Source organism: Fundulus heteroclitus, chromosome 10 (assembly GCF_011125445.2).
Source record: "Fundulus heteroclitus isolate FHET01 chromosome 10, MU-UCD_Fhet_4.1, whole genome shotgun sequence".
In the NCBI taxonomy this organism is placed as follows: Eukaryota; Metazoa; Chordata; class Actinopteri; order Cyprinodontiformes; family Fundulidae; genus Fundulus; species Fundulus heteroclitus.
The window spans coordinates 13,678,182-13,806,543 of NC_046370.1; the positions used below are offsets into that span (position 1 = coordinate 13,678,182).

The following is a 128,362-nucleotide window of genomic DNA, read 5'->3' on the forward strand; positions in this document are numbered from 1 at the left end:
AGCTTTCTTTTATTTCACAGCTTCCTGCCAATACATGATGCTCAAACTCATCATATGAAAGATTTTACAGATTGTCTTGGGATTTAGTTTGGCTCTTTTTTTTAAGTTTATTCATGTCTTGTCTTTTCCTGCATTCGTAACCTCCTGACTGAGCTGCCAAGACACGGCCCTCTGTCCAGCTGTGCAATATAATGCACATTACTGTCTATAAATAGTTATTTAAAGATTTTTCAAGGTGTTTTCTATAAGCAGTTTACATGCTCCAAGCTTTATCATGAATGTGATTGCTTTGGGGCTTTTAGAGATTTATTGATTGTTCTTATTTCCAGATAAAATGATCACACTACAAACAAATGCAATGACTCTTAAAAACAAGGCTGCACGTTGCAGAGAAGGAACATACTTTGTGTATCCATTAGCTTCTGGAATAGTTCTGCCTGGGTATAATGACCTTTTCATCAGAATCGGGGGAATTCATATGTATCGGTTTGTTTCCTGGAACAGACCTAGGTTTTTAGCAGTCCATACACTTTCAGCATCACTGAGATCAGAGTGTTGGGAAAGCCATTCATGATGCTTGAAGTCAGGCTGCTTCCACCAGTTCAAAACCTATTTCAATGTGTGGTTTGGATTGCAGTCTTGTTGTGTCACCAAACTGCGTCCGTGGTTCAACCGTCTATTTGACGACTGATCTGAGATGACTTGGAGGTCGTTGTCATTCTTAATTATGCCATCTGCAGTGCAACAGTGTCACTCCCCCAGGGCATACTGCCAACGGCGCCATTTTTGACAACTGGTACTGCATTCTTAGGTTTGAAAGCCTCGCCCTGACTCCTGCAAACATTCTGTTTGTGGCCAAACAGCTCAATCTTCGTCTCGTTTTGATCAAAAACCTTTTTTCCAGAGAGCATTTTGAATGGTCCTTGTGTGCAACAGAGGACTCTAGTCAACGTTGAAGATGTCGTTTTTGGAACTGGGACTTGGTTTTAGTATTTTGTTTTGTCAGGACCGTCTCAGTCCAAGCTGATGTTAAACTAGCTTCACTATGGGTTGTTACACAAAACTGTTCCAACAGTCTAAAATGTATGAATTTATAGCCAGATGGAGAGTATTGGTTCCTTGGCAAAGCCATCTACCAAGGGCTATTTAATTGAGGTATTAGTCACGGTCAAGTCATATTGGAATTTATTTATATATATATATATAGATAGATAGATAGATAGATAGATAGATAGATAGATAGATAGATAGATAGATAGATAGATAGATAGATAGATAGATAGATAGATAGATAGATAGATAGATAGATAGATAGATAGATAGATAGATAGATAGATAGACAGACAGATAGACAGATAGATATATATAGATATATAGATATAGATATATATAGATATAGATATAGATAGATATATATAGATAGAGAAAGATAGTTAGTTAGTTAGTTAGTTAGTTAGTTAGTAAGGGACGGTTCAAATAAATCAGTAAAAGCTCAAACTTAATCGGTTATTGGTTCCCCTGGTAAGTGGATGTAAATTACTGTACTTGCCACTTTTTCTTGGTGGTCCTTACACAAGGAAATTCTCTCATTTTGCATTCTTGTGCAACTATAAGTACGTACTGCATATAAAACTTCAACAGAAAAAAAACTTTTAAGGCACAATTTTATTTTGAAACATTCATTACCTTTCAATCCACCATAGCAAACTGAGTTATGCCTGTACTGAAACAGTACGGCAACTTGTTTCCATATTTTTATGCATTGCCCTTTTACTACCTGTAATTTTGTTCCATCAGGACTTTGTAACCAGATGGATGTGAAGACATAAAAAGGGAAAGATGGAAATAAATTGTGCTGCCAAACAACAAGATAAACAACAGATCAAGATATTGGACTGGACTACTTTTCCCAGCATTTTCTGTGTTTTGATGGACTTTTACTTCAAGCCAGATATCAAATTTATTGGTACACACATAATGTGCTGCACAGATTCAAACATGATCTTAACAGTGTGTGTATTCAAGGAAAAAGTATTCAATAGATTATTAAGCAGTCACTGCACATTTCTATCTGGGTACTGGAAGATCTGTGAGGAATTGGCTGGTGGACTAAAGTATAATGGGGCTAGATCAAACTAACAAAAAAAGCCAACAGAAAGCCAATGGCCAGAACTAAATTCAGTGAAAAAAGAAAGTACAGCCTTAATCAGGTGCAAGTATTTGAGTGTCAGAGAATGATCAAAATGATCCAGTCTTTAAAAGACTAAAAAAAAAAAAGTTTAAATCGAACCTACACTCTAAAAGGAGAATGCAGCTCCAACTTAAATGAATCGCTTGAATTGGTAACAAGTAATTGAATTAAGTTGATCCAACTTAATTTATTTACTTTATATGTTGTCACATTAAACCGTCGTAAAAATGTGCCTCTTAGCAATCCAGACTGGATCCGTGTATGATCCGTTGATGCATCCAGACACCCCCGCTTCCTCAGTTCCTCCTTGTATTTGGAAATATCGTCAGACTCCATTCGATGCCCATCCAACCTGCAAAACTCAACTTCTGAGAATATACACATTTTCTCCCCTGGATCTTCACCCTCTCTGTCAATAAGCAAGCCTCTGTTCATACTTGAACTCATCACAGGCTTCTATATAATTTCCTGAAATTATCACTTGCCTCTCCTCTTCAGCGCCATCCTGGAACCCGTTCCCGAGCGTGGAAGCAGCACTCGTTTTCCTTGCCACTTCAATAAATAATTCAAAACTTTATCTGTTGTCAGTGGTTGTTGACTGCTCCTGGGTATCCTTAACGTACGCCGTGACATTCAGTCTGTCCTGTTTTCATCCATCCCTGTGGGCTTTGGCTCATCCATAAAGCAGGACGGGTCAAGACTGCAGCAAACAGGTCCGCAAAGAAGATAATTGGGCTGACCTTCCTTCAATCCAGGACTTGTACAGGACAGACCTGCTTGTGATCCAGTTTGGCTCAAGCTTCAGCTGCTAGAGAGATGGCTTCACGTTTGACCCTAGAATACTTTGTTATACAGAGGAGTCCAAACCCTGCACCATTAACAGAGACCTAAATCTTTAGCCCCTAGCCATCCTGCTTGACATTTGGCTTAAGGTCTTCCTGCTGAAATGCTTTTTTGTCAGTATTTTCAACACATGATGCTGTGCACTATGGCAAAACACCACTAATCAGATCTCATCTGCCCAAAAGACATTGCTCCAGAAGTCTTTTGGTTTTATCAGCTTATCACAGCTTAAGTTTACCTTTCAAACTTAAGCTGTGTTTTGTAGAGAGAAGCTCTCTCCTTGAACCATTCCAAACAAGCCGTACTTGTGTAAGTTTCCTCTCTTTTTTTCTTCTCCTGAACATTAATATTTAACATGCTAGCTAAGGCCTGTATAGTTTTAAAATGGCGCTCTTGGGTATTTTGACTTTTTTTTTTTTTTTTTTAAGCATTGCACTATCTGACCTTTGGATAAATATGTTGATCTGACCTTGGGATGAATATGTTGGGACATCCGCTCTTGGGAAGATGAGCAGCGTAAATGTCTTCCACCTGTGAATATTATTTGTCCCTGTAGAATGATCGACTCCAAATTGCTGGGAAAACACTTTTCAACTCTTCCCAGATTCACGCCAAAAACAACTGCTTGTCTAAGACCATTGCTGAGGTCTCTACTGCTTGGCTTTTATTTTGAGCATTTATTCAGCAGCACCTGGCTTCTACTTTCACACATGAGTCCTTTTGGTTTTGGTTTCATTTTGATAAATAATAATAATAGCGAGGAATCTGTTTTTTTATTTTTATTTTTCACACAATGGGTTAGATTTAAATTTCTTTAGAATCTGGTTAAGACCAGAAAAGTTTTATAATGCCCAAGGAGAAAATCAGGAAATGCATAAAAGATACGGTTGTTCATAATGATGCGAGCACTTCCTTTAGGGGTTTCAATATCGGTCCACGGGGCCCCCCTGCAGAGACCACTCTCTGTGCCAGAACTCGTCTGACTGCGACAGTTTGGTCATGTCCCTGTTGAGATTCAGTCAGAGTGTCCCTGCCAGCAATCCACTGGTGGACTGACCTTCCCAGATCTTCTCTCCTTAACTGAAAAAAAAAATAAAAAAATCTTCTCTTTAAGAGGCACTTCTCCGAACAGTTTCTGTCTCTCCTCAGGCAAACATCTGCCTCATTCAATCTCTCTTTCTGCCGCTTTGCTTGGAAAATCTCCAGTCTTGCTTACAATAGTGCTTTCTCCCAGGCTTTTAGTGTCTTTGCCGAGCACTTGATCCCTCAGGATCATCACCGGGTCACCGGAATATTTGTGGCTACTCCTGAGAGGGGGGTGGGGGGGTTGAACTCTGAACAGCTTTTATTATCAGCACTAAAATGAGGTCCTGCTACAACGAATTAATTCTGGATGTTATTAAAATTGTTAACATCAGCAGTAATGCACCAGGTTAGCAGAGTGTGTGGCTCTGGAGAGACAGCCATACATCTGTTCCGGCCAAGGTCGGGTCATCTGGCACTGGAAAGTATTCCTGTGGCTATTTTTGCCTCAGTGTTACATCATCCCCACCTCTTGCATGAGCTATTGAGTTTGTCATTCATCACATAGTGGAAAGATAATCTCAAGCATCACTGTAGATTCACAGTGTAGCCACAGTTTTTTTTATCTTTTATCATAATGTACTGCATGCATTATTTCAAATGTTCCCACTGACAGCATCATCCTGACGCTCTGATGAGTGCTGGATGGTCAGATTATTCACTTTACAGAAGGTATGCAGATTGGACTCGTTAAGGTATTTTGCAGTAAGGTGTTTAAATAGAACAGGGAGGGTCTTTTCAGTTTCTCGGTCAGGTCCTCAGTGTTGTGTTGGGCTCCCTGTTTCTCCCAATTATTGGACTTCCCATATAATTTTGAGCGTGCACCCAAAAGCCTTAATGAGATTGTGGTGGTTTATCGCTGTTGCGGTAGCATATTAAGGTCAGGGTAGTGCATCATGTTGGGACAGTTGACCTGTGTGGATTGGTTACCAGAGAATTTAAAGCAGAACTGGCCAAAGTTGGCTCCCTTTAAGGTTTATACCCTAATCAACAATTTACTGTAATGCTCTTGGCACCACGGCTGCGATGCACATTATGTCCCACCACGAAATACACGAAAAGTAACCGATTCTATAAACACAGTATTGAGCATTTTAAAGATATCAGATACATTTCGTTGGGAATAGTAAAAGTACTTAGACTTTTGGGTCATCTCTGACTAGTTTCTTGTAAATCCTCTTCTTCTCCTGTGTCAAAAAATATACCCCCAGCTTTCAGTAGATAGCAGTTTTTCCCCTCAATCTGTATGGCACAAACAGCTCCGATATTTAAGAATGATTCCCTTTTTGCTCTGCCTGTAATTGACATAAATATGTCGAAAATGGGAAATCTTTTCCACATAAAGTAAGTGCATAACTAATGTCAGTAGTAGGGAAAGGCTGACACAACTTCGTATGAAGCCTTAAGCAGAATTGATTTTGATTCGAGGCCCCTCTTCCTGAACATCACCACACCAACATGGTCTCGGTACTGGATTGGTGGAATCTGGGGCAGGAGGAGACGATTATTTAACTGAGTTTAACAGAAATCATGGATAATCAAACAATTACAAATAAATTTATTGAGTAGGTCCTCTGTCCACTATTCTCCAAGAGATTTTATCAGCCCCCTGGGTATAATAAGCGGCCATTAGAGTGCTAATGATTGGCTGGTAGCCTGATGGTCCTCTTTTGCATGTGAACAACCAGTTTTGATTGTCACAGTTAAACGCGTCGATCTGGAATTTGACTGGAAAGTTAAGATGTGTTACTTTAACCCTCCAGTTATTACATGTAAATATGGTAAAACATCTCGGCTTTGCTGGAGAAATTGTGGAGGGGTGTGGGATTTTACCCACATATTTTGGGATTGCCCAAAGGTGGCCGAGTTTTGGAAAAATGTGCAAACAGAGATAAAGGGTATTTTGGGCATCCATTTAGATCTGGATATATCTGTATATATTTTAGGAATAATCCCACGGGACATGATTGACAAAGACAATAAATATTTGATTTATGATTTATGCAAGACTACAGTTCAAGATGGAAACCTTTGAAACAAAGTGGGGACCTATAACTAAATTCATATTGTAACCTTGACACCTCTATTCATTTATTTGTTTATTTACTTATTTATTTGCTTTTGTACCTTTTGAATTCATCCTGTATTAGTATTATGGTGTACTTTTTCTACTTTAATATGTATGTTTTTTAATGTCTACTGTTGTCCCCCTCACTACAAGTACTGTGATTTATATATCCATTGATGGGTCAGTGAATATAGGTTTGTCTTGATGGGACCAATGTTTGTTTGAAAGGAAATGTATCTATGTTTGGCTGTATCCCTCATCAATAACGCCTGGATAACCTGTGGCAGAGTTGGGACTTAACAGACGGGTTTCTTGATGTGGGTGAAATTTCTAGAATGATCTGCGTAAAGATGTTAAGATGCAAAAGTGACAAAAGTGGACATATGTATATATTGATATAAAACAGTGATTTAAAATAAAAAGTAAAAAAAAAAACATGTCCATCCACTATGCAAAGGTACTGCTTGTAAAGCTTAGTTTACCTACTGTGTAACTCTTCAGACAGACAAAGTCTCTTGAAGAAGAGGTTAAACGTTTCAACAAAGAGCCCATCTAGGGGACCTACTCAATTTCTTTTATTTTTGTGTATTTTTCTACTTGGTTTATTGAGATGCATCACGGTAATCAAACAATTAAGGTTATTATTTGTACTTTTACAACATAAACATGTCAATTCTTTTAAATATCCAACCAAAATTATAACCAGTTTGAAATATTTTAAGGCTGAAACCTTCAAATCAAATTTTAACAATATTATCATTATCAATAAACAAATTTAACAATATTAGATCCATGGTTTGGGTTAAAATTCAAGCGGTTTGCCCCTGACGGTTTTGGGGCCCAAAGCACTGACTAAGTTGCTTTGTAGAATGATTAAAATTTGCCCTGAGAGTGTTATTTTAATTTGTTTAACCAAGTATGTTGTTGGACTTTTTGATTTTTGTCAACAGTCTTCAATGTGGCAAAACTGTATAAAACTTTGCAACAAAGATGTCTTTTTATGGGTTTGAGAAAAAAAAAAATCTCAACTTGAGAACAACAATGAAATGCAAAATTTTCCCCCTTTGATGTTCACGGAAACTGTCTTTGATTTTCTTTTCAGATCAATTTCATCTTCCTGTTCAACATTGTGAGAATCCTGATGACCAAACTGCGAGCGTCTACAACATCCGAAACGATCCAGTATAGGTAAATTTCTTGTAAACCTGCTGCTGAAGCTGCAATAAACAAGCTTAAGGGATGAGCTTGCCTTGAATTATTCATGTTTTGTCCTCCATCGGTGGAGTCTGGACCCTGAAGGGCCTTTTAGCGTGAAGCGAAACACTGAGCCGAGTCTCTCTGTCACGCCTGTCTAATCCACGTCCTCCTCGTCTGCAGGAAAGCTGTGAAGGCGACGCTGGTACTCCTTCCCCTCCTGGGAATCACCTACATGCTGTTTTTTGTCAACCCAGGGGAGGATAAGATTTCTCAAATGGTCTTCATATATTTGAACTCGTTTTTGGAGTCCTTCCAGGTAGGATTTATCCTGCATTCAACAGACACAAACAGAGTGTAATGGCATCTCTGTTGTGGGTGTATCCTTTGTCTGATTTATTTTAATGTAATTGTAATGAGTGCAGGGAACAAAAAACGCTGCTGAGATGATTAAATGTGTGACATAATCAGCTGTATAAGCGATTTAACCAGGATCAGGGCATTGATGACAGTGTTTTGTTCTCACTTTATCTCCCCCCCCCCTCCTCTCTGCAGGGCTTCTTCGTGTCAGTGTTTTACTGCTTCCTAAACAGTGAGGTAAGCAGATTTACACTGGCTTATTGATTTAACATTTCAGCGTTTGAAACTCCTTCCCTGATGTGGATTCTTAATCATATCCCCCTTTCCTCCTGCGCCTCCACTCAGCTTTTGGGGGCTGTTTGCTGCATGTTTTTTTGCAGCTTGAGGAAAATGTATTTAGGGCACAATTAAGCCTTGTGATGTGCCGACATAAGTGACATCACTTTCTACGCTGTATGACACTGTCAGCCCTAATTTGGTCCCAGGGGGAAATCGGGGGTGAAACCGTCTCAGAATAGAGCTGGAATGTGCATGCAGGAGGGAACGCTGTTTTATGGTTTAATGTTGTTGGAATAATTAGCTCAGTTTACTTTTTTTTTGACGGCATGCAGCTCTGTAAACAGATCAGTTTCCTTCAGAGTGTTGAAATTTAACCAAAGCATGACAGTGCCATGGGATGAAGTAGAAGGTTTTTACCTGAGGATCTTACACACTAACATGGGGTGAGCAATAACTTTTCCAAATGTCCTGCTGTGTAATTTAAAGCATCATTGTTGATGGTCGGATTATTGGTTGAAAAACTATTAGTAATGCCCTTTCGCACAAACAGTAAATCAGCCAAATAAACGGCGGCCCTTCAGTGCATTCAAGGATCTAGCTAGAGAAAGGAGAAGAAAGGGGATTTAAGCAACCCTGAAGCTGTCATGGTTGTTGGAGCAAAAATGGACTGGTCTTAGTTTTTCAAAAACTGCTGATCTGCTTGGATTGTTACCCAACACCATCACTCAGGGGTTTACAGAGAATGGTTTGAAAAAGAGATAATGCTGTTGTGAGGACCAAAAAGCCTCGTGGATGTAAGAGAAAAGGTTAGCTCTTTGCACACCTCCAATAATAGGTTAATATATCATAATAATATTTTTTGTGAATGCATTTACTTTCATGCAAACAATGAAAAATTCTATTTTGGCCGATAAAACGACTTCTCATAAGCTATTTTTAGAGGGTGCACAAAAGGTACAGGGAAATGTATTGTAAAATGTACAGATGGAAACTTATCAGTACTGTATGCAGTATACTCAATAATTGGTAACTAACTTGGTTGAAATTGGATGGCCAAATGCATTTAACGGGATATTTTGTATGCTTTTGCTGTTTTTCACTCTTCCGTTCCCTATCTGGTGTCAGTTGCTCTGCTCTCTGCTTCCCAAAAACGTCAGTTTTTGAAAACCTATCGCTAATAGTATGTCGCGGTTGAGGTGGTTGGACTGAAATGCAGACAAGAGTGGGGAAGTCGCTCGTTGCAAATAATGATGATTTATTTAGGTAAACAGTCTTAGAGGAATAACAGGAACCAGGGGAGCGACCAGAACAGGGTAGGATGATAAATGAAGACGGAGGACCTGACAATGTGTGTGATAGAGCTGGCTGAACTTATAGGAGAGGAGAAATAGGCGGAGCAATGAGGCACAGGTGAACCAAGTGATGATTAGGCTGCAGGAGAAGAGGGACAATGAACAAGCAGGTGCAGGGGAAATAGCTGCATCTATCAGAGAACGGGAGAATGGCCAGACTATTATTAGACAAAATATTTGTCTAATAATAACTAAACATTTTACGTTTGCTTTAATTTCATAGAAAAAGGAAAATTTTGCTGAAATACAGGCTTTGATGCATTAAAATCTGATTGGAATTCATTTATTAAGATTGGCAAAATGTAGATTTTCTAATTATATTTAAAATTATTATAGTTTGTAGAGCAGATTTACAGAAAATCCCAACAAATGTTTGGTTAGGAATATGGTGAATTGTTTTGCCTAGATTATTTGTGTATTTTCCTTGATGCATTTTATTTCTATATTGGAAAAACATAGATTCCTCCAATTATTTATTGCAGGGTTCCAGGCCCCCATCCCTCATGTTCTAAGGAGAATTTACTTGGACAGCCAGACCTGGCCTTGTTTGAAATGGCCTCCTCTTGTAGACTGTTTTCTTTGAAGTGGACGTGTTGATTTAAAATAATTTTAAGACCTATTTAAATCTCTCACTCCTTCTTTCTGAAGGCCTCAAAAATATTTTTTTCAGTCATACAATTGTGTTCACTGTCACTTCAATAGTCAGGAGCACAACAAACTAAATATCTGAGATCTAAAAAGGGCAAACCGGCCCCAAAATGCAGAAATAATGAACAAAGCATGTCTACACGTAAAATGGATGTCTGTGCCCTTTGGATGGTTAAACGAATGGGAATAGGTCCTAATTTATTGCCCACCATTACTTACATTTATTACTTTAATAAAACTTTAAAGGTCTTTTGTTCAGTTTGTATTTATTATTTCTTAACTGTCCAACATGTCTTTGTTTAAATCCACTGTTCTTGTGCTCTTATAATAATAATAATAATAATAATAATAATAATAATAATAATAATAATAATAATAATAATAATAATAATTTTTAACCCTTTTTTGAATACTCCAAGACACTTTACCAAAAAAAGGTAAGAAAATCAACAAAACAGTATGAAATAATACACAAAACACGCTAAAACACAAAGCAATGTTCCTGAGATGAAAGAAGCCAGTTCTAGTGATTTGCTTTATGTGATGTTCAAAAGAAGAGGTTATTATCAAAAATGACTCCGAGGTTGCGAGTGTGGGGGGATGGAGAAAAAGTGCAGTTGTCGATGGTGAGGCGGAAACTGCCTGTGGTTTTTGTTGAGGGATTTGGGGCCAATAATAATCAGGTTTGATTTGTCACAGTTAAGTTTGAGGAAGTTGGTCTGCATCCAAGATTTGATGTCAGCCAGATAGTTTGAGAGAGAGAAAGAGGAGTGAATAGTGGGGGTGATGGAGTTGGTGGAGATATAAAACTGACAGCAGCATAACAATGGAATTGGAGACCATGATGGCGAGTGATGTTACCAGGAGGGAGCAGGTAAAGTATGAAAAGGAGAGGACCAAGCACCGAACCCTGGGGGACGCCCCGGGACAGAGGAACAGTGGAGGAGGTGCAGCTGTCGATGTGAATGAACAAGGAGTTATGATTTTAGCCAGGAGAGTGCGATGCCAGTGATGTAGAGAGAGGACTCAAGGCGAAAGAAGGGAATAGTGTGGTTGATGGTATCTTGGGTTATTTATTGCCTGCAAAAGCAATGAAAAGAAAGTAACAGCTGTTCATATTGATATTACATGTGCATATGTCCCAGACATATTTAAAAAGCCCACATTCTCCAGCTGGGTGTCCTAATTTCCCTACATTACTGCGCATCTTAGAATTTGCACAACAAATTATGCAAATTAACTTGTATTTTAACAATTTATATAGATGACCTTTTCATGTTTATATAACTGTGAAGGCTAAATATGCATCGACTGGATGCTTTTGGTATGATTTTTATTTTTTTTAAAAGATCCCACTGACAAAAACACCCAAACATGTGCATATAACTATGTGCCAATACGTTTTTAGGTACTGATTTAAAAGTCGCTTAGATGACTGTGAAAATGTTTTTTAAAAGTGTTCAAACTCCTTTTAGATATTAAGGTTCCACACTAACAACAAAAGGACTAGGGACTTAATACACATAAGGGTTTTAATGAATGTAAATCAGAAGGGAAACCTTGATATGACAAATCCAGTTGCGCTCTCCAAAGTTACAATCAATACCCTCGCAGATAACTAGACCCTAATAACTCCAGCTGAGCCACAGAGCAGCCAGGAAGGTAAACGTCAGTCAGAGAGATCTGTTTGGCCTCGGAGCTGAGCAAAACAGATTAATCATTACAAGTTATTCCTCAAGCAGAATGTGGATGTAATATCTGCTTCCCTTCAGTCACCGAGCCGCACTGCGTGATAGCTGGCTGGATGATGAAGGAATGGCTCATCATGAACTGCCATGTAGCTCCCAAACAAAGGGCTTAACCAGCATGTGTAGCTTACAGAGGATATTGATTTAGTATTTTGTTGCTGGCTGAGGCTTGCGGGGAAAGCAGTGGGGAGAAGTGGAAGAGATGAACAAAGGACGCCTGCAGTCACATTCAAGAGAAAAGGAAAACATTTAGCAGAAGAAATATGCAGAGGGTTAAATAATCTTATTTCAGGCCCAAAGCCAGTTGTTATTTTAAATGAATGTACTCATGGGGAGGGGGGTGTAAAATGTCCCACTTTTCCGATTGAATTAAACACGTGTTATTTAATGTAGTACTTTACAGACCTGTGTTATCAAATACTTCCCATCAAATAGAAGCAGACACAAAGGTGAAGACATGTGAGTCAAAAACATGAAGCTTTAATAAATGCCCTGGAACAGGTGAATGATAAATATTCCTTTCCTAAAGCTTTGCCTCCGGCGGGGAGTTTAAAGCACTCCGGAGAGTGCTCAATACACTGAATGATCACTTCCAGGAGTTGATTCTGGGTTTTCAGCTTTAATATTTAAAGAACATTTAGGAGGTTCTCCTGCCAACCTTGTTCCAGTGCCAAACTAGTGCTGGTTGCTTCAAAAAATTACAGAAAGTTATTATTATTATTTATTTTTTTCACCATTTCAAGGCACCGTTCTGTTTCAGCATCAACTCTTAGCTGGGCTAAGAGTTTAGTGTGCTCACAGAGTCAAGCAGTAATACAAAATATTGTGTAAACCATGTTAAAATCTCATAAAGCAAAAAGAACCAGAGTAAATACGGTTTTTAACTGACAATTTCATTCAGTAAAGGAAACAAGCCATCTGAAAAAAACGTGATTCTAAGTTAAAAAAAAAGTGATTAACCCCTCTTGTTAAACCATGCAAATTCATGTTGACCTAAAATTAACAAACTATGCCCGTGCCTGATTACTGTCAGGCCTGCAGGATCAATAGATCACTTTAAAGTACCTAATGACAACATGAAGTAGGCTAAAAAGTCTCAAAAAGCCAATGAGAGTCATAATAACTGACATCTATCAGTCTAGAAAGGGCTTCATTGCCATAGGGTTTAAGACTCCAGTAAACCACAGTTACAGCGCTTATCCATAAATAAAGAAAACATGGTCAGTGGTGAACCTTTCCAGGAGTCTCTGGCTGGCCTATCAAAATCATTCCAAGAGTAGATCACCGACTTAACAAGCAGATCACAAAAGAACCCGAAAGAACGTCCAAAGCTCTGCAGGCCTCGCTTGCTTCAGTTAGTCTTGAGGACTAACTGAAAGCTAAAACCCCTGCCGACCGAAACAAAAAAAACACACACAGGCCCATAAAACACCTCGATAATCCCCCAGACTTTTTGAAAAACAGCCTGTGGATCGACGAGATGAAAACGGAAAAGCGGAAAGGATTTGGAACGTGCACTCCCCGATACATCTGCTGTAAAACTACTTCTGAAACTAAAAAAAGAAAAAACTTCACACAAACCATTGAACAGGGTGGTGGTGTTGCTTTGGGTTGTGTTTTGCTGCCTCAGCATATGACCAGCTTTCAGTAATTGATGGAAACATGAATTCTGTTTCTCTGCTAGAAAATCCTGAAGGAGAATGTCAGGCCATCTGTTTGTGACCTTAAGCTCAAGCCCGCATGGTTGGGCAGCAGGGAAATTATACAAAGCAGAACAGTGAGTCTATTTCTGAATGGCTCAGAAAAAACAAGACAAAGTGAAGGTTTTACAGTAGCCTGGACAAAGTCAAGACGTAGTTAAAACTACTCTGCAACAGAAAGTGACAAAAAATATAAATAAAACACTTATGACATGATTTATGATGGCTGGTGCTGCCAAAGGTGGCACAATTAGGTTTAGGAGGTCCTAATTCCAATGACAATGGGACGTTGTGTAAAACGTAAATAAAAACAATATACAATGATTTGCATATCCTTTTCAAGTTACATTTAATTGAATACACTCCAAAGACAATACAATTAATGTTGAAGCTAATAAATCTTTGTGTTTTTACAAATATTCAGTCATTGTGAATTTGACGCCTGCAGCTCTTCCAAAAAAGCTGCGACAGGGGCCACAAAAGACTGGGAAAGTTGACGAATGCTCCAAAAAGACCTGTTCGGACCATTGTACAGTTGAACAGCTTAACTGGAAACAGGTGAGTTTCATTATTGGATGCAAGAGGAGCATCCCAGAAAGGCTCAGTCATTCACAAGCTAAGATGAGGCGAGGTTCCCCCGCTTTGTGAACAACTGCGGAGCAAATAGTCCTGGTTTTGGAGCGTTTCTCTCCCAGTCTTTTGTTGCCCCTGTCGCAGCTTTTTTGGAATGTGTTGCAAGCACCAAGTCTAAAATATTTGCTAAAAACAATTATATTTATCAGTTTGAACATTTGATATGTTGTCTTTGTAGTGCATTCGATTAAATATAGGTTGAAAAGGACTTGCAGATTGTTCTGTTTTGTTTTTGTTACCGTTTTACACGACATCCCAACTTCATTGGAGTCGCGGTTGTTCTTGTTCACAGAAGGCATGTTGGTTCAGATTACTTTTTTCCCTTAAGAATTAAATCGCAATTTGAAGACTGCTCACTGCAAAAATGTAACTAGAAATAAGTAAAATGTTCTTAAAATTAATGTATTTGCCCGTGATTTGAGCAGGTAAATTAGATGATTTGCCAATGGAATAAGATTTTTGCACTTAAAATAGAAACAATTCATCTCAATCATCTTATTTCAAGTGCAGGATGTCTAATAATCTTATTTTAGGGGCAAAATACTTATTCCATTGGCAGATAATCTTATGTACTTGCTTAAATCAATGATAAATACACCAACTTTAAGGACATTTTAGTTATTTTTAGGTCAGTTTTTGCAGTGCTTTTAAGTAAATTTAAAAAATAGTTTTAAGATTAGAGAATTTCTTGCCAGAGCACTGTATCGGGTTGCCTAAAGAGAGCATATAAACACAAATGTTCAAATGTAGACCCTTGAGGGATCCCGCAGGTACTAATTCCATAGGTCCTATTGGGGTTTTTTTGCATCGAATTGACCACTAAGACTTGCAGTTTGTTTGTTCGCTGATGAGTTTTCACGCTGTTTACAGGTTCGCTCAGCTGTAAGGAAGCGGTTCCACCGGTGGCAGGAGCAGCACTCCATCCGGGCCAGGATGACCCAGGCTATGTCCATCCCGACTTCACCTTCACGTGTCAGCTTTCACAGCATCAAGCATTCCACGTCGCTATGAAACAGGAAACCAGCTTTATCCTGCATACTGGGACAATCCTCCAGCTGTCATTGTCATTATTTCCCACCACCTCAGCAAAGTACACAGAAAAAAGGAAAAAAGAAACTCTCTGAGCAGGGACAACGAGACACTGCATCGGTGTCCTAAACCTCAGGGGAAGGGGGGGAGGCATTACACAGACTTTCTGGAGAAAATGGATGGCGACTGAGGGAGAAGGACATTGCAGACTTTGCATTGCTAAAGGTTGGCGGATCAAAAGATCAGCGAGCTGATCCGTATGACCTGGAGTTTTAGTGTGAATGTACAGCACACCGTTCGGTTTAATATTGACTTTGCTGTGGAAAATCCGTCCCGTGTATTCCCGCCTGCATAATTTGATTTTGGAATCGTCATCCGTTTAAATCCTGTGACGCTTGTTGGGAATCCGTCCCTGCGGACTTTGCGCCCTAAAAGCAGAGTCTGGATATTTTTGTTTTTACATTGCTATTTTTTTTTTTGTATGTTGTACTGTCGTCCCCCTGTTCTCAGCTGTGCTTCTCTCCTCTTTCCAGGGAGGTTAAATGCATTCCGTACTTCTACCTGAAGAGTTTTGTTCCACAGAAATCAATTCACGCTGTTTAGCCACAAACAGCTTTTATTGGCGTCAAGGCAAACGGCTTGATGGTTGCTTAGAGAAGAACAGTTTATGGGGAAAATAAGGAAAGACAAGGTAGGAACAGTTTCTCTGGATACTTCTGCTAATAGTTCTCACAAAGTAAAACATTTTTTTAGGTGGATTAATCAATAAATAGGTGCTGATTGGTGGGTTTCATTGGTAGCTGTGTCTCCGGGGTTGATGGGGTCATCCTCTAATGGCAGATTTGACTCCTCATGGGAAAAGACACAGAGCTAATAAGGAACGAAATTAACACATTAGTGCAGTCCCTTAAAGTTGATAGATGCTTTTTCTTGATTATGTGCTGCCCTGTGCCCCAGATCTTTTGCTAAGTAATACTAATCACTTCCTGGCTCCTGGCACAGACCAGCTGAGTTCAAGAAGTGCTTGCCCTGTTATTGTTGCCAAGTTCCTAACAGTGTATGTGTGAACTTTGGGCCTTTTCCATTTGCAATCCTTTATATAAAGTGTATTAACCAAGTACGTTTAATTTCCCTAAAAACATAGATCCATAAAAGGTAGAAATAATTTAACACCAGGATTAACTGATAGTGTAGATAACTCTAATGAAAAATACTAAATTTTTCTCTCATTAAATTTAATTTTGAAATCTGCACTGACACAAAACATTAAACACTAGTGATGAAACGTGCCTGTCACATTTGGGCCTTGTCTACCCTAAGAATACACCCCCCAGTTCCAGCTAGTACATTCCCCCCCTCATGGTGTTTATCTTACGACACCTCTTGTGTTTTACTGCTTTTTGTGTTTTAGCTTTAGTTGAACGGCCATGACTCTCAAAACTGTTTTCTAGCAGCTGAACGTCCAGCTGCTAGCCATAAAGCTGCTAACAAATCCAGCCTTTTTTCTAACATTGTTTATCCTTTTGTTTTTTCCTGTGCAGTTGTTCTGAGCTCCGGGTCAGTCCGTTCCTTTGCCGCCTTTTCACGCCCAGACGTTGCCATTTTGTTGGGACTTACTTTCCATTTTAAACCCTTAAACATCTGCTGCGTATTTGATTTATTTCTCAAATACTTTTGTGTTTGAAATATGTGAATGATCGTAAACATGCCCACGTTTCAGTTTAATGTGGTTCTGATCCCTGTTTGAGCCATCTGACAGGGATGTGTGTCATTACCTTTATAGTTGTAGTTTTGGCTGTTTTGTACCCAAAATTTCCACGACCTATGTTAACAATCTACTCCTGTTTAATAGTTAGAAAATGTATTTGTGCGCCTATTGCAACAATCTCACATATTTAGAGTCGACTGGTCCAAACAGGGATCAATGGAAATGGTAAAGACGATACAAAGTCTTCAGAAAATACTGAATGTTTAAAATGTCAATATTCATGAGATGTGAGCATTTTATGATTGTTGATCCTCATGTTTCATCAAATTATACCAAGAGAAATAAATAGATTAGCAACATGGCTACCAAATGTTTATGGGAACATTATGGAAGTAGGAAGGGACAAAATGACAAAATGGGTTATTATGAAATGGGGGTATTAAAAGGTAAATGGGCAAACTGACACAGGGCCAAGATTATGACCCCTATTCAAATGCAAATAACTCTGAGGAACTTCCTGATGGTTGATATAATTTTGTGTTATCTCATAATTCAGTTTTCATGCATCAGACCATAAGCAAGTAAGAAATTAATCCAAAAAAGTGCCCTGTCAAACTGAGAATGAAATCTGCCAAGTTCTCCTGGAAAGCCGTTCCTTTTTTGCAGCCAAAAAAAAAAGGTTCAGTATGAAAAGAGACACGCTGCAAGTGTACGAATTTGCCGTGGCAGCAAACTTACCGTCACCATTTGTCTAAAAGAGGGGGAACACAATAATCTGGTAAAGTGTTAGATCTACTTTTGAAGCCAAGATGTTGCTTAAACTCTCTTTGTCCAACCTCATCAAAATCACCTCCAGCTACACCACAATGCCTTGGTGATCAAGATGACGAGAACAGCAACTGTTTTTATGAAATTGTCTATTTCATTTCATGCTGTGATTTGTTATAGTGATCAAAATATTTTAGCATTTTTACGATTCAGAAAACCCAACAGATACGCAACCCACTGGCAAACACCTGATGTGAAGCTGCATGGGTACAAATGGCCTGTGATGTTTTCATCTGTAGATGGAAAAATAAAGCTAAAACTTAGTCTGTTTTAGAGATAAATCAAGACGCTTAAATGTTTGTACATAAAATGTCAGTAGCTCGTGTCACTTTAAACACAAGTATCTTGCCCTACCGGACTAAAGAGGTTGTTACAACGTGTTTCCAGAGAAACATTAAAAGACGTTGCTGGCTCATCCTGCACTCAGGGAAGCCTTTCAGCTTTTCATCCAATGGAAATCCATCATTCAAATATCACAGTTTACCAGATGTGCGCAACAATTGGCTCATGCTGCTGGAGGTGATCAATCAGAGCAGGAGGGCCTTATTTATTATTGGGGTAAAAGTGGGTGGGGCTTGTAACCTATAGTACCAGTATAGGGAACAGCTATATTTGTGTTTGCAAACTGTTTAATGGGGACCTTACATTTGTTTTTGTGGCCACCTGATGAATGTAGAAATGCAATGTTTAGTTAAAACAGAGAAATTATTTATATCAACTAATGCTGTATGTAAAACACATTTAAATATTTTAAGATCAACAGACTTATATATGATGTGATGTTCGATTCTAGCACGGAGAACCGATATATGTTTGGTTTCTTTTGAGTGTCTGTCTGACCAGGCTTTCAGGAGGTACGTTTTTTTTTAAATATGTGACAAAGTTGTTCAGTCCTTGATGGATGGGGAACTAGATACGCTGCCTTGCAAAAGTATTCACTCCCCTTGGTATTTTTTCATGTTTGTCGCCTAACAAGCTGGAAATAAAATGCATTTTTTTGAGAGATTGCCTAATTTCATTCACAGGACATACCTACAACTTTGAAGATGTAGTCGTTTCACTTGTGAAGCAAACAACAAATGGGACAAAATAACCCCCCCCACACACACACACACACACACACACACACACACACACACACACACACACAGAGTCAGTACCTATTAGGACCACCCTTGATGACAATTACATCTGCAAGTCCTCTTGGATCAGTCTCTTTCCACTGGGATTATGCCCCAGCTCCTTCAGGTTGGATGGGTTTTGCTTGTGAAGAATGATCTTCGAGTGTAACCAGAGATTCTCAACTGGATAGAAGTCTAGACTTTGACTAGACCATTCCAACATATTTAAATGTTGTCCCTTAAACTACTCGAGTGTTGTTTAAGGGACAGTCTGCTTCGGGTCTTTGTCCTGCTGGAAGGTGAACCTCTGTCCCAGTCTCAAATCAGACTGACAGGTTCTGCTCAAGAATATTCCTGTATTTAATGATGGATGGGGCCGTCATTTCCTCGACTCAGACCAGTTTCCCAGTCCCTGCTGCTGAAAAACTTCCTCCCAGCATTGTGTGTTTCACTGTGACAGTGTTTTTAGGTTGATGGGATGTGTTGGTTTTCTACTGGGCATAGCGTTTTCTTTGGAGGCTGAAAAGTTAACTTTTTAATCTCATCTGCCTAAAGCAGCTTCTTCCATACATTTGAGGATTGGCCCACGTGTGTTTTTGGCAAATTCAAAGCATACCTTCTTATTTTTAAAGCTAAGTAATGGCTTTTTTTCTGGCCACTCTAACATAAAGCGAGGCATTATAGAGCACACACTTATTGTAGTAATTGGACAGATCCTCCAGTCTTCTGTGGAGCTCTGCAGCTCCTTCATTGTTACCTTTGGTCTCTTTACTGCCTCCCTGATGAATGCCCTCCTTATCCACTCTGTGAGTTCTGGTGGGCGGCTCTCTCTTGACAGGTTTGTGCTTTCCATTTGAAGATGATGGATCTGATGGTGCTCCTTGGGAACACCAAAGACTTGATAACGTCACCCTGACTTGTACTTCTCAACAACTTTGTCCCTGACTTGTCTGGAGAGATCTTTGGTCTTCATGGTGTGATGCCTCTTGCTTGGTAATGCACCCTCTGGGGTCTTTCAGAAAAGGTGTGTTTATACTAGATTGCACACATTTGGACTTCATTTCACTAGTTATGTGACTTTTGATGGTACTTGGAAGCAATAGAACTTTTTAGGGGCTTCAAAGATTATCTTTCACTTCAACTTATTTTATGCTGCTCAATCTTATAAAATAAGATTTAAATTATAGGTTGGAATGTAACAAAATAGGTCAAAAGTCAAGGGGTGAGTACTTTTGCAAGGCACTGTATTGGGGCTTCTCTTGGACCTTGCCTCTGGTCTAGGGTGAAACACAGTCATGGTAAAAAGAAAGCACATTCTCTTTTAGTTCTAAATTCTTACAAATTGTGTTAAAACCTAAATCTAGTCTGTTCAAGGTTCCTAAATCACTTGTCTTGCTGCAAGGGGGCTTAAACTGTATTTAATGGTAGAACATCTGGAAAACACTGAACATCTGTGACTTCATTGAAATGGCTGCCAGTAGGAAAAACCTCGTCTATCTAAAAGCAGTATGGCAGTGCAGCTTGGGTTTGCAAAGCTGCATCTGAACAGACGCAACATATTTGGAGCGATCTCATTTGGTCGGAAGAGACCAAAGTAGAGATCTTTGGCCCATATGCAAACTAGCATGTTTGGGAGAAAGTCATCCACCTATCAACACAAACATCTCATATCAACTTTCAAGCGCAGCGGCAGAGGGGTGATGATTGGCGTTAACTCCTATGAACTATAAGCTCCTTTGTATGTCAAGAGTCAAATCAAGTGAATCAATTCACGGAAAACTGCTGAATCTAATGGTGTATTTTTTTTCTTTTCCCCACAGCTTCTTATTGTTTAGATAATGTCAGAACCTGGTAATGGCCACATCATTTTCATTGTGTCCTGATATGTGAAAATCTAGACTTGAAAGAGGGTGTGCTTTCTTTATTTTTTAACTGGACTGTAGGTCCTTTAGCTGCTAACCCCCCCCCCCCCCCCCCCACCACCACCACCACCCCCCGCCCCCCACCCCCACTATCTCCTCTTTAGCTGGTTTGTTAAAGTAGAAACACCAAACTAAAACTAGTTGGCAGAAAAGCCAAATAATAGGAGTTGAAAGTAAGTTACCAAACTCAAGCAAAACGGCAAGTTATGGCATTTTGTCTCAGTTTTAACTAAAAATACTTAATTTCGAGACTGACTCGATAGCGGTGTAGATGATTTTGTCTGAACAGTGTTTTGGAACAAAACTCTTCAGCCCAACCAAGAGACTTAAGATAGTTGCTTGTACATCAGCAAGATGAGGAAGGTGTCTATTCCTGTTCATGCCGAGTGACTTTCCACGACGTTTGGTTCAGTTAAAGTGTGTGAGAAACACTGTGTTTACTGGTTAACTGTAAATATATAAATAGTAGAGCCGGGGTGGTCGAATCCAAGTGGAGCCGTCACAAATATAAACCAAAAACACAAACCACGCACTGTAAGTCATCGAGGCACATCGACAGCTCACAGTCCACATTCCTATGAAACCAGTATGCCTAGCACCTGTGCATTCTTAAGAACTGTTGTTTTACTGACAAAATGTTAACAAAACTCCTGTTTTAGTCATCTTGCAGTTTTTTTTTTATTATTTAAATATCTTGCAAATGATTTGTGAGCTATGGTTGTAAAATGTCCAATTATTTATAACTTTCAGACTTTCTGATGCCATCACATTGTCTGTTTGTTTGTTTTTTCTTCTGAAAACCATCATCTATTGTAGCTAAGTAGCCATTTTGGAGCATTTTTTTTGGGGAGATGAACATTTGATGTACTTGAATGTTATTGCAGTGGGGGAAACAATTATTTGATCTGCTGACGTTTGTAATTTGGCCCGCTGTCAAACAAATGGACAGTATTTAATTGGCACGTTCGTTTGCTTTCGATTTGGAAAAAGACACACACAAAAAAACATTCAGGAAAAAAAATAACTCGGCAAGCACGACCTAATACTTGGGTTAGCTACCTTCGCTCACAAGCTTAGCAGTAGGACATTTTCTATAGCTGGTAAACATATTTAAACACATCTCTAGAAGTATTTTCAACTGATTCTCTGTTTCTTGGCTGCAGCTCGCCCACCTGAAGCCCCCCTCCACCCACAGATCTTTTGCAGAACTAAAGTCTGGAGACGAACTGTAGGCCACTCGGTGACCGTAATGCGTTTCTTTCTTGGCCCTTCCTCTCTTACCATGATGGTGTGTTTTGGGTTATTTTGAACCATCTTCATGGTTCTGGCTGGTAGAGAATGGCAGTCCAAGATGTTACAGTACAACCCGCTGGCCCCTCGGTGAGTCAGTGTCCATTCTGACTGCACATTCATTTTTTGCTCTTTTTCACGGTCCTTCATCAAAAATGTCTTTCAATTTTAATCACTTGTTGTTGTTGTTGTTGTTGTTTTGTCTGCTACATTACCTGCAGCTTTAATCTGAGATATTAAAATCCTTGATAAACGCCTCTGTAGAACAACTTCCATTAACCTTTTTAGTACACCTAGGGGAATAATGTATCCTAGCATGGAATGAGGATGGTTAAAAATTAGTGAATAAATGACAATACCATTTCTGTCATAGGCATTGTCATTCTAAATTACTTTATGTTCATTTTTGGTCAGGTTTTAATGAGTACAAAAACGTCGGGGACAAAAGTTCGTCATAGTTTTAGTTCACAAATTAGCATTGTAGTGCATTGAACATATACTGTACTCTTACCTAAAAAGCACCCACGAAATATAATATTTCCACCCCCATGCTTGACTGTTAAGTTAAAGACTTATCTGAACAAGGTGCTTACTTTGAAACCTTCTCTGTATCATTGCGATGATTGATGGTAAACTCTGGGCCTGTATATCTTCCGTCTAAAGCAGGAGACTGCCTTATCAGTGGTATTCTTTATGACCGGGGTCCCCAACTCCCCGCGGAGCAACATCGAGCTCCTTCTGCATAGTTTTGAGCTCATCTATCAACTTTCTCTCAAGTTCTTGCATAGCTTCTTCCCTTTTGGGACAATTGCATTTTCTATCTGCAGTTTTTCCTCCTTTTCTGCTGCCACATCACGATGAAGAGTATTACAAGATCGATTGAATACTAATCAAAACAATTGCTTCTCCCACTGTATGTACTGTTGATATGTATGGAAAGTAAGCTGTTAAATAACATCAAAATGTGTGTGTGGGAGGGGGGGGTGGGGGTCTCAAGAGCCCCAGAAGTGTAAAAATGAGCAGGAAGAAGCAGCGTGTTTTAGATGCTGTCATTCCAGTCAGAAAGGTGGTCACGATGGCAATTCATGTTATTATTTGTCGTTATTTATTTGAAATTGTGTTATCTTCATCCTTGAAAGGATACCAAGAGATAATAAACTGTGTTGAATTGAACTGAATGATAAATGTCGCTGTGATTTGCTTGTTTCTTTTTTTTTTTCCTCTCATTTTTAAGACACAAAAAAACACACTGCGCTCAGGTTAACACTCCCGATTTGTCTCCCCCGTCTCCTGAGAGGAGAGCAAACAAGAGCCATACTTTCAGTGCGGTTGTCTCCAGCCTTGTGTGCGTTTCGGCTCTCTGAGGGGGAACATTGGCTTTTAGATAAGATTTTTCCGCCCAACTGCACAGTCCCCATTTTCTCCCACAACCGGGAACAAGAGATGACTTTTCCTGCTTTTAATCCATGCTGCAACAAGGCAAGGGAAGGAGAAAAAAAAAAAAAACACACACAAGGGGACAGAAATTGAAGAGAGAGTTGAGCATGACACTTTTCATGACCGTTTTCTGTGGGATTAAAGGCTTGTGGCGTTGTATAATGCTTAATTGGATGTGAACGTCCATGTGAACATTAAAAGGAGAACATCAGGGTTAGTCATAGCTGGCGGAGCAGCTTCAGGGCAGGCTGTTACTGTCACGTTACACATTCATGTTTACAATCAGGGTTTTTTTTTTTTTTTCCCAGCTTTGGGAGCTCCTCGCTACAGTTTACAGTCATGATGATTCAGATCAGCAGAACAGGGGTTACCACTTCAGTAGTAAAGGCACTTTCATCCATCCGTCCATTGTCTAGAACCGCTTATCCCTGCAGCGCTGCGGCGTGGGGGGTTTTGGGTGGAGGACTGGTGCCTGTCTCCAGCACTCACTTGACAAGAGGCAGTGTACACCCTGGAGAGGTCGGCAGTCCATCGCAGGGCAGTAAAGACGCTTTGTCTCGTGGATTTATCCAAAGGCGTTCCTTCTGTCATGATTTTTAATTCATGACCTCAGACAGGGGCCAGAATGTAGACGGTTCAGTAACTCCAACGTCCCCGGCTTTACCTCCCGCTCCGTCTTCGCCACCAACAGACTGGAGCAATGTCCCTATTGTCGCGGGCAAATCTCTAGCCTGTCTATGCCTCTTTTGCTGTATCTTGCATGTTTTACTCACAGCAAGAGACCAAGTGGAGACGCTCTAGGCTGGAGGCTGAAGCTAATGCCCCATTATTCTGGTTTTGAATGCAAGCTGATTTTAAGCAACTGATCAGGTTGCCTATTGGCCTCCCACCTTTGGATGTTTTCTAGGCACAACTGAGAGGAGACACCACGGCAGAGCCAGGAGTCGCCGGAGTTACTTTTGACCGAGAAAGACACTGGAAAAATCTCACATTTCCAGTCATAATCAGTCAAAACTCTGGACTCCTTGAAGTTTTTTTTGTTTGTTTTTTTTCCCTCTTTCACTCATCGTTGACTAAAATGTGGAGAGAAAATGTGTTAAATCTAAGTTGTTTGAAAATCCACGGTTTCCTTTCAGCTCAGGATCGATGGAGAAGCAGCAGACGCAGATTGATGTGATGGAAATTTGTTAGTTTGCTTTTCAATTTTGCCTGGAACAGTTCAAACTGGTCACACATTCTCTGCTTTTGCTTATTCAACTACAATCAAATTGGGAAAAAAAACATCAACAAGAATTTACTTGACAACCATGGGGACAGAAATCCAGAATACAACAAGAAAACCAGACTTAACTATAATCACCTAACCAAAAACTCCTTCAGTTATATCATAGTAGTCCTGATTATGTGAGGATTTTTGCCACAAGGAATAAATCCATTAACATGTAAATAACTCATTGGTCCCCCCGTCACGAGAGTCCAGACAGGAGGATAAAATGTGTTCACAGCCGCTGGGGTTGGAGCATCAGACGGAGACTGGATGAATCACTCTTTCACACAGGGAAAGACGGAAGCTGTAACTGGCAAAAACAATGGGATGGAAAACTGCAGTTCGTGACCTGATCTCTGAACCCGGCTGATGATGATAGGGATGACTTATGTAGCAGAGAAAGGCAGAAAAACAGATGTCTGAAACTTCTTTGTATGTACGGGCAATGAGGACCACAGACTTTATCATTTCACGTCCGATGAGCTTTGCTCCAGGCTTTTACTTCGGAAAGAGTTGGAATATCGGTTCCACCTTGCGCGGCTCCAGCAACACTGACAGCTGCAGACACTGTCGCAAACTTTTCTGTGCTGTCCTGAATACTTCAGGGGAGATAAATATCAGCGAACCTGTTCTTCATCACCGCGGGAGCTCCAAGAATGGAAACTGTGGACGACGACGCCTGTCTAAATGTGCTATATGGTTCCGAGCATTCAAATCTAATATTAGGCCATTTAATATCAAAATTAGGGTTGCGAATTGATAAGATTTTCACGATTCCGATTCCTTATCGATTCTCTTTTCGATTCCAATTTGGGGAAAAAAAGGAGAACAAACGGTTTGATGATGAGCATCAACTTTGTTTACTTAACTATCACACGACCTTACAAACTAACAAGGTCAAGATGTCCACAGCAAATGTGCAACTGGAGTAACATTTATATTTGTTTAAATAAAAAAAGGAATATAAGAGCAAACTTAAATACAGTAGATGAGTTGTTTAGAGTACAAGAAAATGTAAGTTTCTTGTGACAGTTGCTCATTAATCTCTCTTTAGATAACCTCAGTCATCTAAATCTAACGGAGAAGGCATCCGTTTAATGAAAAAAGCATTACTGTACAATTTCGGGAAATAAACTCAAATAGACGAGCGCCACCTTTCTCTCGCTCCCTGAACTGCGGAGCAACTTCGTAGCGTGTTTCGTTACATCCATTGCAATGCCTAGAATCATGTAAGAATTCCAGCTACCAGTAGTTCTAATTAAACATGCTACCAATGAAGGACTGGATTAACGAGAAAGGCACACTCCCTTAATAACCCCAAAGAGAGGTAGGAAATTGGTTTGTTTCCAGAAATGGCATAGGATTTACTAGGAACCACATTAAGCACAGCCAGTGATGTAAAACTAGCTACTTACCACCAGAGCTGCCTTCCATGCTGGTCGTAACTTTAGCTTCTGTTCGGTAAGAATCAAAAACACGGCATTCGTTAAAATGCATGCCATGTTGTGTGCGCAGGTGTTTCTGCCTGTTGGATCTATTTCCTCCCGCGGATGTAATTGTCACTTTGCAATGATTGCAAAGCGCTTTGTTGCCATCTTTCTCTTCTTTAAATTGAAGCCAAACTTTCCCCAATGGGGCGGCATTTTTTTGTTTTGATTTAAGCCTGGTCACGCACACGTGCTTACTGAATGCCGTGTGCGTAACTTGCGTAAAAAAACGTCACGCTACCATTCTGCTGCTCAGAGCCGCAGCACGACGGAATCGAAAAGAGAATCGTTAAGCGAGCTGCCAAACGGTGCCATAGGAATTGGAACACACGGAACCGGTTCTGAACAGGAACCAGTTTTTAATTCCCATCCTTAATCAAAATTCATGGAACAGGAGGTTTGTTAGAGTCGACAGCAGGCTGATAGAGCCAAATTCCATCAGCACTGGGGTTCTTCAAGGTTGTGTTACTTCTCCGTTTTTTTTTTTTAAACAGAAATTATCTTTGTAAGTTCTCTGACGATACCGTTATTCTCGGCTTGCTGCGTGAAGATATTAACTCCTCATCATATTTTAATGGGGTACAGTCCTTCTGTTCAATGGTTCGATAATCACTGCCTTGTTACCAACGCTGGGAAAACAGAAGAGATGATCGTGGACCTTAAGTCTCTAGGTGACAATCGGCTGCTTTTTATTCATGACCATGAAAAAGGTCTGTTCTCACAGATATTTGGGTGTTCACTTCGATAACTTGTTCAATTGGGCAATTCATGTCAATATGTTATGTTCCCCGTCTACAGCGGAGACTGTATTTGTGACGTAGCCTCGGAGTCTTTAGGGTTAACCCGAAGCTCATGTTTTTTTATTCAATCAGGCCGTATTGGAAAGCATCATCAGGTGTGGAATCTCAGCGTGGTACGGCAACCTCTCTGTGTAGCTAAAATCTAAACTTAGTCATATGGTACATTCATTGTAAGCAGGCTGCAATGAAGGTGATAGGAAGGACTGATAACTCCTCCCTGCAGTCCATCTATGAACAGTCTGTCCTCAGTCTTTCCCAGAGGGTACTGTCTGATCCCGCTCACATCCTCAACTCTCAGCATGAGCTGTAACCGTCCGAAAAATGGTTTGGACACCCTAATTGCAGACTTAACAGACATTTGTCTCTTCATCAATCAGATTGTTAAAAAAAAAAAAAAAAAAAAAAAAAAAGCTGTAACATAGTATTTTGTCATCCTTCTGAAGCTCTGGTCTAATTTGCTGGTTCATTTTCTGTATTGTATGTGTGAGTGGGTCAACGCTCTATTATGGATTGGCTTTTATCGAGAAATATCTGTTTACTTGTTTATTCTATTCAGACGGTTTGTATTGTTTGTAGTGTATTTAATTGTTGAAGCAGCTTAGCTTATCGTACAATGTCCAAAATCAATGATGACAGCCAAGTCAAGTCTCTCTCTCTCTCTCTCTCTCTCTCTCTCTCTCTCTCTCTCTCTCTCTCTCTCTCTCTCTGTCTCTCAACAGCTGAGCTCCCAAATCTACAAATTACACAGATAAAACATGTTTTTATACTAACTTTAATATTTAAACCAAACACTTTAGGGCCAACAGACCAGTTTATTTCTGGTACTACAGAAATCTTTAAGCCCTTTGTTGGTGCTAGAGCGTGTCCTTACAGACAGGTCCAAAGTAATTTCTGAGGGATTTTTTGATTAAAAAAAAAAGTTGAAGGTGCTGGAGATGTGTGATAATGTGCATTCACTGAAAAAAAATCCAAGATTATAGTGTGGAATATGATGAGCAGCAGAAAAAGGTCCTGCAGGGAACAGAAGCACTCATTACTGTTCATTTGAGCTAATATATATATATATATATATATATATATATATATATATATATATATATATATATATATATATATATATATATATATATATATATATAAAGAAACCAATGATTTTGGCAAAACCACTCCCATTTCTTAGGTGAGAAAATATCTTCAGATATTGTCTCTAAATCAAAAGAAACGTGGCTAGGCACATAGAATGAAGACAAAAGGCTCAAGAACTTGAGACTTGACTTAGACTTTAATCCTTGTGTCTTCCCTTGAACTTGAAAACGCTTCACCACACAGAGAGTGTGCTGCAAAGCAGCTGCATCTGGCACTGATGGAATAAAGTGTCACACAGCACAACATTGTACAATATTGTTATGGCACTTTTAGTAAACATTTGAAATGCCAACCACAGCAAGTGTCTTAGGACTGATTTCCAACTAATTACAAGCCTCAGAGAGTAATGTGAGTGCACGGGACGCTACAGAGCAGTCATGTTTTCTCTTAAGCTGCACTGGAGATGGTTCTTTAAAGAAAAGAGAAAAGAAAATCCTGAAACCAATAAAACAACATTATATAGCTATTACATAGCTAGAGGCCCATTGTTAGGCCTCTAGCTGTAGTCCTATGGCTTTAATGACTATATTATAATCATGATTTTTATTGCTGCCCAAGGTTTGTATTTGGAACCAATTAAAGAAAAGAGTTTTAAAATGCACAATTTTCAAGATATACATTTCTTATTGAAATTAAAAAAATTTGTTTTCCACCTTCTTTCACAAAAATTATTTCTAAATTTCTTACAATTGATCTCAGCCAATCTAAACTTCCCACCGGCCCCGATTATAAGGCAACATCCAATGAAGTAACAGAATACAAACGTGAAGGCGAACAGTGAGTATCAAATAGAAACGTGGTTTATCATTTTATTTGCTCGCACAACTTACAAGGTGATCAAAACTAAATGCATTTTGGTTTGTAAAATGTTGACTATAGCTAAAGAGGCAACAATGTGTAACCTCCTTTTGACATTTTGAACGTTTCTCTGATCATAATGTATGTTGTGTCTGTGCCGTGGGCTTTATGTGAATCACAGCCAGCGCAAGCAAGCTGGCAGACGGCAGCACCATATTCAACTCTTCAAGCTCATCAGAAGGCTCATTTTCACACACATGTAAATTTTGATTTTAATGATCTCATCACTTATGTGTCGTTTTACAAGCAAGTTTGTATCTTTGTCATTTTGAAATATTTTTGTTGTTTTATCTTTATTGTTCTGCATGTTCTATACAGTTTCCTTTTGAATAAAATTTACTATTGTTATTATTGAGGGCCAAAGGTGCCTCATGTGTCATTGATTAAATACACCTGGACATAAACACTATATTAAATAGATTCATGCATTAATAGTTAGTTGTTTTTAAATATATAATTCAGCTGTTTCATGTATTCTCTGAAGTCCTACAAGACATATTTAAAAGAGAGAACAAAAGGTATATATACTGCTAAAAATTGCGGGTGTGCTCACAAGACAAAGAATGTTATAGGAGCAGGTTCGAGATAATTGATTAAAAAATAGCAATCACCGTCAATGTAAAACTTCAAAAGTACTTAAATGCTAAAAGATACATCTAGAAATAAAAACAGATCAACTATTACAAAACATTTTTACAAAGGAAATAAAATGACTAGTTTTAGCAAATGAGCTGCGGGATTCAAACTAGACGAAGGTGGGAGCTGTAGTTGCAGCAAGTGAACACTAGATGACGCAAAGACAGCACACATGTTTTGACTGAACCTCATATTAAACAGTACGCCGGGAGCCTTTGAATCCTTCATGCTCATCATTTAAACAACAAATCTTAGAAATAAGCTGTGTCATTTATAAAACTGCTATCTGTATTTAAAAATAGCCATTTTTAAAATAATAGATTAAAAAATATACCATTTTATTTTAATCAGCGCCGTGAAGAAAGATTCTAAACACTTTGGATTTTATTTTATAGCTGATTTATTTTTTCCATGTCTGCACGCAATTTTATCGACTGTAAAAGCCAAATATGTACGATAGTATAATATGACCATTTCGTACTAAGTAAAAAAATAACTTTAAATATTTATTTCATTTTCTCCTCTTCATTGCTCCTTTTATGTGTATATAAATATATATATATATATATATATATATATATATATATATATATATATATATATATATATATATATATATATATATATATATCATTCTACAATTAATCTAGTATCTAGTATTTTAAATTATCAAATGGTTCACTTTTTTTTTGTTTTTGTTTTTTTTTGTTTATTTTTGTCCACGTGTGCGTTTTTATTGGCTAAGTTACCTATTGTGAAAGAGGTCTTGATCTCAATGGATTTGTATTTGATTTGATAAAGGTTAAATAGAAATATAATAATAAGAAAGTAAGGCAGGCGGGTAGCAATGAGCAGACTAGAGGGCGATTTTTCACTCTGGGGTATCTGGATGTGCCAGCACTGGAGTTGAATGGGTCATCTCTGTTTTTATGCACACGGCTTTTAACCGTTTGGTCCTTTTTCACATTCGCTCCTCGGATTTTCACTTTCAACACGCAGAAGTGGAGCGAACGCCTGTGACGTCACGAGTTCTGCGAACGTATGAGGGTGCGTGTCATCAAAGCCCCATGTCTATGACGTCACGATGTTGCGTTCTTTTGCAGAGTTCTCGCCACTTCAGTTGAGACGGCCAGGAGACGAACGAGGAAGCAGTTTAACTTTGTCTTGAGAAGAGCATCGCTTTTTTTGTAGCCAAAACAGACTTCAAAATGGGTTTCTTCTCGAACAAAGGCGACGACTACAACGAAAAGGAAATGCTTGATGATGTTAACCACCTCATACTTCAATTCACATTAATAAAGATGGAACTTGAGAATAGATCAAGATCCAAAAAGAAGACGGAGGACCAGAAAAGGATAAAAGCTGAAATGAAGCTAAACGAGCAGAGAAAAAAAGAATTGCAAGAAATGAGATTGAAATTGAAGGCTCAGGAACCTTTGATGGAGAAAATTCAAGTTTTTATGGACAAAGCGGCTCATTTACAGGCATCTAACGAGAAACTTCAGGAAGAGATCCAGACCATGATGAAATCCTACAAAGATCCATATGTGCTGAAAGATCATATAAAGAATGCAAAAACCAATATAAAGACTTACAGCACAATGAACCTCACATTAGAGAAACGTCTTCGGAAGTTACATTCCAAAGCACTGGCAAATCGTAAGTGGGAAAATGAGCTAGCAAACTATGAAAAGGATATGGTAGAACTGGTCAAACTAAATGTTTGGCTGAACAATGAGATTGACAATTTGAAGGACAGACTGGAAATTCAGGAGCAAGTTAGGCTTTATCACAATATAAAGAAATATCAAAAACAGGAGCTTGTGGCTGAAAACAAACGGCTCAACAAGAAACGTGCAAAACTTCAGAAGTATGAACAAAAACAACACTGGGTTACAGAGAATAATACAATGACAAGAGATCTGGACAATTACAGAAAAGAGAATCAAAAAGTTGCTTACGAATATGAGTCTTTAAGGAGGAGGAACCTAGCTATGCCCAAAGTCCAGGTAAAATCCCACACACTCAATTCAGCTTGGACAGACCTTGACAATATGAATCTGACTCTTTGCCGTCACATTGTGGAAAAAGACAACTCTCAGACTTTAGAGGCCGAAGAGGAGACGAGCAGCTTGACTTCTAGAGATTTTCAGTCAAGCACGACATTGCAGGAACAAACCAACCCCCGGGTTTCTGAGTCCGAAGGCGATACGGCTAGTTCGTCTTCAGGTGAAGATTTTCACTCATGCAGGGCATGGTCGGAACAAACCAACCCCCGGGTTTCTGAGTCCGAAGGCGATACGGCTAGTTCATCTTCAGGTGAAGATTTTCACTCATGCAGGGCATGGTCGGAACAAACCAACCCCCGGGTTTCTGAGTCCGAAGGCGATACGGCTAGTTCGTCTTCAGGTGAAGATTTTCACTCATGCAGGGCATGGTCGGAACAAACCAACCCCCGGGTTTCTGAGTCCGAAGGCGATACGGCTAGTTCATCTTCAGGTGAAGATTTTCACTCTTGCAGGGCATGGTCGGAAGAAAACAACGCCCAGGTTTCTGAGTCCATACGCGAGACAAGGACTTTGTCTTCTGAGAGAGGTTCTTCTTTGACCATGGCACGGCAGGAACAGAAAAAAAAGGGCTGGAACAAAAAGAAAGATCCAGATTTCCGAAAACGGAACTAGTAGTTCAACAACCAGGGCCAGAATCTCTCGTTCGGTCGTATTTCCACTTACAGCAGGTATTCCCAAACTTTCCAGCCTACGGCCCCTGAATTGAATTTGCTATATTAAAACTAGTCTTAATATAGCAAATATCCAAGGAAATTTTCTGACATCTCATCTCACACCTCCCCAAGGCTTCCCAAACCCCACTTTGGAAACCCAAGCAGTACAGAATCCGACATATTTGGTTTCTCTCTGGGTGCTCCAGCTTTTCCAAAAAAAAGCGAACTCATGGTGCTGTTATTCATCTTCACGCATCAATGTTCGAATTTGAGTCTTCGTTTTGTGCGATCTTGTCTTTTCCATACTCTGTTCAGCTAAGAACCACTTAGTTCCCTTTGGTGGCAAAACCAAAGGGAACTTTGTTTCACCTTCCAGCAGCTGGAAAGCTTTTCCTAAGATTCTTGCAATGTTGCTTTACAATACCTCATACTTTTCGATATTGGTCCTGTTTGACCTCAGATTCTCGTAATATTATGACTTTAGTGATGTAATGTCATTTATTCTTGTCCACCTAATATTCTGGCTTTATTCTCATAATATAAACGTACAAAAACAATTGTATTAGGGTGTAATACAATTTGCACCCCCTCTAGGGGTCCCAACCCTCACTTTAGAAACCCCAGTAGTATAGAGTCAGACATATTCGGGTTCTCTCCGGGTGCTCCGGCTTTTCCCAAAAAGCAAGCTCATCATCTCAGGCGCTTGAGAGTGGCCTGCAGTTGGTGCTGCTTTTCAACTTGACACATCCATGTTTGAAGACAATCTTCAACCATAACTTCCTTTTAGCTGGATTCTTCATTTTGTGTTTTCCTGACTCCGTTCAGGTAAGAAGCACTTAGTTCACTTTGGTAGCAAAACTCTTTAAATCGTTTCACCATCCAGCTGCTGGAAAGCTTTTCCTAAGAATCTTGCATTGCTGTGTTTCAAAATTCCTCTTACTTTTCGACCTGGAAATCCAAGGTTTTCTGTCCCAACCAATTTCATTTGGTTGCGAATTCCTCAGTGACGTCAGTGTGGGATATCTGCACTGAGGAAATAAATCAAAATTAGTTTTCTTTTTTGTTTTTTTGTCTGTAGTTTGAGTATAATTGTATTGCGTGGTGGCCGGGCTTTTACCCATGGAGCCCGGCCGGGCTCAGCCCGAAGAGGAGACATGGATCCCCCTTCCAATAGGCTCACCACCTATGGAAAGGGCCAAAGGGGTCGGGTGCAATGCGAAATGAAAACACAATTTTAACATTAGTAACACTACAGCAGTAGGGTTAAGCTACTTTATTGCACCTACTGACCTTCACAGCATTGATCATTAAGAAAGGAAAAGTTATTTCTATATCTGCCCACCTTTACAGTGATTAATCTATAAATGATGTGCAGTTAGTTCAGCTCATTTTTTCAGTGAAATGGTAAACATAGCAGAGAAGGGAAGCCATTTGTTACATTTACTATACAACACTATACATTTTACCTTTTCTTTCTTGAGAACTATATTAATCTGCATGTTAACCAGGTACAGTTTTATGCTGTGAAAAGGTGAGAATTAAAAAAAAAAAAAACAATTATGGTAACATTTGGCATTTTTTATTTACAGGAAGAAACAGAAACAAAATACATGAGGATAAACACCTATGTGCCAATCCTTCAAATATTTTTTAATGAAGGGGACCTGATACCCATCCATAAGGCCCATGGAAGGCCACGGGACATAGAGGTGCTGGTGACCCTCTACTGGCTGGCCTGTGGTGCATCCTACAGGGAAAAAACTTGCCAGTAAGATCTCTTACTTTCTTGTCCCTAAATAGAGCCAACAATGACACACAATTCATACATAGATTATATTAATTGGATAGAGGATTAATACATATCAGCATATTACCTAAATTACAAGTTAATTGTATATTTGGTACAGGTCAACTGGAGGCATGCTACAACAGGTAATCACCGCCTGCTGCATCCTCCACAATATTTGTATAGAGGCAGGGGACCAGCTTGACGTGGAGGACGAGGAGATTGACCCAGAGGAGGACGGCCATCCGGCGGCTGAAGACAGGGAGCTGCTCCAGCAGAGGTGGCTGCATGTTTAAGTGAACATGACTACATCTGATCTAACCTAGATCAGTTGTAGTCATGTACACATGCTGGTTCATTTCATTATTTTCACTACCTGTAAAAAGACATTAAATAATCAGTAAATTAATTTCCATTCCAACTATTTTTTGATTGTATGTTTGTAGGCGTCGTCTATTTATATAAGATGTTAATAGAAGTTATTTATTTGTTTTAAACCGCGTTAGTAACTGTTAATAATTAGTTGAATATATTACACCTTGATTCTGTCCCAAAGATAAAACATTTGTCTAAAATAAATGTCTGTTATTTTCATATATTGTTACTATTGTTTTCTTTCCCTCTTTCTCCTCTCAAGTCTTTGTGTCCTCACTCAGAAGAAACTCACTTAGATAGAAAAAACATTTATAGATTTTATTTATTTATGTATTTATATATTTCTTATGCTGCTGTCATCCTTGGGAGACATTTCCAATTTAGTCATATAAACACAAAACAAATAAATCAGAACTGATTTTTTTTGTTGTTTTTTTTTTTTTTTTTTGGAGGGGTTATTTTGCTGTGGGGTTATTTACAGAAATTTATTTTGGGGTATTTCAATTAGAACATCTTTATTTTACAAGGCATTTTATAACGTAATAGTTTTCTCTTTTTTAACAGAAAAAGCAACAGGTCAGGGTTAGTGGGTTGAAAAGATTAGTTGGATTCCCTCAGGAATATCCTGTTTTTTTTCTGATCTATTTCAGTTTTGTAATTTCCCACTTACTTTTCGAGTTTAAACTTTTCTACACAGACACTCTTAAAATAGACCGGTTTTAAACGGTCATACTGATCTTCTTTATTTTTCATTGCAACTTTGAACATTGCAATAAAATGTGTCATCTGCATTTAAACAATCCCTAATTAGGGAGCAGCAAGCTGCCACTGTGCAGCACCCAGAAGTAAACAAATATTTGAGTAAATACATTTTAAAAAATTACAAAATAACCCAATAAAAGATAGATAGATAGATAGATAGATAGATAGATAGATAGATAGATAGATAGATAGATAGATAGATAGATAGATAGATAGATAGATAGATAGATAGATAGATAGATAGATAGATAGATAGATAGATAGATAGATAGATAGATAGATAGATAGATAGATAGATAGATAGATAGATAGATAGATAGAACTATATTGTATGTGTTGTAACAGTACATGTTTATTTAATTTTTGATGAAACAGCTTTATACAGGGAGAGCCTTGTAGGGATGATAAGGGGATAAGAGTGTTGCTCTTACTCAGGGACCCAGAGTGGCGTTCTGTGGTATTCAAACCGGGGAATTTGCAGCCTTCCCAGGACGCTAGCTCCCTGCTCTAACCTCTAAGCCTACCCTTTCCCACATTAAAAACTATTAAAAAATAGTTAAACACAGATGTGAAAGTAAAGGCTGTCTCTGAATATAAGTTATAGTGAGACGTGTAATATAGTAAAACATAAGAGTCGATAAACACCCATGTTACTATAATATCAGAATTAATATTGACTACAATCGTATTTGAGAAATTCAGTCCAAGCAAATGAAAACAACATCTTGATTTTCCTAACGTGTTTGGGCACAAATTAACTTTTAGGTTAATAGGGATGAAGATGGGCCAGTTGAGCCCCTTTGCTACCCAGAATGCTTTCTGTGTCTCAGCGGTTTATTTGGCTAGATATATGGCTAGATAATGTATATAATTTTATTTCAATTTCAATATATGACAACGGCATTAATTGCAGTATTGTCCCATATATTGTAACATATCACTTTCATATATATGTATAGTATATTATTATATAATATATTTGAATATATCAATCTTTAGGTTTCACAATATATGAATTGAGAAATATATTTATTTATTTAAATATATTTTGTTGCACAAGGGAAACTTTCCGTCCATCCGTCCGCTGCTACCCCCGGGTCGCGGGGGTAGCAGCTTCAGTAGGGAGGCCCAGACGTCCCTCTCCCCGGCCACTTGGGCCAGCTCTTCCGGGGGAATCCCAAGGCGCTCCCAGGCCAGCCAAGAGACATAGTCCCTCCAGCGTGTCCTGGGTCTTCCCCTGGGCCTCCTCCTGGTGGGACGTGCCCGGAACACCTCCCCAGGGAGGCGTCCAGGAGGCATCCTGACCAGATGCCCGAGCCACCTCAACTGGCTCCTCTCGACGTGGAGGAGCAGCGGCTCTACTCTGAGTCCTCCCCGGATGACTGAGCTCCTCACCCTATCTCTAAGGGAGAGCCCAGACACACTACGGAGAAAACTCCTTTCAGCCGCTTGTATCTGGGATCTCGTTCTTTCGGTCATGACCCAAAGTTCGTAACCATAGATGAGGGTAGGAACGTAGATCGACCGGTAAATCGAGAGCTTCGCCTTTTGGCTCAGCTCTCTCTTCACCACAACGGATCGGTACAGCGCCTGCTTCACAGCAGACGCTGCACCAATCCGCCTGTCGATCTCCCGCTCCATCTTCCCCTCATTCGTGAATAAGACTCCAAGATACTTGAACTTCTCCACTAGGGGGCAGCACATCCTCCCCAACCCGGAGGAGGCACTCTACCCTTTTCCGGTTCAAGACCATGGTCTCGGATTTGGAGGCACTGATCCTCATCCCGGCCGCTTCACACTCGGCTGGGATGAAAATCCCGGCCAGGGAAACTTTCCTTTTTGAAAAAGCTAACAGTTTAAGTGGTTTAAGTTATCCTGTACTATCTCTGTAGTCATACTGCTATGCACTCAGCCTGCTAAAGGACATCAAAACCTATTTCCTATAAGGCTCCTACATACTTGCACGTACATGAGTCCGCGGATGTCTGCGTGGTGGGTGCCTGCCGGAAAAGAAATGGCTCTAGGTGCTCAACTAGCTAATCAAGCATGCTTCTATCCATTCCCTCGCTTTCATCCTGCAAAAAGTGTGGAAAATTTAGGAATTTGTCACAAGAAATGTAGGCAATAGGTACGCTCAACTATGAAAGGTTAAACGTTCGCGGAGAGTCCACACAGCTCACAGTATGTGGACAGTACGCCCGAGTATGCGGGAGCCTTTACTCTGCTGAATTCTCCCACTATTTCTCAGGTTAGCATTATTGTTGTTATTTAAACTTTTAATGTTCTTGCTGTTTTTTTTTTTTTGTTCATAGTAGCTACATCTCGCCTGGCATTCCGTGTTGCTGTGGTCTGCTGAACTACTGCTGACAACAACTTCATCTTATAGGTGATACAGTTGACAATGTCTCTCAGTCTGAAATCCTTCACATACTTTGCATTTGTTCAGGGAGCTTTTGGTTTATTTATGCATTTCCTTGTTGAAGATGCAATGTTATACGAAATCTCAATCATTTCAGCTGTATTATTTTATCAATAATAAAAGTCTTTTAAAATATTTGAATAACATTTTGTTGGACCCCAGGGGCTGAAGCACTGAAAGACATGACACAGGGTACAGTAATATTGAGCTTTTTGATATAATGAGCTCCAAAGTGTGGTCCATGCTGGGTGAGACTAAAGACCTGTCGCAAACTGAAAAGGTTTTACACATTTTTCAGCATTTTAGTTTACCCAGATAAAAAAAAAAAGAAATGAAAAAACAGACTAATAACTTACTCACTTGACAAAGATATTTTTTTCTCAACTCCATGTTTCTTGTTTTGTTTAGTTTTTTTCCTGGAGTGCTATATTCAAGTATAATCCATCAGTATGTTATTGGAGTTTCTCTCCTAGTCTGTGAAGGATTTGTAGATTTTGGGTAGCGTACAAATACAGGAACGTTTGCAATAGGATAAATACGAGCATGGATCACATTCTCGAAACATTAGTTGTACCATTCTGTAGATTAAGTTTATTGCAACATTCATAGCAAGAACAGGGGATCCTTGAAAATCTGGATTAACAGCATCAGATCTGGATGAAAATATTGCAGAAGAAACATAAATGATTCGTTAGATGTGCTGTTTAAAAAGCAAAGCTGAGCATGAGACTTTCTGGATAAAAGCGTGAAGACTGACAGCAAACTGTCCGTCATGAGGTTCAGTCACAACCACAGTGCTGTCTTTACGCCATCTAGTGTTCACTAGTTGCAACTACACATCATTTCACCTAGTTTGAACCATGTACTGCAAATGATTGGTTAAAACTGGATTTATTTTACTTCTTATGAAAAAAACAAACAAACAAAAAAACACTGTTTTTGAAAATACAGACCTAAAACTAATGTGTGTAGCCATCTACCAGTCCCAATTAGTATTGGGAAAGTTTGCCCCACTCTTCACTTTCCATTGTGAGATGTTTAAGGGGATCAGACAGTCCCACACTAAAAAAAAAAAAGAAAAAGGATTAAAGCCCAATGAAATTCAATTTGACCTAAAATTACTTTATTTCATCCACAGGGATAATATTTTGTAGATCTTGCTGAACATCATCAATCCCACACTCAAAAATTGCCCAAAATGGTCAAAACTTTGTCATAAGTCATTACTTGACAATGAAAAAGTATTATTCTTTGCACAGGAATTACTCACTTTTTCACTTTTGCCACCAATCAATAAAGGTACAGAACAGACTTAAAAAGCTAACACTGTGTAAATGGAAAGCTTATTCTTTGTTTACAGAAACACAAATACACACATTTTCATTCTGTGGTTTGTAACACTGACATTTTCATAAATTCAACTATGTAAGACGATCACAAATGTCTATATGATCTTCATACAGGCATTTTCTCTATATATTGTATGTGTATAGAATTTTTTTCTTGCCTTTGTGGCTTTAGTTGCAATGATAAGACCTGCAATCATCATACACAAGTACTGATTGGCACTTGCAGTAGTTTTTAATTTTACAATCAAATCCATGTGAAGAAGCTCAAAGCGCTGAGACACCTTTATAAAACACAAACAAGTTGTAATAAAAAAATATATATTTGTGCTTTTTTTTATTTCCTCTAAATTTAAAACAGGACATTAAAGTCACTAATGTCCCATTTTACCTTTATTGGTATGTACTCCACCTCCTATTTGCTGGCCCGGCACTGACTTACCTGACAAGAAAAAATATGCTAAACTTTACTTTTACTAAAATTGAAATAGGAAATGCTGTAAAGTTTAAGCTAATTTATAAATTTAATTTATTTATTGTTATCTTTGCATGATGAAGGAGCTAACATTTGCAATATTTTTATGAAACAAACTGCACACTGACCCACAAATTCATGTCTTCCGACATTCCTGGCCAGTAAAACCTTTGAGAGATTGACTTTCTGTTTTTTTCTTTGTGCAATAAGAACCTTGGTTGCTGGGATGGCAATCCACAAAAACCCTCATTAGCCACTTTTCGGCCACTCAAAACCTTTGCCTGGAGCCGATGAGGCGTGTCTTTATGTCAACAGCAGACTACCTTGCAATCTGAGGTGAGAGAAACATGTTATTAAAATAGAAATACCTTTATTGTTCCATAACGGGGAAATTAGAGCATGACAATGGTAAAAACACAGACAGAAGACATCAAGTGTAAACACTAGATTAAATAATATGAATGAAAAGCTCATTTTAAAGTTATGCTGTAAAGCAGAAGAGAACTAACATATACGAAAAGGGGAAAATACTTTGCAATTATTAATACGTAATAAGGCATATTCAGGTAAATATGCAATATTCAAGTTAAATAAAGGAAAGATAGCAGCTGATTTACATGACGATGTGAGACAACTGCAACAGTTGAAACTACTATTTCTTTAAAACAAGTAAATAAAATATGAAAGTTTTTTAGTAATATGAACAACTTGTTATACATAAGCAATTATTTTGTATGTAAGCGTCACCATTATCTATATTCAATATCTATATTTATGAAACTGCGAATTTAAAGTCCTGATTTATTTGGTCAAAACTGCATTAAACAGAAGAAATCGTTAAGCTGACTAGCCAGAAGACTCAATATTCTCAGCAATAATCTTGCTGAATGTAACATCAGCAAGATTTTATATTCAAGTCTACCACATCACTATTCTGTTGCTGTGGTTAAGTAGCATGAGAATTAAAATAAAAATTTATTTTGTTTAGGATTATTTTTTAACGCAAGCTTTGATGATTAGATAATTCTTTAGTCAGAGTGGCGAATATATGAGCACATGATTTTATCATTAAAATGATGGTTTATCCCAACCCACACGCACAGATCCTCATCCACACTATTTATAATCTAATTTGCTGTTGGTTTGATGAAAAGCCAAATGGAAAAGTTCCTTCATTTTTATAATAGAAAATCTGCTGATACGTCAGATCCATGTCACAAAACTCTCCTAAAACTCAAACGCAAACTTCTACTGTTGCACTTAAAAAAACCCCAAAAAACAACAACTTATAAATAGCAGGTAATTAATTGTTTTTCACCAATGAGAAGAACCAAAGTTTATTAGTTTTTCACAATAAAACAATGCAAAGTAAAATTGGAATGGCACGTTTAAAGTAACACTACAAGAGGAAATGGAATTCAGAAGTTGCGCTGTTTAAAACAAAATATCATTATTATAATGACAGTTGACACGGTTTAACATTAACTTAAAGGAATTAATTCCAGTGTAGTGTATTTTATTTCAGAAAACAAAGGCAATGAGCCATAATCAATATTAATGGATGTAAATCCCATTTTAAGGGCATTTTTGGGCATTTGTTCAATTGGGGGACTATTGAGATTGAGCAACATGTATAAAATGTAATCCCTCTGTGTGAAATAGAGTCATTTTAGGCAGAAATTGAATTTCATTGGACAGAAGATTGCCCTTAGTCACATTATGGTAGAGAAAAACACAATTTCTTTTGCCATTTTGGGCATTTTTTGAGCGTGTGGACTGACAACATTCAACAAGTTCTATAAACTATAACCCCCCTGAATGAAAAAGAGTTATTTTAGGCAGAAATTGAATTTCACTGGGCAGGACATGGGCCCTAATCCCTTTTTGGTAGACAAAAACACCAATTTTTTTGCAGTATGAAGTTGTTTTAGTGTGTAACTTATTATTAATATTGTTTGATCTTACTTTACAGCCGTTAAGAGTTAAGCTGGGCAACACAGTTGATAAGCTGTGCGTGCTCCCTCTTACTACTTGTCAACAAAGGATCGAAATAAAATGGTGCTTCTTTAATTTTAAAATAAAGACACATATCCTGAAGTACATATTTATGAACAATCTATGAGCAATTTTGTGTAAAAGGGGCATGTAGCTTTAGGTATCAGGACCAGAGACAGAAACAGAACATAGAAAGGCATGGAAAAACAAACTGAACCCCTTCCCTTATATGTTGCAGTATACTGACAGTTAGCTGGCTGATTGAAGAGCCCTACACTTTCCCCCCTCCATTACAAGAAAATTTGGAAATATTCCTGGTTTAATAAAAATATGGACTGTCATGGTTTGGCAACAAAGGGTGTATCAAAGTTGGACTAACAAAAAAAGCTACAGATATGATTATTAAAGATGTATTAATTGGTAATAGTTTAGCAGTATAAGGAATAATTCATGCTCCATTTTTAATAAAAGTATTTCGAAGATGGTGTTATACAATTTGGGTTTACATTTTTTTACATGAGCTGCAATATAAGGAGGCTGTGGTATTTATTTATTTATTTTTTACAGAAGTTCATCATACTGTAAGAATCTCATACCTCCCTGAGTCTAGTTTCAAACTTGTGAGATTGGGCTATTGTGAAAGTAATTTAAGGTGTCTTTCAAATCTGTACAAGTGGTGAAAGTAAATGTTGCCAGCCATTTATTTTAGAGGCTGGTTTGATTATTTAAACACCTGTAGGGGAAGTGTTCGGCGATCCATTAACTGTATTGTTGGTGAACTGAACATTGTGTACCTTAAAAAAACATGCTGAATGTTATTCTGCAGATGTGTTTGTAGCAGAAAATCCTGTGAGTCCTGAAAATGGATGAGCCAGGCCTTTTATTGCCGAGCTGGTGTCAGTTCGTTACATTCTCTGTGGAAATAAGTGAAATGATCAGAATCAACTCCAGTGCTAATTTCTGGGGATACATACCCCTAATGCACTACTGAAACACAAATGTATGTATTTATATCGATCCTCTCTCGCTTAGCTTTACATATATAGCGACGCATTTTGCTTAAACGGCAGGTCTTATTGAGAATTTGTCCACTTTTATGTCTCCTGGCCTGCTTTTAGAGGGGGGGGGGGCAGACAACCCGACCAGTCAAATCTCACCCTAGCTGTGAGACAATGTGCTAAACCCTCAGAAACAATTACATGCTCGGGACAAACTCGCTCGCTGCTGTTGGCTTAGTCTCTTCTTTTGTAAGAAAGGTGCTCTGAAAAACGAGATGGCACATTGCAGCGTCAAGCATCGAAAACAAAGCATTAAAAATAACAGCTTGTTTATCTGAGTGAGAACACATCAGGCTGGACAGACCGCAGCTAGCATGTCTGCGCTGTAAACAACACTCGTGCTGTGCCGAAACGAAAGCAGGTTTTCATGAATGAAGGGGAAGTTGTGAGACTGCAGTGGGCATTTTTAAATGAAAACGATATTATTTGATGGTTAAGTTTCATGATATGAACTTTCGTACACATTTCCGCTGTACGGGCATTTGCCAAAACTGACAGCTGCGGGAGCCAATAGAAAGCCTGGATTCAAAGCGAAAGGCCAGTAGCGATGCAGGGGGCGGATACAATCGCTGGTTTGTAACAGGACAAGCAGGTAAGTAAGATTTTGTGTTGTTATTTTCTTAAATATTGACTAACAGTCTACTTGTCAGATACGGTCCGTAACTAAGTTCAACCAGTGGTTTTTCCCTTTGAGCAGGCTTCATTTTAATATACTTTTTTTCCGGGCGAACGTACAAATGAGAAGGTGGTCATTGAGGAGTCTCTATGAGATCGGGAAGCAAACAGCTAACGAGTATTAGCATGTTAGCTTTCTAACGTTAGCTTCAAATAAACTAATGTTAATGTACCTTTAAAAAAAGAAGAAGAAATGCAATTTATTTATTTACTCGCTTTTCTAGAGGGTGCTTTTTCCCTTGACTTACTGCTCAACTCGGCCTTAATAGTGAACATTTTCAAACATGTAAAGAGTTTTTTTTCATCTTCAAATTTGAAACCGTAACGTCAATGTAGTTAGCCCGTTAGCTTTAGCTAAGCAGCTGGATGCGACGGACTCATCGATTCCATCACAGTTGAAAACTAAACTTTATGAGCTTGGCTGTGCGTTTCAAGGCTCAAACTGAATTAATCGTCGTTTTTTTACGTTATTTACTTAACTAGTTTGACGGTCTAGATTTTAACGAGGTTTATTTCAACTGTTAAAATGAATGGAGACCAATCCAACGCCCCAAAAATAAAGGGGATTTGTTTAAAATTGTCTCAGGTAAAACAGGAAAACAGAGATATGATAGTAAACATTTCTAAAGAGATCTATGTCAATGACTTGAAAAATGCCTGTGAAATAATGTCAATATGTGGTTTTTAGCAACATTTTCAAAACTACCCTATGCCAAAATAAACAATTTTATTCTGGAAATGAGCATTAAAATAACAAAATTACGTGTATAGGTCACAGACTCGCTGATGTTCTGGGGTAATCTATGCCCTTCAGTTTACATCAAAATCTGCACAAAAAAAAGCCCAATTTATTTATTTTTGTAAATAATTTGTATGTAAATTGGTATGAAACATTCAACAAGGAATTTCTATGTTTTTTTTTTTTTTTGGTGGTTAGAAAATGTCAGTTAATTCACTCGTAAAAGGATTTTATTCACCCAAAAAGGCGTGCTCTTTACTGTAGATTATACATTAACAATTGCTAACAGCTACAGAGATTATTTTTGCCTTTTAAACAAAATATAAGGCATGTGTATTCAAGTGAAACGTTAAAATTAAATTTGAATTTAGAATAAAACACAATTTCCCATGTTTAATGGAAACCAGATCTTATGTGGGTTTATAAAGAATACGCTCAAATACAGTACTGTGCAAAAGTTTTAGGAGTATATAAAAAAAAGGCAGCATCAATTCTTCTAGGTACACTTGCACACAGCTTTTGAAGGACTTCAGTTGGCAAGTTGTTCTAAACATCTGTGGCTCTAGGCTTCCTTAAATCATTCTGTCTCTTCATATAATCCAAAACACATGTAATGATGCTGAGATTAGGACTTTGTGAGACTTCCTGGACTTGTTCTTCTTTACGCTGAAGATGGTTCTTAACGACTCGGGGCCATTGTACCGCTGCAGAATACATTTGCGGCCAATCATACTCTTCTCTGGTGGTGCTGAATGATAGATATGTATTTGTCTGTATTTCTCATAATTAAAAACCTTATTAATTCTGACCAAATCTCCAACTCCATTTGCAGAAATGCAGCCCCAAACTTGCAAGGAACCTCCATCATGCTTCACTGTTTCCTGCATACGCTCATCATTTGTGCCGCTCTCCAGCCCTTGGGTGAACAAACAGCTTTCTGCTATAGCCAAAGTTTTTTAAATTTTGACTCAGCAGTACATGGCACCGGCTGCCATTTTCTGCACCCCCCAGTTCCAAGGTTATCATCGCCAGCGCATTTCGTCAGTTGTCAAAATTAGTCAGTTGTATTTAGGCCGTTACGCTGATTGAAAGTCAGCTTGACTCTTTGTCTGACATCTGGGCTCCCTTTCTGCAGGGTTTTCCACCACTGACCCATTCAGATCTGCCCAAATTGTCGCACTTCTTGCGGCAGCAGCGCACAGACAGACACAGTCCTCCCTGCAGCTTGCACAATGGAGCCGCTGCTAGAACAGCCAGAAGAAAACATGCAACCCTCTTTGTAGACAAGATAAACACAAACGCGTTGTTCGGAAGAACTTTTCACGACAAAAACCTCCCAGAAATGCTAAACTAACAGTTCAACACAGATGTTTGAGAGCAACATAAAAAGGTCGGTAAAGCTCTTGAATCTGCTTCAGTGCGGATGTAAACCAAACAACAAAAGCTTACGCTAGTTATTAGCTTACGGGCAGCCCAATGACAAGGTTCTGTCGGTCTGAGCTCCCCCTTCAGCTCAGGGGGGGAGCTCAGACTGGCTGAAGCAACAAAACATCAAAACAGATTCCCTGACTTTTTCCAAGTGTACCAATAAGAATTGATGCTGGTTTGAAGGCAAAGGGAGGTAACATCAAATATTGATATGATTTAGATTTTTCCTTTGTTTACTCACTTTACATTTTTTAAAATTGCTGGGAAAAAAAGAATTCTCTATATGTCTGAAAGTTTTCTTAGCTTACAGCATTTTTTCATACATGACTAAACCTTTTCACAGTACTGGAGGTATTTTAAGATGAGAAACTTCTTTATTGTCCCATAATGGGGATATTCAGGTGTGGCGTGGGCAAAAAGACAGTTATACACTAAATAAATAATGGGAATAAAACAGCTATTGTAATGTACAGTTAGTTCTAAAGCAATGAATTGATCAGAAAGGCTAAAATAAAAGTCAAAAAGACAACCAGAGTAAGTATTGCACAGTTACAGGCTATATGGTTTATTTTTAAAAATTCTACTGACGATCACCTATGTCAAACAGTTTTGTTGGACCAGAAGTTCAACAATAAGTATCAAATATGAAAAGAATAAATAAGGAATTATATTTGAGTTATGTTGATGTTATCAGAAGGTTTTGAAACTACGAGCCACAATAGCCACTAACACACTTTTGAGTTAACGCAGCCAGCAGCGATCACCAATAAAGAGATTGTAACAAAAACTGACGCATTGGTATTAACATTCACACTTAAAAAATAAGATTTCAAATGTCACCAAGGTTTTGTACTTGGGTTAAAAATTAAGAAAGTTGGAATATTTCCAAATGTGACACATGTTCCGTCACATTGAGAGGATCCAGCTCTGTCTCGGTCGTCCTCTATCACACCCGCTGCTTACTTTAGAAAAACTCATGCGTAAGTGGTAGCATCTGAGGGTTCCCATCTCTGTCCAGGTTACAACCTGAGTAATACGTAAAAAGCTGACTGCATCCTTTTTAGCAACTGGCACTTCAATTTTGTCCATTTTGCCTAATCAGAGAATAATCCCCTACGACATAACACCTGTATGAATATGTCTGCAATCACTGTTTGTTGGAAGAAATGACCTTTCGCTGAACCCAGACCTACACTTGTTGACGTCTGAACCAATTGGATTCCTTCCAGTTTACTTTTTCCAGACATGATTGTATTTTGAGCTAGTTGTAGTTGTGATGTAATGTTTGAGTTAACACGATGACCTGACAGCTGCGTAACCCTGAGGTTTCAACATGTGACCCTCTGTGATAAACACATTGGTGAGGGAATATAACCAAGCGCAACGGTTCAAAAACAGGATTTAAGTTAAAATGTGAGGGTTTTAAAAAAAAATCTTTAGTTTTTCTTGGTGTCAAAGACTGACTATACTTTACTGACTCAAGAAGTATGTAGATCAAGTTTTTATTAGTGACAAACTTTGCACTCAAAATTATGGGAGAAATTGTCCTGTATCAGATAAAGTAATGTGCAACACTTACTGACACCTAGTGGTCAATTTAAAGAGTGCAGCTTTCTAAAACCCCTCCCACATGGGGGAAACTGTAACTACAGTATGCTAGACATTATACTCATGCAGTACGATAGCATCAGTGATTATTATTGTTTATATTCACCTACTAAAAACGTCTCTACTTTTTTATTTTTGATGAGGTTCCATCCTTTAGTATTAGCTGTTCTTGAATAACTGAACGACTATACTTCTACATTTCTGAAATGGTTTCAATTAATGTTTTCCTGTTTCCTCCATTCATGGAGGTAATAAGAAAGTTCACCCCCATAGACGTGATCATTTGAGATACCTTTTAACTCACTTTTCTGTTGTTGCTGCACAACAAACTCATTTCATTTTGCATTAGTCTTTTACTATGTAAAAATGGCATGCGGTTTGAATATTAATCCTGTCAACTGTTTTACCTTCAGACGCTAAGATCTTATGGTGCGTTCACACCGAACACTGTTGGTCGCTGTGATCTTTGCATAGATAAACGGGAAAACAAACAAAAAAAAAAATCCAGGTTTTAAACCTGTTTCCTAATCACAAGGTTTGTATGTTATAAACCCTGATTGGACTCAAACAAGCAGGTAATTCTTCTTAATCCAGACTTAGGTACAGCATTAGCCATGATACACAAGAATTTTTTTACTAAAACCGTTCTTCAGTTGTAAACCAAATAATTATATTGAAAAATTAGTGATAGAAACAACGGTCAATGAGCGATTTGCTCAGTTCTCCTTATTTCAGAGATGTAATGATCTATTGTCCATTCAAAAAGTTAGTCAAGCTGATTTATACAATGAGGATGTTCGCATGAAATTACAGCTGCACAACACATTGAATTTTAATTGTCATCACATTATTAGTGTGTCCAGAAATTATAGTATAAACTGACTTTTTGGATTCATACCTTCCCTTTCTCCGTGTCAATGAATTATGCAGCAAGTGGGATAGACTTTCTTTTAGACGCTTTTACACATTCTTTTGGGATTCCCGCGGGATGGGAATCAACTTTAATAATCGTGCCGTGTTTGGGACGGTGCAGGAATAAAAAGTTACCAGTAGCACACGGGAGCGGGAACCAATATTAATTAAAAGGTTAGCGCATTTAGCTAACGGGAGTTTGGAGTCCCATCATCACGTCCGTCTGTGGAAATGCATGAAATAACCCAGAAAGCACAAGGAGGGAGCAGAGAAGCCAAGTGGACGCAGCTGAATGTATCAAATAATGGATGTTTGTAGCAAAAAGTGCGACTGCGAGAGCAAGAGCTGAAGCTAGACCCACCAGCCAGTCTGTCTGGTGATGAATATTAGTAACTGAAGAAGGAGGAAAAGAGAGCGACGTGATCCAGCGGAGACAGATGTAGGAGGAGGTCAGAATAGCTCCTAACGGCTGGGAAGAACTAGCCGAAGATGTTAGAACTAGCAGGTTGAATTAAGAACCTAGAAAAGCCTTATTTGTCTCAAAAGGAAAATGTTCACTGTCACAGCAGCATTTTTATTATCGGCATACAATAATAAATATGTCCACAAAACCCTTCTGCTGTAAGATAAATGCGTCAGCATGTCCAATATAACGCAACAGACAGATGTTTAGTTTTACTCAAGTAAAAGTAAAAGGTAGTCATCCAAGAAGTTACTCAAGATTTAAACAACAGGCTGCTTAAGCAGGCCTATTAACTGTACATAGTTAATGATTTAATACTCAAAAATCAGATAATCAGGAAAAAAAATCTAAGGTTTTGTGCAATTTCTGGAATTTCAAGGACTTAAATACAAAAGTAAAAATGGCATGATTACAAAATAAATTCAGGCAGAAGAATTAAGCAAACAAACCCTAACCCTAAGAACAAAAAACGTAGGACCGTCACTGCCATTTTTGAACTTTTATTTATTAACCAGGAGTGGGATGGGAGCGGGAGTCATTTCAGCGGGACAAGATTTATAATAATTTATAATAATAATTCTTGTAGTAGCCATAGCTTTGTTGCTTTATACTGTATGTTTCAGGGATTAATTGCAGTGTTTCAAACCAAATACACAATGCACCCAGCTGGTATTTAAACCACAGAGCACTTTACTTTAAGACTCTTATTTTGAAGGTTTTGTCTTTACAATAGAGTAGAAAATACTTGTTCTAGTCACCGGTAAGAGCAGACTCTCTGACACAATGGCATTAGACCAGTAAATCTCAGAAGCTGGTAACAAGTTAAACGGGCAAACTAGACAATTCTTGCCACCCATGACTGAAATAACTCCTGTTTTTATTTCCAGTTTGGCGTCGTCATAAATCACGATCGTAACAAGTGGTGTGCTCAGAGATTTTATTTTAAAATGCATAAATAAGGGGTTTGTTATTTATTTCTGCTCTATATATCCAAGAGCTGTGGAGGCAGGCCAAGTTTAACTGTTAAACGTTAATAAAATCTTTTGAGTTTTTGAGAGAAACAAAATCCTAATTTAGATGATTTGAGACTAATTTAAAACAAATCCTGTCTTGGTGATCAGATCACTAAACCGACCGATATAACAACAAACTCTGAATGAGCTGCTTTGTCTTGAAAAATACCGTATGTTTATTTCTATTGTAGTTTGACGTTTTAACATCTGTATTCATTTCTCATGTCTGTGTGTTTGCTCTATGTTTTAGGTTTTTAAGTCACAACCGGATTTATGGCTCGTTGGATTACTGAGTGGACTGCGTCCACGATGGAGTTAAAGGTAATCCTGAACTACTATTATGTCAGTGTTTGCGGTTTGTGTTTCACAGAGACCGTCGGGGATGTTCTTTCATGGTCGTCGGTGGTGGTCAGCGGACGATAGTGGATGAATCCTCTTAGTTGTAAAACTTAGCTCAAAGAAATAGCCGCTGGGGGACGAAGCTACTTTAGATTTGTTGGTTCAGGGTATCTCTGAGGAAGTATTTCAGACAGCTGAGACGGGAACAATGTGTCAGGAAGTGTTGGGAACGCCTTAGAAACCATGAGGGGTCATCAAAGGACCACTTAAATCCAGCATCTTGGCACGCACTCTTGTAGCAACCTGAAGATTGGCACAAAGTAAGAATATATTGAGTTATATTTCTTGGTTGCAACGTTTATTAAAGAAAAATGGATTCACGTTTGAAGATTTTCACGTTTGTTGGTGTTCAGGGTGACGCAGATTTTGCTCAGCGCCGTCACGCAGCTTTTCTTAGATTCTCAGACCGTGTCACTGCTTGGTTTAAACATTGAGAAGACATTAGAGGAGCAGGATTAATCCTGGCAACATGCGTTGCCTCGGATAACCTCTTTTGTACACAGGAAGTCATAAACAGCTGTTTATTTAAAGCGACAGAAGATAAACACAAGGAGCTTGTGCAGAAGTAGCCACGGCAGCATGAGAAAGTTGAAATGAGCCATTAACTGCAAAATATGTTACAACTGGGAAGCTTCTCTGATGTGCAATGAATGTGATTCAGATGTCTTACTAAAGCCTACACACGACGCATGGGTAGTATCGCTATGTATTAAAATCATATCAGTCTTATTTAGGCAGGGCTCGTTTATTTCTAAAGCACTTTTCAGTAATAAGACGATTTAATAAACTGTTATTTTAATCAGGCTAATTTCTATCCTTATCTGCCACTGCAAAAAGGGAACTAAAAGTAACATTTTCTGGAAATGAGTGTATTTTTCCTTGATTTGAGCAGCTAAAAAAAGAATATTTGCCAATGGAATAAGAGTTTTGCACTTAAAATAAGAACATTTCATCACTATTATCTTATTTCAAGTGCAGGATATCTAATTATCTTATTTTAGGGGTAAAAAATACTCATTCCACTGGCAAATACTATTATTTAGCTGCTCAAATCAAGGGAAAATATTCAAATTTTCAGAAAATTTTACTTACTTTTAGTTCCCTTTTTGCAGTGTGTCAATCTGCACGCTTCGTTCCCTTTGTCAGGAGGTCTAGATGGAAAACTTAATGAAAGAAAAGGGAGGGATATATTGTGAGAATGTTTTTATGCTCAAAATCACAATCTAAACTTCAATTAGTGTATTATTAATTTTATTGGGTTTCACTAAAAGAATCAATAGATAAAATGTTAGCACTCAGACTTGTGTAATGATATAAACAAACGGAACAAATGCCAAAACACAAAATAGAATTAAAAAGGATTGTGAAAGGGTTGAAAAGATTTTCAACAGATTATTAGCTGATAACAGATTTCGCTTTGTTGAATAGTGTTTCTTTAAGGGTAAACGCACGGTTTATGTGATAGGGCTGGGCGATAAATCGATTAATTCGGATTTACAATTCTTTAAGATTTCATTTTTGGAAAATCTGGATTTTATTTTGCCAATACACTCATTGGGTTTCCATGAAGAGAACAGCATGTGATGCTGAATATATGTTTAGGCAAAATTATTGTCAAAATATTGTTAAGTGGAAACTTTTTTTTTACCATAATACGAGGTACTTCATTTACTTATTTAGTTTGATGTTTACAAGTGAAGCCTGTTCTTAGCTCAATGTGTAATACCACTAGCAGCAAATGTTTTGTTATATTTTCATTGTTTATAATGGCACGGCTGCCATCTTGTTTTACAAGCATGTTTCACCGCTTGTTTTTAGTTGCACTTTGAATTCAGGTCAACTCCCTGACGAAATGCTTGACATAAAAAGCAAGGTTTTAAAATAATTTCTTTAATTTCTTTTTATGAAACAAAAAGGAGGAAAAAATCGATTAATCGGGTTTGGTATGATAAAATCGGAGAATTATTTTTTAATCCATATCGCCCAGCCCTATTATGTGAATAATTAGTATTTCCCCGAATATACTCGACATGAGTTGAAAGGAAGGTTTTCAGTTATTGAGTAGCGGGGTCTCAAAAGAGGAAGGCTTGGAGGTCGGGTGCCAGAAAACGCCACCATCACAGGACAGAAAGAAGCACCTCTTGGCGGGTCAGACGCTGTTTACTTCGCCGAATACAGTGTGGTTCTCTTCTTTGGGTTCCGTGAGCTCTCTCAGCTGGAAAGGATAGTTAACCGTGACCCATAGTCGTTCTGTTGCTCTGGGGATTTCACACTGAGGCTGGTCTGCTGTTGGACCGGTCACTCTTCTCTCATTGAAATTCAGAACCAAACAACTGCCAGTTCGAAGACAGTATTTTGCTTAAGAGTAACGAGGAGCGGGGTGAATCAAAACGCCGCTGAATTTTAAGCCAATTAAACGCAGCTTCTTGTTTCGGTGTGTTGTCGGTTAGTCCGTCCTTGTCATCCGTCTCTCCTCCGTGCTCTTAGTTTTCACCGCTGACTCAGCAGTCAGAGTTTTCTGAGGTCTCACTAGCTGGAAGCAGCGTGCTCACCGTCCACTAGACGCGCTGAAATATTCTTAGCAGTGGGGGAAAGGACAAGGTTTCATTGTGTTGACTGAGCGCCAGCCTTAGCAGGACAAAAAAAAAAGGAATTAACTTTAAACAGCATTAGTTTGATATGTATGAACACGCATTTGAGTTTCACTAAATGTTTTTTAAAAAATCAGAGCATTACTTTGTAAGCCAAAACATTGCATGTAGGCAATCTCAAGGGCACAATTGGTTACCGTATTTTCGAATCATAAGGCGCACTAAATATTATTAAGTGTGGAATATCACTCCGCCCCTTCATGTACACAGTTCTCTCCTGAAGCTATCCGTCTCTGTCGGGAGGACAGAGTAGTTGAACTACACTGTCCAGACATGTAACATAAAGCCAAAATAAATGTAACTTTTATGTTGAATTAACTTACCGTATTTTCCGGACTATAAGTCGCTCCGGAGTACAAGTCGCACCACACATAAATTGCATAATAAAGAAGGAAAAAACATATATAAGTCGCACTGGAGTATAAGTCGCATTTTTGGGGAAATTTATTTGATAATATACATCATCAAGAACAGACATGTCATCTTGAAAGGCAATTTTAAATAAAAATAGAACGGAGGCAACAACAGGCTGAATAATTGTACGGTTAGCTTACGCTACATGACACAACTGAGAACGTGCCTGGTATGTTAACGTAACATATTAAAAGCTATTCAGATAACTATAGCATAAATAACATGCGAAGAAGTTAACCAAAGCGCCCGTGTCACTCCAAATAACTAAAATCCGGTGAAATCTTCATCCTCTGTGTCACTTTCAAATAACTCTGTTAACTCCGGACGTAGAAGATGCGGCACTTCCGCTCTACGTCGCTTACGTCTGATTCAACACAAGCCTAGAGCGCCATCTTGCGGTTTGGTTTGAAAATAACAGGTGTAATGATATACCCGTAAAAATGTGTAATAATTTCACACATAAGTCGCTCCAGAGTATAAGTCGCACCCCCGGCCAAACTATGAAAAAAACTGCAACTTATAGTCCGGAAACGACGGTACTAAGTTTATTGTTGCTAGTGCGTACTCCGGGCGTGTGCTGCCTAAAGGCTCCCACATACTCGGGCGTACTGTGAGCTGCGCCGACTCGCCCCAGACGTTTTACCCTTCATAGTCGAGCATACTGTTGCCTACATTTCTTGTGGCAAATTGTTACAATTCCCACATTTCTGCCAGTGAGACAAAGCGGCAGAACGGATAATAAAATGTGATTAGCTAGCTGAGCACCTAGAGCCGTTTCTTTTCCAGCCGGTGTAGGTACCAGATTGGCTCGGGCGCTACCCGATGACGTCTACATATGGCAACTCAACTCAAACAAACTAGATTATGCCCGCGGTCTCCATTTGTTACAAATCAATTTTATTTTGTTAATTTACGGTTATTTTCCTGTAAATTAGTCGAGGCATGAACACTTTTAACATCATTTTGGAATACTTGTGTGGTAGTCTGACAATTTAATCGGTAATTTTGCAGGATCAAAGAAGTTACAACCTTAGAGAAATTTAATTCCTCCAATTTTTTTTAAGTTGTGAAGGGAAACTAAACCATAAACTCATTTCATTTTTAATAAAAGTCAGCAGCCAAATTTTATTTTATCACGGCATTCATCACTTTAAAATCAATAACATTCATTCCTCCTTTTTGTACTGATGTTGTTCTTTCTGATCACATGTTTTTTTATTATTCCAGATGAAATTGTGATGAATTTGATTATTTTTTTATTGTGGTATTTGGTACATTTAAGATATATGATGGATAAATTAGTCTGGCTAGCCCTTCCATTTTTGTTAACAATATTCTTCCAAACATTAAGCCAATTGTCAAATATTTGTTGATTTATTTTTATTTTTTTATTTTTTTTGTAAAATGGCTTGAATATTTGTTCAAGCTTTTGAGAAAAAAGAAACCGCTAAATTAACTTAATAAAATTGATTTGTTACAAATGCAGACCGCGGGCTCTATGTAGTTTGAGTGGCGTTGCCATGAGGTGACGTCATCGGGAGGCGCAGGGACCATGGCGATTTTCTTCGTTAAATTGTCCGTTTACAAACCGCAATCCCGCTCTCGAATAAAACCTACACCCCGCTATAATTACTTTAGTAAGTTGTCCAGACCAATTACAATATTTTGCGCAATTGAGCAAACGTTAAACCAACCATGTATAGTGACGTCATCAGAAGGCGCAGGACCCGAGTCAATCTGGTACCTACACCGGCTCCAACCGCACACTTGTCAGTGAGAACAGAGAGAAAGTGTGATGCCGCGCGACCGCCTGCTTGGAGCAGCTCAGTGTATGAAGCTTTGTGTCACATATAAAACAGTTTGATGTAAAGACTTCTTGCCTCCGAGAAGTTTATAGTGTGACACGTACCTGTAAGCGCAGAGTCCACCTCCAATATGCGCGGAGTATGTGGGGGCCTTTACATGAACGCACTTGTAGTTTCGACATTACAGTCAGGCAGTCTTGTAGACAGCTCAGGGGTCTGATCGGGTAGTGACACAGTGTACCGTAATGCTCCAAATTTCCATTGAGCGGAGCGGCTTCGTTGCTAACCAAAGTGGTACTTACACATGTTAACTGATTTTGAGCGCATTTTACCACATAAAATCGGTCAGTAAGCACAATTTTAATCCAGCGCACCAGATTATTAGACGCACCATCAATTTTTGAGAAGATTTAAGGATTTTAAGTGCACCCTTATAGTCCGAAAAATACAGTAGTTTTCAGCCATCAAAGCTGGAATAGTGACGCGTTCACTTACGTGTGCACGAGTATGTTGTTGGTCGGTTATTGTGCATTTCTTAACTCTACTTGTGTTTGTCTTAAATACTTAAAAAAAAAAAAAAAAAGATCCAGAAACATATTTAGCATAACTGTGGAATTTTCCCTTTAGTTGGAATGTGCTTGTGCGGTGCGATTTGAACAGCAAGCTCTAATAAAGTTGGCAAAAAGAGGAGTGGTGAATCGTTCACCCAGCAATTTTTGACCTGGTGAAAGTCTGGCTAGAAACCACCAAAACGGCAAAGACATGACACGGAGAGATGAGCAGAAGCAGCAAGGGCAGTTCATTTGTGTGCGACCACTCTGAATTCAAAGACACGGACACGTGTATAAACACATGATGTGATGCTCATGGATGTAATGCTCTGGGTTCTCAGCCCCACAGCGCAACAAAACCTCAAATTTAAACCACAGAGGGCTCCATTAGTGACTAATACAGAGAGCGACTGGAATTTCTTCAACCAATTTGGCGAAAATGTAAATGCGGGTTTAGCATTGAGTAGCTGTTTCAAATGCTGTTGTCTAAAACTCTGTGGGTAGTTCTTTTAAATCATCATTCGATATTAATCAAAATAACTAGTTGTATTTTTTCTGTGGTGCAGTCTACAAGAAATCCGATTTCTCAACCCTGATGATAGCCCATCAGAAATACCGTTTGTTTGAAACTGAAAAAACAAAAATATATCACTCACATTTTGCTGGTGGTTCATTAACAAAATCTAAATATTTTACCTTATTGATTATATTACCTTGTTGAATATATTTAAAGGGTTGTTTTTTTTTTTTTTTTTTTATATATATCTTTCTGTGGTATTTGTTGTTTGCTGTGAATGTGCACACTGGGCAAATTTGCCCCGACCTTTAGAGAGCTATGTTGCATTTTGTTTAACTATTTAATGTTATTGTTATTCTTGGTGTGGACAGCTAGTAGGCTTACAAATGAGAAAATAAATGAGTGTGTAAACACATAATACAGAAGATGGAGATATATTTTACATATTCCAAACAGAAACAATTAAATAGATGTTCTGTAATTGTGTTCTATACAAATACATTATATTTGTAAATTTTCATGCACATTTTCATTTCATTCAGAGGGGTGCTCGGGATTTGTTTCTCATAAAGTGGAGTTCTGTTCGGAGGATGGGATAAGTTAACGTCTTCCTTCAGTACTTAACTCTTTGGAGCTTCACTTTGATTAAACAGAGACGCGCTTTTATGGCTGATCAGAGTGGTGCCCAGACAAAAATACAATTATTTCAGGTTAAAACCAATCATGTTTCATTTTTCAAATTATTAATTTTATTTACCCTGGGGGAAAAAAACATAGGATTCAAAGCCTCTTTTTTTTGAGAATGCCCTGGCATAGATGTTCAAAGCAGCACTGATATACGATATACATTTAATATATGACTATTTTTTTATATTTTATACACCATTGAGCCTCAATTTACACAAATAAAGCAATGTTAAAAACGCTAAAGTATTACAGAGGTTCAAGTGAGCTGTATTTGTTTATGTTTTACACTGCATTACTTTTCTAGCCTCACAGCAACAAGGTCCTGGTTTCCAATCCCATGCCTGGAGTTAATCCAGGTACACTAGTTTCCTCATCCTTGTTGGCTTATTCGGTGACTCTAAACTGGCCATAGTGTGTGAAAGTATGTATGTCTCTGTGTTGCTCTCTAATGGAATGGAAACCTTTCCAGGTTTTGTACCCTGCCTCTTGCCCTTTAACCACTGCAGACACCTGGCACCAGCCCTCACCCCACCCTACCCTACAAGGATTAAGTAGACAATAGATGGATAAATAGATGGCTCTTCTTTCAGATAGTTACCATGTCTGAATATGCTTGTCCATGCCGCTGTATATGTTTTAAATGGAATGGGCATGTCTACAAACCCCAACCTATCAGAGTTGTCAAAGTAGATAATGAAGTACTTCAACATAAATAGCAATCTAATTAAAAGAAAATGCACCACATTTTGAAAGTGGAACTGCATAGAGATGGCAAAAGTCCAGTTTTTGCCCCACCCCAACTAACCAGCAGGGGAGTTATCTTTTCCTGGCGAGTCTCCTCCAACACTAAAAGAGTCATCTGCTGAAGGTAAGATATTAACTGGTCATAACTTCTCAGCAGAACCCCGCCTCAAATAACACAGCTATCACTTTGAGGGATAACATGGGGTTGTGTTTGCTAAAATTGGAAATAATTGGGGGGGAAAAAAGGAAGCTGTCTTAAACGTCCTCTGTTAACAATGACTTTTATTATTTTTAACAGAGGGCATTACACATAGTCTTTAGGGGGAATTGATGCTTTTAGCAATTAATCAGCTCTGCAAATAACTCAATAGTTTTCTATCAATCTGCAGGATTTTAAGAATGGAAACTTTAAAACAGCTTTTAACACATTAAACAGAAAATATAGAAAAATATGAATTTACAGTTTGTAATGGTGTGTTGTGTATATACAGTCATGGACAAAATTGTTGCTATCCATCTGTTAATCATAGAAAAGCCTACAGTGGTCACTGAAATAACTCAAAACTGACAAACGTAATAATAAGTAAAATATGTACTGAAAAGTTACTGATGAAAATCAGACTCTGCCTTTTGAATTTTGGGTTCAACAGAATCATTTAAAAAAAAAACTAATGAAACAGGCCTGGACAAAATTGATGGTACTTGTAACTTAATATTTTGTCTTGCGAGCTTTTAAAGCAATCACTGCAGTCAGACAATTTTTGTAACTGTCAATGAGACATGTGCACCTGTCAACAGGTATTTTGGCCCACTCTTCATGAGCAAACTGCTCCAGTTCTCTCAGGTTTGAAGAGTGCCTTCTCCTGTTCAATAGGATTTAGATCAAGGCTCATAGAAGGCCGCTGCAGAATAGTCGTATAGCCTCTCTTGGGTGGTTCTAGCTGTGTGTTTTGGGTCTTTATTCTGTTGGAATACCCATCATCTGTTCCTAAGACTAAGTGTTCTGACACTAGGCAGCACATTTCTCTCCAGAATGCCGTCATAGTGTTATGATTTCACTGAACCCGGCACAGATCTGAGACGCCCAGTGCCAGACGCAGCAAAGCAGCTCCAGAACATAACCGAGCCTCCTCCATGTTCCACAGCAGCCACAGCGTTCTTTACCAGATGTGCTTTATTTTTGCGTCTGTGAACATAGAGCAGATTAATCTAACCAAAGAGCTCCAGTTTTGTCCCATTAAAGGACATTCTCCCAGGAGCTCTGTGGTTTGATAAACAAGAATTGTGGCAAATTCCAGTCTTGCTTTTTCATGATTTGCTTTCAACAACGTCTCCCATTAAGTCCACTTTGGCTCAAAGATTGACGGATGGTGGGATCTGACACTGATGTACCTTGACCTTGGAGTTCACCTTTTATTTTTTTTGGAGTTTGTTCTGGGCTCTTTGGTTATCATTCATATTATTTATCTCTTCAATTTGCCATCCATTTTTCTCCTGCGGCCGCTGTAGTCACTGGAACATGAAGCTGCTTGGAGATGGTCTTATAGCCTTTACTTTTAACATGCTTGTTTATAATTATCCTTCTAATCTTCTGAGACAACTATCTCCTCTGCTTCCTGTCACCAAACAGCACAGTGACTACTTGTAACCCTTTAAATATACAGACTGACTGGTTACAAGCTTGAAAAACTCAGCAATGCTATCTAAAGAACAGACCTGTTTGACATGTCTCTATGGTCAAGTCTTTTCTAGGGGTACCATCATTTTTGTCTGGGCCTGTTTCATTAGTTTATTTTTTTTTATAAATGATTTTGTTGAGCCACAAAAAAACAATGTCTGATTTTCATTGGTTAATTTTCAGTAATTTTTTGTATTTATCACTACTTTTGTCAGTTTCTTATTTTGTCAGTTTCACGTTATTCCAGAAACCATTGTGGGATTATCATATATATATATATATATATATATATATATATATATATATAATTTATAGATATATGATATATATATATATAGAAATAATATATTAGATTATATATATATATTATATAATATATATATATATATATATTTATATTACTTGAGCATCAGTGAAGACATTAAATTCTTAATTTGAAATTTCAGATGTCAAAATGCCTGGATGCTTGAAAATATTCAATATAAAGCCTCTTCCACTGAACACTTTTAATTTAGAAGATATGTCTGAACTTTATTTATTTATTTTATAGTAATAGCTACCTATATATCATGCTTACAATTATAGTAATAGCCACCTGTACATATATTCATAGTACATGTAAACTCTTATAATAACAACCATCTGTATATTATGCTATTGTACATATCTGTAAAAACTCTATTTATAGTAATATCCACCTGTATGTTATATTCGGTACATATCCAGCTGTAAATTTAGTTCACAATACTAGTTATCTATATATACATATCTGTACATATCTGTAAAAACTCTATTTATAGTAATATCCACCTGTATGTTATATTCGGTACATATCCAGCTGTAAATTTAGTTCACAATACTGGTTATCTATATATACATATCTGTACATATCTGTAAAAACTCTATTTATAGTAATTTCCACCTGTATATTATATTCGGTACATATCCAGCTGTATATTTAGTTCACAATACTAGTTATCTATATATTATATTCATAGGACAAATCTATCAGTAAAATTCTGTTTATAATAGTATCCATCTCTATATTTATTCAGTAAAAACCCATGTCTTGTACTTATGGAACCATTGTTTATCCTGCACTTGCTGCTATTGCACTTCTGGTTAGACCTAAACTGCATTTCGTTGCCTTGTACCTGTGCCTGTGTAATGACAATAAAGTTGAATCTAATCTAATCTAATCTCGGGTTTAATCACACATCTTGTTCTAAGTAAGTAAACAAGTTATAGTATTTTTTTTTTTGTAACTATTCATTTTGTATATTGTGTGCATTTTAATCTGGCACAATTTATGAAACTCGTTCCAGGCTGAAATCTCATAGATTTTTTTTCACATGGAGTAAAGCAGGTATGAGGCAGTTGTACTTTTGTCAATGAAACGTGATTGATACTGTAGTTACAGGGTTAATTTAAGTCATTAGTCCAGGTGCAGTGGCTTTTATGTCAGCGCTGTTTGGTCCTGCCTGGTGCTGTTTCCTAGACACCATGTGGTGTTTTATTACACCGAAGGGAACGCGCTCCTTCATCTGGCTACACCTTCTACAGAAGGCCGCTGTGGAGGTGGTGGGCGATTCAGATCCTGTTCAAAGTGACACGCAGTCTGGCCTCTGGAGGCAGTCAGACAGAAATAAGGAGACGCGGCTTGATCACTTTAAAGTATGGATAAGTGATCCCGTTCAAATTATGAATAACAACTAACACAACTCTAGTTTGCGTGAATGGTTTTGTGTGCTGAAAACGGGAGTGTGCGTGGAGCGGTTGATCCACGAGCATGCGGGAAACACGTCGAGCAGACCGAGGCAGCGATATTTCCAGTTTTACCTGCAGCTCCATCACAGCAGCCGGATAATAATAAGTGTGAAAGTGACACGGCGCCGTGTTGTTGTGTTTTTTTTTTTCTTCTTCTTCTTCTGTTTTTTTTTTTTTTTTTTTTTTTTGGGAGGGGGGAGACAGAGAGAATGCCCTCCTGTGGCATCTTCTTTGAGCTTTTCTGTCGGTTCTTATCTGCCCTTTACTCTAGTGGTGAAAACGAGAAGCGTCTCCCGCCTACAGCAGCGCACGCACACACATACACGCGCGCGCGCGCAGAGCTCTTCTATGTTTGTCAGACTCAATCCGACGGAGAGGAGCTAGCCGCCATTTTCTAAGCGTCTCTCCCTAAAACGAGAGAAAAAGCCTCGCGTCGAACCGTCCTCTGGATTACCCCCCTCTCGTCGGGAATCTGCTTTTTCGCTTCGGGATTGCCGTGGAATTGCCCACGTTTGAAGTAATCGGGGATAGGGCGGACTGTTTCGCGGCCTAGGGTTATAATATTCGCCGTGGAGGCGAGGCGAGCTGTAGATCGGTGATTCGCCCATTGCCCGAATCCGGAACGAAGCCGAGAGGCTCCACGAAGCGGGCCCCTTTCCGCACCCTGGCTGCATTTTTTATTTTTATTTTTTTTTTTGTTGGGATTTATCGATGGCAGAGTGATCGAGAAAAGCCCCGCGTGTTGTGTTGGTACTCTTGGTTTTTTTCCACCCGAACTGCAGGGGACTGTTGCCGAAATTCCCTCGGATAGTGCAACCTCGTCACGTGGTAGGTTCCTCCTTTTTCTTTGTTAGCGAGCTAACCAGACTGCCTGGCTGGGTCTACTCCCAACTTCTCTGCTTTTCACAGACCTGCTTCAACTACGCGCACCACCCGAACCCATTCCGGCTCCTGTGCGAAAGTAAGGCCACGGACGGGTGCTGTAGATTTGGAGAGGAGGGGGGGGGGGGGACAAGCTATTTGTGTTCATTTCTGTAGTCTAATTACAATGCAGACCGTGTCTCCACTCTGCAATCAGTCGTAAAAAACGTTGTTTAAAATAGTTCTCAGACACAAAGATGTCTGGTTATAATGCCCACGTTAGTGTCTGCTATGCACCGGAGCCTTGTTTTATAGTGTTCATGCGTTGTGCGTGCGTTCAGCGGCGCTCTTGTCAAATTAGACGTTTTTTTTAAGTTTAGGCGTAATTCCCTCAACTATCGCCGCAAGTGCGCGCAGGTTACGCAGGCACTTTAAATGTTTACTCGCCCGACGATGTTGATTGGGGAGGGAAAAAAAACAACAATCCAAAACTCTTACAGCTGGTTTCTCCTAGCTAATGGAAAAATAGACGAGTATTAAAGCTACATAACAGCGGGGATGAGGGGAAATGTGTCGTTTCACTGCAGCTGGCTTGTGAGAGGAAAACGCCAGCCTGCCTGGCCAGCAGGTTGTTTCTTGCATCAGCAGCGTTCTTGGGCCAACATTAACCAGCAGCGAAGCGCATTCATTTCCACGCAGTGGACCAGATATTTATCTCTCCGGTTCTCCAGTTTGCGCGATCGTATTTTTCCTCTTTCTCTCTTCCCCTCCTCCCTCCTTCCTCCTCTTCTCCTTCTTTTCTTCCCCCGTCACCTCCTCTGGATACGAAGTGGATCATGTGCTGCCTTTCCGCCTAAACGAATTGAAATTTTAGTCCAATGAAGTGGTGCACACACAGCGCCGAGGCGCAAATCTGCCCCCCCCCCCTTCTTTTTCTTTTTTTTTTTTTTTACACGCACAAATGCTCTTGTAAACACCAGGAAGACATTTTGATGATTACGTTATGGTTGGCCAACGTTGGATCTGGACGATTTTTTCTTGTCGCATCTCTAGTTTCACAGGAAGGAAATAAAAAAACAAAAAAACACGCGCAATTATCGTTACGTCTTTGTCGACGTTGATCGCTTTATGTCCCCTCTCCCCCTCCCTCCTCCTCCTGCGGTGTAGCCCGGACTCGTTAGGCGTGTTTGGAGCCGAATCGGGGGCTTTTTAGATGGATGGATCGCATTGCATAATCTGCTTCGGAAACACCAACATGGCGTAGTGCGCGCCGACTAGAAACTGCGGTGAAACGCCGAGCCCCCCCATTCATGTGAGCCTGCAGATGATGCGCCGAGATGCAGCTTTCTTATCTCTCGCGATTTGAAGGCAGCCCCCGTTTTTTTTTTTTAAAGTTTCCCATGAATACGGCATGCGGCTGGCACGGGAGATATGCTAATGGTTCAGACAATGCTTCTGTGCCATTGACATTCTCCTTCGCATGCGGGATTTCTGAAGCAGCTTCCTTGCTATGATCTCAGGGAAAGTGTTTTTTTTTTTTTTTTTTTTTAACAAAGAGTTGAGGTGAAACGAGAGAGCAACCCTGGCAGGATGACATCATTTGCTTTGAGCTAATGCTGGGGCTAAATCCACCTACTTACTGGGCATGCAAGGAGCCCTGCTGAATGCAGCCTTGCCAGGGCACATGTAGGGCACTGGGGTTTTGGGCAAGTTGCATCGGTTTCTCCTGTTTTTTCTCTCCTCACCAGATTTTTTTTTTTAATTCCTCATTCACAGCATTTTATGTAAATGACATTGAGGGCCTGTTTGCACGTGCATGCTTGTAGTGGGGAATTATTTAGTGGCCTTAGCTCAGGTGACTGCTGTTATTCCATCTGTATCCTTTGCATCTTATTTCCCCCAAGGTCAGGGTATAACACTTTCTGTTTATTTTTGATTGAAGTTGGCCCCCTTTTGGAATACATTTTTGGGAATTATATTGTTAATTAAATGATTTGGTGCAAAGCAAGGGAATAACTTGGTAAAACAAGTTGAATATAAGAGGATATTCCTTTTTATTTCAAATATTCTGTTTTATATGAATATATTTTTGCTTCACTTCACAGTTTCTGGGTTTGAAATGAAATCCCAGCCATTCCCCAGTTCATTTACTTCTAATAGTTCACTTAAACCGTTGTTTAATGGTAATCACTAGTTTTATTACTTCCACTATTTGTCACTAATGTTTTGTTAAACTTGCTGCTTTTTGATTGGGTGTTGGTTTGTAATTTTCCAGTCACTGTATAGCCCTACAGAACCAGTTGTGCAACTGCTTTATTTATATGTTGTGTATAGGTTCAGCCTCGGTCATATTGTGTTACAGATCTGAAAATAGTTTAATACAGAGGTAATGGTTTGGAATTATTGCCTAATCTAATCCAAAATTAATTTATCTTTTTATTTTTAAAGCAGGTTTTTAGGTTCTCTGCCCTATAAGTTAACCTGATTAGCAAAGCTGGCGGTGTTGTGAAATCAAAAACCTTATTTTAGGCGTGTTTTTAGCCTTCCGCCCGTGTCTATGGCTCCATGTTAATGTTTCTCTTGTTCTTATCTTGTTCTTGTCTTATTGTTCCTCCGTGTTGTCACCAGGCTGTCCTCAGGTGGGGCAGTAAGCGGGTGGAGTGGAGCAGGCCGAGGTGCCCGTCCCTCTGCACTGCATGGCTGCGATGGCGCCCGCTCTCACCGACGCCCCAGCCGAAGCTCACCACATCCGCTTCAAACTGGCTGCCCCATCCTCGAGTCTCTCACCGGCCAGTTCAGAGAACAACGGTAACGCCAGCAACATCCTCATCCACAGCAGCGGCCCCGGCAAGTGCAAGGTCACCTCCGAAGAGTGCCCTCTTGACTTCTGCGGCGGCGACCAGGAAGAGCAGGAACAGCAACCCCAGCCCGACTCTGTGTCCCAGGCCTCCGCCTTGGGTAAACTCCAGCCACTGGTGGCTTCTTATTTATGCTCAGATGTGACATCTGTCCCCGCAAATAAGGAGTCAATCAAGCTGCAAGGAGTCCTCATCAAACAGTCTGTGCTGAAAGGCCACAGAATCCTGCCCGGTTCCCTGCTAAACGGCGGGGGAGACTTCCTCCTGAGGAAGAGGCAGGCGATCGAACTCTCTAGTGGCCAGCTTAAAAGCCTCATGAGTGGCAGCACCAACGGCAGTGGCCAGCCCATGGCACCTGTCAACGGCCTGGCCAAGAAGCTGGCCAGTATGTCGGGCTCTAGCTGCATGGTCGCAGTGAACGGCGACAAACCTCCTGCCACCACAGAGTCCCAGAACCAGCCGTCGGCCTCGGAGAGCGTCGCCGCTACCATATCGGGGCACATCCCGGTGAAGGAAGCCCTCAAACAGAAGCATTCCTCCGGGGGCGGGAATAACGTCGAGCCGCCGGCGCTTCATTCTACTGCCCACTCATCCTTTAACCACGACAACCCGGACTCAGCTGAGCAAGTTAGTTTAAGCGAAGCTAATTCGCAGACTCCTACCGCTCCGCCACAGGGTTCTGATGGGGAGAGACCGGGCAGCAGCCAGCAGGGATCCCCAAAATGCACAGCTACGCTAGAGCCTCCGCTACCCTGCAGCTCCTCCTCAGACACCCTCGACGCTCACGTCCGAGAGCGCACGGCCCTCAACAGCAAGCGGCAGGCCGAGATCGAGAGCCGCCTGCGGCGCCTGCGCAAGCGTCTCCAGGTGGTGCAGGCCAAGCAGGTGGAGCGGCACATCCAGCAGCAGCTGGGCGGCTTCTTGGACTCGGCTCTTAGCAGGCTACGAGCCGGCAACCGTAAGTCGGAGTCGGCGCCGCATTCAGCCGCGTGGAGGACCGGGCGGCACTACTCGTCCAACAACAGGGACGGCCTCGGCCGCTTCCTGAAGAGCGGCTCGGTGCCCCTGGAGCTGGAGAGGCTGTATCTGAGTGGCTCGGCCAACCTGCACTCAGCGGAAACCGCCTTCGACTCTGACGTAACAGAGAGTAGCTCTGGTGGGGACTCTGACCTGGAGGAGGAGGAGCTGTCCAGAGTGGACATTGAGCAGCGACATGTCAAAATGTAAGTGCGGTGTCTTCACACACTTCCACACCTCCCTTTTTTTTTAAATTTGTTGTTCTTTTACCAAATCAAACCCCCGGCACTGTACTGGATGAAGTTCAAACCCTCATTTTGAGTTGTGAAAACACTTCCTGTGAACCTCCGTGGTGTTTCCAGGCTCTCACGCCTGTCACGCTACCTGGGGCGGCTAATCTGTCCAGAGAAAGTCCCTCCGTCTCCAAACGCTGCGATACGCCGCTCCGGCGTAGCAGGTGCTAACGGCGACTATAACCGACTGTCTCAGTTGTGCTTGGGTCAAACTACAGGGAGGGGTGGAGGTACGGTTCACCCGCGGATGCATGTGTGGGTGGTATCCTGTAGAGGACGCATGAGCTCAAATGGACTAAAGGGGGGGGGGGGGGGCTTTCCTGTCAAACAGTCCTTCCTCCTGAGACGGGCCAGGCCGAAACCCGACGTTCTGTTTATCTTTAGAGCAAAGCAGCGAGCACCAACAGAACCAGGCGGTTTTTATTTATTTTATTTTATTTGGATTAAAACCTTTGAGGTGGAATCAAAGAAGAAGGGGGGGGGGTTAGTGTATCCAGAGGCGTGGCGTTTGTTTTGCATGCTTCCTGTTGTAACGTCAGGTCTGTGTCAGCAGGGGCATGGAAATGTATTCCATGGGAAGTTCACATCAGAGTGCACATCTTGGTGTTCAGTGAGGGGGGGGGGGGGCAGTGTAGCAGGTGGTTTAGCAGTGTTAATGGAGTTACTGGTCTGTGGGACCGGGTGGATTATTAACCAAGTCGCTCTTTATTGTCCTTCTCTGTGTTGACTTTAAACCTTTGACCTAAATATCATCATATCCTAACAGGAAGCGTCTGTTGTGTGCAAAAACATTTCCTAGAGAAGTTTCTTATTCACACAATTTACATGATTTTATAGGCGGACTAAAAGAGCAGCACATAAAAACGGAGTAAATGATCATAACAAATGTTAACGTGGGGGGGGGGGTTGTAATGATTTTTGGTGCTTATAGATTTAATGCTGCGACAAGGGAAAGCAGATTTGACTGAACAACAAATCAAGAACTCTGTTGGTCCATAAAGCCACTTTAAAGGCACTTTAAGCATATATGGAATACATTTTAATTCCAAAAACACTGAAAATCTAAAAATATTATGATTCATCTGAAAGGGTTGAGTTTTTATTACTCGACGATGCAAGTACCTAAAAAGTATCTCAAAGGAAAACATGTGGACCATGGATCTATGTATATTTAAAGGTACATTTTTATATTCTCATTAGTTTTGTAGTTCGTTCCAATTCTGTATTTTCTACAGTGAGATTATTTTAAATAGCTTGAAGTAATCTTAGTAATCTTAATCGTTGCACTATTTTTCCCTTTTCGTTATTGGACACAATATGTTCACATAGCAAAATGCCCCACAGCTTATCAATGTTTAATATGTTAAGTCAGTGTTGAATATCCAGTTTCTTCCTCTTTGAAATGAGTTTATTGTTAATCGTTAGAACAGAACAAAAGCAAAAGGCGGTTTATGCTTAATTAGGTTTAACATCGCAGTTTGTTCTCCATCACGAAGGTTGGGGAGCACAGTTGGGAGCAGCATAGTTGATGTAAAATATGAACATGTAACAAAGTAAATGTTGTAGTCTTTTGTATTAACCGGATAATTAATCTATGGTTACTTGCTAGGAGGGCCTTGGCTTCAGTTTATGCAACTGTTGTTATCTTTTGGTATTTAGTTTGTTTTTATTACTCTGCTAGTAAAACATTTCTCGTTACAGCAAGAAGGTGGCCATAAAAGCACTGAATTATTTGCCAATCGCCATGAAACTGCAAAAAGAACATGTTAACTTTTAAATTTAAAAGACAAGCAACAAGAGAAACATTGCAGTTAAGAACCTATACAGCAGCAAAAACTTGAGTCCTCCTTTTCTTTTTAGAAACGTATTTTAGTGCAGTCTTGGTTGTTTAAAGCCAAAATATAAGGCTGTCACAGTTCTGTCACTTTAAAAAGGGAACCCTAAACAATTCCAGTATTTTCTTGAAAATAACATTTATGTTTTTAGGGAGTTTATGAATCAGAAACTCCACATGGCTCCTGAAATACCAAGTTCGGGGTCTTAAGAAGATCCCCAGTAATCCAGTTCCAGTCAGTTTACTTATGTAATGTCACTCCACAACAAATGCCATCTTAAGGTACGAACGGATCCAATTTATGTACAGAACGATGCAAAATCATATCAGTCCAATCATGTCCTGATTTTATTACGTATGTTTTTAACCAGTCCTACTTATAGCACAAAGCTGTAAAGTTTTCTTCACAACACCAGCTGTTAAAAGGTAATTTAAGGCAGTCACTGCCAGTTGACTTAGCAGCTATGTAACTAAAATAAGCGTCGCTAATAATGTGTATACATTATCTGAAACGAGATTTAAAATAAACAAAATGGCTCATTACAGCTTTAAAGATTATTTGTTTTGCATTTGTCTTTTTGTTTTTACGATTTACCAGCCGGCATTTCCTTTGTTCATATACTTTTGCATAACTTCTGTTTCTCTGAAGGCGAGCGGCTGTAAGAAAAACCTCTTGGGTAAATGCTGCCGTGCACATGGTATGGAAGTGTAGCCCCGTTGAAATAAGCTGATCATTTGTAAAAGGAGGTCCTGACAGAAGAGAAACTATTCCTTAAAGTACTTTTAAAGCAAATAAAGATAATTTAGTTCATTAGATTTACGTTGCTCTCTGTAAATGTGACAGTGCGTGGTCACATCTATGCAGCGGCGTAGTCTTGACATGTATACAAGCGGATCTTTCCACGCTGCTTCCGTTCGATCAGGAGTTAGTTTCTCATCACAGCCAGCGTGCCTCAGCTTGTTCCTGCTGTATTTGATGATGACTTTCTAGTGCCCACCCTTTCTAGGAGCTTTACTGCAAGGCAGCGAAAGCTTCCTTACTAACTTGGTCACCATTAGCATGCAGGGACTAATTGGTGTAAAGGCACAGTTTCTATTGCTGCATTTTGTGGAATTAACTGTTATTTAGTGAGTCAGCAGTTCTATGTAAAGTTTACGTACCTGCAGCACAGCAGGTCACTTGTGTAAGACCGTCTTCTGTTTAGGGAGGAACTACAGTCTGATATTAATCACTGACCGCTTTTTAAAGACAACTGTTGAGCCTGGTCTGCATTCATAATCCCCCAAAATACTGTTTAATCCTGCTGAAGTCAGTTTTTCTGAACTAACCATAATCTGAAACGCAGAGCTGCTAGTTAAAACTTGCTCTGTGAGACTATAGGGGAGTGTCACCAGTCGTTGGTATTACCCATACAATACAATTTGCGTGTAGACGGGAACCGAGGTTAACAGAACGCACAGTTTTTTTTTCTTTTTATTTATGAGCCGCTTGATGTCAACATTTAGCTTTCTGATTTTTTTATTTTTTATTTTTTTTGGGATGTGAATATTTTGAGTTTTATTAACGTGAAACTTACATTTGATATACCTTCATGGAGCTAGTGATTCAACAGGTTGGAAACTGGTTCTCGGCCCCGCTGAACCTTAACTCATTGTTAGCATATTTGTCTTCTAGGAAGTGAGGGCGTGCGCTTTTCTGAAGCCACACTTTCCCATACAGCGTTTGGCCTCGGTTAACAATTTCTGGCTGAAAGGGACTGCACTGCCAAAGACATACAATTTAATTTCTTTAAATCTGCAGCCTCTTGTTTTGTTTTTCTTTTTTTTATATGTAAAACACCATCCGTGCGTGAAAATAACCCGTTAGCTTGTTTGGCCGTGTTGCTTACAACCAGCCATGTCAGCCATTCTGGTGCCACAGACGCGGTTTCCCGTATCTCAGGGCATTGACCTTCAGCCAACATCTGTTGCTGGTTTTTCCTTTTATTCTTCTTGACCAGCGTCTGTTGTTAAGAGGGGGATCCGTAGCGGGGGGGGCCCGTACCAGTCGTTGGGTGCTGCTAGTTTCAGAAATTGATGCTAATTTCATTTTTGAAACTGCAGAGCGAGTTGCACTCATTAGATTAAAGCATGTTTCCAGGAGCACGGCATGTTCTGTGTTAAGAAACGAGTGGGCACGGTTTCTCGTTTCTGAGGCAACAACAAAAAAAAAAAAAATGCTCATCGGGAAATCTCAAATCTTGCGTAATGGCTTATGGAAGAACGAAAATGTCCGGATTTCTGTAATCTAAAAAAGCCGTGACCCGACGATCCAGGCAACGCGCTGCCTGTGTGATCCGCAGGGTAATTGGGACTACAGCGTGCCTTTCATGCTTATGGCTCAGCATTACTCTGCAGTCTGAGTCACTTAGCGCTGTTGTTCCTTCCCTTCATTGCTGCTGTCCATGTATGTATGCGCCCGGGTGCCTGTATAGGTTTCCGTCCTGCTTAACACATCTGGATGTGTTTAGCTCGGCCTGAGTTCCTCAACACAAACCCACAGGCGTTACATAACCCCCCTCTCTTTTATGTAATGACTGCTGCAGCTCTCCGGCTGAATTTGCCCTCTCTCGTTTCTTTTTTTTTTTTTTTCCTGCCCCACACCCTGTCCTGTTGGTCGGCTCCATCCGTAAATCCTGCGTCCCAAAAACGTGTTCTTCCTGGTCAAGATGGATGCCGGCAGCTGTCACCCCCGTCTTCACCTGGAAGAAAGAACAGTTTTCAGCCTCGTTAATGCTTGAGTTAAGATAGTTTTTCAGCTTTGCATTTAAAAAAGTTTCAAATCTTTGATGTAGAAAAGGGTGCCGGCAGGTTTTTATCCGTTTTGTCCTTTTTTATTGGTAAAAATTGAATTGGAAATTGTTATATTTCATGCAGAAATCCATGTAAGTTCAGCTCTGTTTGGCTTTTCTCGAAAGGTTTTTGTGCAGGAAAGCAGTGTGAATGCTAAATCTGTGGACTTTAACGGTGGCGATGTCTTTTAGTTTTTATAACGATACACTGATGAAATTCCAGCTTCCAATTGTTAGGATCTATAACAAACATTTGTCCTGTGAAAGAAAACTCTGCAGTTGAACAAGGCGAGCTATTTCAGAACAAAAGCAATGATTACAGCTGAATTTTGACACCGTCTCTAGGATGCTGTGTGTTCAGAGGCATTAGTGGAGTTAGCTTTGCTAACTTTCCCCGTCGTGTTAGCAGACCTTTGCCAGCATTTCCTTATTCAGCCCGTTCCATTCCAGACAGAACCGGAGCGCAGAACTGAGCAGCTTCCTTTCTGTTGTCTTTTTTTTTTTTTTTGTAGTCTCTGTAGCAGCCTGAGCAAACAGCTGACACGCTTCCCAAGAGAATAGTTTCCTTTCTTGAAACTTCTTACACCTTTTTTATGCTTCTTCTAACAACTCCCTGATACTTCCACCGCGAGGATTGTTGCTGCCAGTACAACCTGGGGAGCTAAGCGTGGTGCCTTCACTGACGCTGCAACGTTCCTGTTGGGTAGGTCCTGCCCTGATCAGAGCGGGTCAAGCGTAAAGTTGTCCATTTCAATTCCTCAGTCCATCTATTAACGTTTTGTCTGATATTTATCTCTTTTTTTGTGCATCTTCCTTTAGTTTCTGTCTAAAAATGTTAGATTTACTTTAAAGGACAATAGTTTTTTAACAAGAACAATGTTCTACGCCAGGGGTGTCAAACATACGGCCCGTGGGCCAAATGTATTATCATTATTCAAAAAAAAATGTTTATTTTTTTTTATTTTATTTTTTTTTTATCCAGTGTCCTGTCTGGCAATGTGGCAATAAGAATTAACTTGTCTTAATGCCAAAAAGAGCTCATCAGATTTGACTTTCACAAGTGGAGCAGTACTGCTTTTGCCATAGTGCTCCGCTTGATTTATGAATGTGAATAGTTTTATTATGATTCATGCGGGGAATATCTCAAATGATATGGACACTACAATGGGAAAGTAGGAGAGGAAAGGAAGAACAATAAGATCAAAAGAAAAGGTGAAAGAAAGAGGAGATAAAAGTAAGAGAATGATAAAATAATTATTGAAAAAAACATGTAATGTACTTAGTTTAATTGAAAATCTGCAGTTCCTATATTGTCCACGAGGTGCGCTGTTTTAATCAGCAGATGGTAGAACTGAGCTTCAAATGTGGAAAATTGATTTTAAATAATTTCTTAATTTTTATCTCATGTATTTTGTCATGCAGGACAGTGTTTTTAAGTTCCAAAAAATTTGACTAAATGTTTTTCAACATTGTACAATCACTGTGATCAGTTCTTATGCATAATGCACAAGTAAATGTTTAACTGAGTAAAAGTATTGTTGAAATTGCACATACTTTTCTTAAAAACACTGAGGTTATTCATAATATATTGTGTAAAAGTGAAATTCATTTAAATATAAAAATCAACAAAAAGTCCACTTTTATTAGCTCTATTTAATCTTGCAATGAGTTTACTCGTGTGGCCCTCCTGAGATCAGATTAAGCTGAATGCGGCCCCTAAACCAAAATGAGTTTGACAACCCTGTTCTACGCCATTTAATTTTTCTGAAATACTGTATTGTTTTTTGTTTTGTTTTTTAGCGCACAAATTTCCAGAAAAATAAGCTGCGGCATTAACGGCTGCTGCTCTAAGAGTTCCCTTTCCAAGTTATGATGAAAAGGTGACTCCCTCACCGTAAGCCTTGGCAGAATACATCAAGCTCTTGTTAGGCTGTCACAACGCCAAAAGCAAAAGCCCGCATAAGTGACCTTCACAGTTGGGCGCACCTAAACCTTTAACAACGTGTTTGCGTCAGGCTGCAGCGAGACCCTGAAATTGCAGGTTTCTCTCTTGTGTTTTCTGACGCGTCTCTGTGCGCTTTATACTTCAGTTGCGAACAGACGCACCACGATGTGAAGCAGTTGACCAACACTTTCAAATGACTTGGGTGACGGTGCGTCGGCTGGTTGACGGGGCTTTGAGAAGGGCTTTAATGCTCCACCAGAAGAATGGCGGCTCACGTTCTGCGCTACTAGACGGCAGCGGAGTAGTAAACCCAATTATTTCAGGGGCTACCGAAAGCAAACTGATGCCGTCTGCGTTGCTGCGGTGTGTAATCTCGTTCAGGGAAAAGTTGATCCACTGGGACGATGTCCGCGTTGTGGAGAATCAAGCTTTCAAAGAAGTAATACAAAGCTTTTGTTGGTTTGCAAGATTCTGCTGAAGAAATTAAATTATTGCTCAGAATAAAAAATAGAAACCAAAACACACCTTTTTGACACAAAAGCAGAGAAAATGTCAGTGTTCCCAAGTAAAAACGAGCAGTAATATGAAAAAAACGTAACTGGTTCTCTTTAGGGAAGCGTTATTAGGGGGTGAATTTGACTTCTTTTTCATAAAAGAAAGGATAAGTACAGTGTCCCACTCGTCCTCCCCCCCACCAGCACCACACAGCTGGACTGTTGTGACATGAAGTGGGTGAAGATGGAGGCTGGTACAGAAAGTTACAGCTAATGGGAGGAACCCTTTGACATTTGAACGCTTAGGGCTTGAACAGGTCAAGTGTAATTTAGAGGAGCCGCAACAACAAAAAAAAAAGGTGAAATTACCACTGCGACGCCGCTTCTGAGCCGGATTTTCAAATTAAAAAGGAGTATGTTGATGAAACATGGCAGCTCCAATCCACAGATGAGCACAAATACGGCCAGGTTTATTCGCTTTGGTCCGCTGCATGTTTAATGGATTTATTTGCAGCTGAAACCGCTGTGGAGTTTTCCTCTGATCTGCAGCACGTCCAACATTAGTTTGGTGGTTCGGTTCCACTTGTGGATGCTCACATTCTGAAGAAATGTTCCCTCTCCGTCTTGTTTTCGGTGCAAGAAAAAGCCTTGCTTTGAAAACACAAGATAGTGACCCAGAAACGCAGCCTCTGATTTCCCTCCTCCGTCTCAAGTTGAGATTTCTGTTCTTGTTCTGATCTGAGTAATTGTTTCAGTCTGACGTTTTGAATTTCTGCACATGGTTGAGAACTCTTTTTTTTCTCCCAGTTAATAGATTGAAGTTATTTAGATGGCAGTAAGGGAGCAAAGGCTTTTCGAATCAAACTGCATCGGTTGCAGATGATCCTAATGACCTTCACAGAAATGGGCCGTTTAAGAAACCCGCTTTCAACTTTATTAACAAAGCATAACTAAATACTACATGTCCCATGATGCACGGCGGCGGTTTGAGATTATTCCTGCTGCTGTCGTAAGAGGTTGGTCTGTTGCTCCCAGCCGTGGCCTGTGAAGACTTGTTGGTTGATTAGTAACTTGCCCCTTGTGTAGCGACATACCATTAGTCCAGTGTTCGTTTCAGTGGGACGCCTAGATCAGAAAATCCTGTCTGCGGAAACCTACAGGTACATCTAAAAAAAAAAAATTAGAATATCATGAAAAGGTTCAATATTTTCTTTGTCACTCACTACATAAAGTGAATCTCAAATAGATTCATTATGAATGGAAAGTGATATTTCAAGCCTGTAATTCTTGTAATCTTCAGGGTTCCCACGGGTCCTTGAAATCCTTGAAAGTTTGTGAATCTGAAAAAATTAATTCAAGGCCCTTGAAAGTTCTTGAAAACAGCCAAAAAAACACACATTGTCCTTGAAAGTCCTTGAATTGTTTTGTGGGGTTGAAAGTTCACACGGATGACAACTCATGTGTCATTATTTTACTACCACACGATCTTTTAAAATTATGTTGATTCCGCAGACTTTTAATTTGCAAAAGTACGTTCGCTCTTCTTCGTTAGTTGCTAGGCTATGGTTTAGGCCTACGTGCGTCCAATAGGTCACATTAACGCAGTGTTGCCAACTCAGCGACTTTGTCACTATATTTAGCGACTTTTCAGAGTCAAAGTCAAAAACTAGCTTAATCAAAGATGAAAGCCAAAAAGCCAAAAAAAACCACCTGAAACAAATTGATATAATTCTGAATATCTCAATGCTGCACTTTTTTCCATAAAATTCCATGAAACGGTAGGCTAATGTACATCTTATATGTAATGTAGTATGGCATAGCCATGTACTGTGGATATAAATGTAGGCTATGAATTTGATCAATATCAATGTAGGCTATAAATTAAGTCCACTTTCTTGCATTACTTCTGACCCAACAACTTCTATGCCGTTTAGTCTTTTATTGAATTTGCATTGTATTAATTAAAATATGATAACCTATTCAGCGGTCACAGTAGGTAAATGCCGCCATGTGCGGTCCTTGAATTTGAGGAAATTGGTCCTGGAACGTCCTTGAAAGGTCCTTTTTGAATTTGATGTTCACCAAGGTGTGGGAACCGTGAATCTTGAAGATTATGGCTTACAGATAATGAATAACCCAAATTCTGTGTCTTAGAAAATTTGAATCTTGTGAAAAAGGTAACTATGGGCGCGCTTGTGGCGCAGCAGGTAGCGCGACCCATGTACCGAGGCCTTAGTCCTCGACGCGGTCGACCCGGGTTCGAATCTGTCCCGCGGTCCTTTGCCGCATGTCTCTCCCCCTCTTCCACCCCCCTTCCTGTCAGCCTACTTTCAGAAAAAGCGAGCCACTAGAGCCGCAAAAAATCCCCCCCAAAAAAAAGAAAAGAAAAAGGTATTGGTGTCTCCCTAAACATGGAATTAGCTCAGAACACCTGCAGAGGGTTCCTGGATGAGTAAGCTACACAATCATGGGGAAAACTGCTGACTGGACAGATGTCCAGAAGGCCGTCACTGGAACCCTCAACATGGGCGATAAGCCACAGTAGGTTTTAGCTAAATAAGCTGGTTGTTCAAGATGTCTGGTGGAGCATTCATGGGAGCATGTTCATGGGAGGTTGAGTGGATGTGGAAAGAGTGTGGTGAGAAAAGGCCAACTAACTTCAGTTTGTATTTAATTTGTAAATCATGACCCCCCAAGTCTGGAGGAAGAGTGGGGGGCGGGGGGGCGGGGGGGGGCAAAATCCACCTAGCTTAAACTGTAGTATACCGTTTCCACACTCCGTGATGATTTGGGTTGCCATGTCTGCTGGTGTGAGTCCACGTTCAACTTAGCCATCCAGCAGGACCGTTTAGAGCAGTGCTTCTCAATTATTTTCTGTTACGCCCCCCCTAGCAAGAAGAAAACTGTTCGCGCCCCCCACTCCACACCGTGACTATCCATCGCTGCATAAGATTTTATCTTTATTAACATTAAAGAAAAAAAAGAAAGACATATGGTGAAACTTACAAAGAATAACTTTATTAAATTGTGTTTTAAGAAATTAAAAATAAATAAATCCTTGTTTAAACTGTAAACATGTTTGACCAACTAATTGCACCATTGCAAAATTAAATCAGATCAATAAATATTTAATTATTATAATAACTAATAAACTACAAAAACTATATACTATATATATACTATATATAGTATATACTATAAACTATAAAAATAATAACTAATATATATTCAGTTCAGCAACATTAACTCAGGAGCACAATATATAAAACACTTGAACCTACAAAACCAAAATGAATTAAACAATTTGTGCTCATTTTTTCTTTCTTTTTTTGATCAAAATGAGGAGGCAGTATCAGCTCCTCTGCTATGGTGTGGGGCTTTTTGCACTGCGCAATTTGGTACGCTACCTTATATGATGCTAACAGCGCTCGGTGGTTTACTGAAGTAGCCTTCAGAAAGCGGGATGACTGTTGGCAATATTCAGCACGTTTTCGCTGGAAAAAACTCTAGCGGCTTATCGCCGTGATTGGGGTGTAACATATTTAGGTGACGCGCTAATTTATTTGGCTTCATGCTGTCCGCTGCGAGCATTTTTAGACACCTAACACAGCGGTCTTTCCTCTTCTCCAACCGTAGTCACCGTGAAGCCAAGCGCTAAATACGCTTCGTCTTATTTCCTCTTCTTAGCTTTCGGGTGACTTTCTTTTGTCTCATTATCTTTGTCTCTCTCCGCTTTCCTTTTCATCCCTGTTAAAAACTTTTTCATGTTGGGGGTTGTTATGTTGAATAACGGAGGCTGTAGACAGAACGCAGACGGAGCTTTCTGTTGACTCAACACTGGTAACCAAGGCAAACCTGTAAGTCGTAAAATGTTGCACTGTCGCAAACGTGACAAAAGTAACAATGAGAGCGCCACTGCCCCTACTGTAGTGGATGCGCAATTACACTTTATACTAGTACGGCCAAAAAAAAAAAAAAAAAAAAAAAAGCCTGTTCCCCAGGGTCACACGCGCCCCCCAGGTATTGCACCGCGCCCCCCCTAGGGGGCGCGCCCCACCATTTGAGAAGCACTGGTTTAGAGCAAGTCATGCTTCCTTCTGCTGACGGAGATGCTGGTTTCCTCTTCCAGTATGACTTGGCAACCTACCCGCCCTCTCAAAACAACCAAACGCTGGTTCAATGACCTCCTGATTGATTGGTAAGCTGACCTGACCCCAAACCCCATAGAGAATCTACAGAGCAGTGGTCCCAAACTCCAATTCTGTAGGGACGGGGTCCTGCAACCTTTACATGCGTTGGCCATCCTAAAACGAGATGTGCTTGTATTTATGCTCAGGACTTGTGATTTATTGGGAAATGGTGGTGCTTAAAGGATGAATTTATTGTGGAGATTTAAAGAAATGAACAAATTGTGGGAACAGTTCATTAGGGTTCAATGAATAAATAAGTGTTGTTTCCTTCAGGAACCTGAACGTTCAACTCTGAGACATCTCCTGAACTGATTATTTGTTGGTTAATTGTGGTGTTTTCTGTGGCCAGCTCTCGTTCTAGGGACCTGCTGGGTTTTGGGCTCGGAGCTGGGCCACGTTTTTTCGGGGTCAGTACGGCGTTCTGGTTCCCGGCGCTAAAGCACATGTGCGCCGCATCCAGAGAAGCGCCACGCTGCAGAATGTGCTGACAGCCAGGAAACGGCAGCTGTAGCGACTGCCGTTGGTGCTTTGTGTGTTGTAGCAGGGGGAGGGAACACTTCCCAGGGTGGGGGGATGTGAAGCAATGGCTCCTCTTCCTCATTCTTCTCTACGCCTCTGATGATTGCGGTGATTGGACGTGTGATGGCCAATAAGTTATTCAGATTTCATTCCTGTGTTCCTTTCACTTTCCTTCTGTTCCCTCAGAGCCTTTTCGTTTTCTACAGACGATGGTCTTTTAAGTCTCCAGTTGTGCTGAAGGCCATTTGTCAGCATCTTTGCATTTTTTGTCTTTCTGTGAAATCAATAAAGACAAATAGATTTTTCAATTGGAGTTTATAGATTATCTATAAAGAATTGAGGACATCAGCTGGCAGGATATGCAGTTAAAATATGCTGATTTAGATTGATATGCTTTATGAAAAATTTGTATAAACAAGATTAATTTACCCTCCTAAGGCTGTATGATCCGGTTTGTGAAAGTTAAAACATAAAAGCAAAAACCAAACTTCAATTAAAAATAATAATAATAATTCTAACTAGACTATTTTACGTTTTAACATTCACTTTTCACCGTTTGATTGCAAAGATTTTCCTCCCACTTCATTTTCTATTAATATCCCAGAATACAGCTTTGTATGAACTTCTAATTTATCTCTTTCTGTTATTTATCCATGTTTCTCTTTGTTTCTGTCTTTCCTTGTTAATCATTTGTTGTATTTTGAAGGCTACCTGGCTTCTTTTTTTTTAATTCTTTACTGAATGAAAAGCTCTTTAATTCTACATCTGCCAGAGTTTATAATAATTTTAAGCATAACTTTATTCAGTGCACGGTAATTATATTACATTTGGAATCCGTTTCATATGATCCATTCATGCAGTCTGTCTAGCAACAAAAATGTGTTTTTTCAAGAGAAAAGCCACCTGTTATCAGTGATTGACTCAGGAAGGTGGAATTTTGTTTCCAGCAGGCAACCTTTTGGCAATCAGAACAAACTGTGTTTTTGTAGGACACACGGAAACGACCACTGAGCCGTTTACTTGCTGAGAATGTGCTATATTAATATATATTTAGCATTATTGTTTATATCAGTCGTATTTAAACAGATGTGCTCACCCTCATATTTGTATTAGGCCTGTTGGCGGGGCGCCACATCAGGATAATAGTAGGGGAAACAATGTAGTGCAGTGAAACTTAGAGTTTAGGCTCTTTTAACACACACTGGCCTTAAAAAGGACAGGCGGTGACAATTATTACTCTTGTTGATTTTTAATTTTTGTTTGAACTGGGGTCTCCTGGGGAAACTGCACAGTATAAAAAGTCCCTATTTTCCTATAACTCATTCTGTAGATTCACAGGCATAGACTCGCTGGCCACCTTATTGGTTGCAATTTGCTAGTGGCAGGTTCTGCCCTGCTTTTCAGAACTGCCTTGATCCTCTTGATTCAACAAAACATTCCTCCAGATTTTGGTCCATATTGACATGATGGCATCGCCCAATCAGTGAAGGTTTGTCAGCTGCACATTTAGGCTGCGTGTTTCATCACATCTCAACGGTGCTCTACAGGTATGTGATCTGGTGACTGTGGAGGCGTTTGTCGCATGTTGAACTCATTATGTGAAAAGTAACCATTTCATAACCGGCGTCAGCCTTAAGGCTAGAGTCGGCGATTTTTCCTGAAGTTTTTTTTTGAATAACCACGCATGCGCATACTTAGCTTGCTCTTCTGCTCCTCAGGTGGGTCGCGTGAAAAAAAATCTCCCAAATCCACTCTGGTCTTAATTCTTTCTACTGAGGCCGTCTTTCTCTTTTCACAAACTTGTATGTGGTTCATATCTTGTGACTCTCAGGCATGTTCAAAGTATACGATGAGAGCAGCGGAGCCACAATGAACGGCTAACACCGAAGCTAACTGCTAAGTTAACTGGATACATAAACATAAACAAGTGCGCGTGCCCTGTTCTCAAGCGGAAACTAACATGGAACGCACACTGGCATTACGTGAGTGTATCAAAAAGTTTGTCATTTGGGACAACTAATAGATGAGGTGAGACCCCCCCAGAACTTGAAGGACAAAGGAGAGTGAGAGCAGGACCAGAACTATGACAAAAACCTGCCCTGCAGTCCAAACGGCAGTGATTGGTCAGTTTTTACAGGCCTGCAGCTCCCACAGAGATTTCTTTTTTTCTTTTATTGAATTTTTTAATGACTACTTTCAGGATGGAAGGACCATTTTACTCAGTAATCCTGTTCAGAAACGCTTTTTGTTATTACCAACTATAGCATTAACTGTTGAAACAAAGCAATATAGATCCATGCTTGTTAAAATCTAACCGTGCTGCCTAAATGTTACCGCTGAAATTGAGACCAGTCATACCAGGCAATGTTTCTTCCAGCCTGTTGTCTGATTTATGGAAAACCTGTGTGAACTTAAGCCTCACATTCCTGTTCTTCTGACGTCGAAGCGTCGAAGTTTGACAAGAATCTTCGTAGTTGATGCTTCCCATACTTTTGTTGTAATGAGTTAATATCAGGATTGTCAAAATTGACATAATCAATGCTGAAGAAATTATTTACGCAAAGTTACAGATTTTTGTTCAAAATTGATTAAAAACTGACCTATTCACACTTGCCCAAGTTGTCCCACTTCTTCGGACCGCAGTGCTGCAATAACAGGGATCATCTCAACAATGATCCATTGCTGATAGTTTAAGCTAGAAAAAAAAAAACATACGCGACCCTCTTTATCGACAAACATGTTGTTCGGAGGAACTTCCCCCTAAAAGGCAGTCGGATAAGGAAAAAAAGAAAATGCAGCATGCTAAGCTGTTGTCACAAGGTAACGCTACGACACTGATGTTTGAGGGCAATGCAAAAAAAGGTCAGAAAAGCTCCTGTATCTACAGCCGTGACTTAAACTAACACTAGCTGTTTAAATATTAGCTTCATGGGCACAGGCAGCCCAATGACATAATTCTGTCGGTCGAAAAAGCCGCCGGAGGCTAATAAGACGAGTTATGGTGGAGCCAGAACGAAGCTGACAAATGCAGCAGGAAGAAAAGTAGGAACCTGTAAAAGCCTAGCCTATAAAATGCTGTGCAAAATTACCAGAAAGACAGGAATTGTACAGGGCTGCTGCTGAATACAATTGCATAAACCAGATCCTTACAAAAACAGTGTTGTATGTGCCAGATCTGTGTTTGGTTGGTTGGTGTGAGATAAGAATGGTAATTTGTCCCTCAGTAGTAACATTTAATTGTATCAGCAGCAGATTGACTGGCAAGTGAAAGCACAAAGTTGCAAACAAACAATAAGCAATTATCATGAAATAGTTGCATGACTGAATCAAAGCTAAGCACTTCCATAAAGGATAGTAACACATATATATTGTTGTTCTACCAAACAAGGAAGTAGCACTTAAAATATTTCTCTAAACAAAGACAGAATTGTCCCCTACTAATTGGTTTTGCTCTATTAAAGGAAGTTTAAGTTAAGTTTGCCATATTGAATTGAATCGTGTTTTTTGCCCTTAACATTGTGCCTTAGAAAGTTTTTTTGTTTTCCTTGGTATTGAAAATAAAATGATAGTATCGTGACAACCCTACTTGGTATTTGAACTGATGTTTCCCGTTTGCCACCTCTTTGCCACTTTCTTTTTTTATTTCCTCTAAAAAAAAAATATTTTTTGTCCACCCAACAGCCACTGGATGTTTTTTCCTTCTCAGATCATTCTCTGTTAACCAGAGCGACTGCTGTGGCGTTTCGCTGCTTCTCTGGACGGATCCACGCAGCAGAACGATGCGTATTGCTGGGTTGTTCGTCATGCTAACAGCTAGCGTTAGCTTCTGATGTTCAGGTGGTTCAGGAGATTTACTGGCCTTTTTTTATGTTGCTCTCTTAACATCCGCGTCGTGCTCTTCTGTGTCGTACTGTAATTTCAGCCTAATTTTAACAACTTTCATCTTAACTGTCCGTTACGCTGAAATGCTCTTGCGAGATCCCCGTCAGTAGAGCCTGCAGTCATTAGACCAGTCTATCTGGCTCCAACAACAACGTCTTCCCCATTGTGATGCTCCGTTTGCTCTTGAGCAAGTCGCCTTCACCTACTTGCTTAAATACCGTCTTGAGACATGTTTTAAAGTCTCGTTACCAGTTTCTCCTTTTTGTTTTTATAAATTAAACTCTGTGTTTAACTCCGGGCTACATTTAAACAGTTTACTATGAAAATTTCGTTGCTGCTTTTTGCGGCCCCTATGTGCCGTGGATGAGCAAATAAAAGGAATGAGATAACAAGAGGGAGGAATATTTCCCAGGGCGAACGTTTGTGTACGACATGCAGAAAGAAAGAAATGCAGAGCGCGTTGAACGCCTCAAATCACTCTGCATGCAGGTTATGCTAAGTTGGATAACTTGCTAATCAGCTGCAACAGGCCCATGGTCTTTAAATGTTTGCAGCAACGACTACTAGTGTTGTTTTGATACCAACATTTTGGCACTGGTACCAACGTGTATTTTGATAGTTTTCGATACTTTTCTCAAATTAAAAGAGAAGTCAAAAGTGCTTGGGTCGGGCCGTACTTGGACAATTTTTAATTAGGAGATCATTGTCATAATATTGCCAGAATAAAGCGATGATGATATGTGAGTAAAGTTGTGATATTGACAGAAATAATGCTTCTGTATTGAGGAGAAAGCTTTGATTATCAAGATCCGACATGATCAGCTCAAACAAACTGCAGTCACAGCCTGCGCCGAGCATTTTAAACACAGGCTTCTCTCTTCAAGCAGAGATTTTATTTTCGTGCAACAACGGTTCAGTGAAAAAAGTATTATATTAACATCCCGCTTTGTAGACCAGGGCAGGATCGGCAGCAGCTTTGCACATTGGAACGGGTCTCCTCCTCTTCGCGCCTTCAGCTGGCGGGCTGCAGGCAGCGGCGCTTACTGCTCGCTAAAAACAGTAAACGGCAGACCGGTCGATGCTGAGACGTGTTGTCGCCGGAGTCTCCAACAGCACAGAGAAAAGGCACTAGACTTGTTGCTTTTCTGAAAAAGTCACTAGAGGGGTCTGAAATCTTTCTAAATCTAGTAACTTAGCTGTTTTGGCAACAGTGTCTCTCTCACGCTCCCCAACTTACGGAGCTGCAAGTACCGGTCCCATCCAAACGCAGCATAGTACCGTTTTAAATGCAGCAGTACTCCGGTACAAAATTAGCCGAACAACGCTACCGACTACATTCCTGCAATGATTTCGGCTTAATCTCGCCTTCTTCAAAGTCTATTTTTGTGCTCTCTGGTCTCGGTCTAGGTGCTCTTTAATGTAACGCTACTAAATGCGTAGCTGGTGTCCTGTTGTGCTGTATTCTCTTATCGACACCAACACATGTTATGCAAAACTTATACGGCACAACAGTTACCGACCAGAGTCCAAGCACACTGACGGTAATACAACCCGGTTATTCAGCCGCTAACCTTCCAGAAGCCGCTTTAGATGAGGGATGAGCAGCGTCCTTGGACCATTTATACGTCATCCTCACCAGGCAGTAGTGTGCTAACGGCAACCACAAGCAGGCAGTAACGCACAACAGCAACTGTCCGCTCAGATACGGAAAACCCAATCAGCCGTTTAGCTTTAAATAAAGTTTATGATGGCTGCGTGTGGCGACCATCTCTGCTGCCAAATAAAAACAAACTTCAGTTCAGCTCATAGTGTTGGAGATGGCAGTATTTTAGAGTAATTAGCTTTTCATCAGCGGTGCCAAGCTATTTTATTTATCTGCTGGATGAAATAAACTTCTCATAGGCGTGTCTTTGATTCCTTATGTTTTTAGGCAGGTCAACGCTGCTGTTCTCTCTTCAGAAGTTTGAATTCCCCTCCTTCTGTTTCCGTGTGAATTCCTGTGACCGTTTTCCAGCTCCCCCTCAGGGACGGTACGCCCGGTTCATTTTCCCCTCCGCTGCTTCTGATGTCCGCCCAGAACCCCTCGCCGAATCGCACCGTGAAGGCCGACAGCAGATCGAAAAGGCCGAACACACTTTAGCAACATATGCAGGGGCGGTTCTAGGCAGGGGCCAACAGGGGCCCATGCCCCTGTAGAAATGGTACTGGCCCCTGTTATGGCCCCTGTACTAAAGACATAACATTAAATGAACTTCTCATAATTATTTGCAATGGCAAAGAAACCATAACTGATTGGTCACTTTGACCAATTTTATTTTTTACCTATACAGTTTTACTCTAAGAAGGATTTAGAAATTAAGATGTTTCACGTTTAACTTTAGCCGTATTGAGCTGGGGGGCAAGGTTTTCAACTGCTAGATCTGGTGTCTGAAACCTGCTCTTCCAAAACCACAAGTGGATTCACTTAATATTATACAGTTAAATATTGCCATTTTATTGTTTCACTTTTTTGTTGTGTGCCCCTGTGAAAAAACACTGGCCCCACCTTGGCCCCCCTGGTAAACTTGGTCTAGAACCGCCACTGAACATATGGATATCAATGAGCCACTTTGAACAGTGCATACCCCTCTGATTCACCGTGCCATTGCCCCGGATTGTCGCAGTATCTGTCACCGTGTCGTCTGCGCAGGGAGTGCGTGATTGTTTACCTCAGCAGAACAGGATTCAGTGTGCAGAAGAGCAAAAGGAAGTGGCGCTAAGCAGGAAATACTGCAGCTGAATTCTTAGCTGTTTGTCTTTGACGGTGCATAAAGAGGCAAATGTTGCCGTTTAAAAAAAAAAAAAAAAAACACGGGAGGAATCAAGTGATCCTTGTTGAAACTGATCGGCTGCTCTGAAGGCGCAGGACCGCTGTCTCTGATCAGCTTCTCAATAAGGCAGGGTCCCGGCTAGGATTATTGGTTATCCCGGCGTCTGCTTCTCTGCTTCCTGACCCAGCCCCACCCCCCTCCAGCGCTCTGTGGCCTGTAGATTGCTTTTAAAGCCCGTCTGTTCGTCTGCAGACTGCCAGAGCTTCCCAGCCCCCGTTGTCCCCATTTTCCACCCCTCTGCATTCGCCCCTCGCGCTCTCTCGCCGCCACATTCGCTCGGCAGACGCCAGCCACGTCCTTTTTGAAGACTTGCAGAACAGCGATTGGGGTGTAAAGGGAGAAAAAGGCACAGGAGTGCTAAGTCTATCTTTGTCTACTAACTGAGTCATTATTTTCATTGTTCAGCTGCAGTCGCTGTGGCCTACATTTGGTAGGAACAGCGCCCCTTGTGGTCGCTGCCTCTCGGTGCTGGAGCAGACATTTTCCTCTCATGTCTGCCTTTGAAATGCCCATTCTGTGTGTCATACTGGTAAAATGGAGTACCCAGCTCTTAGCTCTGACGCCGGGAGACAGCAGCATCACAGAAAAACACTTGTATTGTTTTTCCGCTTCATTTGCAAAAGACGTTTGGGGGTGTTTTTTTTTGTGTTTTGTTGGCTTCAATGAACACCCGGCTCCCTGCAGCTGCCATTAGTGGGTGTTATCTGTAATGCTGATTCACTGACCTCTGCAGTCTGAAAGGGGAAATGCTTTAATGATCAGTGTTTATTATTAGTACCGTCTCACATGTAAAAAGATGACCTTACTTGCCTCTACACTATGGAACCTACTAAGGAATTTACAGCAGTTGAAAATATGACAGTAAAAACTTAATTTTGTGTGTTTGTGTGTTAAATACCGTCTTGAGACATGTTGAGGCTCAGCTATAAACATTTTTTCCCCCCTTACAGATGGAAGCGGGCAGAGAGCCGCTACACGGTAGAGAGAGCCGGTATCATCAGCCACTGGAACTGGCTCCAGGCCCACATCTCGGACCTGGAGTACCGCATCCGACAGCAGACGGACATCTACAGACAAATCCGTGCCAACAAGGTATTTTTGTTTTTGTTTTGATCATCTCTGCACACGGCTGCTGGATAATCGTTGAATTTCCAAGTTTTTTCACATTATTCCAAACTATTGTTTTGTTTATTACATAGTTAACACTGGTCTGTTTAACTAAACCAGAACGATCTGGTTTGTAATTGTGTATATATGTTTTTAAGACTAGTGTTTTATGTCTGACACCATTTCAGCCCTGATACAGAGATGCATTGAGAAATCGGCAGATTTCATCCTTAATTAGCAGTGACCAGTGATGAGGTGGCTGCAAACTCCAAACCTTTGTTTCTTGCTTAGTAATTGCATCATGCTAGGAATGATCATCTTAAATTACCAGCAACATTCTTTGATGTGTAAATTAATACCGAGGGAAGACAAGTTAATATTAGCTGTTTTCAGTATCAGTGAGGTATAACGTGTTGTTAAATAATGAAGTCGGTGCAAGCATAGAGCAGTAAGAAGGAAACACACACTGTGAGACCGAGGGAAAGAACAGGAAGGCTAAATGAGTGCAGCAAAGTCGCTCTGCTTTATCTTTTTGAGCTTTGAACTTTCATTTGGAACATGCATAATTTTGAAATGTTGGCTTTTTATAGCCTTTTGGAAACCTGAATGAGGGCAGGTCTGTTTTTTTTTTTTTTTTTTTTTTTTAGGGAATGAACATGGAGGCTGCTGTTTTTAGAAATCATATATAACTACAAATGCAACACATTGCAAATTAACAATCTGATAATTTGGTCTTTATATTGAGATACTGTTTTATTAATATTACAACCACTGGACCCCTATATTATAGGGCTGATAGATCATACAGTGGTGATATTGTTAAATATTGTGATAATTCAGTTGCAAAAAAACAAAAGCATTTATTTTAGCCATTACTTGCTTGTCTGTAAAGCCCCAGTTCCACCGGCTCAGTTTGGCCGCGCACCGCCCTGCTTCGCCTGCTTGAGTGTTTCAGGAGCTTTTTTTTTTTTACCAGGGCCAGTCTGGGTTTCTGCTGCCATGCTCAAGGGCAGGGTCAACCCTTGTGGACTCGAGCAGAGTTCTTTGTGAACACACTGCTTTTCAGTGATTGGCCAAGGCCGCGGAGAAATTAGAGGGTTTTCCTCAGAGGATATCCAGAAAAATTGAAGAGCCACAACATTAATATTAAGGTCCTCCATGAACGGAGAGGGTCAAACCGAAATATAATTTTACTAATTTCAAACCATCAACCAGGCCTGAAGGAAAAAGAGGAAAGGCACTTCAGCTTTTTATACCCAGACATGCTGTATCAGATCTGTGGATTTACTGAGGCTCTCTCTCATTTTACACCAAAAGCCAGAAGCCACCCGTGGGCTACTTTTGACAAAGATAACTTGGCGCCAATACGTTAAATCCAACCTATAAAGATAATTTCACTGCGTTTAAAAATCTTTCGTGCTATTAACGTGTTCCCGCCAGGCGGCTTTCCCTCTTCCAGCTATTTCTAGGCTAGTCAAAGCTAAACCGAGCGGGCAAGAGCCGAGCTTGGAGGGGCCAAACCGCCTGCATGGGGGGTTTAAGATGTTACTAACCCTCGCTGGGTGGCTTTTAGCTCACCTTTAGGCACCATCATCTGTGTCAGGTTGGGCGTTTCCTGGAGGAAGAGTCCGTCCATGACACTTTGAAAATCATTCCTAGCAAATACAATGTTCAAGGTTTCTCCCGCTGTAATATAAGCCTGTTGGGCTGCCCATTCACAAACTGTCGCTCTTCTTCCTGCAGCAGCAGCACTCACTTCTCCTCTTTGCAGCCGCACACACACACACACCTGACCCAAATAATGACGTTTCTAAGTCTAACATGTGGAGAACAGTTGTTGTTTGGACTCTCACTGTACATTATGCTCTCACCTGACACAGTTTGAAGCATTTTAATGACTTAGGGAGGGGAAAGTTTGGGCATATACTGATATTTTGATAGCGAAATGTAACTATATCACCGTCGCTATCCTTTATCTTTGTGGTTGTGGTTTAACGCTCCTCTCTTTGATTCACAGGGTTCTGTAGAGTTAGGAGGGCTCGCCCCCTGCACTGTGCTCACAGGCGGGACGGAGGTGAAGACGGAGGCTTTAAATGCTCAGGTAGCTAAGATGTTTTGTTTTCTTTCTGCCGACATTTTTAGGTTACTCACTACTGGGGTTCATGACTTGTTTGAAGAAGGGACTCACTTAAAACTTAATGTTGTGCCATTACCCACTGTTTGAAGTTATTTAATGTCAAATGAATAAGTCTAAGATGCCAAAGTTCATCTTAAAGAATGAGGTTAAAATAGCTTAACTAATTTGGTGTTTCAACCCATATACAATGCAAATCCTGAGTTAAACAAAACATTATTTGATAAAATTAAATTTTAAAGAATGATTCCCTCAGTAAAAATCTATGCCTTTAGGACGTTTGATTTTATTGCCGCAGTTATTCCTCCGGGAAGCTTAATGGGTTAACCCTAGTTATACAAAACCCTTAAGTTATACAAAACAACATTCATCTTCCCTATTAATGATGTACTAATGCTCGTAGCACTAACGAACGATGGCGGAGTGAAACGAAAACAAGCGTTACGCTTAAAACGAACCGTAGTTGCGTTGACTCAGTGGTAGCACTAATTTTACCCAGGAAGCTAATAGCGCTAATGCTAGCGGACATTCGGCGTCAATTTAAAGTACTTTTCAGTTTTATTTCATCGTAATGAGCCGGCCGGACAACACAAACATTAATATCCCATCGGTGTATAAAACCCCTATGAAAGTAAAGTTTGTTATAGCCGTAAAAACACACTCAAACAACAGCAAAGCCTGGTTTCCAGAATGCTAGCAGAAGCTAGTGTGTTAGCTCTGTCAAGCTTTGAAAACACATTAAATAAAGCATTCTAAGCTTTCCCTGTTTATTTCTCTGCCGTTGTCTCTGGTTGTGACAGCGGGGCGTCCAGTTGCAGTCAATTACTCCAGAGTAAAGCTGGTTATCTGAGCAGCTACAGCGAGCAGGTTAGCTAGTTCGAAGCGGGGGCTGTGAGGAGGCGGCTCCCACTCCTCCATGCGGCTCTCAGGCTGTAGGAAGCTCAGCGCTGCGGGGGCTGCAGCATGCAGAGGCTCACTCCCAGGGCTGCTGTTCTCCCGCACAGCTGAGAAAAATCACAAGGCTGGTTTCGGTATAGACGGATTCTTTACTCCAGCATCCGATTACGCAGATGATGGGCTGCAGCCTTGGCTTCGATGCAGCCTGTATATGTGGCGGTTCGCCGGACTCCAGTCGGATCCTCCGCTCCGCAGAGGGGGAGGAGAGTGTTTATAAAGAGGCAGTCCCCTGTGGGCCTGTAAAGCTCTCCCATTTCAGTAGCTTTAAACTTTACTCTGATTTTATTCCTCGTGGCTTGATTGCACAAGTATTAGTATTAATTTGAGAGATACTAAATGATTTTTCAGGTAAACATACAGCATTTGGGCTGCCCTTCACAAAAACTAGCCTATGTAACACGAGAGGGTCAGATCTGTCACTGAATGGGTCACATGACCCATTATAAGTTAAAACCACTGAGCTATATAATACACTGGAGCGCTAATCGCCCGCTGTTAGAACGAGTCGCTTTGAAGCCACCAGCCGCCATATTGGTACTCCCTATTTTCCTCCAGTAACTAGGGAATATGTGCGCTACAGCATGGAATAATGAGGATTTTTTTTTCATGTTCAGGGGAGGCTTAAAACTTTTAAAATGTCAAATGCCATATACTTTTATGTTCTAAAACTATCAAGTACTGAGAAAGTCATGTGCTGAAATATATTGCATTTTATTCATTTAAAAATACATAAATTTATAAATATATAAATAGCAATATACAAAAACATATGTTTACAAATATGTATACATATATATACATATAGACATGCACAAATATTTATATATACATATATGTATATTTAATATGAATAACATGTAAAATATTTCAGCACCTAATTTCCTAGTAGTTGATAGTGTTAGTACATCCACTGACTGTAGAATTACCTGTGAAATATTTTCAGACAGTCAGAAAACTGCTTGTTATTGCAACCAAATCCTATGGGATTCTGTGAGAGTAGGGAGTAGCAAGATGGCGGCCAGTGACTTCAGTTTTTCGGCAAAATCAGCACTCCAGTGTATTATATACTCAGTGGTTACAACACATTTAAAACAACCAGAGATTACTAAAGTACTGTAGGTTTTTCTGAGTTTTAAAATAAAACCAAATTTTTCCATGGATAAACTGAAATTATTTGGCTGACATGTTGTTTTAATAGGAAAATACAATATCCAAAGTGATAAATATTCGACGTATAATATAAAGCTGCAAAGTATTTTACTAAAGTGAAACCCTTATTTTTAAAGATCAAACTCAACACATACAGGGACAATAGGCCTTCGGTAGTCTGAGTCCCAGGAAACTCTGTATTTGTTAGCTAAATTGATTCAATGCAATTGGTATAATTCAAGTGTTTTTGTTTTTTCTTTATTTGGATTATCATGGCCTTTTAACTAGTAAAAACCAAAAAAAAGTATTACCCAAGACTAAGTTAAGAGGATCTTTAATACAGAGATGTCGGCTTCCTGAGACGTTTGTCCAGGCACTGCCCAGTATGTGGTTGTGGGTTATTTTGCATAAACTACTGCATCAGTGCAGCGCAGCCTGGAGGTTCTGCTGAGGTGTTCAGGAAGCCCCGGTTGCTTTAGTAGCCGCCTTAAGCTCATCTCCATTTTCTGCCTCTAGTGTCTCCCATCTTCCTCTTGACAAAACTAGATTCTCTGTGGGTTTAATTCTGGCCCTGCTGGTCAGTCAGCGCAGTGATACCGTGGTCATTAAAGCAGGTGTTGGTGCCTTTAGTTGGTGTGTGCAGGAGAGTCTGACTGGAAAAGCTTGTTGTTGTTGTTAGTAGTAGTGTTTTTATCGGTTGTATGTAATGTTCTCATTTAGTGTAAATCGTGATTATAAAAAAAATAACAAAAACAAATACTTAAAATATCTCAATGCCAACAAAAGTGAAAGAAATGAACTTAGATATTTTTATTTGAGATTCTCCTGAACCTCAGGTTTTTTTAGTGGCCCCGTGGTTCCACTGAGAGCCGCAGGCCAAATGACTCATGAAGCATAAGGTGCAGTCAAATAAACCTTTGAAGTCTGGCTGCTATCTTTTTGATGAAAACAGAAAGTGGATCTTCAGAAGAGCCGCCTGTATTTTCACAAATAACCAGCACCTTCTCTTAAAATCCGTTTCTGCTTTAATTTAGCTCTTTGAATCGTCTTATTACTGAAAGATGCGTTATAAATAAACTTGCCCAGGCTCTTTTTATATTGCTTGGTGTTAATACATTAATTTAATTGTATCTTTCCTCCGTCTGTATTTCATGGAACTAAAAGATCAGAATGGAAACGTGTTGTAAACCAATTTAACCTAAGCAGCTTAACTAGAGTGTGCCATATATTACAGCCAAATATTTACCATACAAATAAATAATAAAGGCTCTGAAAAGCTCTGGAATGCATCCAAAATATCTTTTTTTTTTTTCCTTGGCTTACAATAAACTAAAAAAAAAACGGTAATAGGCTCGTTCAACTTTCCTACACGTCATTTTTGTAAATGTGTCACAAAATTAGTTTCTTTTTAGCTTGATTAAAAACCTTTTTGAAAGAATGTTGCCCAGAAGCCATGTGTGTCTTCCCATCATGCTGGTTTAAAGAGGAAGATTGTTTTGTTTCTTTATTCTTAGTGCAGTCTCACATTTTAAGCTGAAAATGTTTGCTTTTGTGTCCTTATCAAGTCCTTCTTTCTCGTTTTTAAAATACCCCTAAAAGCGTGTTTTGTAGAGAATGGGGAGCAGATTTTTATAGCTTTGGGAGATTCCAGCCCTTTTTAACAGATCCGTCTGAATAATTCAGGATGGCTTGCTTCGTCTGTTCTGCCGCCTCCTTAAATATCCCGGCCAGGCTGTTCCAGTTAACGCCATGAGGTGTAGTCTCAACTGGTTTCTGTCTTATCTGTCGACGCAGGATGTTGGTGCCGAACGGCTGGAAAACACGAGCCCCGCCCACCTTACCAGCGCCGAGCAGGGCCAATGGAAAGGTCAGAACGGGCAGCCAGTGAACGGCGTCCTCAGCAGGTACGGCCAACCATTACCTTCATGTTGGGGTTTCTGGGAAGCGGAGGGGCCGGACGTCTCGCCGTAACGGATGTGTAATTATCTGCAGTGATTAGACTCTGAATCCATTCATCAACAGGAAAAGTCTTGAGAACCTGTTTTTACAGGCGACATTTTTGGCTCGTCATGACTGAAGAGCAGCGCTGCACTTGATTACAATGAAAATGACTGATTTCATTTATATGAGCTGATTAAAGGGGGGGGGCCCTCAGGCTCAATGTTTGATCATTATAACTCTAGGTGGAACCGAGGCATTTAAAATGCTACTTTGAAAAATCTGCTTTGAGGTTTCACCGTAACTGCTTTTGACTTCAGTGTGTCACATTCAATCATGAGGGAGTGACTGCAAACGCTACCCATAATGCCAACAATAAGCCAAATCAATTGGTGTAAGATTGGAATTGGGCAATTTTAACTGCCTCTGATGAGGGATTGGAAGGTAAAACACTAAAATTAGATTATTATTTTTTTTATCCATTGATTAAATGCATCAACAGTAGACACTCCCACCGGTTTTGGCCTTTAACGGGCATCAGCTAACAGCATTGTTTTTGGTTTTGCCTGGATTAGAACTCAATTAAAGAATCGGCAGCACCTTGTTTGCCTTGCTCGTCTCGGTCCTGAAGGAATGAAAAGAAAAACCGGAGCTCGGTATCCGTTAACAGCCCAGACGTGTTCTTTTTTTTTCGGCAGCTTCATGTTTAACACAGCCATGGTAAAAGCATTTCTGATCTCCTCTCATTGTGGCAGGATGGCGGACGGTGGAGACGGCAAGCTCCAGCCGGCCTATGACAGCACGTGTGTGGCTGCGCGCACGCGGCCACTCGTGGGCTGTCGGCGGCGGCGGCTCATTCAGCCGAACACGGTGACGAACCTCAACGGCAAGGTGAGCCAGGCTATCCGTCCCAGCCTGGTTTTATCCATTGTTCTTGTTGCTGCTGAGCCTTAATGCGGCAAATTCTTGAGCCATCAATTTATCAGTCGACACTTTTACTTTGAAAGCTCAGAGAATCCGTTTTTTTTTTTTTTTTTATCTGGTATTTGTATGCTCATTCAGCATCCATGAATGGACTATTGTTCCCGCAGCGTCTTGTGTTTTTACACTGCACTTTGAGTGCCTTCTGGCCTGTAACCGAATAACTGAGTAAACAAGAAATGGCCGGCTTGTTTGTGGAAAACAGACTGCATTGTGAGTCGAGCAACAAAAGAGGCTAATCGCTCTCAGAGCTTTTAATTGAGGGAAATGGAAACACGAGCTGATTGTGAACCTCCGTTAAAAAGTCTCGATGAGAATTTTGCATCGTCTTGCAAAAAGTATTCAAGCCCTTTGCTTAAAACTTGTTTTTTTTCTTTATTCCTATAATTTAAATGTTTTAATCATATATAATGGGATGGAAAACTGGCCCATATGTATCCACCCACTTTACTATGAAGCTTCTTAAACGTTCTATTGCAACTATTTGCCTCGCTAAAAGTCACACCATTGGTGAAATGCATACCACCTGTGTGTAACCTAATGGCCGCGTCAGCAGTCAGTGCAAACAGACCTTTGCTGCAAGGCCTCAGAGGCGGCAGCACCACCATGAAGCTCTCCAAACAAGTCAGGGCCAAAGTTAAGAAGTGCAAGTCAGGGTTGGTTAATAAAAAAAATCCATGTGGGATTTTTTTTTTCTTTTTTCTTTTTCTTTTTTTTAACTAGCCGAGAGAGAATCGCTTTCAGTTTCCCAAAAGTCATGTGGGTGACTTCAATAATGCACGAAGGAAGATGCTCTGGTCTGCTGAGACTAAAATTGAGCTTTTCAGCCACCAAGGAAAAACGCTATGCCTGGTTTTAAAAATAAGTAATTTAGTCTAAATTTTGTCTTTTTCTGAAATGCACCCATGAGTTTATCGGCTTGTTGCCTGGTTTTGTTATTTATTTTAATCAGTGACATTTGTTTATTCGGTCGTAGCAGAGGATTGTGTTTTTCTGCTGCAACATAAACACAAATCTCATGAACCAGAGAAGCAATGATGGTCGAAAGTTTAAAATAGTGTGTTTAGGACACAAAAATATGTTTTTGTGGGGATGTCTTCTTCCACCTTCTTCATTCTGGGGAAATTTATTTGTACCAATGACTGTAACCTGGCTGTAACCTGTCATCCATAACTGTGACCAAGCTTATTGTTTACTCTAAGAACGCATTAAAGTAAGCGGTAAAACTTCGAGTTGATGGTGATGTTCATCCTGTGTATGCTATCATGCCAGTGAAATTGGAGCTGTAATTAATAATTCAAGGCGGGTTCTAAATTTTAATTGCAATAGTTTTTAAAATGGACTTAAATTGAACTTACTGGAATTTACAGAAACTGCATGAGGAGGTTTTGAAATAAGTTGTCTGAGCAGAGTAACACCAACTTACCTGGACATTTATATTGGCTGATGTGTTTGGTAACTTATGTGTTTTTAGGTCAATTTCATAAAATGTTGGTTTTACAGCTTAAAAGAAGATTGTTGCTTTTTAATTTAGAGAAACTTGCAGAAACCCCCGGAGCTCAAAATCAGCTTCCTACGTTGTTTGGACAAAAAAACGGACAAACCGGCTACGTTGACTGCATTTAAGCTTTTTGTGTATATTTAATGTTTTTTGTCAGTGTAGCAGCTGAATTGTGAGTCTAAACAGACCGGCCTTTAACGAGCCCCTGCATGGTCCCCTGACAGGCCCCGAGAAGCGGCTGTGTGCAGTGTAGCTGCAGGGTGAACCCCAGCTGTGTGATGTGTGGTGGCTGGCCCACCCCCAGAGAGGAACCCCAGTACGAGCTGCCCACCCTGGAGCGCCTGTCAAGGCTGGATCTTGGCGTCCACCCCATCCTCTCCTTCCCTGACGGTCAGTGCCGGGCTAGAGTTTACGCAAGCATTTCCTACTTTAGAGAGGAAGGCAAACAAGGAGTGGCTGTAAAGAGGCAGGAAATTCTTAGATATTTTCAGCTTTCTTTTCTTTCTGTCATGTAATGTGTAATCGTTTTTGTTTTGTTTGTTTTTTTCAAGTGGTTACTGCATTTGTTTGTGTTTATTTTGAATAACGGAAGCGAATCATGGGCTTGACTTTTGAATAATTAGTTTTTTGTGATATTTTGAGACCATGAACTGGCATATCTGGTGTAGACATTTGACTCCTATGTGCTGTTTATTTACTTTTGTCAATGTGGACGATAAATCTGTGGAATCATGCCGATAAAGTAAAGTCCTTCCAGTTTTGACCTCCCTTCCATCCGCTCTTCCTCAGATGTCTCTGTGGGCCTGCGTCTGCAGCAGGTGATGAAGAGCCAGTGGCAGTCCAAGTCGCTGGACAGGAGCAAACCTCTGAAGAAGCTCTCGCTTAAACACAAGCTGTCCTCGTCCAAAGAAAAGCACAAGTTCACCAACTCCCTCATGGCAGTCAGTGAGTACGGCCGTGTCGGGGAAGCTTTAAATGTTTCTCTGAGGGGGGGAGGGTTTCCGCTTCAGTTTGATTTGGATTACAATCTTTTGTCCCTGATGCAGATCAAAGTTATTTATGACTGGACATTTCCTGATACCAGCTCCTAACTCAAGGCTCATTAGAATCGATGCCATACCCACTATATTCCCTTAAAAAACGCGGTGCTTTAAAGCGCAGTACAATCATAAGCTACCTATTGTCGTTACTAGCTCACTCAGATGATGCTTTAAATGTCACGGTATTTGTTTTTCTTGACAGCAGTAGATAATTTGTCCCAGCAGGTGTTCCTGCAGGTAATGATTTGTTTCTATCAATATGTGATTCAACACATAAAGCTACAGGCTAAATAAACTCCTCTTTCAATGTCTTGCGATCAATAGAATAATGTGGTTTATTCGGGAGCTCTGATACTGATGCTAAAATGTGGCTAGATGTTCTTAATTGTGAATATATATATTATCTTCCTACCATAACACGAGCATTTTTCTGGACTGGAGCGCTAGATCAGACCCTGGCTGCAGCATTTAGGAGACTAACGACAAGCTTGGTTGTTGAGAAGCTTGTTTTTAATAAATAAAACCCAAACCTTCAACATAAATTAGGTGTATCACAACCAATCAGTATAATGTTTAAAACTCCCAAGCTAGTGTCCTTTTGGATCTAATTTAAGACTTAAACATGAATAAAAATCTGTATCAGCATCAGAATAAAAACAGCTATTTTTTATTATCTATCTGCTGTTTATTTTGATCCAACCTGGCAGAGAATGGGTAGGTAAATGATCGACCGATCTTGTTTCTTGTCTTTTTTTTAATGGTTATTAAATTAAGACGCTGTTAGGGCATCTAATGGCATGGATACTTGCTTTGCTCCGAGTTGGCTCTCGTATTGGATAACCAGTTAAATGGATCCATGTTTAGTTGTAACAATAGACTTTATATGAGAAATAGCTGTCTTAGATGTAAAAATAATACAGTAAAAATACTGTAAGATGTTATAATTTTATACATTTTAGATAAATGTCACATGGACGTCGCCATGTTTACGCCGCAATGCATTTTGGATGATGACGTATACTAGGTCCTTTAGCGCTCGCTCCGTCCAGCCAAAACAGCAACAAGTAACATTAAACCTTCTCAGTTTGAGTTGGAGGGTGTTGAAATTGATAATGTAATAATGATGATGATTATTCTTCTTCTTCTTATTATTATTTTTATTATTCGTTGTGGTGTTGGGTCCAACAACATTTGCTTAGGATCTGATCAGTCCGGTCTTCGGTCCGTTGTCAGGTCCATGATTTCACATTCGGTACCAGCGGCAGTAGCTTCGTTATTTAAAAGGGTTTCCAGTGTTTTCTGTTTCTGATGGTTTTCCAGCCGTTATATGTTCGCAAGGCAGTGGGGTTTAGCCGCTTCATGGATACCAATTTTATTCATACAAATGACTCGGTCATCTGGAAAGAAGTGTTGAGAGCACAAATGTCAGAACTTCGGATGTTGTTTCTTCCAGCATTTTTTCCCATTAAGCTTTTCTCTTTATTCATGAGAGAAGCGATAAAGACTCACCTTCACCGTTTCTGTTGTGAAATGACTGCCGACTCAATACAATAAAAAACTACTCTAGGTTCCAGTCCAGTAGGACCCAACCACGTCATTAACCCAGCATGCATTGCACAGGTGAAGAAATGGCGACCTCCGTAGGTGAAAAATATAACAGATATACAATCTTTGAAGTAAATATAGGTTTTTATGCATCACTAAGTTAATGGGAAAATTTCAGCATTCAGGCCAACGTGTTCGACTAGTTGTTGATCATTGTAGTTTGGAGCTGTTTGGTTTAGCCTTTATACAGAGCAGCAAAACTCTCTGTCGACACTGTAGAAGGTAAGGAGCTTGGAGAACAGGTTTTGTAAAAGAATTTAATTTTGAAATGGATTGGCTGTAGGAAGCATTTGAAGGCAACTCCACTGTAACCTTTTCCTCTGCCGGAAGTCTGCTTTCTACGAAAAAACGAGCCAATACAAGTCGGCACGTGTTGCTCTTACTCAGAACCGGTTGCTTCATAAATCAGCCCACATTTCTGATAACTGTTCTCCAAAGGAAGCAGAGCAGAAGATCGTTACAGTAATAGATGGCGTTAAAGGGGCTTCTGTAGTTACTTTGTTTGCATGTCGTCTAAGAAATAACCCGTTGTGGTTTGTGTTGCAGGACTGAGCCACTATAAGAATCGTATAGACAAGCAGAGGACAGCCGACGGCAGCATGGGCAGCAACAGCAGCAGCAGTAGCTGTGCCGTACTGAGCATGCCCAGACTGGACAACCAGGGCGGGTGCAAAACCGAGCGGCTCCACACCCTCTCATCTCCGTTCGGGCCCTACGACAAGAACTACAGCCGCAAGAGATTAAGAGAGCACTCGCTGGACAGGGCTGACAGTGAGTTCCTGCTCGAACACGGACAAACAGATCCGAGGTTGAAACACGTCGACATCTATGCGTCTTTTTGTGCCCCGCAGCTTCCCCGAAACTGTTCTTGGACACCAGCAGCCCCTGCACAGCACTGGCCAACATGCACTCGTCGCTTCACAGCCCGCTCTCGCGCCAGCTGTCCACGTCGTCGGACACGTCCACGCAGCTAGGCCCCGGCAGCCAGAGCGTCCCCAGCACTCCGGTAACGGCAGCGGACACCGCGGACCACAGCTCACTGGGACTTAAACTGAGGAACTGCTGATTGTTGTTCGGTTCTGAGGTTCCCTAACGATTCCCAGAGCAATAAAACGGAGGCACTAGTTACAATTTACAAAGATCTAATAAGCCGATTAAACAAGAAAAAAAGCATATTTTAATAATGGGGGTTAACAAAATGCCAATTGTGATTAGTGTTGAGTTGAACAGGATTTCTTTTTTAGTGGGTTGTGAACTATATGCACATTAATGGCTGATCAGGAAGCGTGTTTAGATTTTAGGACTGAGCTCCTATTATGGGCCTGCTGAAATGATATGTTTGATGCAGCTATTTAAGTCTCTAAAATGAGTTTTTGTTTGGGAAAAGTGTTTGAGGAGGTAAATTATAGACCGGCTGCTCTCCCCTGATTCAGACGTGTGCAGATCCCACCTTTCCATTTCTTTCTGTCTGTGCATGCCAGTAGCCGGGCGTCCCACTTGTTTCTGTGATTTAGCTGCAGGTCAAAAGGGAAGGCTAGTGCTGCCTTAGATGAATGCACTTCTACTTTAGACATTCCAGTCAGGCAGTCTTATAGACAGCTCAGGGGTCCTGTTACAGGGCTGATAAGGTAGTGACCGTAATGGTCCGAATATCCATTGAGCGGAGCGGCTTTGTTCCTTACCAAAGTCATACTTAAACACTTAGACTTTTTTGAGTGCATTTTACAAGACGCACTATCAATTTTGATAAAATTGAAGGATTTTTAACTGCGGCTTATAGTCTGAAAAATACAGCACTAGTCGGCACCTCTAAAGATGTATAAAAGGCTTTAAAATAAATCAATCTACTATTGCAGCAGCACTGAAAAATGTAGCAAAGTAAACTAATTTAGTGGCCAATCATATTCCATGTATGTGAATTTTTTACATGATTACAGCGGGAATAATTTGCACCCATGCTGTCACTACTACCCCTTTTTGCTAAAAGGACACTTAATTTTCTCTAACGTTTTAACTTGTTGGGGCATAGAGAGAAACGGATCTCTTGACCATCCCTCTTTTCATCATCTTTCTAGATCTCTGATCTTCAGCGGTTTCCTGTAGGGTTTAGATCTGTTGTCTGGCATGCTAATAGAAGAAGGTTTATTTTCTTTAGTTTTGGATCATTTTCCCGCTGAAGAACCAGAGAGTAGGACTGCTTAGTATGTCACAAATAAATGGGCCAGATGGTAGAGCTGCCTAAAGGAGAGGCGTAACATGAAAATAGGTTTAGCCTTAAAGCTAAAGAAAATCCTGGTAGGAAAAGACACAACAAACAGGAAAAAACAAACTTTGGTACCTGGGCAACACATTTCTAGCTTTATAAACTAGACGTTGACCTTGCCTGTAGTTGACTACAAGTGTGGTGGTTTCAACTTGCACACAAGACAAAACTTTAACAGAGAACTCACCGAACTTTAGTCTTCTGAACCAGACGTGTGTTTTTGTAAATGTTTTGGCCCTCAAACCCGGTTATAGTTTCAGAATCGGCCAGACGTATACTGTTTACGCCCGTTTTTGTCAACAGAGCGCAGCTCGCCTGTTTTGATGTCCTTGTTTGAAGGATCTTGATCTACTTTCTCTTCTGTTCCACAGCAAACGGTATAAAAAGTCTGTTTCTGGATGTTGCAGAACGGCAGATTACTCTGTTTGGTTTTAATTGTAGTTTTCACCCAGTAGTTCATCCGTCTTTAAGAGCGTCAGCCTAGATGGGCGCAGCTTTACTGTAAATCTTTCAAACCGAATACAGATCGTCTAGGAACAGATACAGGCCACCTGAAGGTTTCGGCTGAAATGAGCTCCGCTGAGACTCAAACTGAAACCATTTGTGGTTTTACTTTCTTTTTTTTTTTTTTCTTCTTCGGTGAAGGTGCAAATGAAAAACTTCCAGTTGATTTTGCTTTCTGGAGTCCAGCTGTTTCTAGTTTAACCTCAGCAGACATTTTATTTTCATCACACCTTTTTAAGGCTTCAACACAAACGAGAGTCATTTCAGACTTTTTCACACATCCCTATAAAAGATTTGGCGTAAACATAATCAATGCTCTGTCACAACTTCCGATCAGAGCGACTCTGAGGGTTTCCTCTGTCGAAAACATTCACTTTGTTTTGATCAACCCCGCTCCATTCGCTGACGTTTTCCTGTCCTCCAGCAGCAGCCAATCAAGAGGAGGCGAGGGGAGAGCTCTTTCGACATCAACAACATCGTGATTCCCATGTCTGTGGCGGCCACCACCCGAGTGGAGAAGCTGCAGTACAAAGAGATCCTCACTCCGAGGTAAACGGCTCCGGCCGTCACCTTTAGGCTCTGCTCATCCTTCTGAACTGCCGGGTTTCTACTCCTAACGCGTCTCGTTGTTCTGCTAGTTGGCGATCGGTGGACATTTTCTCTCAGCCGATATCGGCAGAGGAGAACGAACGAGAGGTAGGTGCTCCTGCTTGGGTTTAATGCTCATTTGTTCAGATCCAAGCGTATAAAGTCCAATCAAAGGTGGTGGGAGAGTCTTTAGTTTAATCTGGATATTTCTAAATGAGAGAACAGCGACACCTGGTGGTGGAATACTTAACTGATGGGGATGCGTTACAAAATAATTTGAATCAGACCTACTTTAATAATCCCAGAGGGAAATTACTTAATAACCTTTTCTTCAAGGATTTAAATGTTCCTAAATAATCTAGAAGTTATAAATGTTAAAATTAAACATTTCGAGCATTTTTCATATATTAAAAACTGACTTAAATGAACTGAGAAAAACGATAAGAAGCTCACCTAGAGACGGATCTAATTCCAGCAAAGTTTACTAATGTTTCAATTTGGAAAATTCTGAAATGGATCAACCCGCTCACTATAAATGGATGTTTATCAGGAAAGGGCTGGACAGTTTTCACTACAGATATACTTAATTAGAAATGGATCTTTAGGTATTTGGAATTCACTGTTTTTGCTGCTCATTTATGTTTAGTTTCTTTATAAATGCTGCAGCAAAAAAGAGGAAATGATTTAAATTTAATTACATGTCTTCGCTCTGCATTGTCACACCTTCACCTTCGGTTCTTCATTCTTAAAGGCAACATCATAAATTTTTGTTTCATTGAATGTAGCCAAAAGAGGATGAACACAATTATATTAGCATGTTTTTAAAGTGCAATGGGCATTTCGTGGTGAAGAGGCATTTCCTGAATCGGTTAATTAAAACATTTTGAAGTAAATTCAAAACCAAATGATGTCGACCTTCTTATTTAGAGTTGTAAAAGTAAAGAAATCCTGTTTCTGCCTCATAGAGACGAGTCCATGAAGCTTTGCTCTTTCTCTGGTTCTACATGTCTATATTCTAGATGTTTAATCTTATCAAAATAAGGCTAATAAATTGGATGCACAGGTTTCCTACGAAGGCCAAACCTCTTATGTCATTCAGATTTTAATTAACTCAAATTAAATGAATCTTAGGGCAGTTTTTACTTCCCTGTTCTGCTTTGAGGAACACAAAGCAGCAGTTTTACTGTGAAGTTTCAGGTGAAAAATGTTTTTAATAACGTGCTGCCACATGAAGTCCTGGCTTATTTATCACACATATTGAAGGAACCACAATTGAAGGATCAGATTTTAATCTGTTAACTGTTGTTCCTGTGGTACAGCCAACGTTAATTATACGGCACTACTCTTGAACTACTATATAGACGGATTAAAATTGAAAGTTTATGTTAGCATAATGGGAATATTTTGCTTGTCGTCTTTCATTTCTCACAGGTTCTCTGGTAATAAAACACGATTTAGGTTGTTTACAGACCAAAATCAGATTATATTGTGTTTAGGAAGTGAAACCAATGTTATAAAATAATACATGCAGGAAAAAATATAACGGCTAATAAAATAAACGATGAAAATGTAGCCTCTTAAGAACACATTGAAGTGATTATCAATAATATGCTTTAGAAATCATATAAAAATGTGTACACCTGCAGGTGGAGGACCTCTCAGAAGCAGCCTTCATCCAGCTCCATCAGCCCTACGAGGACCAGGAGCGGTCCCGGTGGACCTGGATGGCTCTGGCTCCTGCTAAGAGGAGGGGCAGCAGGTGGGTCGTGACTCCACCGCGTTACCGAAGCTTCCTCTCTTCTGATTCAAGTGACTCCAACACGTTTATGTCCCTCAGATCGTACAAATCTGTGGATGGGCGGACCACGCCTCTGCTGTGTGGCACCAACCCACCCACGCCTCAGCCCGCGTCGCCAGACCCCGGCCATTGCCCCTCGCTGCACGACTACAGCCACGTGCCGTCGCCCATGAGCCCCCCCAGCCCCGACGCGTCATCCAACCCCCAGACACCCTGTTCCCGGGACTCCCACAGGCTGCTGTCCAATGAGGACACACGCTGCTCCACGCCCGACTTCACCTTTGAGGAGCGGGTGTGTAGAGAAAAAAAAAAAAAGCTTCCCCGCCATCCTGTGGAGAAGGAGCCTGTACATGAACATTAACCCTGTAATACTGCTGATGTCAGCAGATTTTAGTTCAAACTAGGCCTGAACGATTTTGAAAAATAACAAATGAATCTGTTTCATTGCTGTGCAGATTAGGTGCTAAAAGAGCCGCTGCGTCTCAACTCGGAGCAGAAATGATAAATTTAAACCAATATTGCGATTTGATTTAGACTTTTCTCTGCATTAACCACAAGCAACAAAAATGGCCTCTAGATAAAGATGTTTGTAAACAAGGGCTATTTAAAACAAGAACTTTTAATGTTTTTATGAATCAGAATATTATTCAAGAGATCGATACTTGTTGAACATAAAGTGCAAAGTGTTAAAAGTATTAAACTGATTGACCAGAACTTAATGCTATGGTGAGATTCCTGAAAGTTTCTGGTAAAACGGTACGATTATATAAACTCTAACACAAGTGATAAAATTAGATTATCTCATTGCTGCAACTCTCTTCCCTTCCATGTGGAGGTAAACCCACTTTAAACATATTACTGACACCTAAAGAACGCGTCTGATTCACTAATTGTTACATAGCCAAAAATTGCAGGAGCTCTCCATATATGGTAGTGCAGATAAAGGCATAAAGATATTTTAATGGGTCAGAAAAGTGTTTTTAAAATGACAGAAACGATGAGAAGGCCTGGTTGGAATTTATTTACATGATCAAATACACCTTTCAAATGTTTCCGAATGAGTTGTGTGGGAAAGTAATTTTAGCGTTTACTCTCGAGTGCTCGAAGTTTTTAACCTGACTCCGCCAGATAGATTTGCTCCGCATATCCATCTGGAAACCTTCCGTTGAAGTAATTTTGGGAAGGGGCGAAAATACTGGTTAGCTGATTGGCCTATGTTGGTGATAGACGGGCCAAATGAACCAATCAGATTCGTCGTCGCTCGTAACAGAGCGACGACGAAAACACAACCACAAGCCAAGCTACTCTTGCTGCTGCAGGTAAAGGCTCGTTAGCTCAGCAAAGAAATACTCTGTAATTCCGATAACACTTGCTCGATAGCCACGCTAACGCTAGTTTCATCGGCTGAAGCCGCCATGTTCTTTAGACTGAACTGACGCGCTTCCCGTTGCGTCACACCTCAACCCGCCTCAAAGCCAACGCTGATTGGACGTTCGTTTGGTGAACGGCTCCAAATTTTCTTTAACGGAAAGTAGCCAGACTGATCTGCGAGTGAAACCTTGAAAGCTCGAGAGATCAGGATGGTCTCACGAGGCTACGAAGTTTTATCAACTCCACTAAAGAGACGGATTTGAGTATTAAGAACAGATCCCAGAGCAAAGAGTTCTGGTGTAATTGTTGATTTCTGTCCTGCTTTCAGACCGTGGCGCCGTGGGAGCGCCGCAGCTTCCCCCTGCCTGAAGACCCGGCTCCAGAGCCCGAAACAGACCAACTCATCAGGCCCCGGGTCCGCAGCATCTCAGGGTGCCGAGCGTCCGGCTACGGCCGTCTGGACTCGGACGACGCAGAGCTGCCTTGCGACGATGACGGTGGCCCCAAGCTCAGGGCCTCCTCCCACCGATGAGCGGCAGGCGGGCGGAGGCGCCCACACCCTCCAACACCCCCCTTCCTCCTCCTCCTCCTCGCCCTGCGCAGCTCCTCTCTGGCATTAACAAGCAGAACCTCAAAGCTGAAAAAGATGTTAAATGGGTTCCTGTTGTTTGATATTCAAACATCAGTCTAATACTTTCACAGTTTTTAGTGAACATTATGGAGATAGAAGCCTTTCCCTTCACTTGGTTTTGTCACAAGGGGAAAAAAAGATAAATGTAAAAAAAAAAAAAAAAAAAAGGTATAAAACACATTACAAAAAGTGAGTTCTGTAGTAGGCTAAACAATGTACATGGGGGCTTAGTGGTGTTCATATGTCGCGTGTACACTTGTAGCGCACTATGTAGCGACTCCTCAACATATGGCCAAAGGGTGTTTTCTATTGACTAGTTTGCTTGTAAATCCCCATGTACATTTTTAGTGGAGTGACAAATATCAAAACAAGAAAAAAAAAAAACCCTGTTTCCCCTTCCTCCTCCTGCTCCTCATCCACATAAACAGGTACATTTAAGATGTGGTTCCCTCCTCCCCCCACTAGAGGTCGCCTGAAATCACCAGAGCACTTCTCGTACTGCCAAGTCTAGTTCTGCTGGTTTGCTTTCTTTGTTTTTTCCATTCCTGATGCGTTTTTATTTCTGTTGACCGCGTTCCGTCTGTTCCCGTGCAACACATTTTTATTTTTATTTTATTTTATTTTTGTTCATTTTGAAGAGTAAACCATTCCTCCAGCCTCGCTCCACAGGTTCCCACCGCCGGTTCTGTTTCACATGAAGGGTGACGCCACAGACCCGGGAGCTGCTTTTCTACTTTGATTTTCTCGTCTCAGCACTTGCTCTGCAGAAAGCTGCTGCATGCTTAAAAACAAACGAACAAAAAAATATATAAAAAAAAATAAATCAGCTCAAGTTAGTCTTATCACAACAAATAACCCCTAAAAACTAATCTCACTCCTTTGCAAACAAGTTGTGGCTGTAAATCAAATCGTGACGACATAAATACAATAATCTCCCTGCTTTTTTTTTTTTTTTTTTTTTTTTTTTAAAGGGTTCTTCTTTCAGCTTAACACGACTTTAAACATTTTAAAATGTAGCAGCTCTCAAGTAGAAGTCACCCGAGCTCAGGTTTTTCTGGACAGTAAGTTAACCACACCTTTCCCCTGAGAACGATCAGTTCAGACCCTGATTTAGTTGTTTTTTTTTCCACTTTCACATCCTTGTAATTATGCTCTCTCCTCATCCCTCCTTCACTTTACGTAACTAATTGCTATGCAAAAAAAAAGAAAAAAAATCTATGGTTTTCATTTTCCGCCTCCTTTGTATGCCGCAACCCCTTCAGTCAATGTTTTTCTTTTGTAGTTAAGATGTCAATGTACCTGTTTGATTGTTGCAGCAGTTATAACCTAATCAAAAAGCAGAATTGTTTTCTTTCTTGTAAATAGTACCATTAAAACATTTATGTTTAACTTGGCACCATTGTTCCCCGCCTTAGTCGTTCTTTTTACATTTTCCTTTTTTTAAAAAAAAAAAAAGAGTCGTCCAGAGTCTGAAGGGTGACTTTGCAGCGTTTATTTCAAATACGGCATATACAGCAACAAGAATCATCATAAACCAGTTATTGATCAACGCACAATAACGAGAACAATCACGTTTCCACATCTGTACAGCGTCAGAAGTAACCAAAAAAAACTAAATAATAAAGGTGAGTGTTGTTACTGCAGGAACGTCTTCACGGCACGCCGGGGGATTCGACCTTCATCGTCTCCCCTCGCTCGGGTCTGGGTCTCGGAGACTGAACGTTGGCTACTGCAACCAAAGGAGTCAGCATGCAGATAATGTTGCGAGCGCGCCATCGGAGTTCTACGTGTCTGCTGAGTTTTTTGACCCCTTCTGTCCGCACGCCCCCCCCTTCGAACATCCGGAGCGTACACAAACGGGGATATACAAGGAGACCACTTTGTGAAAGGGGAGGCAACAAGCAGAGAGGATGTTTCTTACATGAAGCGCATGCAAGAATCTGATCGGTGCCCGGAAAATGTGTCACAGGGGGAAACTGGGACGTCTAAAGGGAATCTGTTGGATGGTTTTCTAGGCAGAAAATAACAGAAAAGGTCAAGATCTGAGCCTCAGTATGGAATTATATGCAGGGTTTCTGTAGGTTCTTATAATCCTAGGCCTTAAATCCTTCAATGTGCCCAGATTATTTCCCACCAGGTCTTATTAAATACTTCAGCACCATTCTAAGATTACTGGTGGTTGAATTCTGGCTGAAAAGCTAGGACGTTGTGCTTTGACAAAACAAATTTCACTGACTCGGGGAATCAAAGCCAAAAATTCAGCATTTTCCTCCCAAAACTGGCCCATTGCTTCTTAGGGGAATAGTAATAAGTTACTGCTATTGAACTATTACAGTTCACTTGTTTTTAAGTGTTAAACAAGGATGGATTTATTTAAAATCAGGGGGATTTTAGTAGTTCAAACTACTGTAATCTATTAAACTTTACAGTATACTGAGCTTTAAAATGTTTAACCTATATAACTTAGCTGGTACATGACCGAATGGCATGTAAAGTTATTTTTTTGTATGTAGAACTTAAAAATGTTAGTCTTTCAGAAACCCTGTAAGTAGTTAAATAGCAGGAAGCTATACTGTGGCTCTTTTTTTAAAGATGTATAACCATTTAGATGCTTAAAATCAGTAGTTTCAAGGTTTAATGTGCTTGAAGTGGACCTAAGAGCAACCAGATGATGTGGGTTCTTACTTGGTTAGTGATGTGCAGAGGTATCGATAAAGTGCCTAAAGAGGTGAACTTGCTGCTTTACACTTTGTTTTTGCTTACCTTTAATAATGCAGTGCACACAAACACCCCTCCGTCCAACCATCTACTTGGCAACAACAGATCAATTTCCCCATTTGATTCATTTAGAAATTGAAATAACACCTTTTAATGTACTTCCAGTAAAGCGTTTAGGGGGCCCCTTACTTAGTTGAGCCTCTTTAAGGACTAATTAGCATTATTTTAGTGCTTACATCAGTTTAAATACTGTAGACAGTAGTGGATAATAAATCCCCTCCCTTTAATCCTGTGTTAAGGTAATCGTTCCTCCCTATAAATCAAACTTTAGCACATGTACAATAGGAGCAGTATAAAAAGAAAAACACTGACAGTAGCAGGCACAATACAAATGTCCGTTCATATCAAATAACATGTCATATATGCACAGAATACGATTATAAAACTGGCCCAACGCTGCCAAACTTCCTAGCCGTTCTTTTATCAAGTCCAGCAGACCTCCACATCGCCTGCGTTGAAGATGGTGTGTTAAACATTAGACCACTGAGGACCATTGGTGTCCGTAAGAATTTACAATCCGAGGGGCAGAAAGGCTTTCCCCCTCACTCAGATTAATTTTGACTGTATGCTTGAGGTACATTTGAGTTGTTTTTAGATGGTGAGGTCACACAACCTTAAACCTTTCAGTGGGTTTGTAACTGATATCTGACTAAATAACTAAGACGAGCTATTATATAATAGGCTACATATCCATCACTTCTTTCTTTTTGTCAAAATGGAGGATTTTTAGTTGTGAAAAATGTCATCTGTTTCATAAACTACATCTTGAATATCGCATATTCATACGTTTCCAGCGACTGCTTACATTTTTAAAGAGTTTTAGATGTTTTGTCGTCTTTTTTTTTAGACGCCCCAACTTCAAAATCTAATACACAGAAAAGATACCGGATGCTGCAGTAATAGCGTATCTGCACTTCCGATGTCATAAAATCTGTCGCACACATAGAACTGCACAATTTATGTTAGTAAAAGGCATGCAACAGCGTTTCTATGAATAAAATCCTGATAAATATTTCACTGACTTGCTTTGCTAACTACAGTTAGCCTAGTCAGTGAACACAAATGTTGTCAGTCTCCGGTTTTCTGACTTGCAGCTGGATCATCGTGACAATAATGTTTATTATTATAGTATATATATTTATTATTATAGTATATATATTTACGACAACCATAGATAGATGTTAGCATCTGATCGCCCCTAGCACCATTTTACCATTGTTAGCATCCAGAGTGGGACGGTTGCTAGTTTAAAAAAAGTCACGCAGCTTAGTTTAAATAGTCACAAAAAAATTCCCCAGTTTTCTCTCTATGTATATCAGTTATCTTTTGTTACTCATTAACTTTTTTTATGTTTGCCTCACTGCTTTTGATTTTCCTAGGAAGGGCTAATGAGCATTGCATTGTTTACCTTAGCAACAATTTCCAAAGGTTGCTAACCGTTAGCCTGGGGAATGTCTGATGCAGTGACTAATATCTGCACAACATGAATCCTATTTTAAGATAATAAATCGGAAATGGGTGACATATTATGTAACTTAACAGCAGAAGTACGTAACTTCAGACACTGGTTTTCTTTTAGCTCATCGGGGCCTAAATCGCTCACGGACTTTTAACTCCTCAGTGGTCTTACTTTCCCCACACCACCGACCACAATCTACCGTAGCTGGAGGTGCAGCACATGTCTGGACACAAAGCAAAGAAAGCAGTGAGGTCTGCAAGACATTTTTTTTTCTGCCTATACAAAAAAAATTTGCTACTATTCTTTTGACGTTTTTTTTCCTCACAAACCTTCATCAGAACCCCCCGTCACTGTTCCTTTACACCAAACTGGAGCAAACAGGTCGGCTTCTCCCTCCACTCTCGAGGCTCGTGTTTCTGTATATCTTTTTAAAACCCCGTTAGCGAACACCCGTCAAAGGTAAATCGGTAAGGTTCGACAGTCTGTAGAAGGAAATCGAGATGTTTCTGTTTATCAGGATGCGTTAAGGTGAAAGAATTCACTCAGATCCACAGGGGGAAATTTTGCTCTGCTGGGTTCTTTACATCCTAAATGTTTACTACAAAAGGTTTAAATAGTCGCAAGGAGACCACAAGAGAAATCAATACATTTTTGGCCTACCTGTTATTCTTCTTTTTTTTTTTTTTTTCTCTAAAAGTAACTCCTCGGTAAAATTTAAAAGGTTAGTGGAGGATAAACAGTGATGGGTAGCTTAAAAAAAAGTCCAGTGAAAGTAACGAGGAAGGCATCACAACTCCTCTACGTGGTGGTGTGTGGTGCAGGACGTGCGGGGCGCGTTCACAAGCCTTGTTTGGCCAGGGAGGCGGACACTTGGTCGGCCAGCGTGGAAAGCTGCGGGGAGTCGGTCATGTTGAGGCTGCCGGAGGAGGACACAGTGCTGAGCTGCTTGGGCGAGTCTTCCAGAGAGATGATCTCAGCACCGTGGTCGGTGCGAGCCTTGGCCGTCTCGCGGAAGCTCAGCTTGTGGCTCTCAATCTGCGGTCAGACCAGCGGAGAAAAAAAATCAGATACATCCCCTTACAGCTGCTGCTCGGAGGAGTTTTAGGCCATCTGAAGACATAGGACCTTGTACATCTTTCAGATTTTGCCTCATTACACCAGAAACGTCAGTGTATTTTGTACCGATTTTATATGTCCGACCCAGAATGGTTTCATTCAGAGCCTTTTTTATTATTATTACGTGACATAGCCAAAGTCCAGAGCTTGTTAAATTTGAGAAACTGTAGCAAGACGACAAAACTGATGTTCACAGAGGCGCCACATCCAATCGGACTCAACTCAGCTTGCGCAGTTCTGAGCAGATTATGGGGTAATACGTGTAAAGCTGGAGGACAAATACCCCAAAACACTTGAAACTCAATTTGGAAACAATGTATATTTTTCATTCCACTTCACACTTCAGGACTACTTTGTGTTGGTCTATCTATGAGATAAAATCCTAATAAAATACAATGGAAGTTTGAGGCTGTTGCAAGACAACCACAAGACAAGAGGCCGGATAAATGCTTTTGCACGGCAATGTAATCCATCCTACTGCAAAAAGTAGCAAATTAGTCTTGTTTGTCACAATTTTTAATCTTTAATGTTGTAATTACTGTTTCTATGTGTAAAGCTGTTACTTAACATGCTTCTGGCGCTCTAACCGCTGCAGCGTAACATGCCGCATGGCGCCCTCTGCTGGACAATACGAGTAAGTGCCGCTAGGTCCCAAATATTTAAAGCTCATTTTATTAAATATATCTGGTAAAAAAAAAAATGAAAACAAAGAATGATAACGTTTTCAATACACTCTTTTTTGTAAAAGCTTTATCCTAGAAAGGGGCGTTTAATTCTGAATTTAAATTTGTAATCATAATAAACTAAATACAACTATTAGTTTTTTTTTATTATTATCCTCAGACTAAATAAAAAGGCATTTTTCCCACTTTTTGACATTAATTGTTCACAGTTCAAGGTGACTCTGAATCTGCAGTCAGAGAATATTACCACCGTGCGGGACCCAAACAGCTCAGGTTTCAGAAGCAAATTTTGTTGCTCTTTTTAAATCCTGCAGCTCGCAGATACTTACGGGAGTCCTCAATCTTTATGAGAGGGTTCGTCAGGATGGGTGTGGTGGGTGCTGAAGGGACAGTCTGAGGTGACAGAGGGGGGGTGACAACGGGGGAGGGGATGGACATGCTGTCTGAGACGCTCCCCTCTGCGTCCTTCCCCTTCTCCCTCTACACAGGAGCCCCGGCGGGACCAAATGACAACGCATGCAACGAAAACACACGGGATGGTTGTAACAGAAATAAAAATTAAAAAAAAACACAATATATGACAAATAATAATGCAAATAATGAAAACTTTGTTATGAACAAATAAAAAAAGAAAGGAAGCTGGATGGAGGAGATGCAATGAAAGAAGCTCTAATGGAGGAGGAAGGAAGCAGCGATGAGAAACAGTTACGCCTTGGGGGTTGCAGGTTCAACGCTCCGGAAATCTGCTGTTTAAAACCTCTGGAATATTATCATAGATGATTTTCCCAACACAGTTGGCTAAAAAAGAGCTGAATGTAGCCAGAGCTTCTCTATAAGGACATTTGAACCTCTCACAGCAGATAGCCATTCGTCTTCAGTGATCTCCACCTCATAGTTGATTTCTAAACAGCTTCACCTGTACACTAGTCTACAAACTCATTTTATATTGAAGTATATTTTTAAACAAATCTATAAAGGTTGCATAACTAACAGAAAAGCTGTCATACTAGGACCAAAAGTAATTCCTAATAGTAACTATTGATATCTCTATATGTGTTTCTAATGCTCTGCGTTTTTGTTTTTCAACATAAATGTTGCTATCTTCCTAAACCCTATTCCTAATCTAGATAGATATATTATTTTCACCTGCCTACGAGGGAAATAAATCTAAGCAAAACGAGAAATCAGCACTACATTAGGTCCTTCAGAAGGCTCGGGTAACAACAAAGAGCCGTGGAGCAGGAAAAAAAGGACAGAAAGGCAGAGAGATCTTCAGCTACAGTAAGGTTGAGACATTTTTACCTTCCGTTGTCCACCACCGGGGACGTGACCGATGTTGTCCAGAGAGCCCACTTTGGATTGAACTTTAAACTCTAGCTTCTCGGTTTTGATCTCCACATTTCCACCACCTTAAAAGACACCCAACACAGCTTATTCGTTACAGAGGCTCAGTACCGGGAAGACCAGGCCGGGTCATTCTGCCATCACTGAGCAAAAATCCCGTAAGCTGGTAGCAGGACACACACTTCCTGTTCCTAAGACCCCCCTCTGACTCAGACTCAAATGTCAATATGCACAATTAACATTTTTCAATTCCCATTTCAAAAGTCTTTTCACATATAACGACAGCCGAGCTTACCTGGCTTGTGGTGAAGGTTGTCTTTCGATCCACACTTAGATGTAACGTTGCTCAAATCAATCTTTTTGTGCACAATTTGAACCTACAGAAGGAAGCAGAACAGAAGGCAGAAGCAGGAGTTTTAACCAAGAGTGAAAAACGGCAATCACTGTAAACTGTAGCCCTTTGTAGGTCTGTTAGTTTGTTACTAAGAAAGCAGAAACGGGACAGTAAAAACCATATTAGGTAACTTACTGCTGCCGTTATAACCAGTGTTAGAGCTGCACTAAAAAAAATGGTCACGCTTAAAGAGCATATATCATCATGTTTCAGAGCCGTAAAACCTAGAAGTCTAGAGAGTATGAAACATAAGTAAATTAAAAAACACTATTCATGTGGCTTTCAAAGCAGAGCAGGAAAACAGGAAGGGCTATCAAACATAAATAATGAAAAAGTCTTGGGGAAAAAAATCAAGATTATCTAGGCAGGAAACGTGGCTGAACTCTGTGGAAGCAAACAGGTGAAGAAGGCAGATTCCTCCACTTCCCACCAAAAACTCCATTGAAAACACTTTTTCTTTTTTTTCTTTTCTTTTTTTTACCTCAGCACTATGAAACAATAGGAAACTTTGATTTGAGGGAAGTAGCAAACCAAAAGTACGACCAAAGCTCCTGCATGGAGTAACCTGTTGTTGCTTTTATTACGTTTATCCATAAAACAAAATGCCCTCTGTCACAGACTTTTTTTCTTTCTTACTTTTTATGTTCCCTGTTAGTACAAAAAAAATAATTTAACTCTGTCAGTGCAGAGCTGTTGACCACATATTAGGTTAAATCAATAACGGGTTTCTTAAAGACCCTCTTACATATGATTAGCTTCAACTATATTTTTCTTCCTCCAAGTGACAGAGGGAGTGTTGGACAGCGGCTGCAGTCTGATTGTTTAGGAATATTTTATTTAGCTTCACTGCTATCCAAAAATATGTGCCGCCTTAGATTAAAGTTACTTTTTAGGGCAAAACAGCATTTAGTTGTCAGAAAGCTAGCAGACAATGGACTGATATAGTAGAAGTGTTCTGACACCAACTACTGTCTAAACAACGTTTTGACATCTAATTCACTACAGAGCAGATTGCATGGGGAAAAAAGTAAGACTTACAGATTCACTGCAGGACTTGCTAGCATAAATTAAGTTATTATTGTGAAGTGACCTGAGTAAAGTGGGTAAAACTCCCATTGGGAGTGTTGCGTCTTGTGATGAAGCATCTCTGTGTGCGTCAAGGGTAAAAACGGTGATCAGAACAGGAGCATAAATTTTACCAAAAACTGAGCTCGCTTATAAATCCCTAGATAGGGTGCCGGTTTGTTACGTTTTTAATCTACTGCTCTGAGACACCATTCTTCCCCACTGGATTAATGTGAATATCTGTATACATTTTATGATGTTGTGGTTGAGCTATAGAGTTTCCTGTCCCTTCCTTTGTCTTCAGTGTTTATTATGTTGTGCCACATGTAACATAGCAACTTTCAGCTGCGCTATACTATACTGCCTGCCTTAAGCCTGGTTTATGCACTGCAAAAACAGGACTAAAAATAAGTAATATTTTCTTGAAATGAGTGCATTTGTACTTGAATTGAGCAGATAAATAAGATGATCTGCCAATGGAATAAGATTTTTTGCACTTAAAATAGGAACAACTCAACTCTATCATCTTATTTCAAGTGCAGTATATCTAATTATCCTATTTTTGGGGTCATAATACTCATTCTATTGACAGATAATATTATTTACCTGCTCAAATCAAGGACGAACGCACTCATTTCAAGAAATTTGTACTTATTTTTAGTCCTGTTTTTGCAGTGTGCACGTTCCGCGCGGAAATGAGACGCACTGAATCAAGCCAGCACAACTTTTTCAGCATTTATACTGCGTGAAGCTTTTCCTAACAGTGGCCAATTTTCTCCTAGACTCTAGGGGGCAGTGTAGGTCACCTATGGCAAGCGTCTTGCAGCACACTACATGTAGAAGTAGAAAATTAAGTTGTTTCCAACATTTCTAATGCCTCCTTGTGTCTTTCAAGAGTGACAGCAATTTCTTTCCAAGGATTGTTACAATCTGTTGATATGGTTATATTTATGTGTCGAATCGTGATGGCGAACCTCCACCAGTAGAAAGCACTTGCTCGTCCACCATGTTTTTCCACATTGGACTCTCTGCCTAGTTAGGAAATTTTCCTGGTGTTTGGTGTGAAATATTTGGGCAGAATTTCTGTCACTCTTTTTTTTTTTACTTTAAAATTCTTATCAAAGCCACGAGGAATTCAGTTTAGGCTATTTTTTTTAACATAGTTCTTGATTTCAGTCATGGAAATGATATAACCTTGTTGAGCTACAAGCCTGAACACATGAAAAGTTATAAAAAAAAATGATGATACATGCCCTTAATGTTTAAGCTCAGCTGAACTCTGCGTTCACATTGCACTTTTGTCATTTGGAGATAAAAGCCAATGCAAGCCCGAAGTGACCTCATCTTAATGTGGATTGTGTGGAAACACAAAGCGCCCAGTCTTTCCTCTCTGAGGTCGAGGACAACAGGCTGAGTTTGGAGAGGACAGCGAGGACAGAGGCTCTTTGTGACCCCTGCTGCACAATTAGTTCGCTTCATTCAGACGTTTTCCAACTAAATGTCGGTAATAGGGTTGGAAGAGAACCACCCGGGACACACACTGGATTCACGCATGCTGGTTCAGGGTCCGGCTCAGGTGCTCGGTCACAGTCAAACTCACACATTCAACGGAGTTATGCATCTTATGTTAGACCATGAGCATTTTAGTCACCAAATTGGTCCGCACGCTGACCAAAAACAGTTACATACGGACTAAAGACAGGTGGAGACATGGAAAAGGGAAGGCCTGCTGCTGTGGTTTCAGGCGCAGGATAAAATGCTCATGAATACTCATAAGTTCAGGGATAAAACAGTTATTTGCGAGAGTTAACAGGTCAAAGTGCCGGGACTGTGGAGGGGTTGGACACAGACTGGAGGTTTCGTGCGTTCCTTCTCCTTTAGGGATGCATTCAGCAGAAGCAGGTAGAGAGCACACCTGTTGCCCCGCCCTGTTTTACTCACATTGCCACCACCGGGTACATGTTTTATATTATCTTTGGAGCCACAGCGGGACTGCACACTGCTTAAGTCCAACTTCTTCTCAAGAATTTGTACCTGGAGAGTTTTTTTTTTTGTTTTTTTTGCGAAGGGAAAAAAGATACTGTTATCTTGCAGAAAGAGACACGGCACTGAGGAAAAATATCTGAAAAGGAAAAGGTAACTAAACTAAACCAGAGTATAGTTGATTAAAGACATTTTATTTTATTTATTTTATTTTATTTACTTCAAAAAGAAAGACATTTACAAAAGGCTTCTAACTATAAACTGATGATAGTGTTGGTGTATATGTTTTTGTCCGGAATTGCAGCCCAAGTTGTAATTTTGAAGGATTTCAGAGGTTTTCAAACCACTCAGGAAAAACATGTGACAAACATTTGAGACTTTCAGGGCATCACTGCAATAATAATACAATAATACTATTTCTCAGGTAAATTTGATCAAGACAAGAGAAAGATATTCCAGGAAATGCTGAAACTGGTTTAATAAGACCAACTTTTTAAAAAATACAGTAGTAAACAAACAAAAAAAAGTATGTTGCCTGAATTTCCTCACAAAATAAATCAAATCTGTAGACCTTCATGATGCCCAAAAGGTAGCTAGCCTTTCATGGTTAGTTATGTAAGTAGTCATGCACATGAATCCATTTGAACATTCATCTTCTACCACTTCTCCAAGACCCCGGACCCTTGTGTCTCCCTCAGACCATCTGGGGAATAATCCAAGGCGTTCCTGAACCAGGTGTGAGATATGATCTCTGAAGCGGCTCCTGGATCTTCCCCAAGGTCTCCTTTCATTAAACGAAAACACGTCCTAATCAAAGTGCCCAGAAGGCATTCCCATAAGAAGCCAAATCCAACTTAATGGACTCCTTTAGATGAGTAGAAGAGCTGATTTTACTTTGAGCTCCTCTTCTATTTCTAAGAGAGACTCCAGCCTCCCCCGTTCTTGTTCTTTCAGTCATTACCTACGGCTCACCAACGTAGGAGAATACTGACTGGTGTCTCGGTTTAGCTCTCACTTTACAACAGGCCAGCTCCAATCCCCCCCATTGGTCTTCTGCTCCCTTCTACCCCAAGTCGGAGGCATCCGTGAGATTTTATCACCAGCCTCCACCTATTTAAATATTGATTGTCCTCCAGCATCGCTGGGGCTAGTGACGTAATTGAAAAGACAGTTTTAGCTCTTAAACAGCTAAATAGAATGGACTTTATTTCAGGAGCACCATCAGCATGCCCAAATCCAACCGAAGGCAAAGTGCACATGCGCAACCGTTATGGGTAGCAATTCACCACGGTTAGTCTCAGAGCAGCTTTTTGTGTCCTGAGTTGATCACTGGGAGGATTTGTTGAATGTAAACCGGTAACTCCACTCAGGTTTGGTTGTAGTTAAAACTGGTTAGGTGTGAAGTTGATCACTTTAAAAGCAGTGGCTTTTTTAAAAAGAAGATAAGTAGGACGGTTGACTCTCCAAAGAATAATTACAAACCCATCAACATAATTAAAAATGGAAAAACACTCCAACCACATGTTGCCTGTTGTTGCAGATTAACATAAAACCACCACTCCTCCTTGGTAGGGTTGCACTAACGCTGCTGAATGCGTAATCAACATGCACCAATGACATTTTGGCAGCACTTTGTCGCCACCTAGTGGTTGTAGTTATGTCTTAGTAAGCCTAAATTCACAAATTTTCCAAATTCCAAATACCTACATTTATACCTATTGTATACATTCATATAAACAATATCTAGTTATTTCAGAATCAGTTCTGGAGCAAAAACACAAGTGATTTTTTTTATTGTATAACAGTAAATAAACCCAGACATTAAGGGGTTAAAGGAAAACTGTCTCTTATCAGAGTAAAATGTAGAATAATCTGCCATGGAACAATTCCAACCTTTAATTTGAGAACATTTATTTAGTGTGTGTGTGTGTGTGTGTGGGGGGGGGGGGGGAGATGGGCTTTCTGTCTGATCGCTTCAATTTTGGATTTTTATCACGTCTAAAGAGCCAACGACCCATTTGCCACTAGATACTAGTCTAGATTCTTGTTTAAAATGTTCTTGAGTTTAGAGCCATAGTTTCTAACACAGTTCCCAAAGCTCGAGGAGTAGAAACGACTTTCATCCTCATGCCAACTTTTAATCAGGCAATATAGAGCATACAAACAGAAAAATCACGTTTTTCTGTTTAAAGTTAGTGAGCATAAGTTATAAGGTCTGCGGCGGGGTAGAACACCAACACGTTTCATTTTCTGACTTTGAAAACCTCTGAAGAGTTTTGGATGTGGATGATTAAAGGACCAGAGAGGGTGTGTTTTGGTGTTGGGTCCATCCCTTACATTACTCACATTGCCTCCACCGGGTACATGTTTTATATTGTCTTTGGAGCCACACTTAGACTGGACAGTACTAAAGTCCAACTTCTGATCAACTATTTTAACCTGGAAAAGTGCAGAGGTGAAGGAAAGAGGCTGTTATTGTCACAATCACTGAGAGTAGCAAACACGGATGGAAAATAATCGTTTTGATGCAAATAATGACCCTGAAGTGTAACTACAGATGGTTTGAACTTCATCTGAGGCTCCCAGATATGCTGAATCCTTCTATTTAAACTAGCGATACCAAAGCGAAGCATATTTCCTACCTTTCCTCCACCGGGCCTGTGCTTTAAGTTGTCTTTAGAACCACAGCGGGCTTGGACATTGGACAAGTCCAGCTTCTTATCAAGGATTTGGACCTGAAGAGTGCAAAAAAATAAAACAAAACAAAACAAAAAATAACAACAAAGAAATGGTATAAGAGGAACTGCAGAGAAAGAATAGTCAAAAAGGAAGAGAAATGATGTTAAATTAGGAAATAAAGTTAATTGGACACCTTAAATTAAAGCTGCCATTCATAACTTTGTATATTTATCTTTCTTAATCAGGAATCACGAGAAAGTCTGGGATCCAATAATTTGTTATCCTTAAATTAACCTCGGACATGCTGAAATCATGTTGTGGCCTATTGCCAACAGTGACATGACCAATCCTAACTATGGCTGTTTGAGCCATTATCTGAGATGTTGAACTCATCTGCTCATTCACATCTGATCAAACTTCATTCTTCAGTAGATCCTCTGAAAGTCTCCAAATTACAATATTATATCAATATTTTGTTGTTGTTAAAAAAGCCAAAAGAAGGACTTTGAACCTAAGTGCATTGCAAAAGTTTGAATATATTTGGAACTATCTATCTATCTATCTATCTATCTATCTATCTATCTATCTATCTATCTATCTATCTATCTATCTATCTATCTATCTATCTATCTATCTATCTATCTATCTATCTATCTATCTATCTATCTATCTATCTATCTATCTATCTATCTATCTATCTATCTATCTATCGATATATCTATCTATCTATCGATATATCTATCTATCTATAGGGATTTTGTGTTAAATAAACAATAAGTACTGTGTAGTACACAATTACAATAAGTAGTTAGGTAGTGGTATTATTAGTCATAATAATAATAATAATAATAATAATAATAATAATAATAATAATACCAATAATAATAATAATAATAATAATAATAATAATAATAATAATAATAATAATAAATAAATAAATATGAAAAGCACAACATGCATTTGTATCTCCTCCATGTCAACCCTTTGTAGACTTTAGCCTTTGTTGTGATTTCAGCTACTTTTGGGACAACTATATCAACTTTGCACATCTAGAAACTGAAATTTTGTCTTCATTGTTCATTAAAAGTCACGCAAACTAAATCTGACTAAGTGGAGAGAATCTGTGGACATCCATTTTTCCGTCCTATCAAAAACTATCAATTAGATTGAGGTCTCAGCAATCCTAACACGAGACTTCTGGCACAAATTCACACACTCCAAAGGTGCAAGGAGAATCACAGATCTGGTGAAGTGAAAACGGCAGCAATACTTGAAGTTAATTGACTTACAATTAATTGTTGATTAATAGTTAATTAGATTCAAGTTTGTTCCATCCGTTTAACTGACAACGTCCATTAAGACCTTCTTTCAGTGTTGTAGTATGGCCGCCATCCAGCTGGGCTGCCTGGCGGAGCAGAGTCAACCTCTCAACCAAAACTCACTGATGTGCTCAGAAGGCAAGGATGTGATGACATAAAAACGGAGAGCATTACACAAAAAAATTAATGATGGAAGAAGACATGATGCCGAAAGCAAGATTGATGGTGAGGGACTTTGTGGGGATTAATAGTTTTTCGTGTATTTTATTCTCTTCAACTATTTGTTTCTATTCAGTAACCTAACAGATTTCTGTTTTGTTATATTTTAGAAATACGTTTCAAGTCTGATAATATGTGAGAAAACCATAGTTTTTGTTTATTCAGTCAGAATTTAATACAGGTGGCACAATAAACTGTTTAAATATAATGAGGTGCGTCTTTTAAAGTTCAGCATACTGTAAAACAAAAGAAAAATCGCCCTTCATGTTATGGAAAGACCTTCGTGATACAAAAGAAAACTCGATTTTCTAAGAAAATGGCCGCTTATTAATTAATCGTTAGTGGCACGATAAGATCAATACATTTTAGATTATCTCATTAATTCATAACTTGCATACCTAGTTGAAGTATTAGGAAACAACTAGATTAATTTAAGTTTGTAACTGTTATGCGACAAAATCTGAAAAGAATATATATATATTCAGTAGGTATTAATGCTTTTACAAGGCACTACACATGTGATCAACCATCAGTAAAAAGTTACAAATGCCAGCTTTAATTCATGAAAGAAGAGGGTAATTTTCTTGCACCTTGATTGTTTTTGGTGCAGGAACTTAAATGTTAATATTATATTACTATACAAAGTCCTGTTAGTGAGAGCTTAACCTTTGATTTAACCAAAAAAAATTTAATTAAAAGAAGGATTTTTATTTTATTAACCAAAGGTTGGATTTAATTGTCATAACTGCAGACAAACTCAAGAGTTTTGAGTTCATCTCCCAGTTACTCACATTTCCTCCACCTGGCTTGTGTTTGACATTGTCTTTGGAGCCACACTTAGACTGCACATTACTAAAGTCCAACTTCTGTTCCAGAATTTGCACCTGGAAAAATGAAAATGGCAGCTTTTAGATGTAGAGCAAAGAAAACATTTGATATTAAGCTGTAGAGAACGAAAAGGATGACTGTGAAGCTGAGGCAGTGCAAACCGCATGCAGGCAAGAGAATATGATCCATCCATGTGATGTTACCCGGCAATGCTGACCAGGACCAAAAGCAGGACTGAGTTTCATTTTTAAAGCTTTCCAAGCTCATTAAAACAGTGAATTGCTCTAAAGCTTGAAGTGATTTAATAAGCTGATCTGTTCTGTTTCCTGAATATTGGCGTAAGATACCAGTAAGTATCTGTCACGTGGCTAAGCTAACATATAATTAGACCAAAGGCTTGCAGCGCCTTTGTTCCTAAAATAAACTTCCATACCTATATCAGTCTTACAAAGCTGTCCTATACTCACATGATAACACTGCACCGAAGATTTAAATGAGAAATGGAAATATCAACACGTTTCCCCAAACATTTATAAGGCAGAGCTACTTTTAAAGCTGGAAAGATGGACTGCTTTTAATTTAAGTTAGAAAAATAAAATGTGATTTGAAAAAGAAAAAAAAAATCATTCACAAGAATAAAATGAATAATCAGACAAATGTCATTTAAGTTAAAGCCCTTTCAGGTAATTTAAAATCAAGTCTGACAAAAGAAATGCTCTTTGTGTCACAGGTGGATATACAAAATAGATCTTAATGTTTCCTTCAAAGTAGAGTTTCACCGTTTTGTCACCAAAAGCAGTGTGAAATAGGGTATTTTGTCACCATTCTCCTTAGGGAGACGCTGTTAAACTCTGGAGAGGCTGAGCTTCTTTCTCTTTTAGGTGTTTATCCACGTGTTTACGTCACAATCAAGTGTAAATTCATCTCTTTGGTTCCCTGAGCATGTTTCTTGCTGCTGGATTTTGGTCATGCTCATCTCTTGCAGCTTGTTCTGTGTAATCTAGTCCTGACATTTTTTTTAACTAAAGTTACAAAAACTGCAGCCCACGGGAACCCGACAGCTTTATTTAGACCGTCACATTAATTGTGTTAGGACTGAGATACAGCTGAAACGAGATATTATACATAACGATATTTCTCACTTCTCAAACCTTTGCTGCTTTGGTTCATTTTACTTTCAATTATTGATTTTTATTTTATATATGCTTAACGCTGTTTTTTTTGTGTTTTTTTGTTTTTTTAAATCGCTTTTGCTCCTGTGAAGCACTTTGTGATGTCAATGTCCGTGAAAGGTGCTATAGAAATAGAATTTTACTTACTTATTTAATGTCAGAATAGTGAGATTTCTTTCTAGTTCTTTTTTTTTTTCATTTATTATTTTATCATTATCCACAGTAAAAAAAAAAAAAAAAGCAGCTCAGAGAGGAAAACGACACTTTTCCTAGAGCAAATCCTCTCAGGGACTAATATCTTTATTTTTTGAGTAATGCTATGTGGTCTGATGGGGCTAAAATGTGGACACAACAGCCATCAATACATGTGGCAAAAAAAGAGGGACACTTGCATGCCTAAGATTATTATCTTAACTGTGTACTGTAGTGTGTGTGTGGTGTTTTGCTGCAGGAAGGACTGGTGCGCTTCACAAAATAGACGACATCGCGAGGAAACAACCTTTGGTGGAAATATTGAAGCAACACCTTTAAGACATCGGGCAGGAAGTTAAAGCTTGTCCACAGGCGGGTCTTCCAAATGGACAATGAGCCTAAACATATTAAAGCAAATGAAACTATAGCAAATGCGTTACAAAGTGCCTTGAGGGACAACAAAGTCAGTGTTGTGGGGTGGCCATCAAAAAGCTCTGGTCTCAGTCCCACAGCAAGATTTGTGGACAGAGCTTCTTGTGGAATTAAGCCTATAATGTCTGACCCAATTGATACAGCTTCAAAAGACAAATCTGGCAACGTTATTCAGCTTTAATATCAGACCTTAAAGGGAAAAAAGGTTCAGGTGTTCTTCTTTTTTATATGCAGTGTATGTAAATATCTAGTTACAGCTGTAAATAACACTTTAAAAACAGTATAAAAAACATTGTAAATATGACCAGTGAGTCTCCTCAAAAGTATTATTTGACACTGTTTACTTTTCTTCTCTTCATAAATCACTTTCCAGAACACGACTGAAGTCTTATGCTGGCAGAGCATAAAGCTAGCCAGATGTAAATAAACAAATCTAATCCCTAAATTAAAGAAAAAAAAATGCATCTGGTTGAGATATACCAACACACCTTTCTTTTCTCATGATAAAACTGCTAAAGTCCTATGATAATTTAATGATAAGACTTTTTACTCCGCATTTTAAAAACATCTACTGAGTCAAATTTGTTGAAAATGTGTTGGTGAAGGTAAACATGCGTCCTTAATTAGATAACTGTACAGACTGGGTTTGTTGGAAACATCTGGATCTGTGATGTTGGCTTTCAGATAACCAAAAGAGATCAGCCCCCGCTTCCAGAGAAGTTCTGTTTCCACAAAAATCACCAAGATGAAGGCCCAAACTCGTTGTGTGTCACTTCAGCCAGAGCAGTAATCAAAGTAGTACTGAAAAAAGTTCCTACAACCGGGGACTGCCGGGTCCGAAACCCCAAAACAATTCAGAGCATGAGCTACAAGCAGAAAAACGCCTTTGGTTTGTTACCTTTCCACCTCCAGGCTGGTGTTTGATGTTCTCTGTGGAGCCGATCTTTGACCTGACGTTCTTCAGGTCAGGCAGCGGCGCCGCAGCGGCCAGAGGAGCAGGCGAGCGGCTCTTCAGTGATCCCGGAGATTTGGGATTGGAACGGACGACGGCCACCTTTTTCACTTTGTTGGCCTCGGCCGCCGAAACTGCCTGGCTGGCGGGGGACTTGGGCGTGCCGGGGCTGCTGTGCCCGCTCCTGGCATCTTTAACAACCAACAAAGTCAGCATTTAGATGGTTTAAAATAACCACAGAGGTAAGGTTAATAATTAAAGTGAAAGCTAACTAGAAGCTCTACTGATCCAACAGATCAAACTGCAGCTTTTTTTTTTTTTTTTTTATTGGGCCATGCAAAGTAAGAGGCAATCTCCAACCATCTGCTCATTTAGGTTACCTTTATCATTTTTTGGAGTAGTAGGGGGTTTCTTGGCACTAGCTGTATCACAAATAATATTATACCTTTATATCTTTAAACTTGAATCTTCAAAAGGAAATCAAAACGACTGTGTGTTTCTGATTGCTACCTGGCTGAGCTGCACTTCTTGCAGTGGGTTTGGTTCCCTGGACTTGAGGCTTAGCAGCACCAGCACCCTTAAAATGAGCGACACAAGGAAGGTTAGTTTCCAGCAGAGATGGGTTTGAATGAAAAAAAGAGGCTTGTTTAGACAAGGCATCCATACAAAACGTTAAAACAATTAACACAGATTAAAAAAAGATGATGGATGATGTTGGAAACCTTCAGGCTGGGATAAGAATGCTTTTATTTTGTGTGGAATGGGAGGCAGAGTCCCCGTCCATCCGGTTCAGAGCCCTGACCTGTAATCTCAGTCGGACCGGTACTTACTCCTGGCTGCCTGGGCCCCGGGCTGCTGCTGGCTTTAATGGGGATGGAGCTGTGGCCGTTTCGAGAGGAGCCGTGTGTTGTGTTGCTCTTGGTGACAACAGAGGGTCTTTTAAGGGGAGAGGTTGGTGTGGTGACAGTTTGGGTCTTTTGTCATGAGGAGGAAAGAAATGGATGAACAACAAAAACTCAAACGACGACGAACACAAAACAAAAGAATGACTTGACAACTCAAAAATGGTGAAAACAAATGATTTATGGATTTAAAGTCTAAGGATAATTCTGGTGTGAGGAAATGCTTGTATTTTAGATTTTTCAAAACCTTCCCATCATGGCAAACAACAACAATGACTCTTGGCGATCCAGGCAATAACTTATGAGCATTTTGCTGATAATATATTTTTAAATAACGAGTGGTTTTTATGATAGATAATTACTAAGTCCCCCTGAGCCTGCTGCAGGTACACCCTGACTGCTGGCTCCCTGATTTGCACTCTTGATGCCGCAGTACAAAAACTCCCAAAAACAAAACAAGTACGCCTACTGTCAACGAAAATGATACACGCCGGTGTATCCGCCATATTGTGAGTGGCAAGCTCTCCTTTAGAACTGATACAGCTATGTCTGAAAACTGGGTTTCAACAGATTGTAGAAGCACTAAAATCTACTTTATATCTAAATCCAAGCCTATGATCACCAAGAGCAACACAATGGTGTAAAGTGTGCCACCGCTGGACTCCAGAGCAGCTGATCGCAAGTGTAAAGTTTGTTGAAGGGATAATAGAGTCAGGAACTCCTAATGCATTAGCTTAGCAAGATATTTTGCTGAATTTCATGCTCTCAACTTTGTGGGAAAACTTTCTTTCCTGCTCCAACATGGCTTCACACCAGTGCACAAACCAAGAACTGGCCACAGTTCGGAGCTCAACCTCAACTGAACACTTTTGGGATGAATTAGAGGCTCTCTCGTCCAGCAACAGTGTTTGACCTCACAAGCTACTAAACCTTGCGGAAAGCTTCAAAGGGTGTTCCAACATCACCATAAACCCTTTTGGTCTAAGGATGGGATGGTATATATACTGCAAAAACGGATCTAAAAATAAGCAAAATGTTCTTAAACATGATGCTTTTATCCTTGATTTGAGCAGGTAAATAAGATCATCTGCCAATGGAATGAGTATTTTGACCCCTAAATTAGGATAATTATACATCCTGCACTTGAAATAAGATGATGGAGATGAATTGTTCCTATTTTAAGTGCAAAAATCTTATTCTATTGGCAGATCACCTTATTTACCTGCTCAAGCCAAGGACAGATACAATAATTTTCAGAAAGTTTTACTTATTTTTAGTTCTGTTTTTGCAGTGTATATTGTGAATACATGGAAAAATTATCACCATGTTTGCAAAAACAGTGTGAAAATAACACCAAATCACTAAATTAGTTTTATTAATAACAAAACTTTATGTAATCTTTACCTATTTTGTTTTTTATTGGTCTTAGGTAACTTTAAATAAAGTTTTAATTTCTGGGTTTTCATTAAATATGAGCCATAATCACCAACATTAACAGAAAGAAAAAATTAAAATATGACATATAACAGCGATTTGTGATGTGTGAGTTTCACTGCTTGAATTTGAATTAGTAAAATAAATCACTTCTTAATAATATTTAAATTTATTGAGAAGGCAGTGGAGTAATTTCTGTTTCTGCAGTAACATTTATGTGGGAAACCTCCAACAGGTGGCGCTCTGCAGGGATCCTCAGCTGACTCCGTTTGATGAAGAGGAGCAGTTTGCATGCAGGGTCTCATCACTTTAGCCATGACCGATATACCATGTGACCAGGTGAGGGTCTGGTCTGTAAATCAAGAGATCTGTCAACTCAACTCAGCTCCTTCTTCAATGGGATAGACTGGAGCAACACCCTCACTGCCGCAGAGAAAGCCCCAGTGACTCCATCCGTCTCCCTCTACATCCTGCCATCAATCCTGAGCAAGAGACCAGGCTTGTTCAAGTCTCCCATGTGAAGCGAGTGGTTGAAAGGAAAAAAAGGGGACAGCCCTTCCCATACGACATAAGAACAATTATGAGTCCTCGGTGAGCAGAAAGAGGGACAGACGAGTGTCTCAGTCTTGACCTGAATAGCGGGCTTTGAGCTTTGCGTTTTGAGAGTCGGGATGCAAAGAACAGGTTAAGAAAAGCAGTTTTGCCTTTTTGTTGGACCAGTGTTTTAATATTTCATAATAAAAAAATGAAACTGTGCTTATAAACGACAGCAGCCATCCAAAGACCCACAATTTAACACACCAGAATTATCCTTAAACAAATTACAGACACGTGATGCTATTGGCGACGTACCTTATCTCCATTACTTGTCTTTGCTTGAGCTACAAAAGAAAACAGAAATCAGCGTCAGACCAGCGCTTTGGTTTTTGGCCTCACATCCACCCAGGTAAAACTGTACGGCGCGTTTTTCCTCCGAGTGCACGTCTAAAATCCTTATCACGGCTAATGAATGAGAATGCAAAACATGAAATCGGTGGTGCAGGGTTGTGCAGCATGCGGCGTGATTTAAAACACACACGTGTTTACAGCCGGAAGGTGCCTGTTTGGGGCTGCATGACCGGCTGGGTGGGCAGAGATGGAAAAAAAGAAAGCTAATGTGTTGGGGGGGGGGGGGGGGGACAACAAGCTCTTCATCTTAAAGGTAACACACTTAGAAATAATTTGGAGAAACGGTGCTGCATAACAGAGAGGCCAAGCTGCGTTTGTAAATCAAACATGTGGCAGGAGTTAACTGAAGCAGGGCTGGTTCTGAACTGGTGAACATGACAGCAAACAGACCTTTGAAAACAGCGACCGGCACCAGAGACCTTCTGGCTGCAGGGCTTTGGGAGGGGCAGTTCTGCTGCTGCGAGGAGGCTTGAGCAACGCTGCTCGTCTGCAAGTTATTGGAAATGTCAGGCTTTGAATCGCTGGCCCTGTGCGCCGATGACTCACTGTTGTTTTCGGCCTCTGCGTCACGTGTCGGTTTGGGGAAAGGACGGTGGCGCTCAGGAAGGCTCCCGGCGATTTGTGTTGGAGGGAGATCTTCTGAATGTGAATCAAAGCCAGATTCTGGCAGCCTTTGTTTCTCATGAGTTAGATTCGTTTCTGAAGGGATCGTTTTGCTTCTAGAGTCACTGTAGGGCTTTAATCCCGCTCCCTCTGCAGTCGGTCCGTCTGTTATTTGCTCCAAGACTACCTCCTCGTGGTTTCTGTCTTCAATGGCTGTCAGGTCTTCCAAGGCTGCGCTGCGGACTAAAGACGTCCCAGGCGGATTGCTCGTTTTGGCCAGGCACTCGGACGCATCCAGACTCGCTGCCCTCTGAGAATCGGCGGCTCCGGTCCACTCAGGGCTCCCCCTGCTGGCCTCTGCGTCCTGCTTTATCTCTGCCCTGCAGCTGAGATCTTCGGAGGCCCATAAAGAGTCACTCAACCTCTTCCCACACTCTCTTGGCGACTTTTTTCCTGGGTCTGGAGCAGAGGAAGCTTCCACGAGGTCAACAACCGTCCCAGCGTGCTCGGCTGGAGCAAAATCGCTGTGGACTCCGTTAGCGGGCCTCAATAATTTGACTTGAAAAGCAGATTACAAAACATTTACAGCACTTGTTTTCCACCTCCCCATTAAAACAAACGTAAAAATAAAACGTAAAGAGGGGAACACATGAGCCCAGAGGGGAAAATGGATAAAAGAATAAACTGAAAGTTGAGATTAAAGACAAACTGAGATGGATTTGGACAGTAATACACAACAATTTGTCAGTGGGAGACAAAACATGTTGCATTCCAGTGGAATATAATAAAAATATAACACAATTACTATTGGTCCCCTGATCTGATTCTGGCAAACCACAATAAAGTTTATATCTTCAAAACTGTTCCCATATATTTGTGAGCCTGAGTAAAAATGCAAGGTAACGCTTTGAAGTCGAATTAGCTGTAGCAATGGTACTAATTCTGTGACAGAGAACAATCAGCCAGGTGAAAGACAAAATGTTGGACTGTCGATGCCTTCTCAATATATGTTTTAGCAACAACAATGTGGATAAGCATTAGCCTGAAGCCGAATGTCATTCTGCCATAAGAAAAACGCCTAGGAGTAACAATGCTGGTCAGAACAGGAGCAGAACTTGCATTTCACCTGAATGCTGCCAGAGTTTTAGAGATTTATAGAAGTTTATTGTCACAAGTTTTCACTCTTTACTGTAATGCATTACAGGCAGACTGGGCTCACCACAATCCTTTTATTTAGAGCCCCTTTGTTCCAAGCTACTGTTCTTGGACTCTTCTTCTAACTTCCTCCTCCTCAGTTTACCACATGTATCTTCACTTCATGAGCTAAATAGCGTACTGGATTCTTCGCTATCGTTGCTATTTAGGGTTTCCATTATGTTGTGAATGAAAGGCTGAGTTTAGCATTCAAGACAACATCATTAACGCACTTCTGCACCTATCCGCTGTGTTATTGGCTGCCTCGAACACAATTGTTTCTTTCGCACTTTGTTAGATATTACTATATTTTGAATATGTAAATAAATGAAGTTATTGTGAGCTTGTGGGCTGATCACAGACATAAAGGTAGAGTAATAAACATTTTAGTTGCCTAAAATGAATGGAAGAGCCAAAAACTCACTTAATTTGCTCCTAAAGGTCACTTTGCTCACTTTAGTGGAAACATGTAGGTTTTATCAAATAAAATAAACCACATTTACATGCAAGAAACCCCAGATATGTTTTTAACAGATTACATTTTTTTATGATTACTCATATATTTCAGTAATTTTGGGATGAAAAACAAGTCCTATCTGTTTTGATAAAAACAATTTAAAACTACTTTCAACTAGAAATTAAAAACTAAAATACAAAAAAAAAAAAAAAAAACAGAATGCAACAACAAAACATAAGCTAAATTATTACCACTATATTAAACATAAACATACTTCCTGATTATTGCTTAGTGTTAAAATTTCATATTAATATTATTCAGTCAGCACATTGAGGCATTCTGCTAAGAAATTAAACAACCTATACAACAAACTTTAATATCAGAAGATCTCTCAATCCTTTTTTTCATGCTACTGTTTTGTCCAGCAGGAA

The 128,362-nt window shown here is 40.0% G+C and overlaps 3 protein-coding genes across 6 annotated transcripts in view; 2 read left to right on the forward strand and 1 right to left on the reverse strand.

Moving 5' to 3' along the window:
• The first annotated feature begins 5,575 nt into the window (after nucleotides 1–5,575).
• On the forward strand, nucleotides 5,576–8,045 carry LOC118564419 (corticotropin-releasing factor receptor 1-like). Its single transcript, XM_036142581.1, has 4 exons — nucleotides 5,576–5,584; nucleotides 7,288–7,373; nucleotides 7,563–7,698; nucleotides 7,935–8,045. Exons 1-4 carry the CDS (start codon nucleotides 5,576–5,578, stop codon nucleotides 8,001–8,003), a joined length of 300 nt encoding a protein of 99 aa, XP_035998474.1. The 3' UTR covers nucleotides 8,004–8,045.
• A 35,094-nt stretch (nucleotides 8,046–43,139) lies between these two features.
• Nucleotides 43,140–103,698, forward strand: LOC105926445 (KAT8 regulatory NSL complex subunit 1). 4 transcript variants are annotated; one of them, XM_021316560.2, is made up of 16 exons: nucleotides 43,140–43,158; nucleotides 49,655–49,725; nucleotides 64,107–65,559; nucleotides 85,162–85,303; nucleotides 87,336–87,419; nucleotides 91,353–91,462; nucleotides 92,252–92,387; nucleotides 94,203–94,368; nucleotides 94,768–94,923; nucleotides 97,170–97,394; nucleotides 97,475–97,629; nucleotides 99,815–99,939; nucleotides 100,029–100,086; nucleotides 101,625–101,737; nucleotides 101,816–102,068; nucleotides 103,476–103,698. In XM_021316560.2, exons 3-16 carry the CDS (start codon nucleotides 64,175–64,177, stop codon nucleotides 103,677–103,679), a joined length of 3,312 nt encoding a protein of 1,103 aa, XP_021172235.2. In that variant the 5' UTR covers nucleotides 43,140–43,158; nucleotides 49,655–49,725; nucleotides 64,107–64,174; the 3' UTR covers nucleotides 103,680–103,698. The 4 variants fall into 4 exon arrangements, with proteins under 4 accessions (XP_021172235.2, XP_012718228.2, XP_012718232.2 ...); XM_012862774.3 differs by lacking the exons at nucleotides 43,140–43,158; nucleotides 49,655–49,725 and adding an exon at nucleotides 60,957–61,445; XM_012862778.3 differs by lacking the exons at nucleotides 43,140–43,158; nucleotides 49,655–49,725 and adding an exon at nucleotides 60,957–61,445 and having other exon boundaries at nucleotides 99,818–99,939.
• A 4,628-nt stretch (nucleotides 103,699–108,326) lies between these two features.
• Nucleotides 108,327–128,362, reverse strand: part of mapta (microtubule-associated protein tau a) — a gene marked incomplete in the record, with an annotated part of 41,909 nt that continues 21,873 nt past the window's right edge. The window contains 11 exon segments of the mRNA XM_036142069.1: nucleotides 108,327–109,050; nucleotides 111,117–111,223; nucleotides 111,454–111,535; nucleotides 114,559–114,651; nucleotides 117,243–117,335; nucleotides 119,609–119,701; nucleotides 122,340–122,584; nucleotides 122,774–122,815; nucleotides 122,904–122,970; nucleotides 123,224–123,367; nucleotides 125,582–125,610. Of these exon segments, the coding sequence (XP_035997962.1) occupies nucleotides 108,853–109,050; nucleotides 111,117–111,223; nucleotides 111,454–111,535; nucleotides 114,559–114,651; nucleotides 117,243–117,335; nucleotides 119,609–119,701; nucleotides 122,340–122,584; nucleotides 122,774–122,815; nucleotides 122,904–122,970; nucleotides 123,224–123,367; nucleotides 125,582–125,610 (1,193 nt within the window).

Excerpts from the sequence above, each read along its gene's own strand:
- LOC118564419 (XM_036142581.1), top strand. Across the intron at positions 7,374-7,562 it reads TCCGAAACGATCCAGTATAG|GAAAGCTGTGAAGGCGACGC; the intron begins GTAAATTTCTTG and ends CCTCGTCTGCAG. Across the intron at positions 7,699-7,934 it reads CGTTTTTGGAGTCCTTCCAG|GGCTTCTTCGTGTCAGTGTT; the intron begins GTAGGATTTATC and ends TCCTCTCTGCAG.
- LOC105926445 (XM_021316560.2), top strand. The coding sequence starts at position 64,175 with ATGGCTGCGATGGCGCCCGCTCTCACCGACGCCCCAGCCGAAGCTCAC. Across the intron at positions 99,940-100,028 it reads AAAGAGATCCTCACTCCGAG|TTGGCGATCGGTGGACATTT; the intron begins GTAAACGGCTCC and ends TTGTTCTGCTAG. Across the intron at positions 101,738-101,815 it reads GCTAAGAGGAGGGGCAGCAG|ATCGTACAAATCTGTGGATG; the intron begins GTGGGTCGTGAC and ends TATGTCCCTCAG.